Source organism: Ammospiza caudacuta, chromosome 2 (assembly GCF_027887145.1).
Source record: "Ammospiza caudacuta isolate bAmmCau1 chromosome 2, bAmmCau1.pri, whole genome shotgun sequence".
NCBI classification, from domain to species: domain Eukaryota; kingdom Metazoa; phylum Chordata; class Aves; order Passeriformes; family Passerellidae; genus Ammospiza; species Ammospiza caudacuta.
Genome location: NC_080594.1, coordinates 87718015 through 87862193, shown reverse-complemented (window position 1 = coordinate 87862193; position 144179 = coordinate 87718015). Strand labels below are relative to the sequence as shown.

Genomic DNA, 144179 nt, shown 5'->3' with positions numbered 1-144179 from the left:
TAACTTACAACAGATGGGCAGAGCCAAGAGCCCAGTGCAGTTGCAGCTGAGGCACCATAATGCTAAAATCCTATCTGCTTCAAGATATATCCCAGCTGTCATTCCCAATAGCAACAAAAAGAATGCTCTTCTATGCCCCCAGAACTTAGTTTCATTAGTTTAGAAAACTGCTTGTCACTTGCTTGGCTACACACCTTCCCCTCATCAAGTAAACAGATAAACTGAAGATAGCTGTCATGGAAAAGCTTGGCACAAATACTCTAAAAAAATAATGACTTTAACTTAGTAAGAGGTTAAGTCTTGGTGTCCCTCTGTGCATAATTCACAAAATGAGATTATTTAAAATGTGCCAACAAACTTTAGAACAGATTAAAACATAAACACATTCCTAGCAAACTTGTGTAAGCTCAGGTATGGAAAAGCCTCATGTACTTACAATGGGGAAAAGAGCCTCGACAGACAGCCTTGTCGAGAATAGTTACAAGAAACATGTGACAGTTTTTAAAATCAGATTCCATCTTCTCTATGGATTCCATCCTAAAAAACAGTTTAACACAGAATGCTTAACAGACCAACCTCTATGTTATCTTCAAAATATGACCAAATTTCACAGTAAATGACAAAAGTACTCTTTACATAGAATTCTGGCTTGAAGTTATAATACTTCAGTAATGCCTCCACATGCTACTTCTAAAAAACAAAGGCAATTTTGACAGGAGCATCTGAGCACCATCAAAAGGGCATTAATAATTTCATCATCATTTTAGAAATCTCTGCAGTGACTTGGAGGAGCTGTGTGATTCTAACTGACACCTATCATTCCTACATAGGTTTGTAAGCAAGAGAGCCTTTCCTGGTCCTTACTGCTTTGGAGGTCATTGGGGACCTACAGTCAGTGAAACAGGGACACCCACACTGCTTTACTATCCAGCAATCTCTTGAATTCCAGTTTGGACTCTGTCAGCCAACACTCAGCAGTCCTGGGAGAAGACACAGCTCAAAAGTCACTCCCTTTCCTTTTTTCCCCCTCCCAAGAAGATACAGATGACAACAGCTATGACTTTTTCCTGCCATGTTTTTCATGCCAAGAGCACGCAACCACATGCTTTGAGTTTCAGTCTTTATCAACAGCATTCACAAATTATTTCTGACACACTGAATGAGAAAAACACGCCAAAAATAGCAACTTCCTAATGTCACAAGAGAGTGGGATCTAAGTTTTAGGTAGCATCTGTGGCAAAGAAAATTAGTCCTGAAAAATATGAAGTAAGCCAGTCCACACCAGCTGGCTTCAGGACCATATATCAACTTCTAAGTGTTTGATAAAGCCTTGGAGACTTGCCCAGCATCATCCATCCTTCAGCAGGCTGCACAAACAGAAGTAGAAAAGGGGAAAGAACTGGCTGCAAAAAGGGATCTGAGGGTGCTGGTCAATAAGAACTCAACAGGAGTGAGCAGGGAGCATGCCCAGGCAGCCAGGAGGGCAAACCTGATCCTGGGGTGCATCAAACACAGCACAGCCAGATGGACAAAGGAGGTGACTGCCCCACTGTATGCAGCATTGGTGCAGCCTCACCTGGAGGCGCAGTTCTGGTCACAAAATCATACTCAGAGCTCCAAAATTATGACCATGGAGAATTTTAGTTGTGTACTTACTTCCAAGCCCCTAAACCAGCTTGCCAACGGTCTGCAAACATCAATACTAAATTTAACACTTTCACGATAGCTTCCTTCACAAAGCTCACCTAAAATAATTAAAACACAAGGAGTAAGTCAGATATTCATTGTTAAGCATAATAATTTTCATTATTACACTGCAGTACAAAGGCTTCACATGCCATTTAATCTAACCTGTAAAACTATCTCCAAAGTACAATGTGATTCTTCCAAAGTGAAGATGTTTGTATTTGTTCTCCAATTAATTTCCCAGCTGACTACTTGGATGTGGACTTGGCATACACAGTATGTGGGATAAAAGGTGACAAAGCTATCCAGACACCTCTATTTCCTGCCATACCACTATGCATAATCCTCCTAAAATTAACAAGCCTCACTTAGTCCAAAAACTCCCATCTTCTAGAAACAAACAGTGGTGTAGTACTCAATGTAAAGAATTCAATTTTATCCTCCTTCCTTGATAGAATTGAGCTGAGAACAGCAAGGGAAACTGGATCTCAGTGTGAAAAGCTATATACTGCTCAGTATCTATATATTGCTTAGTGTATATATGCTGCAAAACAGACTGCATAATTAGTACACAAGTACTTTCTTGTCCTGATAACTCAGTACATCAAACATACTAATTTTTCACTCACCTTTTCTCTCAGTAAGCAGCGATCATGAATCGTAGAAAGATATCTGTAATGAATCTTTATCAATTGATCTAAGTCTTTGGCTTCTTCTACCTGATGCTGAAACTCCAAGCCTGTACTGTGGAGAATCTTAAAAAGAAGACCAAAGTTATTAAATTCAATGCTGTACACAAGTGATTGTGACTCTCTTCCAATATATTTTTAAAGAGCCTGAAATTGCATGATTTATTTGCTCTTCCCTCTCGAATTTTAGGATTAGCCTCCAAATTACCAGCAATAGCAAAAATTCCAAGGTCTTCTCAGAACTATACAGCAACATTCCTCACAGAAACAGATATATTGCCACTAGACAGGGGCACAATGACTATCCTAAGAGAGGCTGAACTGGAGCATATGCTTGTTTTATTAAAAGTTAAAAAGGGAATAATAGAGCAGATATGTATCTACAGGCATTGCCTTTGAATTTGGAAAGTCACGTATACACTGTGTACTGGAGATTTTAGAGAAGAATCCCTCCAACTAAAATATCTCTTGTAATACTTTTATATGCCTAATAGCTCTTAAGTTACAGCTTACAGAAACCTCATCTGACATAACTGTGCTTAAGTCATCTAGAACTGGAAGAAACAGGCAAAAGAGTCAGTAACACCCAAAGATCAATCACATGCATGTAGAACTTCTACAGCATTTTTAGAATTACTGATTTAAAATGGCCAAGTTGAAACTGAAACATGTGTAGAAAGGACATTATATTTACATTTTGCTTTTTGTTTGAGAGGGTTTTTTAGGTTTTAAAGGAAAAGGAATACTTCATCTGCAGTTACAAGTTCCTAAGATAAATGAAATTGTGATATAAGACAAACCCTAGTCATGATGTAGTTGTGCAGGCTGTTGACAAAATGCATAAGTTTCACTCTTAAGAGGAACATGCGATGTATTTGTTGTTTTATACTTTCTTTTTGTGGTCCAAATACAGGAAGTGTTCCTTGTTCTAATGAAGTTCCTTTCTTCACCTGTGAATTTTCTGCAGCAGAGACTAATTCTTTAAAAAAAAAAAAAAGCAAGAATGTTGTGCTTTTTGGGAAAAGACTTAAACAAAAAGTCACACCCATAAAGTTTAAACAGTAAAGGACCATATCCTTTCAGGAAGATAATTACTTCGCTGATCTTCAAAATATAGATCCCATATACAGAACCCATCAACTTCCTAATTTACATTTCTAAGACATGAAGTTTATATCCACTTTACATGGGACAGGAAGATTATAACATTAACTTGGTGAAGGAAATACTAAAAAATCTTTCTATAATCCCCCAACAGTTTACTGTTTTTCAACCTCAAATAGAGTATTTTTTCATCTTGTTTTAATAAACTTTCTACAAGGTATTTATTATTTATTATTCATAAAAAGGACTATACATAAACATTAGGGTGTGGTAGACAGACTTTCTTTCAACAGCAAAGTCTGTAGAATGAAGTAGCAAGTTTCCAATATAACTAACTAGACTAGAATCAAAGAGACAAAGGGGATGCATGAATGGAGCCATCCCTGAGGCTGGAAAGAAATGAAAAACACGTCCAGCTTAATACATGTAGTTTGTGACACTAAAAGAGATTATTATTTTATAGAATGAATCAAAATACTAACTAGTTTATACTGCTTACTGCAGAAAGCAGAAGACTAATCATATCCTTAGACCACAAAACAGAATATCTTAATACACAGAAACTTTCATTGATGAAGTATCTTACCATCAAACCGTAGAACATCTAGACTATACTTGGCCCACTTTATTTGCAGCAAGAGCAGAAAAACTTGATTATATATTTTTTGGCATTCTAAGCTTATAACTATATCCACAGGCCAAGGAACCTAGGAGGAGAGGATAATAAAGATAAAAAATGTAAGTTGGTTTCATACAACATTTCAAATCTGTAACTGTAAGAACTGCCGCCATTTCAACCCTACCTTGTAACTCAATGTCAAACCATCTAAGGTGTGGACAGGGAGTTTCTTCTTTGCTGTATCAACACTTTCAAACGATATTGACAACCTACACAAGGAAACAGATGATGTAATTGGTGAGAATCTGCTTTAGATGAGTAGCTAGTTTCACTAATTTCTATTTCTCACTGCTAACCATTAACTGTCTGATTTAATCTGGAGGACTTGGGTAGAAAAAAGAACAGCTCAAAACTTCATTAAAAACATTATTTTAATGAGTACAGAATAATTAGTATTGTGCTGTGCAAGCTAAGTACATTAATACAGCTAAGTGTGAAAGAAACATAACTAAAGCATATTTTGCTCTTTACCTTGCACTGTCCTCAGGATATCGTTGTCCAACTGCTTCTTGTAGGTGAACATTTAAGAAAGCAACATTCTGCCAAGTTTCCTTTTCTCTAATTTTGTCAAAAATAGATGTATAGAAGTCATACATGGTATCTCCAGCTTCAAGTAGGAAAAAATTTCTCATTGCCTGCAAATATTCTACAAGCCTGAACAGGAGAAACATATAACATTTCATGAGTCTCATCATACAAGTGAATGCAAAACACAACTGTTACAGAAAAAAAAAATCTTAAAAACTCTTCACAGCAAAAACTCAGTATTGAATACAAACATAACAAAGTCTACAGTGAATAATTTGTTTAACAAAGCATTTTCCCCTGTAAGCTTTAACAGCTCCATTAACTTCACTGGAAGCTATCTTACAGGCTAGGTAATTCTCAGAAATTAATTCTCTGTGAAATTAATTTAAAATTACAACACTACTAAGAAATACTGTTGGAAATAATATCCTCACCAAACACCCACTGATGAGAAATGACAGCTCTGCTGTTGATTCAACCTAGACCAAGTTTTTGCCCAAGAGTCTATCTAACATGACAGACCTCTTCTCCTTAATGACTTTATAGCTGTTTATCAAACTGGAGTAGAAACACAACATAGAATTGCTTCTTTTAGGGATGACATACTGGTAATAAAAAAAAAAAAAGTTAAGGAAAAAGAAATCTACTTTCTTACCTATAATCCTTCTTTAAAGTTTGCATCAAATTACCACAGCATTCCAAGTATTGCTTGTCTATGTGAGGATAAAGACAAGACCTCAGTGTCAGTTCAAAAGTCTGGCAGGTCACAGATTCTGAGGATCTATCCACACAGACATCCCCACCAGTGAACTTTTCATGAAAGTCACTCTGCTCCAAATACAATCTTCAAAATAAAACAAGATACTTAGGGAAGAAGGCTCATTATTCATACAAGGTATAAAACAATGTCATACCTTTAAGGATTTTAATCAATTGGGTCCTTTGCAGGGGTAATAAAAGTTGATTATAAGCAGAGCATGTATCCAGCCTATAAAGTGCTCCATCACACTGTTTGTGTATCACCAGACATGAGAGTATCACAGAGGACAGCATTCTACAATCACATAACTGCTTAAGGCACACTCCTGAAAAACATATTATCTATACTATTATATGATGGGAATAAAGTGTCTGTGTTACACATTTGGCAAGTTTAATTGTTTTTACAAAGAAAGCATCAAATTATTGTAATATTCTTTAAAAAGCTAGTTACCAGTTGTAACCACTCTAAGAGGAAGTCCAGCTCATAGCAGCTATTGCCTGAATAGACTAAATGAGCTAGATATTGAATTAATGCAGCAATTTTGACAACTAGAATAGTCCCAATATACAAGGGAAACCAAGTCCTATCTATGATTTCTTTAAAACAAGTTCCTTCTTTTTTATTGTCAGTTTTAAAATATTTAAATACACCATTAGTATTTAGTAAAAACATAAAAAGCTATTTTCTTATTTGTAATCACATAATAAGATTTTCAGAGTTTATCCTTCCTGCTAATTTCCAACACATTTATACTCTCTATAGGACTTCCCTCACTATGAAGAATGAAGAATTTTTATGCAAGTGACATGAATTTTGGAAGGCTTTTACAGTTAAATGATTTAAGCATGGCAAAACTGAAGCTGCATTCTTCAAAGAATATACTTGGTGGAAATCAAAGACATTGCGTACAAAAACCAAGGGAACTCATTGAAAAGTTCAGATTTTACAATGGCATTCACTATTAAGCCACTTACTTGCTAAAAGCCTGCTATGATAAAGACTACTCCAATTTTCTATGCTATCAACTGCAAATAGCACATTCTTACTGATTTTAATTGTTTTTCTTTAACCATGCACAAGCAGAGTGTCCATTTAGCTTCTGTCACTGATTGTTGGTGTTTGCCTTCAATGTGAACTTGCTTGTTTTCAGTAGCAGCAGCAATGAAAATGTGATCTACCAAATGTCACCAGGCTGAATATTGCTTTCAACAACACAGCAGGAAGATCATTCATTTACCTAGCAAAATTAATAGCCAGCAGTGGGTCATGGACATCATCCAGTTCCAAGTGTCTTTCTGCTATGGACTGCATCTTTATCAGGCTCTGCTTTGTGGCCTGCTGCTCTGTAATAATGTCTGGGACAGACTCCTCCCCGTGCCGCAAGCGAGACTGCACCGATTCCAGGAACAGCGTATACAAACTCTTCCTTTCAGCATCTGAATTGGGCAGCACATTGCACAAAACACCATCTCAACTGAAAGAACTCCACAGTCCAACATTCACAAGCTAACTTCTAAAATGCTACATTTAGACCACTATTCAGAAAACAAAATACCTTCAAATACATGTTTAAAAATATAGGACTAGCCCAATGCCCAACATCAGGCATATGCACTGCAGAATGGGTATCTGAAATATCAAATATTTTTGAGATTGTTAAAGAACTTCCTACTTCAGGTGCAAAGGCAATTAACTTTTAGCACCTGACAATCTTTCAGTATGTACTGAAGTGAGTTTCCAAAATAATTTAACTACCTCTCCTTTTAAACATGAAGAAGCAGTAAAATGAAAAAAGTATTTTGTTTCCTTAAAAAAAAGCAAAAAAACCCCAAACCCAACATTAGCTATAATGCTTAATTATGTTTCACAATCACTCAAGATGAATATCCTAGATATCCAAACATCTTTCATCTACTTATGAGTAAGCTTTAAAAAAAATAATTTACATGCTATCTTAGATTACTCAACCACTGAGTAATGGAAAACAATTATTTATTAAAACCCACCAATTTTACTATTAGAACATACAAGCTGATTTTGTCTCATAACAAAAAACAAAAGAAGTTTGAGAAAAATTTGAAGCAATAAAAAGAACATGGAATTCTCAATTTTATTCACTTTGCTCTTATCACTTGTTTTGCATTGGAAGAGTGTTTTCCATCAGACCTGAAGTTACCCACCACAATATTGGCATTCCACAGAGTATTATATTATTCTAAAGCCAGGGGAAGCCCATTACCAAAAATACACCCATACTGTTGGACAGCCTAAGGCTCAATGGTGTACAAACTGACATCTCACCTCTTGATGCAGCCTGCTGTGGAGAACCGTCTTTGCATTGAAGGTTCTTCAACAGCTGCATGGATTTTCCAGCCATGATAATTTGCTTTAGCACAGGTTTTAGAAAAGAAACCATTGTGTGTTGTCTGCTTGAAGGGGCCTGATCACTGCCAGAACTGGCACTGGCATTATCACTCATCTTCTCTTCATTCTCTGTCTTTTCTGACACACTATATAACGTGTAGGTAGCATACCAAAAATCTCTGTGATTAACTGCAACACTTTTGTTTCTGCAAAGAAATAAAAAGCTCTTGAGTATTTTCCTTTCCAAAAGGAAACTTCACTACTAGAGGATATGTATCCTCTTTATTCTGTGCTTTGCCTTTCTCTTAGAACAGTCACGAAGCATTTTCAAAACCGTATAAAATCAGCTCATCCCTATTTGCAAACTGTCTAGGAAAAGGATAAACAACTAGCTCACAGGAGATAAAACAACTGTACAAACAAATAAACCCCAACAGCAAGTCAAGTAGAGCAATTATAATCAAATTTGTCCAGGATGTTAGCTATTCACAGTGGCATGCATCCTTAGTGTCAAAACGATGAGCAACTGACTTGCTGACTTATTTAAAACCTCAAACTGAAGTAACTACTGCTAGGAAAGCTGAAAAATTCTAGAGTAGGTGAAACTCAATTTGTAGTTCACTTTGGATTCTTTTGTTGTTTACATCAGATACTCAGTTTGGTCTTTAAAGTCTGATGGAAAAACCTGAATTAGATAATTAAAATTAGGTAATTAAAATTAAGCATAAATGTAAGTTAAGATCAGCTTTGTTGGTAGCACTGAAAACACAATTATAGAACCAGAAAAAGAGGACATAATAAGGATGCTAAGGATCTCTGCTACTAAGGAATTATTACAATAGTACTGCTAGAGCTGCTGTCTTACTTCATGCTCACCTCAACATGTGTTAACAGACACAGGTTCAATTAAGTCTGGCAGATAGGAAAAAATGGATTTGTATTACAAGCCAGAACTTTAATTTCTATATTCACTTTCCACTCCAAGCTGTCAAAAAAAGGGACCAAGAAAATGTAGCATAGCAACAGAACAAAAATTAACAGCTCAAGTAATGTTTAGGATATGCACATGTAATTTAAGACACCATATTAACTTTACCACAAGTCAGAAGCAATGAGTATTTTAATTCCAAATAGCATTTAATTTGTAACAACTTAAGATTAATAGAAGAATTTAAAAGTAAATTTTGTAATTTTTGCACGTCTTGGGTTTGAAAAATGGTAAACTGCTTTTTTAAAAAGTCAGTACACTCTGAGTCAGTCTGCTCACTATTTACTATAGATGGAAAACACCCAAAATAATGGATTTCTACTCTACAACAATATGTGGTAGATCCATGTCTATGCCATTTCCCTAATGGGAAGTTTGAGACAAGTTATGATTAAGTATGATTAAGAAATTATTTCTTAAGCAAAATTACAAATGTGAAAACCCGCTTTTACTGTTACCCTTTACCCTAGGTTCTACAACAGGTTTACTGGACAGCATTATGTGTGTCTAGTATCAAGCATCCCTACCTCTGAATAATAAATTCCTTTGCAGGATCAAACAAATTACCATGGACTATCCACTCATCCACTGTCTGTAAGTATGGCCTCACAGTTTCAACCCAGAGAGAAAACAAAAGGGATACCTGAATTCAAAGGAAAAAAGAAAAAAAACTGGCTGAGTGCTTTTATACCAAACATTGAAAGCAATTTGGTGAAGTCTAACCTCTTAATTGTGTAATCAGTTTGTAACACATACACAACTACACTAAAAGATTTTAAGATAAAACGTTAAAATAAAAATTGTAGCTTTAATGGGAGCCTGTATTATTAATGGTTCCCCTTGTTACTCTTGTCATCAGAAATCCAAACAGCATCTTTTCACCTTAACATCTCTGAAGCAGCAAGGGATAGCCATAAAACACTATGTGGTTTCATAACATCAAAATCAGGAAAACAAAAGGCTACAATGACATCAACTATATTTTCAATAGTATAATCAAGTTACTGTAAAAATCCAAACCCCACATGTCAGTATCAACTGAATCATGCAGCTGTAGAAACAGGAGGGAAAGCTATTCCAAAGTTCCCTCTTTCAAAACAGCTTCCTGGCCCCTGATTTTCCAGAGTCCTTCCCCTCAGTCCTCAGTAAACACTGCTCTTGTGGAGAGAAAACACTCCCATAAACCCATTTTTATCCAGGTTGAGTGAACTCATGTTAAAAAACAATAATGCATTAGTTACTGAATCTAGTAACTAATGTAGTTATTTCTAGTGTGTTGCTCTATTTAGGAAGGAATTCTTTTTCCCCTACCGTTTGCTCAGATGCCTCTCCAACACTGTCATATTCCAGAATAGCTTTGTAGAGGGTGTTAAGCAGATGAGATGCTCGTACAACATTTCTAGTGTCAGGTGGCACTTCTGCTACTCCTGTGCTGAACACCTTGTGAAGCACCTTCAGCTGGGCCAGTCTGGGAGACAACTTATCTATTACTATAGAAAGTGTGACTGTTTTATCTGGAAATAAAAGAAAAAACCCAAGATGCATAAAATAACATCCAACAAAAACGCAAATTTTGTCAGCATTAATAATTTGCGTATCTCCCTCATGTAAAACTTCCCTTGCACTGTACCTTTGTTGATTATACACTTTTCAATTTCAGCAAGTTCTTCTTTAAAGCTAATGAAATATTTATACAAAGCCCACATAAAAGCTTGGTAGGTTCTGAATGGGGCTTCAGTAGTCTTCTTTGGAGTGGAAACTGTTCCATGCATTGTGCTTTCTGGGCTGTGTCCCATCACTTCATCAATAAACTTCTGTAGTCTAAATACAACTTGACCATATGCTGCTATCTGCTCCAATACAGATCTCAGGCAATTCTAAAAAAAACCAACAAACCAACCTTTTAGAATCATCTAACAAAAACTGTATTTCATAAATTGAATTACAATATTATTTTTACAAATTAAAATATTATAAAGTTCTGCAATCGCTATTGCTTCATCACATTCTCAGATACGGGAAAAGCCCATTCAGTTTTATTAAGCCAGATGCTACAATTTAGATGAAACACAATTGTAGAAATATGCAGAAAAATTGTAGAAATTTCCACAAGCACTTTAATTTCCTATTCCCACAAATTACAACTTTCTAATGACATATTCCTCTGAGATTCAGAAACAACTTACATGGGTTAAATGAGTTACAATAATATCATTCCGCACAGTCACTTTTCCATCATTCAGCTGAAATATAAAAAGCTTTTTCACTCCTGAAAGTAGCCTTGAAAAGAAACAAAAAGAGTAGTAATTTTCTCCCTTAATGAACTTATACGTAATTAATAAAAGAACTAGCTCTCCCTTGCCTAAAAGTTTATTTTCTTTGAGTAACAGGAGACCTCAGATCAAGTGTGATGCTATTGGTACTGTAAGTTGTTGCCAGAACAAAAACAATTAAACACTGGCATGAAGTAAATACTTCCTAAAGTTTCTTTCCAGTTGATATGATTTCCAGCTATGGGATGACTCAGCCTGCTTTCTAAAACTGGACACTGTTTTATAAATCTACAGGGACAAGATAAGAACAAATAGGTTCTTTTTAACAATTAGACTTTTAATAATCAATGCCAAAAAAAAGTAGCAAGCTACCTTCTTCATGAATCACAGAATGGAAAGGACCTTAAAGATCAACTAGTTCCAGCCTTTAGGCCATGAAGTGACCCCCTCTCACCAGACCAGGTTGCTCAGAGCTGCACCCAACCTGCCACGGATGGGGCATACACAACTTCTCTGGACAACCTGCTCCAGTGCCTCAAATGTGAATGGTTAACAACACATGCAGCATCTTTACTGTCAGAAACAGTGTAAATTAAAAGCTTAGCCCTCTGATCTCCTTGAGAGAAACACTAAAAGTTAAAATGCAAGCTTTGTGATGCTGCACTTACCAAAGAGTTTCTCGTATAACCTGAGTTTCTGTGACCAGCGTCCTCTCTTCTGGCACGTACAAAGGATCACTGGTGTACAAATGGTGGTCCCTTAAAAAACAGGAAAGTAAAACAATTTAATGGCTGAAATAAAAGCTGAATCACCTGAAAGTAAGAATGAAGCAATAATCTTTAGGCTTAGTTTTCTTCTGCTCACATCTGAACAGATTCAATGTGCATAGGGACATTTTAAGTATTTTAAAAAGCACAGTTTATTTTCATATTGCTAAGCAAGATACTTTGGAAAACACCCAAATATAATCTCATCTTACAAAGACAAGAAATTAAGTAGCAAATGCCTGAAGTATTGCATATCCACTATTGTAGGGGCAGGGGCAGGAGGGGGAGGGATATTGTAGGTTTGGCTTTTGTTTTTTTTTTAATTATTCAGTTATTTCTAATCAGTTATTTCTCATTCAATGCTGTGAAATCTTATCATTACTTTCTAGAAAAAATACTAAGCTAAAAAGTAAAATACCAGTTTCTCTAACCCATAAAAGAAAATTTTCTCTTTAACTCACAAGTTTACTTAAGAAGTGGAAACTTTCATAGCCACCTAAGAATTTTCTCTTATGATCCTGTCTTATGCAATTCTTTGTAAACCTTCCTCAGTACCTTTTCATATTTTAGCAAAGTATATTAGAATTTAGAATGATTATTTACATTTTCAGTATTTTTACCCATCAGTATCATCAGTGGAAAAAGTTATGCAATCACACTCAAAATCACAAAGTTCAAATTAAGTAATACTAGTTATATACCATACATATATGTAAAACATACATCTCCTAACAACACTGCAGCAGAAGCAGTGTTGCTTTATTGATGTTACCCATTTTCTAACATTCATTGCAAATTGTGGTTCATAGCTGGCTAGACAACCACCTTATACTAAAATAACTCCTTCATTAAAAAATTCATTAAATTAAGAAAACCAAGGGCAAAGCTAATGGCCTTCAATACTGACACATCAAAATTTGGGACAGGAAAGAATTAGACTCCCCTTTATTTTTAATTCTCATTTTCTTTCCAAGACCATGGCAGATTATGGTAAAATACTATTTTAAGTTCCTTCCCCACACAAAAATTATGTTTAACTTTTTAAGGGAGGCATGGAAAAAAGGTTTTAAAAATTTAAACATTAGGGACTCCTCACTTCCAGGACCACTTACAACCCACCTATATTAGGTCCTCAGAGACTCTCCTAAGGGTCAAGCTAAAAAAAATTCAAGTAAGATTCACATCTTGGAAAAATGAAACACCCCTCTCTGACATGAGAAACTTAATAAAAACTAAATAAAAGGACAAGAATCTATTAATAGAAAAAGCAGCTAATTTGTTCATCTTATTAATTTGCACCCCCTTAATTCTGTTCTTAAGTGAATTGTCATAGCCATAGTATCTTAAAGAGGCTTTAAAAAGTCAGTATTTAGCACTGTATGCCAGGAAGGAACATGTAAGTGATATTGTGTTCTTACCAGACTGCAGCCAGGTTGGAATGCAAGTGCAAACTATGTGAAAAGCGAGGAGCCCTTCCTGTCCAGTACTGAGGCACCACGTGCTGCTCCAGCCAGCTGCGGGCATCAGGCTCAGCAACTGTGAAAACACAGCACAGGCAGCAAGGTGCTTTTATTTGTGCAGGAAATGCTTACAAAACACAGGAAAAAGTTATTAATAAGCCTATTCACTCAGCTGCAGAATCACAGATCTTTTCAAATGAATTACCATTTACAACCATTTACACTTTACTGCACTGGGAATTTAATACCACTGTGCACAAACTAATTGACACAGAAATGCCACATTTCTCAAATGTTGCAAAAATCCTACAAAATAAGCTCTGCTCAGCGCTGGTAAGGCCTCACCTGGGTACTGTGAGCTGTTTTGGGTGCCACAATATAAGAAAGAGCTGTAAGAGAGTGTCCAAAGGAGGGCTACAAAGACAGTGACAGCCCTAGAGGGGAAGCCACATGAGGAGCAGCTGTGGTCAACTGGTCTGTTCAGCCTGGAGAAGAGGACACTGAGGGGAGACCTCACCATGGCCCACAGCTTCCTCATGAGGGAAAGTGCAGGAACAGACACTGATCTCTTCTCTCTGGTGACCAGTGACAGGCCCTCAGGTGATGTTCTGAAGCTGTGTCAGAGGATGTTTAGGACATTAGGAAAAGGTTCTTCACCTAGAGGGCAGTTGTGCACTGGGACAGGCTCCCCAGGGAAGTGGTGACAGCACCAGCCCGACGGAGTTCAAGAGATGTTTGGACAACACTCTTAGGCACGTGGTGTGACTCTTGGGGGTGACCCTGTGCAGGACCAGGAGCTGGACTTTGATGATTCTTGAGGGCTCCTTCCAGCTTAGGATATATGATTCTTTAAGCTTGAAGATTTACATGGTTTCCAATTTTTTCTCAAAAAATGCTTCTGTCTCAGGCAATTCTCAAATGCTATATATAAAAACAGGCTGACTTAAAAAATAAACTGCCAGATGTCATCAACTTTATCACTACACTCCTTTTTATTAGACATTTAGTACATTACCTAAAACAGTTTTTTCAAAAATGTGAACAGGAAATTTTCTACAATTGCCAACAGGACTTTGCCTAATCCCAGTTAGATAGCTACTGCTCATATAATATATACTATGCAGTTGTCATGTGCCAAGTAAACTGTACCCCACAATATTTTAAATGTAGCTGTATTCTTTTTCATAATATTCCCTGAAGGTATTCAAAAGAAAGCTACTAGTGTTTTAACTAAATAAACCTTTTTTTTTCAGAAACATTTAATACCTGCAAATGAGCCAACTATTTCTGTTGGAAAATAAATTTTGTTTCAGCTTTTTGATATTGAAAAATTTACATTCTATCCATACAATAGAATGTAAATTTATGTATTGTAATGTAAATTTATGTATTGTAATGTAAATCCATTCTATCCATACAACATGCTACACTAACTCCAAGTTTTCATTTCTATATTGGAATATTCATGTAAATTTCCACAGGAATGAACAGAATTCTTCTCCATTGGCAGTAACAGAAACCAGATCAAACTTTCCATATTGTTTCTTTACTGTAAAAAAATTACTAATGAACAGTAACATGCATCTTATATTACAATTATAGATCTGTAACACAATACCTCAATAAAGTATAAGAAAAAAAAAATAAGCTGTATTGCCTTGCTAAATTTTAGCATGTATATTAGAAAAATTACAGCTTATTCTAACCTTTCCAGGAAGCATTAGGTACTGTCTTCTTATTTGGATCTTGGTCTTCTAAAGGTGTCCTGTCTACTTGAATACCTGAGTCCTCCCTGCTCAAGGGCTGAGTGTCCTCTTCCTCTTCACTTTCTCCAGACAAATCCTATGAGGTACAACACAGCCCAGGACACCTCAGTACAACATAGCAGACACTTCTATATTCAGCTCCTATTCAAGCCAAACATTAACTATTCTTTTTTACACTATAAAGTAAATTCAGGACACTAGGACTAAAACATAACTGTCTAACAGAGAATGATCTAAGTTGTACACAACATTAATAACCAGCAAATGAGAGATCTGGAAAAGATCGCAGAACTGCAGCAAGCTATGATTAGGTGGAAGCAAGGGTCAGCAGAAGCAGACAGTTTAATTGCAGGACTAAGTCAAAACATTGTGAAAAACAAAAGTATTTGGATTCCTGTTATTCTGCTTGGGTCTGTCTTATTTCATGGTATTGAGCAGAGTACTGGGGAATTCTGCAAGAATCAACATGCAGAGCATACAAACTAGGATAACTCAATCAGGTCTCTAACACACTTCAAACCAGTTTATACAGTTGGGGTTTTACCTTAAGAAATTACTTACTGGTGTATCTATGCCAAGGCCAAAGTAAATTTCTTCCCCTTCCATCAAATACTTTGCCCAATCAAATTCTTCTTCCTTTTCTAAAAAAAAAATAAATATAAAAATAGTAAGTACCACATAACTCTTTCTTTTCCTTTAGAAACACTTCTGAAGTTAAAATTATCTTGACAGTCTATAGCTAAAACAAAAGACATTCCCTTTCAGTTAAGGTTACACCACTGTTCCATTAACAAGGTTATACACTTTCAATATGACATAAATTGTGACATTTCAACCATGTATATCCCTTACTAATTCTCAACTTTATTGCTTATACACTCAAAATATGTAACACAGTGTGCCATCAGCACATTTAACTATATTAAGTTACCCTACCCTACACTTCAATCCTGGAAAAACATGCAAGAATGCAGCACACCACTTATTGTGACTAGGAAGTCCCATTTAGCTCAATGGCAACATTCTAAATGTATAATTTAAATATGCACAAGGATCCCAGACTGTAAACAACATGAACCAAGAACTGTCTTACTCTCCAAAAAGACACCACATAACCATGATGTGATGTGTGATACTTTCAAGGTAACAATCACACTTACAACATATGATATCTTAAACATGAAGCTTACTCAACTGTAATTAGTGTTGTTTGAGATAACTTCTTCATATTCACATTCCTGGAATGGGCTGAAAGTGCATTCAAAACACCGCCGAGGGAATGTGCAGAGATCATTCAAAAAGGAATCTTAAGATGCAAGATTTTCTTTAGGTTAGTCTGAAATATTCTTCTTTCAGTCTATCATACAACACTGAAAACAAATGGGGGATGGTATCCACTCAAGCACAAGCCTCATTCTCAGGCACTGAGTGAAAAAGTCCTACTTTAGAAAGCAGGCAGCTGGGATCTCCCTCTGGAAACCTTCAAATGTATCTCCCTTTCCTTGATTATGTAGGAAACGTAGGAATTTACATCACCAAAACTTTTTCAAGAGATATAATATTGAGGTGCAAGACAGAGACTCAGGATAGAAATCCACTGTCTGTCTTTGAGCATGTAAGCACTGCTGAACAGGTGGAGAAGTTTGTTTGTGATAGTGGTACAAGTCAAAGAGAGTTCCCAAGGTACTTCAGTGGCTGGAAAACTTAAGTGATGCAACATAAACAGGGGTAGGAAAGACTTGCAAGCTATTTAAGATGTATAAATTATAAAGACAACCAATAAAGCAAGGTGAAGTGAAGGAGATAATAAAATGGAAAGGAAAAATGTCCTTCTTATCAGATTGCATTGCAGATTCTATCTTTCATTAGCCATATAAACATCTTGCAAACTTACCCACTTCTTTGACTCTTGGTTTTTCCACATAGGTGGTGTTGGATGGTGAATCAGACAAACACAACAGAAGAGACAGTATGGAATAGTGTGTATCCGTCTTTAAAACACATTAGAAAAAAAGCAAGTCTGTAAGTGCTCTAAAAGATTTTGCTTAGTAACAAAGTCAGCCTATTATCTGCAGGAATGATCCCCATTAGCTCCCATTCCCCAGTCCTGAATCACAAAAATAACATCTGCAACCTGTCATTGAATGTTACCCATTTTCTTCTGCCTATTAATTAGCCAATCAGTACACAAATCCTTCAAAAGCAGCCACAGCATCCCCTGCCTCTTACTGAGCCAATAATCAGAGAATATGGAATAGATGCAAGTACTGTGAAAGTAAGAAGTCACCTCAGGACAAGGCATAAATGGACAGCCACATAAACGTGCATGAACTGGAAGGACACAGGTAACAGGCCTGCAGGAAAGCAAGTCTTAGCTTTCCTTTTCATATGGCCAATTATTTCAAACAGAGGCTAAAATGAAGTTAGCTAAGATCACTACATTTTAATATCATGTTCACATTATCTTCTCAGATCTGAAAATCTACACAAATCATTAAGGATGAATCTTTAACTCAAATATTGCAGTTGTGAAACAGAGCCTTCAATCAGGTTATAATGCTGTGCCAAAACTAGTATGGTCCAGAGATTTGTATTACTGTTTATTCCCTAAAATCTGTTTACCAATGTACAACCATTTCTCAGTATAAAAAGATTTTTCTTTGGCCTCATTGTAACTTTACAAAGATCTTCAGCCACCACTTCTCATCTACACATTCTGCTGTCTAAATCCTTATACATGCTCACACATTCATAAACACAAAACTGTTTTGGAATGAGTTCTAGTTGCCTTTTAGAAAAAATTATTCAAATTCCTGATAAAGCAGCATGATACTCACCTACTATACAAGGATTATAATATGTTCCTACTGAACATTACTGATTTTGTCAAAGAAAACCAGTAGGTCACTGACAATCTCTTGTGTGAACTGGTGCTCCACTTAACAGACATAGAAACCAATAAATATTCAATCTTCCCAGTTATGTGTCACTGCTAAAAACTAAATGCCATTTAACTTCCCAAATACGAGATTAATCTATGTCCAGCCACACCCCAGGTGCATTTTTAAGAAGGAAATTAAAAAAAAAAATAATCTTAGGACACTTGTAACATTCAAGTATTAAGTGCTTGCTTGGCTGGTTGGTTTGTTTGGTTTTAATTTCATTCAATTCTCAAAACAAGCACTATTAAAGGTACATTTTCCAAAATATAGAGACTACAGTATAGTAACCGAATATGTGTAAACTATTAAGGGCTCCTGGGTTTTCCCCACAAATAAAAAGGAACCTACAACACCCAAAGAAAGACAAATGTCAGTTCAATGAGAAGTAAAATCAGACTGCAGCTCAGAACACATGATTCTATTAAAGAACACCATTATATGGATCACCACCTCTTAAATCAGAAGCTTAAATCTACCAACAGGAGAAACTTTCTAAGATCCAATTCATTATTGCACTGCAACAGTGGAAAGAAAACTGAGACAACTTCTGCCATATTCATCCACTCCATATCCTAAACTGATTTGATACAAAGTGTATCAATGGTGAAACACACCCAGTCTCAATATGGAAGCTACAGAACAGGAGCACTCCAACTGAAAACCCTAAAACCAAAACACCCAGACGGATTACGTAAGGTTAAAAAAAATGGCAAAGAACAAGAAGTGCTCAGTTCATTGTTGTTTTAGTACAGATAGGAATCCAGATTCACCTAGACTCCAGCTGCAGCATTTGTACAATGCTGACCCTAAAACACCTGCTCTGCAATGAGATCGTGTACTTTAAGTCATGAGTACTTTAACTCCACATGCTGAAATCCTGAGAAGATAAATTTTCATTTCTGGAAATCCATGACCTGAACAGCAACTCCAAAGCCCATCACTAAGTCACCTGAAATTTCCAACACTTTACAAATGAAGCTCCCACTGCCAGTGTAAATGCAAGAGGGATGGAAAAAAAGAACAAGGAAATTGCAACGTACATACCTTTGTTTCTTCAGTACTTGGGAGTGGCAAGTTCAGAAATTTTTCTGTTAGTCTTTTCCAGCTTGCAGCTTTCCCAAGGTCAGAATGAATTACCAATTTTTCATGTATTCTAATAACACAAATAGTATCAAAAAGGCTTTTTAAAAACATATCTATAACCAATGCATTATTAATATCTAGACATAAAACTTACCCTTCTATTGTTCTCTCTACTTTATGACTGTTCACATCAAGAAAACGGTGAAATCTGTGTAAGAAATCTGTATTAGAATGTGTTTAAAAGGAAGCTAAAGAAGAAAATAAAGCTGATTTACATATATGAAGACAACATTACTAGTTTAATAATGCACACAGTTCAGCAACAGCATTAGGCATAAAAAAAATTCAATTTTGACATCTCTTAGCTCAAGAAAGATTAAAGATAATTGGCCTGAAAAGAAGAAAAAATTGAATGCAGGTTACATCTAGCAGCACTCTAAGCTGAATGGAAAATTAGTACTGTACCAGCAAACTAAGCAATTAAAGTATGCTGTCTGCTAAGTCAAGTAGAGCACGGAGATCAAGAACTGTGTTGTCAAAGGCATTGATGTCAAATGCACACAATTATTTGGGACCTGCATCACAGGCATAGGCAAAACAAACACCCACATGGGAAGGCCTCTAAACCCAAAAGAAGCTCCATTTTATAAAGGGTAAGAGAGTGTCTAAGTGAAAAGAGAGCTTGATATAAAATAAAGACAGATATACCAACAAAGGTATGTGTATATATATGTACGTATGTAAAGGGACAAAACAAGAACTTGTGAAAGGTAAAATGGACTTTGGAGGCTAAATTAGGCTATGAACAGGTTGTTTAGATACAGAGAATTAAAAAACAGGGAAAAAGATGTGACAACACCGAGCATAAGGTCAAGAGACTCTATGTGCCCTCAAAACCAAACCAATGTTTCCAGCAACAGGTGACAGAAAGTGATAACATTGTCATGACCAGACAGAAATGAAAACTGCTGAATCCCAACCATGAGCAACCAGTTAAGCTAAACAGACTGAAATTCAAAAGACAATATGAAATCACCTCAATGGCAAAGTAATGAACTAGGAAATGAAACTCTAAAGCAGTTAACCAGGATTTTTAGTAAGTAGCACTGCAGGACGAAGATAAGCACATGTTAAAGGAAAGAAAAAAGACTTTGTTAACTACACACATTAGTCTGATTTCAATTGTGTATAGGGATTTGGCATAAGAGCACAATAAAATATAGCTGTGACTATAGCTCTGACTGATATTTAGGTTGAAGAAAATATCTAATTTATTACAGCACATAAGCTTACATAGGAAATCATTCATTCAAAATAGTGGTAAGTGTAAGAACTGGAAGATTTAGAATATCACACTGAAAAGACAATAAAATTCAAACCAAGAACCTGTCCTGAAAAGAAAAATCAAGCTGCAGGAAAATTATTAGTGACAAGTCTTTAGTCTGTTACTCAAAGCTTTAATTAATGACTAACATACATGCAAAAATAAAAGGATCTTTTTTTTTAGGCAAGTTGGGAGCATCATGGATAGAAGAAGACTTGAGCACTCATGGAAATAAATAGGTGGATCCAAAAACAACAGCACAGAAACATCACAAAATCTAACAATAAAAAGCACAGGTTTCACAAACTTGAAACTAAGGAGAATTTCTGCTACAACCTAAGGTCTCACTGTTTGCAAACGTAATACTAATGTCAGGCTGATGTTCCATGCACATTCCTTGGACAACAATTCTGGCATGAAGAAAACCTTCTTCTTTCCAGTCTTCCCTGTCAAAAGTTTCTTGATCACTTTGCATCACCATCTTTGTTTTCCTGACATGTAAAAAATCCAAATAAAACCCCAACAATTCCCCAGTCTAAAAGAGCACACAGCTACACAAGCACATAGCTGACCAAAACTGAAGGTGAGATTTGCATATTAAAATAATTTTATTTGAGTCTACTAGTAGTTTGCATTAACCTATGCAATGCTACTGCTTCCCCAAAAAAGCATTTAATCAGCATGAAAAATGTAAAGTAGCATTGATTTTACATGGATTAGCTGCATACAATTTCAAAGAGGGAGCAGTTAGCGATAGTAAGTGTAATTGGAAATTCATCGTGTAAGAGTTTCACAGCTTTCACAGAACATTCTGAGCTGGAAGGGACCCACAAGGATCACTGAGTCCAACCCAAGCGGGCAGAATAGACTGGAAGAATAACTGTGATAACTGAAAACTGTGTGTCAAACTTCAAAATGGGCATTTTAGGTCGCAGTCTGAAGGCTACTATGTATTACAAATTAATAAAGACCACGTTCCTGACAAGCCCAAGTAACACAAAACACGTTCTCTTCCTGCAGAGTGATAACCTTTCACACAAGCATCACAGCATTCTCAGCCAGAAGGTCTATCTCAGTTTGGCAGAATCCTCCTCACTTGCTCTTTTTACACAACCATAATGTATCTACCTCCCTCCAACAAAGTTCTGGGCGGCTAAATGGACATGCTGAAAACCCCTAAAACACGAAGATCCAAACGTGACGGAGCAGCAGTCAATGATGCTGCGGCAGAGACTCGCACACTGCGCCCGGCGCTCCCCCAGGCAGGGCTCAGGGCGGCCCCATCCCACACCCCGCGGCAGGCACCGGGACCCTCCGCGCTTCCGCTGACCTGAAGTTGGACCAGGCGAAATTGAGCGCCGCCTGGAAGCGCTCTCCGCCCAGCTCCTCCTCGGGCAGGCTGGTCACGCAGCGCACCAGGGCGCGGACGGCGCGGTCCTGCTCCTGCTCGAAGCGGCCGCGGGGGCCGGGCAAGGCGGGCGGCGCCGCCATGGCCGGCGGCGGGGCAGGGACACCGCGGCAGGGACACCGGGGCGGCCCCGAGGCGCGCACCGAGCCGCTGCCGCCGCTTCCCGCCCTCCTCTCGCGAGGCTTCCTGCGCCGCGCATGCGCGTGGCCGAGGGGCGGGAGCTCGGTGCTTCCCGGACCGCGGGCAGCCGGGGGCGTGAGGGGCCCGGCGGGAGCGGGACCTGCGGCACCCCCCTGTCACGGAAATGACTCCTGTCACGGAAATGACCCCTGTCTCCCGAGACATCCCCATAATCACCCGGGATCAGTAATTACTGATTGATCACAGAATCAGTTCGGTTGGAAGAGCCTTCTGAGATGACCGAGCCCAAGCTATGAGCAAACGCCACCATGTCCATAGACCATGGCGCTAAGTGCCGTGTCCAGCCTTGCCTTAAATGCCTCCAGGACGGTGACTGCACCACTTCCCTGGGCTGCTCATTTCAATGTCTAATCGCCCTTTCTGTGAAGAAATTCATCCTGACGTGCAACCTGAACTTCCCCTGATGCAGACTAAGACGATGGTGTTTATAGGGTGATTACTTGTGGAAACCCAGGGCAACAGGAAATTTCTCTCTCTGCTCTGGGGTGCCCTGACCCCCTGGGGAGCATTGACTTTGATCCTCATTCATGGAGAAAGTTTCCTAGACTTCAAGATAGACTCGAATCTACAAAAGTGTGAAATAGATTATAGAGAGGTGTTGGTGTAGGTGTATCACTTGGAGAGAAATTTAGGTTTTGGGATTTTTAGTATGTTGTGGATGGAAGCAAGATGGAGGGCACAGGGTGTCATTCTCGGTTTCTTCTTCATGCTTCTTCTTCCTTCTTCTCCATGGGTTTGGGTGGCATTTTGTAGTTGGGCAGAAAAGTCCCCACTGGGGGCTCTTTGTGATCAGTTATTGGGTTAAAAGGGAAAATAATCTATGTGTCAGTTCTTAATTGGATAGTTTAGTCTTAAAAGACCTTGTAACGAGATTGTGAGCCATTTTGTGTCTTCTAATGAAAAGCTGCTGAACTCACAGTAGTGAGATTGTTTAAATGATGAGAAATAATAAACACCTGAGTCCGAACATGAAACAACTGTCCCAAGTACCTTCAATCGAGACCCAGAGGAACCAACAAATGGTACCCCCACAATTACTCATCCAAATAAGAACCTCTGTGTTCCTCCCTGGATGAATTCCTACTTTTGCACAGCTGGAGAAACCACTGCTGGTGGATGTTGTGAACACAGATCCTGAGCAGGGACATCAGGAGTGCAGTGGGAAACTGGTTTGTCTCAGTTCCATGTCAAACCTTTGCTGAGCAGCTTAAAATACTTTTGTCTGTTCATGTGGTTTTAGAGGACTGCAAGGTCAACAGCCTGGCTATGAAATTCCTTCTGGAAATAAACTAGCCAAATCAGTGGGAAATTTTATTATTGTTCAATTCCTCTAGCAATCCCTGCATTGCTGCAGTTGTTCTATCCTTCACTTTTGGACTTTGTCCCTCTTGATCCAATCAACAGTTATTGGGTTGTAATCCACCTCACCAAAATTTTTGATTCCTCTTCTCCATTAAGAAATATACTGGCACAATGAAAGGACAAGCCAGTAGTGGGCCAGGAGAAGTGGTAGGAAGAAGGCCTCAGAAATGCCTTAATGTGCGGCGAGGGTGTATCTGGCCTGGGATGGTCAGTGTCCAGCTAGCAGAGGGCAGGCTGACACCCTGCTGCAATTCAGTGCGAGCACCCCTTGGCGTCTGAGGGCCTCGGGCTGTGCTCGCACTATGGACCGGTCTCACCGCCAATGCAACTGGAAAGAAGGAGCTGGACTCTCGATGGGGTTAAGTCTGGTTTAATGAACAATCCAAGATAACATCCAAGGAGAGGCCCCAGGAAAGGATCCAAAGGAAAAACCCCAAGGAGAGACCCAGAAATGGGGGTGAAACAAGGTTATAAAGGGGGTGGGTGTACCAAGGAGGGGTTTACATTGAACCAATCAGGAAGGGTGGAGGGATGAACTTAACATAATTGACATAAAGGGAAAACCAATAAATATAAAGTAAAGGAGGGGCCCCGGGACCACAGCCAACCACAACCCCCAGAGAGAAGAAGATTCTGGAAAGTTGGGAGGAGTGGGGGGTGATTGACTGGGGCCAGGGAGGAGAGAAAGTCTACAAATAAGGGAATAAGGGGGAGGAGGAATTATATAACTTAACTGACAACTTATGCCAATGGCGGGAAAACTGGGGGGGGGGGGGGGGGCAGAACCATTAGCAAACATAGGGGAGAACAATACAAAATGGGGGAGCTATACAATAAACTTAGCAAACACACTACTACATTAATGAAGTTAAAATATATTTAATGTACCAACATAATGTGAAGAATTATGTAAAAATATAGTGATTAAGATAAAATAACTGAGAAACTCTTATAAGTTAGGGCATATTAAGGAACACTAGTACATTTTTACCTAGGTAAACTACAACCTACCTTGGGGTTGAGATGCAGAAGTGCAAGGAAGTGGCAGAGTGCTTAGCATGAACATGAGCTCAGAGGGTCTCTGCTCCAGGGCCTTTCTTATAAAGTCTTAATTTAATGAACATTCAAAGGAAAAGTCTCTAAAACTTTACTGGTGTTCCTCAGTCTCCTCTTGATGTTGTCTGTGTTGTCCACATTAGATTACCAGCAGTCTTTTTTTTTTTTACTCTTTAGTTTATGTAGCCAAACATCAGCCATAATTTATATATATTTATATATAAAGCCAAACATCAGTCATAATTTATATATATATTATTCTATATTTTAACTAAGGGTCTGCACAGTCAGTAGACACTCCAATGGTTGGTCCAGTAGTAATTAATAATTGGAATACTGTGACTGGCTTTTAAACAAAATTTTTATATACCAAGACTTCAAGTGTTCCTTATACAACATGATTGTGGTTATCACTTATCTCCTATGTATTAAAGCATACCTGTGCTACCCCTGCAATCACTGTTCAGAGGGGAAGTTCCAGGCTTTGCAGCAGAAGAGTATAGGTGTGTCACTTGTGCCCTTTGTGGTGAGAGGAGTGTGGCAGCCACCTATTTCAGCACACCATCAAATAGTGATGTTTTTGCAGTGAGAAGGATTCCAGGTCTTAGCAGCTGCCTTGTTACAAGCTGAGTATCATCAAACATGGACTTTAATAAGTGGCGTCTGAAAGGTTTCCTGCTTCCCAAATGTCTTGTTCAAGTCCATTTCCCCTCAGACCACACCCTCAGCTGTGCTGTCTGTGGAGCAGCATGGTGAAACGAAACAGGGAATAAGTTAAAAATAGTCTTGTTTCTGCTTTGCTTGGGGTTTTAACTCAGATCAGTTCACTGATCTGTTCCTTTGGAGGTGTCAAGAAGTGAGGGAAGAACCACAATCCCAGGAAGTAGAAAGCCTCCAGGCAATGAAAGTACACCCTTTGTGACTGGTGAATCAGAAATCTGTTGCTGGTTTTCAAAACAGGATACCAGGGCTGGGGCAAATGTATAACATCTGTGCTGCCTCAGTCATAAAAGGCTTTAATGCTGCAAATCTTTTCCTTTTTACCCTCGTCACAAGCCTCATTTCTATTTTTGTTTCTATTTTTGTTTTACCAGGCTTGGTATTTAATTTCAGCTCAGAGAGGGAGCACTGGGCAGGGAGAAGGCATGAAGACCTGCTCTAGAAGCAAATTTAAACTGGGTTTTTAAGTAAAGTTTAATACTAGGAAGCTTAATAGTTTCCTTTTTTACTCCTTTATTTTCATGTGGTAACTGCCTCTTCCCACCCAACTGTCCTTCCACATCACACTGCTATGAATTAGAAGTATTTCAATTAAAATCTTCCTTTCTCATAGGATTAGATTATATTTGGGAGATGTGTCCCTTTTTGTAATGGCATTTCACAATGTCACCTGTGTCCAGTCACATATTGGAGGAGGAATTACAATGCAAACCTTCTGGTGAACTATTTGTCCTTTAGAGAAACTGCTCTGAGCAGGAAACATCTCCTCTGCTTTTCAATCCCAACTGATGAGCCAATTTGCTAAGCAGGCTTCTAAGGCAGGTAAAGGAGTGCATGAGGTGAAACACAGGCTCCAGGGGATTGTTCAACAAGCCAGCCTCGGGAGTTCATGCTTCATGCATCACTGTTCACACCTCTGCTACCAACAAATCTTTGGGTGAATCCCACAGAACAGATGGACAGCATATTTAAAACACTGTGTTCGAAGAAGTACTTAAGATTTTAAGGATGGGGTGTGTAATGAATCTATAGAAACAGTCATTTAATAATTAGCTGGGGAAGAAGGTTACAGAGCACTGTTGTGGCTTTACTTCATGCTTTACTTCATACTTCATGCATATATCCTAAAGATGGGCTTTAACCCCATCTTTAGGATATATGAGACTGATGTGCTGAGCTGCCTTTTTAATGGTCATGCAAAAATCAATCCAGGCGACTGAATATTAGAGAAGGCTATAGCTCACAGTATACACTAGAAAAATCATGCAAAATTGTGTCTGAAAAGCAACAGATCTTTATCCTTAACAGGAAGGAGGGCATCTGATAACTTTCTACTGCAGTATCTTTGAAGTGCACTCTAGCTTCTTAAACTCAATTCTTCATCTGATGGAGTTTTGCAACTGAATGTAGGACAGATTTAAAAAAATGCTGAGGCTGATGTTAAGTCTGCATTTTATAATGGTTTGCACTTCCTGTTAGTTGGATGTATGTTTAAATAGACATTTCAGGGCCTTAAAGTACCATTAATTGTAAATCCAAAACATTTTTGTGCAAGACTGATAAAGATTTGGTATAGGGTTCAGCTTAGGTTTGTGTGATCCATCCCATCAGGGCAGTAGGTGTAGCTGTAATACCTTGTGTTTGATTTCATGGAAGACCCAGTCACAGAACACAGAACTCCTGTTACATCCCAGCTATCACTGTCTCCCCTTGAACAGCAAATTTTTAGAGCATTGAAATATCTGCCAGAGTTCAAGAAGCATTTGGACAATGCCCTCAGATACAGGGTGTGCTTCCTGCAGCTGTCCTGTGCAGGACCAACTGTTGGATTTTGATGATTCTTATGGGTGCCTTCCAACTCAAGGTATTCTATGATCTCTAGTGTTACTGAATAGTTGCACTTCAACTGTCAGGCTGTAGCTTAGTGAAGCTGGATCTTCACCTCTTGCTGAAATGATGATGCTTTACTCTGACTTTTTAATTGGATATAATACATTTTCCTTCACAAATATTGTTGTAAAAGGTGAGTGGAGTTGCCCTGGTCCCAGGTTTCCTTACCCGGGACCTATTTTTTTGTAAATTAGGCTGGGAAACCATTCTTTTAATCCCTTGAGAGAAGCAAGCTTGACCTACACAAATGGTAGCAAGTGTTTCAGTTTGTGGAGGTTGTCACAGCCATTTATATACTGATTATGATTTCTTCATTTTCCCTACCCATTTAACTCCCCTGGACAGTTTTACCATACTGATTTATTCTTTGAAAAAAACAGAAAAAGAGAAGATGCCTTCTTCTTTCATTGTACCCTTTCTTACTAAAAATATATTGCTCTTCTAGAACTGTCTTGATTTTTCCTTTCATTAAAAGTGCACTGCCTTAAGTTTCCACCCATGACAGATCATTCTGGAAGTATGTTGTTATTCTGTTCCTATTTGCAGAAATGTTATGACTTGTGTAGTGGTATGGTTGCTTGGTTTTGTCAGTTGCACTGATGTGCAGACATAGATAAAACAGTGAATGGATGACATTCAAGAAAAAATGCAGTACAAGAAATTAATTTAGCTTGTCCTTGAGCTGAAAATTTCTAATGAACACAGAGCAAGTGATGTAATTGCTACATAATAGGCTAACTTGTTGGAAACCTGGTAATTTAATATGATTTTAATAGAAGTGCCCAGTGACAGGACCCAAGGGAACGGCCTGAAATTGTGTCAGGGGAGCTTTAGGCTGGATATTAGAGAAAGATTCTTGACCTGGAGGGTGATTGGGCACTGGAGCAAGTCTCCAGGGCAGTGGTCACAGCAGCAGCCTGACAGAGTCCAAAAAAGTGTTTGAACCCCACTCTCAGGCACATGGTGGGACTGTTGGGGATGGTTCTTTGCAGGGCCAGGAGTTTGACTTGATGGTCCTTGTGGGTCCCTTCCAGCTCAGTATATTTTGTGATTCTGTGAAAACAAGTTGAAATAATTGGAAGAATCCTTCATTTTTCAGTTGAGATAGTTGCAAGAAAATTGCAAGTTCCTTTATCTGTGCTGGCAACAGAGATTAGGGCAGCTTTCTACCCCTGGTAAATATCTCTGCCAAAAAGGAAGAAAAATTATAGATGCTTAGAAGTTTCTCAGGAGTTACAATGGAACTGTTTTGATCTAGTGGCATTTGGAAGGATGAGAGATAGTCCAGGTGATGAAAGAGGTAGACAGACCTCAGAACAGTCTAAACAGACTTAACCATACAACCCTGAGAAGAGATATTTGTGGGATGCTTGGTGAGAAGGAATTTGGTGACAACAATTGTCAATTTTTCTGATTCTCTGTATGTTCAAAAAAGCAGAATTCTGAGCTTTCTTTTTGATACAAAGAACAGTGCTGAAGACTAAGATCCTTCCTGAGTTTTCCTTTTAAAATCAAATAATCTGCATCAAATCCCACACTCGTATATCCCCCAAACCTTTTGCCAGAGCTGGGATGAAATTGATTCCTGCATGCAGCTTAGTTGCACAACTTGTGCAGGTAACACATCACTACAGAAAAATCAGTATTTGCATTAAATCATGGCTACAGTTTTACAGGCTAATTAGCATTTGTTTTATACCTTACAGTACAGCTGGCTTATGCCTTTTGCTGAATTTAGCAAATACATCCCTCTGGAGATGCTAAATTAGGATAAACTCTATAAATTGTGAAGGTTTTATTAGCCCATTTTTCTAGATTATAAGGGAACTAGGAATCTTCATCTATGTCATGGTTTAACTCTACCCAGCAGCCAAACCCTGCTTAGCTGCTTGCTCACTGTCTCCTGGTGGGATGGAGGAGAGAATTGGAAGTGTAAAAGTGAGAAAACGCGTGGGTTGAGATGAACAGAGCTTATTAGGGAAAGCAAAAGCCACACACACAAGCAAAGTAATAGAAGGAATTAATTCACTGCTTTCCGTCCTCAGGCAGGTGTCCTGCCATCTCCAGGAAAGCTGGGCCTCCTTTTGCACCCTCATGCTCCTCGCTGGTGGGGTGGGATGGGAGGCAGAAAAGGCCTTGGCTCTGGGTAAGTGCTGCTCAGAGATAAGGAAAACATCCCTGTGTAATCAGCACTGTTTCCTGTACAATTCCAAAACACAGCCCTAAACTGGCTGCTCTGAAACAAATTAACTCTGTCCCAGCTAAACCCAGCACAGTCCAGCTGGTCTATGACTGAGTGTAAAGTATATAAAGTATATAGTTTGGGGAGCAGCAGGGGAGGAATGTTTATCCAGTTACTTAAACATTTTTCCATGAGAGTTATAAGGCTAGAGTTATAAGACCAGAATTTGCCTACCATGACCTCTTACAGCATTCCCAAAACAGCCACAATCAATGAGGGAGGATTTGGGAAATGTAAATAATGGTTTTTAGCGTATCATTCCCAAGAGATAAACCCCAGGTAGCTCTGTGGCTAGAGAGGATTATATTTTCATCTGTACCCAAGCCCCTCTATGCTTAAAGGATGTCCCATTGCAAAAAACACTGAGGAAAAAGCTGTTGGGAGCCAAGCTGGCCTCAGCAAGAGGTCAGCTTAATGTGGAGAATGCAATGACCTCTTGCAAAATACAGAAGAAAACAAGGCCCTAAAATGTCTTGTAGATCACACCAGTAACGAAAATTGAATTGAATAATGTGAAATTAATGAGAGAAACTGGCAAAATTTCAGGTAAAATAGAGAAATTTTAATATCCTTAAAATTACTGTTAGCAGGTGGCCCAGTTTGAGCAAATTATACATCAAAAAACACTGTCATCAACTTCCAAAATTTTTGTGACAGAAATCTGGCAGGGCTGCCTCAGTGCTGTTGAAAACAGAAAAATTGACGCAGAGAAAATCACTCAGTGTAAGAACTACTAGAGTTTCTACACCAGAAAAACAAAAAGCAAACATACAGTAATGAAAACCTATTCTAAAAATAGTAAAGGTGAAGTTTCTTGTTATAGCTTGCTACAGCATGTGTTCCTTGAGGTCTTTAGGGATGACATATAGTGCCTAGGTAGCAATTCTAATACAAAATAATGATGTTAAAATCTTGGGCACGTTTGGACTGGTTCTGAGTCTAGTCCACCTGGTGAATGATTAAGTGAGGTGTTGCTGTGTGAATACACTGTTGGTTCATGGAGCTCTCCTTCCAGATACATAAGATGCCTTGAAACTCTCCAGAGTGTGATGCAAAAAGACACTAAGAAAATCTAACTATTGCTGGCAAATGCACATGCCCCATTAGTTGCCAAACATAGTCATAACACTGGCATGTCAGTGGAAACTCACTGAAATAGAGGGCCAATAGACACCTCTTCAGTAGCCCACCAGTAAAAGAAACACTCAATGTTTCAGCATAAAAGACAGAAACATTCAGTGTTTCAGCATCTGAAGAGCTGCTTCAGTTTCATACCAGCAGCTGTGAAAATGAAAATATGTAAAAACATGAGAGAACTACTGATAAAACTGGGAAAATAACAGCAAGAGCGAAGCAGCTTAACAGGAAGCAGCAGAAGAAAGAAGACTGAAGCAAGCTTCATAAAAGCAAAACAAGTGAAGATAAGCAGTTTCTAAAAATTGTCCTGAGCTCTGTACAGAGCAGCTAAGCAGGCCACTGGGAATGGCTGCGAGGTCCATTGTCTGCTTGCCACTTTCTCCTGGTCTGACACAGAAGAGTTCTGCAGATGGGGGGATGCACAGGGGTTGGTACAGGGGATGTACAGGGGTTGGTACAGGGGTTGGTACCACACAGGGATGTTGCTACACTGCTCTGGGAATCAAAGTCCAGGGACAACACAGACACTTTCCCATGACTCTGAACCCAAGTGAATGACAGGAACCCATCAGGTTCAAATGGATTCCTACATATAACTCACCCAGATGTGTCTAGACCACCCTCCAGCAGCACTGGGGAGCACAGTGCTGTAAGGAGCCCAGAAATACAACACTGAAGTGTTTCTTCAGAGACATGGCATGCATGATTCCATGATCCCTTCCACTTATGGTCTGCCTCCATATGGACTAAGGTAGTGAGCTCTGTGTGGCAGTTGAGGTGCTGGTAAGCCTTACTAGCTTGGGCATGGGCCATACTCAGAGCATGGCACCTGCCAGTGCTAACTCTTCCAGAATCAGAAGTGTGAAACATCTCACCCTAACTGCAGTATTGTTTCTGCCCTGCTAGCCATGAAGAGGGTGACTGTAGTGAGCAGGTGGATTCCTGTGGATTATCTTAATTATTATGAATGATGAATGCCCTGATCTGTTGAAAATATTACTCAGTGGAAAAAAAAATTGTACTTCAAGAAAAGAAATCAAGATATATTGCTAGATGCATTCCAAAACACCTGATTTCATGGTATTACAGGAACAGCAAGAAAAAAAATAGTTTCACTTATCTATATAGGCAATGAGCAATGAATGTCTAAGCAACAAATCACTTTCATAAATTAAGAATGTCTCTCTCAGAAATATATGCTTTCAGTGCAGACTTCATACCTTTTTAGTGAGGGGACAGAAAACCACTAGGGTATCTATTGAGAAAGACTCATTTATTCCAAAGTCAATGATCCTAGCAAATCCTCAGAGAAGATTCTTCTTACAATATTAAGAATTCTAACTAGGACAAGCCCACATCAGCATCAAGCACAGCAAGACAAGTGAAAGACAGATTTAGGACATCATCAATATGACTTCCATAACAAGTGATAATATGGATGCCATCTGGAAAACACAGAAACGGAGTTGGATATGGATGAGCTTCTGTCAAGTTGTTTTCTATTTTTTCTGCTATTTTTTGTGCAAGTTCCTAGCTGTGATTATTTTTATATAATAAAAATCCTCATACTCTTAGTATGCTTATGGGTGGAGCAGTTCTGAGACTTAAGGACTTTTGGGGAGCAAATGCTTACTTCTGCAAGGTTCAGAGAAAGATTTTAATCTGTCTGGAATTGCCATAATTTGCTGTGATGTGTCCTAACAATTTTGAAACACCTTTTTCGCTGCCACAAATAGAGAAAAGCTGTAAAAGGGTTGCAGGTTCCTGAGTATATTGTAGGTTGTTCTTATGATCAGGTATACTTTAGCAACTGTTACTCCTGTAGGTCTCACAGGGACTTAACTTGTCTGAAGACAAGCCATTCCTGCCTTGCCTGGTTATATATACATGGATTCCTTTCTGAGGCTGGCACACCTGAGTAATTTAATTGGACTTAGTTGTTCTTTATAACACTAAGATGGAACTCTAATCCTTTAAAGGAAGAACACCACATTTTATCACTTTCAAATTCACAAGCCCTTAGAACTTGTCATCTTTCTGTTAGCAAAAAAGGGACCCTGCAAGCTCTAGTGGTAGTAATCCCCAATTTACGGTAATTACTCACTGTCTAAAGCTAGTTACGAGCTATGTTTCTTGTTCTCATTGAAACAGCCATAAAATAAGTAGCTGTTGAGGCCTGCAATATAGAAAATTTATGTCCTTCGATTCTCGTAAATTCAGGTCCTGTTTAGCCTCTTTATCAAAAGGGAGACATTTGCACAAGGTAATTGACCTATCTATTGGTAAGCTGATACCAACAGAGGGCAGGCCAGGTGGCCAGCCTGGACTCTGCAAAGCACAGTGGTAGATCACAGGCTAATGCTATCTGAGACAGTGTTTCACAAATTGGGCAGTCATAAATTAGGGCTGTGTTTAGAACTGAAGTGTCATGACCGTGGGATACAGGATGTCTCCAGAAGAGTGTTTATATTCGGTTGAATCACCAGTGCGCCAAAGAAATTCATTGGAAAAGCTTTGCTGTAAACAGCAGGTTGTACCTCAGGGGATAATGCCAGAGCACACAGCTTGTCAAGGGAATCAGCTCCTGACTCCAGCCAGCTGCAGACATGTCCTGGCAGCTCCTGGCTCAACAAAACTAGGAGAGGACCTTGGGAATCTCCTTAAACACAGATAGCCAGTAAAGTTTGTGGTTGCTCTGTTTGTTTGTTGTCTGTACCTACTTTCTAGTTTCCTAATTTATTTTGCTTTTCATCCGGTCATCTGGCAGCTGTCACCTGGCTTGGTAAATACTTTTAGCAGAAGCTGGCAATAGTTCAGGTGGCTTGACTTCAAAGGAGAGCAATATAACAAATATCCACTAGATTGCACCTAGGCATTAAGCCACACATGCTTAAATTAGATTCTCCTGCTACCTTCTGGAAGGAAGTTGTGCAAGAAGAAGCTATGAAAGAAGTGGTGCCCTCCAAGCAAGTCAAACTAGGCAAGAAGCCAGCTTAATCCTGGCTAGATAAAACATGATATGTCAATGCAAAAAAAAAAAAAAAAAAGAGGGAACTAAATGGAAATAGAAAAACTATGACAAAGAGAGCAAGAAAACAAGAAAATCAGTCAACAGTGCAATGAAGTTGTCGACCAAGAAGCAGATGGCAATAAATTGGGGCTTCTCAGCTTCTAAGAATCCTAGAACTAAGGTAAGGAAGCTCAGCACTGTGAAATATGATGATCTGATACCTGAGGGCAGGCAGATATTCAGGTACTGGGAAGAAGTTCTTATCACACAAGCTCAAGCTGGTCATTTAAACAAATGCAGAAATTGAATTATTGCATACAAAACACTATGGAGTTGATACTACAACAACAGAACAGGGTGGAAAAAGCACCCTGAGGAGAGGCTGAGGAGCACCTTGCTTAGCTGAAAGTGGGTTTCCAGCATAAATCAGCTCTAGTCCAGCTCACACTGCACAGGCTGGAACATGCACCTCTCATATTTTGAATATGATCTGTATGTAGGTGGGAGTCAGAAAGAGCCTGGGGGCAGGAAGAGGATGTTGCTTCCTTCAGTATAAGGGTATGAACCTCACAGGACACTTTTAGTTTCAAATACTGGAAACTTCCTCCCATGAGCAGGAAATACGCTCTCTCTTTGGCAAAGAGAAACCAGATTCTCAGAGAAGGCTGCCAGAAAGCAATTACTTGCACAAGCTACATCTGGGATGGGGATATTGCTCAGTGTATTAGCAAATTAAGCTATTTCAAGGTAATACAAATAGAAACAGATTGCTCTTATTTAAAGGGTGGTGAAAAAGGAAGAAGCACTGGACTCTGTCTTTCATGAGTCAGAAAAAAATGACTTGGCTGAAAGAGGCAAGTAAATTACTAAAGGTATGCCTGAGTGTAAGTAGGAGTGGACATAGCTAAAGTGTGATCCTACCCCATTTCCACTTTGCCCACCAAGAGATTTCTTGGACTGTATTTGTCCTCTCTGACATATATAGGCAATACACAGAAGCCTTTTTGATTTCTCTAAGGACTCCTAGTGAAAAAGCACCAGATCTGAAGATGCATGACCAAAGTCTGCCATCATCACTTAGCTGGAATTTCAAAACATTTATAAAATGTGAACTAGTTCAGACAGGGCAATGCAGATTCAATCTTGTCTTCATGGGTGAAATTTTCTAGCTCAGCAGTAAGCTGAACACAAAGGGTTCATAAAGCCATGTCAGGAGACTTTAAAAGGTAAATACAAAGATGAGAGAGGATAAATCTGCTCCAATTCTACATTCCCAGTGCAGACTTCTGCTTTGGCATTGGTCTCTCTCTGCAGTCATCTGAGAGCAACAGATGTTTCTGGGCATGACTCATCCCATTCAAACCTGCAAACAAAGTGCACCTTGAGATTGCCACTCTCTCCAGTGACTGAGGAGGGTAGACAGGGTCATCAGCTCAGCCTCAAATGTTTCCTACAGAGATGCACAAAAACAAGTTAGAAGATTGAGTGTTGGACCAGAAGACTTACAGAGGTCCATTCCAGCCTCAAAAAGTCTGTGAAGTTCAGGCCAACTGCCAACAATTAAAATTGGAGCAGCCAAAATTAGAGCTGCCCCTCAGGTCACCCAAACTAGCTATAAGTCCAATCTTTTACAACATTTTAAATGAAAGCAGGGTGGGCATGAGGGGTCAGTGATATTACCCCATAATTTAATCTGGGTGAAAAAATGCAAACTTTGACAAGAGAGTATGTGCAGAGGCTCATTAAGTGATTGTCAGATAAGCAAAAGAAGACTTACTGCTATCTTGTTACTGACAGCCTTCATTTTGTTAAGATATGAATCTGTGTACCATTAGCCATTTTTAAGAAGAGATCAGCTGAAACTGTGACTCCTGAGAACAGAACATACAATTTTTTTCATACTCTGAGACTTAACCAGCTACTAAATAATGGTTTTTATCCCTTGTGGACAGAGAAACAGGTGCTGAACTGATGTCCAAGCCACTGAGGAATATAAAGTGCCTCAGGCTGGAGGGAATGAACATGCAGCTGCCATAGGAAAAGGAAACAACAAAAATGGTATGTTTCTGAGGAGACTATGATGGCCAAAGAAACAACTAACTAGGAAAAGATCACGTTATTTGCCTGAAAGCCTCATTCTGCCACTAGTTTCTGGAAATAGATCAACTCAGAGGAGTAAGCATAATCATCTCCAAGCCATTTATGAGCCTGAGATTAAAGTGGGCTGGTGGGGTGTGAAGAAATATGGAGGTGTGAGGAAAAGAAAATGCTCCTCTGTAACTGCTGTCAGATACAGCATCCAACTGCCCATAGGCTGATTGCATTACAGAGGAAATGTAATACATTTTGTAATCATCACAGAATTTAGTTTTCAGTATTCTTTAAATTTGTGTTTTAATGCAGTCTTGGCCCTCCAGGAGCATCGTGACCTGTGATGGCCATAATTCCCACCCCCCAAAAAAAACCCTTAAAAATTCCCCCATACTTTTAATGAATTTGGGAAAGAAACACCAAACAACCAAACAAAAAAGCCAAAAAAACTACAACCAAAACAAAAAAATCAAAAACCCAAAAAACCAACCCCTCTCCAAAAAAAAACACCCACAAAAAATAACCCCCCAAAAACCCTCAAAAATAAACTAAAAAACAAAAAAACAACAACCCACCCAAAAACAACAACAAAAAACCTGAAAACCAAAACAGCTAGGAGATGTAGCCTTTTTCACTTGCCCAAAACACTGCTGTGTTAAAAGGTAGCTTGGACAGGTGGACTTCCATGGCAGCTGTATTAGACAAATGCCTGCTCAGAAGAAAAGGTTTATATTACTTTGTGTGCCCTTTCTCTTTTCAGCTCTTTCAGTCTTGAGGATTTTATGGGTAAATCCAAGGAAAATACTTGGGTGTACAGTGACAATATCAAAAATGTACATTTACTAGACAAATAAATTTTGTTAAGCAAGCCAGGATCATGATAAAGAGAAAATTAAGAAGAGAAGGAGAAGAAAGAAAAACAAAATGTCAGAATTTTTGGTGACTGTTGAAACTATTCCTTTTCTGACTCCAAAACACAGTCAGATAGAGAGAGCAAAAGGAATGCATTAGGTTGGCATTGGCAATTTTATATTCACTCTCTTTATTACTTTGCTGATACAGTTAGTTCATGAGGGATCTGATTCCTCACTTCGCTATCCAATTTGAAATTAGGTAATCATGAAAGGTAATACCTGTATCTTTTACTGTGCTAAATGAAGCAAACTGGCTTATGTGGCAAGGAAGTAGATTATCTACCAGGCATATTTAATATTTTATTATAATGCTGCTTAGTTTTTTAGTTCCTTACAGAAGTGTTTCCCCCATGTTCCTAGCCAAAGGAACGTGCCATGCTCACAACTGCCCACAATCACTGTCCTGAAGGAGCAGACAGGCTTTGCTGCTGCTCAGCACCTCCAAGTCCCATGGATGAGATGAGCTAAGGAACAGCAGCAGATGTCACAGCATGATTGATGCAAACTAGGAATAAATCTTAAAAACCATGGACTCCTGTGCACTACATCAGCAAGGACGTGGTGTGGACACCAATCAGTTTGAAATCACTTTGTCCCAGATCTTGCAATGCCTCCAGTCTATCTGACTCTACCCTGAACAAGTGCAGCATCTCCAGGCCTGGCCAGTGAATTTTCTGGTATTTGATGCATTCAACTCTAAAGTTGCTCACATAAATAGACAAGGGAAAAAAATAATCAAGTAATGCTTTTCTAGTAAAAACATCACAGGAGGAGCCCACAGCCCTCCAGAAACTAGAAAAGCACAATTTTTTAAATTCATAGATACTGCTTTTCAGCACACTTTAATAGTCTCCATTATTTCGGTGTTTTTTAATCTCATCCCAAGGCATATTTACATGTTTGATTGTTTCTTTCCCTCTCAGATTTGCTGTGATGTCATAAGCAGTTACAAACACTAGGCCAAAAAAGCATTACAAATGCTAGACCACATTTATGGATTCTCAGCATCTCAACCCTTTGCACTTTCTGAAACTGGGGACTTTGCCCTTCCCATCAGGAATTCTGTGGACTCTCTCCTGGCTGGCAGAGCTTCCATTTTCAGTGGCCTAGTTCAGATTTACTATCTATGTCCTCACCTCCAAACATGACTCTCTCTTTTAATGTTTATTCTCTGCTTTCTCTGCTGGCTGCAGCTGCTTTAAGCAAATGAAAAATTAAAAAAAAAAAACAAGGGTGGAAGGTACTGCTTTAAAAGGGGTGCCCCCAGATCTGCCCCTCAAGTGAATCCTGCAAAGGTTAACCTGCATGATTGTTGGAAGTGCAGCTGCTGTTGCAGGAGCCTGGAAAGACCAGCCCTGTGACCCATTTTAAACACAATCCCTGATTCATGGCAGAAATCTCATTACAGACATGCATTTTTTAAAGAACTGCTGAGTAGTAGGTAACAACATATCTTCAAATTAAATCCAGTTCAATAAATAGCACAAAATTAAATCATTCAAGCTCTGGTCTGCCTTGAGCTATACTTAAGCCCTGTGCATGATTAACAGATTAGAATGTGAAAAAAAGCAGCTTAATATGTCCACTGCAGAATGCTTTTATTCCCCTGTGCTACAAATTGTTTTATCTCTAGATACTACACCAGCCTGCTCTGCCTGTAGGCCTGAGCAGATGGTGTGGCTAGAGGAGCACTGAATTTCCAATTTACTCTGAAACCTGGATATTTGTGTTGTGTTCTTTTAATGATAATAGTGTTTTCAATTCTTGCAAAGAGCTATGTATTGTCTGTATTACACTCATTACAGTAGTATTCCCAGTCAGGATCAACACAAACAAATGCTGAGAGGCTCAAATTGGTCCCAAGCCATGCAGTAATTCAGTATAAAAGAAAAGGCAATGGCATCCACATAGCCTAAATCCTACCTTCATGCCTTATCTGTAACAACACACTATCTGCTATGGGGCTGTCACTGACCATTCTTTAAATCTGCACTTTCTACTAGGACATTCAAATCCTAAGTATTCCTTGCAATGAACTTTAATTAATTAACAAAGCCAGCATTCCAAGCTTTTATTCTCTTAAATGGAGCCTACTTTAATTTTTTTATAAGACGGTATAGCTGCATGACTACACCACTGCACTTAAAATAAAACTAAAGTAGATTAATATAAGCTCAATACAATAGAATATAATTTAAATTCTTCTGGCATGGCAGGACCATGTTTCACTTTCAGCAGAAACAGAGAAGTGAGAGGGCTCAACCCTGTGCAGGATGAAACCATTTGCAATATTACATAGCACTGAGGACAAAGAGGATCAGGCAAACATTGAGACCATGCTCAGGTCTCAATTAGAAATATTAGTGATATTCCAGACTCAGGTGCCTGCAATATCACTGCAAAGCCTTTGGCACTTAACCAGAAAATCGTTGTCATCATTTGCATTTCATAGCTGAAACTCACTTAAATATAGGGACATATCAGAATAGCAATGAGAGGCACTGGCATATTCATGTATTTTTAAATATGAAAAAGACCACCCTGCTGTAGCAGGCGACATTTTGCAGTCTGCTCTGATACCCTCCTTCAATCATGCCAGCAACTTCCAGCAGATGTTTTCTGCCAAAGTGCCTGAACAAATTAGAATCCTGCTGGCACAGGGGATTTTTCAAATTGAGCAGTAGGATTTTAATTTAGTCATTATCTTAAACATAACACCCTTAAAACCCTCTGTGGACTTACAAGCTTCATGGCCAAGTCAGACTTGCCTCAGGTACAAAATCCCAATAACAATCAGCCTGCACCAGCTGTAAAAGCAGTGAGCTCGTAAGTACCATTGCAGGGTGGTGGTATGTCACCTGCAGCTGCTGAGGCACAGGCTCATGTCAGAAGAAAGATGTCCTAGGAGTAGGTGTATCTGTGATATTGTTTCTTTTTGGTAAGGTTTCGTGTCATTTTCCTCTACCAAGATTTCAGAAATTAGTCAGGTGATAAATGACCCAGTTTGGAACAGGAAGGTTACCCCAATTTGCTATGCTACTGTGAGCATGTGTAGTCTTCTGATTTTAAGTACAGCTAAAGAAAAGAAGAGTTGATTAAATAAATCATTAGTTCTTTGTTGTAAGTTTTCAATGAATTGATGTCTGAGCATCCAGCTTTGTTGTGTTAGAGTTTTTTCATAACAGCAATTTCTGTAATGACTTTTACTAAAACAAAGGCAATGTGGTTTTCAGACCATTCAGTGTGATAAGGCTGTGCTGAGAAATTAAGGACTTGCTTGTATATGTCATAATACTTTTCTGAAGAAATAAACCAGAACAGCAGTCTATAATGTTGAAAATTGTGAGCACTTTTCCAGTTGCTTGCATAAAAATGACTGCATTTTTAGTGCTCTGCTTCAAAGTCAAGTGGCCACGATCCTGTTACCTGATTGATCTGTAAATCTTGCAGTTTTGATTGTGCAAAACCCCAAAAAAATAATCAAGTGTGTCTGAGGCATCTAATATTTGAGGAGAGACTGACTTTCCAGACTCCTCAAAACAGAAAATCACAGGAAAGTGTGCCAATGTCAACAGCTAAGCCTCCCAGATGCTCTCCAGTTCACCTTGAAGCAGCAAGAAAACATCATTTTATGTGATGAGCTCATTGTCTGCAGTGCCAGACTTTGCCCTTCCAGAATCCCAGGTGCTGGGGAAAGAGTCAGTGAGCCCAGCTACTCTCACCTTTTATTTTCAGTCATTATTATCATTGCCAAAGGGACATCCATAGCCATGTTCTTTCTCTTTTTTTGTTGCAACAAGGGCACTGACAGCTTTGCACATGCCAGGTGTAAGAGGCCCATGTCTATACACAGCCCAGCCAACATCAGCAGCCAAAAAGACACAGCCAAAAAGATTAGTTCCAAAGTCTCAGCATCTTTCAAGCATGTCAGATTTGCAGTGAATATGCTGATCAGCAGGGCTCCTGCAATTGGTCTAAGAATGTCCAACTAACCATGTTAAGTTTGTCCAGGATGGCTGGAAAGGCAGCAGGGTTGGCCAACAGAAGTTCAAGGACTGCAGAAGCTCAGAGTGTATCAGCAGCACTCCAACCAGAGCTGCAGGGAGGTCCCCAGCTGCACAGTGATTTCTAGAGTTTGTGGTGTGACTGGGGGAGGAAAAAAAAAAAAAAAAAAGCTGTCAGTAAGGCAGGAGAGTGTAGGTGAGAAAATTTTCCCCAGATTTAACAAGATCCTAAATATTTTCATCAAGAAAATCTGCGAACAGTTCTTTGCATCTAAAATAGCCTGGAGATTTGAGAGTGTTGTGTGCTCTTGTTTAATTAATGTTTGTTACAAGACCTACTGAAACTATTTTTCTCATGTTCATATTATAAAGTCTCTGTGATAGTAATGTGAGACCAACAGGAATAATCCTATCTGTGTAAAAGCTAAAGGGAGATCTGTAACTGATTGAATTTTATTGTGTTTCAACTACAAAATACATCTTTTATATCAGAGACACATAATAAATTACATTTCTGTCAGTAGGTAACACAGATGAGTACACCACTCTATCAAAATGAAACTTTAGCCATTTCCTGTTATTAAGATTATGATTCTTGTAGCCACATCCAGACTTTGGATCCAGAAGCACATCCTTCCAAAGATGTTCCTTCTGGACTGATGCAGGCTGACACAGAAAGGGAAAAGAGCAGACAGAGTTAATAAAAGCAGGAGAACTGTGAGGTGTAGACAGGAAATACCCTTTCTGGTTTTAAGTAATTTGGTTTAGTTTGTTATAAAACTTATATTGTTCAAAGAGACACGAAGAAAATGAGTCCTTTTTGATTCCCGGACTTCAAAATTATGCATCTTAAAATTATAACAGAAAGATACCAGTTCAGTTTGTTTGGAAATTACTTGGGATTGAAATATTAGCCAGGTGCACTTTCATTTTGATTGTTTTTTTATTTCCCAAACTGAAAAAGATAAACATATTTTTAATTTTACAATTCTTTTCTGCTTTTCATTTCCTATAAATGCTGTTCAAGGTGTTTTGGATTACAGTGAAAACCTATGTATTTTTGCAGCTGTGAAGATGCTTACTTACCTACTGACTGCTGAGGGTACTGATGACTGACAAATCTCTATCCTTTGAAAATTTGAGATTTGTCACTATAATTACTAAGCACATCAAGTTATTTTCAATTTCTTGACAGTCTTCCCATTCAATGGCAGCAGAAATTGAGACAGCATTCAGCAAAACCACAACTTTGGTCTTGACACCAGTTTTACTTTCATCAGGAGACATTTGGAAGCATCACTAATTAAGTCAGAAAAGACATTAAATTTTTACTAGAGCATGTTGTTGGACAGAAGGAATTGTCATTGAGAGAGTAAAATTCCATCCTACAACATGCCTGCTGGAACTCAGATCACAGGAAGCTCTTATTTGGGCCATGGAGGGAAGGAAAACAGGTCTCTTAACACAAACAGAGATAATTTTAATTACTTTAATTGTTTTTGCAGGAGCCCTTTAAAGAGAAACTCAATTTTTTAGGACTCCCACAGGATAAAGGTAAGTTAACAAAGTAAATAGACACAGAGCATCTTAGATCCCAGACAAAACATTTAAGCAAACAGATCTATTTGGCTTGCTTGCAGAATAACTGTCAGTATTCCCCAGAGGAAGAGGGATGGCACTGAGAAATCCCTAGGGCTCATCTGAACCCTTCAAGTCAGTAAAGCCAAATGACTGTGAAAAGTGATGATTTAGACTTCCCTACAAAACCCTTTTGATGGTACAGTGAAGGTGTAGTGCATCAAAGCCCAAGATAGTCTTAAATAAAGGCAGTTCATACTGAAAAGAAAAAAAAAAAACCCTAGTTTTATAGGAGCAAGAAACAAAATGGATGAAGAATGAAGGAACTGACATTGAGGAGTTTCTCTAAGTACCAGGCATGGCTAAATTGACTGATATCCTCAGTAACTATCAGTAAGTCACTGATGCCAGGGTCCAGAAGAGCTGGATGAGGGCCAGGTACTCCTGACCAAGTCTGTGTTTTTAGGAGGTGTGCCTCAGGAGATGACTTAAACCAGAGCCTCAGGGAAGGTCCTCAGTGCTCTGCAGATGAAAGTCTGCTATGGCTGAGTCACTCAAGAGACAAGGTCATGCCACTGCTAAGAAATGCCTCTATTTCAAGTCATTCCATAGACCCTGACTTTGCGTGAAAACTGTTTGGAAGCTTATCACCAAGACCACATAGATAAAACCCCAAAATAACTAAAATGTAAGGCAACTGTTTAGATCCCTACTTTGACTAAGTCTGGAAGCAGGCATGACTCTTCATGGTGAAGTTATTTTACTCAGTCCCCATACTCAAGAGGACATCCCACCCCCTTTGCAAAACAGCTGTGTGTGCATCAAGACAGAAGACAGACCCTGCCATGTTTGTGTTACGTTTGCAAGGGGATATACAGACAATAACTCACTAGTATGTGCTTTAGCAACTCTGAGTGAGTACAAGTGGGAAAGCCTGGTCCCTTTCAGCAGCAGCTCAGCTCAGATGAAGGTGGGTGTCAGCAAAGTGACTCTCAGCAGAAATGAAAGCCAAAGGTGCAGAAAAGTGTCAGTTACAAAATGCTGAGCCCCTGTCCCTGCTATATCCTATGGGGTTCCCCCACCCTCCCTTAGTCAAGGATCCCATTTCAACCCCATTTCTGACCTTACCCATCAGTCAGGTAAGGTCCCCATTAGAGTTACCTTGCTTGAGATAACTTACCTTCCTCAGAACTCAGATGGAGGCAGCTGTGACAACAATTTCAAATAATTAAAATATTAGAAAATTTAGTAAAACTTTCTTCCTGCTTTGCCAGTAGTCTTGCAGTGTTTTCAGGGGTATTTCCCAGTGGTAGGTTGGAGGAGAAATCACTAATAAAAATCTCCACCCAGTAAAACCACAAAGTATGACTATTCTCAAAACAAGATGTAAAGTAGGAGCATTTCGCCACAGTACCAAAAAAACATGAACAGTCCTCTGTAGCTCCTGCCTGGGCAGCTGCTTCAGCTTCAAATGCATCAATACTTTTCCTTGGAGGCTGAGTGACAGGACCATCCAGCGAGAGGATAAACATAAAAAAACCCTATAGGTAAGAAGACAGTGAAGGAAGAACAAAGGAAAAATCAACCACCACCACCAAGAAATACAGCAAAAGAAACTAGAATAACTTTTCCTTTAAGCAGAGCAGAGGTGTAGGGAGTTCAAATACATGCTCCAGCCTTGGCCATTCCTCATGGCCAGGAAGCTGGAGCAGCCTGGTTTGACACCAGCAATGCCTACATGCTCTTCTGCATACAGCAAAGTCCAGCATCTAATAAATAATGTGTGAAACCTCCTGGACAGAGGGTCGGGTTTTCCCAGAACATTTCCACAGTCAGCCCAATTCTTATGAGAACCTGAGGAGTATTGTGCTGAGATCAGCTTGAAGTTTTCAGGATGTATTTGAATATTTTTTCTTTGAGCTGCATGGTTGAAATAAATTTTTGCAGCAGCTCAGCAATTGCATGTAACTTTTTTTGTTGTTGTTCAGCTCAAACAACAGTTATCTCTCCTTAGAAAATCAACCTCTATATCCTGTAATGACCTTTCACTCTGGTGTTTTTTTTCCTATTAACCCACTTGTTTCATGAGCTAGGCTTGTGTGTTTTCTCTTCTTTTTTCTACTAGTATAATTAGAGTGAAGCTACTGAAGAGCAGATGATTTCTGTGCTAAAGCTTTAGTAAATTTCGTGAGGCAATTTTCACAGTCATATAAAACCTAAAACTGCATTAAATTGTCTATGTAGCTAAAGTAACAAAGCCTGACGATCAACATTTGCATACCAAAAACTGCCCAGAGAAAACATCTCTTTATAGAAAGCAGTGTACAAGTTCTTTGTTTACAGAAGTTTACAGTAAAACCAAAATGGTTTTCATCCACTGTTTACAGCATACAGACATAGGGACGTCTCACTAAATAAATTATGTGCTGCAGGTGCCTAGTTGTGCTATGATTGCTTTGGACAAATTTTGTAAAGCTTGTAGTGAGGGCCCAAAGCAAGAGACTAACACCAATTTTCAAATCTGCTGCACTCATTAGACAGCTGGAAAAATAAATTGTGGACTGCTGACTACCATTCCACTTGAACACCCCCAATTAACAGCATAACAAGCCCAGAGAAGCCTTCCTCATTAATAACCAGTAATGACAGGCAGGGAGTTAAACTGGTTCCCAGAGGTTCCAGGAACCCAGGAATTTCTCAGAATCAATATCTTTTTGCCTACTAACATTTTCCTCATGAAAGTTAAATAATCTGGCACAAGCATATACAAGATTAAGTTTCAAGTGAATTATTCATTCTGGCATTTGTCTTTCTTCCATATAGTCACAGTAATATCTCTTGGGAATAATTTGCAGAAATTATTCTGAAATTCTGAATTTGCAAAATTATATTTAGAAAACTTGGTGGGACATATTTATAAAGTAGGTGCAGTGATTGAGCACTCAGCATTTTCATTTGCATATGTCAGTACAGATTTGCACATATGACTGAAGTGAATAAAAAGGCAGATAGATGCTCAGTCCAAAAACTATATTCTGTGCATGAAAGTGTTGTCTTAGGAAGTGCAGGAGAATTGCAAGTATTTTGTTACAATAGCTATCAGAGCGGTTACTTTGGGGGGAAAAATCTCCCTTTAAAAATAGGTCTTAAATTTTCTAGTTCTTTTCTTCGCTTGAGTGAACTGTGAAAGAATCAGTTCCCTAATTATGCCAACACAATGGCTTAACTTGTTGAGTGTCGAAAGCTTGCTGTTAATCAGCATCTCCAATTCACTAATAGTAAGCCTGTGACAATGAGAGAAAACAGAGAAAGAGTCACAGTTTTTGCCATTAAAAACTATTATTTCCCACACATTTTAGTATAGAGGTTGTTCTAGTACTCAAAGCTGTGAAACCCCAAACACATTACCCACAGGAATAATTTTACTGTGGCAGCTACTGCTAATGGCCAGGCAGTGTGATGGAGGTGCTGGCTACTGGTGTGGTGTAAGTGTTTCTGGGCTGTGAGAGAAGTGCCTTTCTGCTAATGGGACAACAGAGCCCACTCTGCAGGGGAGAGGTTTAAAGTATTCAGATTACAGTCATCCTTGGCAGAATTTAGGAAAACTCAAGTTACATTAGCATCGAGTTGGATTACAGAATAGATGGTTTTTTCTTTCATTGTTGCTGATTTGTCTGAATTTACACTCTTATAAATACTAACAGACTTGCTTCTGAGTTTCCTCTTGAACCTCAACAAATACATAAGCTTACTTTGCTCTGCCTTCCACCTCCTGCATTTTCTTGTTACATTTCCTAGTAGCATTTTCTATCATCTTCAATGATGGCATTAGCTTCTTTCTTAGAGGAAGTCAGAGGAACTCACAAGATCACTGATGATATAACCATGTTTTAAATTTAAAAACCCCAAACCTTCCTGCTTCCTTTTTTTTTTTTTTTTTTTTGTTTTTTGCCATTTCAATACTCAGATTTCACATTCTTGGAAAGCCACAGACAATCTCTACTTTGACATTTACAGTGTAGTATATTTGTTATATTTTAATTTTTAAATAAATCAAAAGCAGAAACAAAATGGCTGTGCTTCTCTTGGGCATAGAAGAGCTCTCCTAGGTAGGTAGACATCAGGCTGCTGCAGCTGGTTCAGTGATGCTGCACTGGGCTACCAAGCATCCCTTAGCCCAAACACAGGCTGCAGTGCTGAATTTGGCTTCATCTGAACCCCTTCTCAGCTCACTCCCTGTACCCAGCCCCAATGTCAGGAAGCAGAGAGCAGCAGCAGGCCTAACTTTACAACTTCACCAGTTCTTAGGAATAACTGGAGAAATTTGGGAGGCAGGAGCAATGCATCCTCTCCCTTCTCACTCCACACATGCTGTTGGTCCCCAAACTCAACTGCCCTCTTCCTTCAGTCTGAGGGGTACACTGGTGACTCATGTTCAACTTGATGAGGACCCCCATGTCCCTTTCCATGGTGCTGCTTTCCAGCATCCCATTCCCCAATCTGTCCATACATTCTGCCCCATTCCAGGTGCAGATCCAGGACTGTCTTGTTGAACTTCATAGTGTTGGTGATTGCCCAGCCCCCTGATTTGTTGGATGTCTCTCTGCAGGGCCTTCCAGCCTTGGAGGGAAGCAACAGCTCCTTCCAGTTTTGTATTGTCTGTAAATCTGCTTAGTGTCCCTTCCAGTCCTGCATGCAAGACCTTTATGAAGATGTGGAAGAGCACAAGACCTATGATAAAGCCCTGCAGAGCCCCACAAGTGACAGGTCACCAGTCTGATGTCTGTGTTCACTGTAATGCCTGACCTGTAAGCCAGTTCCTCACCCATGTGTTTATCCAGCTGTGTGCTGGACATTTTGTCCAGAAGGATACTGTGAGAAACAGTATTGAAAGCTTTACTGAAATCCAAATCCTTGATCACCTGGGTGGGTTACCTTGTCATAAAAAGAAATCATAAAAGGAAATCAGGTTTGATAAGCAGGACTTTCCTCTCACAAAGCTGTGCTAGCTGTGACCAGTAACTGTACACCTACTTCTCTCAAATCAGCCCACAGAGAAACTCAGAGTTTGGACTTGTGCCAGTGTAATGATCGGTACACAAGACCGAGGTGGTTTAGAATGCTACACTTTCCTGCATCATTTCCTTGTCTTCCTTGCAGATGCTCAACAGTCACATCAGGTGTACATGCAGAAAGCTACCTTCTAAACGTGGCTTTGTGTTTGAAGCCACTTCCACCCAACTGCTTACCAGCCCCAGATTAGAAGTCTACTCTGCTTTTCTCTTACTTTCCGCTTTCTTCAGATCCTCTAAATTTCCATTGAGTCTCTCAGAATTTCCGTGACATTTTTGACCTTTTTCAGGTCCTCAATCTCTGTTCCACTTTTGGGGAAAACTATACTGAAAAAAGTCCCTTCTGCACCAGCCATCTCACCTGGACCAGCTTGTCCTTCCCATTATTCTCAACATGCCCTTTCTAAAATGTGAGCTACTAGGTCTAGTCCCATATGCGAAACATGTGGTATTGCACATGTTGGAACATCTGATGACAAAGGAACTTCCAAAATAAGGACATTTGTCCTAGCTTGTTGGCTTCTGGAAGGTTTTTAAGCTGCTACTAACCGCGGACTTCCTCTTGGCTGAAGCCTGTGAGTGACAACATGTGCAAGCAGAGAGCTCATTAACAGTCAGGATGTTTGAGGGCGGTGCTCCGTGTGCAAAGCATGTTTAATTTTATCAGCAAATCAAGCTATTTTTACTCACAAAGTACTCTGTGAAAATGACAAGAGCATGGGAGAGCTGAAAGATTGCAAGATATAGAGGCAACTATTTCTATTTTGAAGCCTCTGCTGAGAAGATAAAAATTATTGAGGCTGAAATGCTGCATTCCAGCATTTACTGTCTCTCTTGACAGTAGAAGCACCGTGGGAGACAGAAGAGCAAAAATTAAGTTAGAAAGATAATACACAGGAAGCCAATGTTATGTTATATTAAAAACAGCCAGTACTTACAGTGACAAGCTTGGAAACTAGAAAGGAAATACCGCAATACTAAAGTATGCCGAACATGTTATGCCTATATTCTTTCCCTCACTCTTTACAAAATAATATTAAGCATAGAATTATCACCAAAAAATGGCAAGAGCTAGATGTCAAATGGGCAGACTGCTTCACAGATCAGTGAAGAAGAACCTGGCTGTCTCCCTTGGGTGCAGAATTCTCCTGATCTTAGAAGGAGATGCAGATCATTTGTATATTTAAATGGTGTCTTCATGGTTTATAGAAAAAGCCTAAATAGTGAAAAATCATCTCTCTTGTCTGTGCTGAAGAGACAATGCAGTATGGAACTGAAAATGGAGAAAAGAGAAAGCTGACCTCTTCCCACTCTATGCAGAGCAGCAGTCCACTCTGTAATGCTCAAATTAGGTACTTCTTGAGAAGCAGGCACTTTCTTCAGGAAGGCTGGAGCTCAACGGTTACAAGTCTAGCTCAGACACCTGCTGGGTGACAAAATAAATACTGGCTTTGCTGGAATCTCCCTGTTCCACAAACAGCTGTAAACCAAAACAACTGAAGTAAACACTTACAGCCTAATCCTCTTGCAGCAGAGGAACCCGTTGTGAAGGTGCAGAACAAAACATTTACTGTCATTCTTTTTTGATCTGATAATCTTTTAACAACTGTGGTTTTATCTTTACTAAATATGTAACTTGTGATAAAGCTATTTGCATCTTTCATTTTTTCTAGAACAATTGCCACAGAAGTTTGTAGCTCCACTCTCTGAAAAAAAATCAGCGTAAGATGTACATAGTTTTATTTCTATGGTTTTGCATTTTTCTGATGGGTTGTCTTACTCTGTGAGATGTTTGATTCTTTACAAGATAGCTTCACTCCAGTTAAGCAGGTTTAAGACTTTGATTTTAGTTCTTAGGCTTAAGTATGTGTCACAGAAACTCACACAAAATGAGTTTAAAGTAACATGTCCTGCAGCATGGCTCATTGGCCATCACTGGTGCTCATGCTACTGCCAATCCAGTATTTTGTCTTACAAAGGGGAAATCCCAGCATCTCAGAGTCATCCATTCTCATTGGCACTTCTCAGGATCCCATCTTGGTAAATCTATCTAAATTACTATTTTGCATGATGCCACACAAGTCAGCTACACTGAAGATTCTCAAAATACTAAGTATAAATGGTTTTTGGATGGGGAAGAGACTTTTTTTGCAAGACTGCAACCTGATTTTGGCAAGTGTGTTTTTATTCTGTTGTCCTCCTTTAGCTGTTTGAGAGTCTGGATGAAATCCTGGTATTATTGAGTCAGAGGTGAAACTTACACTGCTAATTGTGGGATACTGGTGTATCTTGGTGTTTAAAGACATAAGCAGTGAAATGTATGTCGTGGCAGAATTTCCTTTCCAATGCTATAATTTCGACATTCTGCTAAGGAGCTCACAAATCTTGTTTGGCACCATCTACTCACTCAGCACGCTATAAAGGGCAGGAAGCCCAGTCTTTAACACTTATTAACATGGGGTAAGTAAAGCATTAGCAGGCAGACAACTGGCTCACCAGCTGGACAGAAGAGAAGCATGCTTTTTCTCTCTCACCTTGATTTGTGATGCTTGTGCTTTGCCTGAGAAATTCAAAATTAGATTATTATTTAATAACTGGACATTCAAACTATGTCCAGCATCTTCAGGCTGTGTATCTGTATATCTGTATGGATGGAGCATTTTTAGAACCCATGAAACTAATGGGTTGTTTCTGTTCTCTGTTGCATGTGGTGTCATGTGTCTAAACACAGGTGCTTAAATACCACAAAGACTCTTCTGGGAGTCAAAGCATCATACACCAAGGGCAAGAATTGTGTTATCCTCTCTGAATTTCGCCCTGCACACCATACTTACATATTAGTAGTGTTTTACAGAGGATGCCACCTATTGCCTAATGATCAGGACTGTCTGCAGCTCCCACTACACCATCAGCAGGACAGGGACCTCACTCTCCTGACAGCTGGATGCTTGGACCAGGAACATGGGATCATGGTCTATCTCCTTAGGTGAGTATCTTTCAAGGTCAGGCAGGGGCTGGGCTGGAAATTCTGAGACTGTATCTTTTAATTTACACACCTGAAGTCACCATCTTATTGACTTTCCATTTCCCAGGAGATTACAAATAATCTTAGATTACAAAAAACTAGAAGTCTACATTGGAACTGGTAACTTTATGCTCCTACTGTAGTTAATAAAGAGGACTATCAGGAAGACATCCACAATAGGCTGAATGTCCCTCTGTGGAGTCTCATTTCTTCCTTCCAGCTGCAAAGGGTGACCTGCTCAGACAGCTATGGAACTCATAGGTGTAAAAACTGGAGCAATGAGTCATGATCGAGATGTCCGCATCCCATCAGCACACACACGTAGACAAAAGTGTGGCTGAGAAACCCCGCAGCTCTCTACAGCGCAGAACTGCAGCATTTCTGAAACTCACTGCAGATTTTAATAGCTGTCGTCTACCCTAAAAATACATTTGCACCTCTTCTCCTTACTGTAGCGTCTTGCTCGTTCTTTCTCCGGAGCTCTGGTGAATAGCAGGACCAGCCACTCCTCCTCGGGACACCCTCGGCCGCTCGGTTGTCCTGGCTAGCACACCTCCTTTTCGGTGCGCCCCTTCCCGGGCGGGGGTGAGTCCCGCCGTGCCGAGCCCGCCCCTCCGGCCCTGCCCGGGGGAGGGAGGGAAGGAGGGAGGGAGGCCGGGCGAGGGGCGGCCCGGAGCCGGGCGCAGCGGCACCGGGAGCAGCAGCAGCGGCGGCGGCAGCCCGCGCCCCGCCGGCGGCAGTGGCTCCTCAGGCGCAGCGGGGGCAGGTGCGGGCGCTTCCGCGTCGCGCTGCGAGGAGGAGCAGGACGCGAGGGAGGAGGCGGCCCAGAGCGCGGCCAGCGGCCCGGAGTGCCCGTGGGCGTGATCCCCGGCGGGGAGCACCGCCCGCCGCCCACATCCCCGCCGCCGCCGCTAACTTTGCTTCTCCGCAAAGAGCCGCCCTCCGGCACACAGAGGGTCGGCGGAGCTGGGGTCCGAGCCAGCCCCAGCGATGAAGGGCCGGCGACGGTGGCGAGGCGAACATCGCCGCTTCGCCGCGGTGCTGGTGCTGTACACGCTGCTGCTGCTCCTGTTGGTGCCCTACGCGCTGGACTACGGGGCCAGGCGCGGGCGAACGGACGAGGAGCCGCTGCTGCGGCGCTGCCCGAGCCTGGAGGAGGCGCTGAGTGAGTGGGGCTGGGAGCAGCGGCCGCCGCTGGACGAGGAAGAGGAGGAGGATGAGGCGGGCACGGCCGGGGCGGCGGGTAACGGCAGCGCGGGGACGGCGGGGAAGCGGCACATCTACCTGCACGCTACCTGGCGAACGGGCTCCTCTTTCCTCGGGGAGCTCTTCAACCAGCACCCCGACGTCTTCTACCTGTACGAGCCCATGTGGCACCTTTGGCAGGCGCTCTACCCGGGGGACGCGCTGAGCCTGCAGGGAGCCCTCCGCGACATGCTGCGCGCCCTCTTCCGATGCGACTTCTCCGTCCTGCGCCTCTACACCGCCCCGTCCGGCCCCCGCGACCCGCTGGCCCCCGCCCCGCCCGCCGCCGACAACCTCACTACGGCCAGCATCTTCGGCTGGCGGACCAACAAGGTGATCTGCTCGCCGCCGCTCTGCCCCGCCGCCCCGCGGCCCCGCGGGGAGATCGGCCTCGTCGACGGCGCCACCTGCGAGGAGACGTGTCCGCCGCGGGCGCTGCGGGAGCTGGAGGCCGAGTGCCGCAAGTACCCGGTGGTGGTCATCAAGGACGTGCGGCTGCTGGAGCTGGGCGCGCTGCTGCCGCTGCTGCGGGAGCCCGGCCTCAACCTGCGGGTGGTGCAGCTCTTCCGCGACCCCCGCGCCGTCCACAACTCCCGCCTGAAGGCGCGGCAGGCGCTGCTGCGGGAGAGCGTCCAGGTGCTGCGCAGCCGCCACCGCGCCGAGCCGCGGGGCCCGGCCCGCCACCAGCAGCAGCATCTCCTGCTGCCGCCCGGGCTGCTGGGCGGAGGGCGGCCGCCGCAGCCGCAGCACCGCGCCGAGTTCTTCCTCGGCGGCGCGCTGGAGGTGATCTGCCAGTCGTGGCTCCGCGATCTCCTGCTGGCCCGGCGCGCCCCGGACTGGCTCCGCCGCCGCTACACGCAGCTCCGCTACGAGGACCTGGTGCGGGAGCCCCGCGCCGAGCTGCGCCGCCTGCTGCGCTTCGCCGGGCTGTCCGTGCCGCCGGCCCTGGAGGACTTCGTGGTCAACATGACCCGCGGCGCCGCCTATTCCTCCGACCGGCCCTTCCTCATCTCCGCCCGCGACGCGCGGGAGGCCGTGCACGCCTGGCGGGAGCGCCTCAGCCGCCAGCAGGTGCGGCAGGTGGAGGCGGCGTGCGGGGAGGCCATGAGCATCCTCGCGTACCCCCTCAGCGCCGGCGATGCCCGGTAGCGCCCGAGCGGCACGCCCCGGACGGGCCCGAGGGCGGACGGACGGACGGACTGACGGGCGCCGTCGGGCAGAGCTGAGCGCGGGGGTCACCGCTGGCATGGCAGGCGGGGAGCTCCCTGAGGGCAGCCCCGGCTGAGGGACACCTGCCTCGCCTCGGGTACGGGCAGCGCTGCAGGGTGCGGGCCCCCGTGCCGCCGTGGCCTCATTGTGGCTGTTTCCCTTCTGGAGAGGGCGGGGGATGTTACATTTACGAGCAGGGTTTGGTAAGGGGTGTCCTCCGAGTACGGCATCACTCTTGGAGCCTTTTAGCTTGAAATTGTGATCGTGTACAAAGAACAGGTATGCTACAAACAAACTGCATGAAAATTTAAAAGTCCCCCAGGTGAAGACTCTCAGCAAGGAACTAGAGGGCCTGGAAGGTGCTCCTGTGGGAGCATTGCCCTTCTGGATCACACTGGCCTCTGTCCTGCTGCTACTGAAACAAGAGGCTTCTGTGAAGTCGCTGCAGGGGTCAGGGGGGCCTGGACGGCAGGAGGAGGGTGCCTGCTGCAGGGCAGGACTCAGCTCTCCTGCCCCAAACCTGCTCTGCAGGGATGGGCTCTGCCCCTGCTCAGTGCTGGTGCTGTAGGGGAGGGGAACCGTGGCCAGCTCTGCCCCTCGTTCTGAGCAGCAGGGTAAGCAGTGCAGGGAGGGTAAGCATTTGCCTGCTTATGTGTTTTGAGGATGTCTGTGGCAGAAATCTTTGCTTTTCTAAAGAAATCTGTAACTGTTTTGAATGTAGGATTTTTTAAAATATACATACATTGATATAGTTTGGTGATACTCATGTGAGACACAGGTGACTGACATGTTTCTTTGGAACACGTGTAGGGGTGAATGAAACTGGAAGGCAAATGCTTGACAAATATTTCCGTTTTGTTTTCTCTCTCAGATGAGAGAATCACTTTTCTTCCCTTGCTTCCGCGCTGACACATTGTGCCGTGCACAGGGTCCTCCTGATCACATCCTTCCAAACAATAACATCCTCTCAGCTGGCAACTCCTGGACAAAAACAAGTGTTTCCTAAGAGGCTAAGACCAATTAATCATGAAGTTCCCAAATAAAATCATACATTAAAAAAGCAAACAAACAAAAAAACCCTGAAGTTTTATTTTGGATTTTAAAATTACATGTTCCTGCAGATATCCTACAACTTCTGTGAGAAAAGGGTGTGTGTGTATCTGCAAGTAACTTTATTTAATAATTTCTTGATGTGGGGATAGAAGGTTCAGTTGTAATTTAGGGATGCAGTTTCATAATTTCATAGAGACTGCTTTTGAATCTGTTACAGTCTGGTAGTCTTTAAATGGCTCCATGAGAGTGTACAGGATTATAGGGATGTTTACATGCAGTCCTCAACTACAAACCCAGAATATGAGTTTCAAATTGAGGATAATCCAGGATCAGGAAGAAAGCAGTGTTTAGATAAAGTGCTGAAAAAAAAGGCAGTTCAAAGATGTTATGTTATCATGGAGGAGGTGTTTGAATTGCACTGTACATTTTTGTGCTCTGAGTGTTATGCTGTACAGCATGTCACTAAGTTAGGATGAACCTTCATTTATTTTGGCTCTTTTTCCCCTTGATCTTCCCATCTGAGAGTATGTTAGCATAAGAAGCAGGTTTCTTTCATTATCTGACAGGAAAATGTAGTCAAAATAATATTTTTGAACAAATATATCCGTTTCTCTGTAGCGTACTTCATTCAGTTTTGCAACCTTGGGCTTCTGCTTGAAGTAAGAATTACAGGGTCATGTTTTGTGCTGGAAAAACTTCTGTATTATCTAAGGGATGTTTCTGCATTCTCTCACTGTGCCTGTGACACCAGAATTTGTCTCTGAGTGTTCCAGTGGCATTTAATGATGGTATTTGTATAGCTAGTACCTGTACAATGCCTTGATAACCTGTGTCAGGTAGCCTATTTTGGAAGGCTTTTCTGAGACTATACCTAGCCTGGCTTGTACTGGTTTGGAAAGTAAGATTTTTGTGCATACCAAAAGATGATATGGTACTTATTTTCTTAAATTGAATGGGAGATTAAAATCCAGTATATCCTGCTGATTTGTTCTTAGCAAGTTGCAGTCACAGAATTGTGTGATGCAACAGTTAAGCATTCTCCTCACCTTGGCAGAGAATCTCATCATGCTCTTTTCGGTGGTAGATAAGTAAGTCTTTCAAAATTCACACTTAATTTCACTTAAAATGGTTCATCATGATGAGCGAAGAAGTGTTATCATCTAGCTCAGCTTGATTCTTATAGCTGGGAGGAAATCCACTTCCTGGAAATTATTTGGTATTTTCTGAAACTGTTTCCATGTTTGAGCTGCAGAGGTGGTGAAGGGCCTTGAGGGGAAGCCGTGTGAGGAACATTGAGGTCACTGGGTCTGTTCAGCCTGGAGGAGACTGAGAGGAGACCTCACTGCAGTTACAGCTGCCTCATGAGGGGCAGGCACTGATCTCTTCTCTCTGGTGATCAGTGACAGGATGCAGGGAATGGCCTGACATTGTGTCAGGGGAGGTTTAGGTTGGGTATTAGGAAAATGTTCTTTACCCAGGGGGTGTTTGGGCACTGGAACAGCTCCCCAGGGCAGTGGTGACAGCACCAACCCTGACAGAGCTCAGTAAATTTTTGGACTATGCTCCAGGCACATTATGTGACTATTGGGGTTGTCCTTTGCAGGGCCTGGAATAGAAATTTCTGATCCTGTGGGTCTCTTTCAACTCAGGATATTCTGTGATGGATGCATTTTCTGTATCAATAATTATTTCTGTCAGCACAAGCTGTTCATTAGCCTGGTTGCTCTCTGTGAGTGATTATTTTAATTTTTAAATTTTTGTATAGTGTGAAAAAGGCTCCATTGGGCAAACTGTACAAAATATAGCAAGTGCAATTTTTGGTTTGTATTCTGTGCACCTGAATTCATCAGAAAACTCATCTAAAAATCCATAGGGAATATCTAAAGCTGAGAAAGGAGCAAGCAGGCCAGAGAGACATCTTAGAGCAGTGTGTGGATGACAGTTGCTTGGTGCCTGGTGGTGTGACATGTGTGCTTCAGTCACTGGAAGGTTTTCTAAAATTCCTCTGGCCAAGGAGGACAGCTAAGGCTCACCAACAAATGCATCCCATTTTTCTCTTCATGGTGTTTTGGTGGCATTGGACAGCATCATTCAGGGTGCTTACAGCATGTACTTGGTCTTGAAACTCAGGCCTTGAAGAAAAAGCAAATGTACTGTCAAATGTCAGTGTTGGTATTTATCTGAAAAGGAAGAAACAGGCCTGATTAGGACAACCAGCATGGAGTTTCAGTGGCAGAGACCTTCGGAACCAACCAGAACTTGCTGAAAGCAGGACACCCATAGTTAGACTGCATTTTGAGAGCAGCTGGACATTTATGACTTGGGCAGTTTGAGGTGAAGTCACAGTTCTACTAGATGGTGTAGAAAATTGAACTGCTCATTTAGGGCAGAGCATGAGAGCATGATGAGCAAGAGAACAGTAAACACATTTTTATATCCAACCTGAACTTGAAAGGCTTAGAATCACAGTGCAGGACTCAGCTATAAAGTATTAGTATTTCAGACTGAGATTGGTGAAAATTACCTACTTGTGCTACATCACATACAATGAATTAACAACTAATTTATTAAAAAGTCATAGTGGGAAATGGGTACAGAACTGACAAATGCTCACAAGACAACTCTGTTGTCTGTTTTTACTTAACTTCTGGTTGTCACACATCCAAGTTAAGGGAGGTAGAAAATTGAGTACTGTAGTTATTCGTAAAAGGCTGGGATACTTCCATGCCATCATTGCTTGTGGGAAATTATGAAAGTCCAGGGCCAAGAAATACTTGGGCCCTGCCTTATTTCTACTCCTTAGGGTATGGAGTCCTTGTAGATATCCACAGTATGTACTTGCATACTGCAGATACAGTAGAAATAGTTTGATATCAGTTGCAGTATCTAACAAAAGTGGAGTTACTTATTTAACAACTTCAGTATTGCATGAGTCATTTTAGCCCCCTCCTCCCCCATCAGTCTGGGCATCAAGAAAAGCCCTGAGTTTCTGCATTAAGTTCTCAGTATCACCATTTTCAATAAAGCTCAGTGATAACAATGCTGCAGAGTTTTGGGTTTGTTATGGTAACACAATTAAAGCGCTGAATTAAACCCCGAGAGCCAACAAGCCCAACAGCATGTTCGGTTCCTTTCTTCAGCACAGAGAGCTGTCACTGAGACTCTCTGGTGGTGCCTGTCATTTTTGAGAGTCACCATGCAATCCCTGCAGCACTGGGACTACCTGAGATGTTTTGTCTTTCCTAATGTGACACCTAATGTGACACCTACCACCATGGAGTATGACATGGGAGAAATACGTTTTGTCAGGCCTTGCACTAGCAGTTTTCAACACGCCTCTGGCAGTGTGTGTGTGTGAATGAGGAATGAGGGGCCAGGTCCAGACTGTCCCCTTGGCTGTGTTTCAAAGAGATGAAAGCTGGATGCAAACGCATTGAGGTGATGGATTTCAGTGATTGAGGGGCCTTTGTTTGTTGGTGAGGCGTAGATCTGGCAGCCTCAGCTCTGAACAACAGGCTGCAAGCTGGTGAATGTTACAGCACTTGCAGTCTGGGTATTGAGTACTGTGAAATTCTTGCTTCCAGCACTGAGATGTTCAGCTCTGCTGCTAACCTGGGGCACCTGCAGTGCCATTTCTTGTTCTGTTAAGTGGGAAGCCAGCCCTTCTCTGGAACTTCCAAACTTGTTGCCCTGAAGGTCTAACTTTGCCAAACTTCAACTGTATATAGACTGAAGCTTTTTGTCATGGGCATAAGGTTTAAGTCTTTTGGAATTTCAGTCAAAGCAGTTGCATATTCTTTTTAATTTAGGATGTGGTGGTCTTTTGCCTGTGTTCAAATATTCTCAAAGATATTTCTTTGAAATAATTTGTCACTTCAGTGTTTTGGGACAGGAACTCCAGTTTGAGTAGGGGAAATGACCTCTTTGTAGAGGATGTCCCCTGTGTTTTTATTTTTACCTCTGCTTTCTATTCTGATTTGGCCAAATATATTAATGTTTGTATAAAATGGATAGCACGTGCTCAGTAAAAGTGGTTTTGGTATGTGTGTGTATCTTTATTTTATACCAAATAAAATCTGCATTGGTCTTATCTCCAGTGAGCATGTGCAAACCTCTTTCTTTCCCATAGAAAACTCAGTGTGGTACAGAGGGAATCAAAACCATGTAATCATGGCAGGGGCTGCATCACTGGGCTTAGCAGGGAGGATTCTGCCATTCCTGGTTCCCACTGATGCCTTCTTCCCTATCCCCTCTTTCCCTGTTATAGTTGTTCCTAAGGAAGACCCCCCCAAAAACACCCAAAGACCCCCAAATCCAGTGTTCAGCTTTCCAGTGCTTAATAATGGGAAATTCTATAGGTGAGAGGGAGGAGACATTGATGACAGATGGGGTTAACATGAGGGAATGGGGAAAGGAATTCACTTTTGTTTGAGGATAGTGGGATTTGTTGGGCCAAGGACTTGGGTGTGAGATGAATGAAGGACTGGGATTTGATGAGGGGAGGCAGGAAGTTGTGACTGCTTTAATTGGAAAGGTTGGCTAGGAGTGTGTGAGGAAAGGAAGGAACATGGAGGGAGCAAGGTAGGAGAAGTAGGGACCAAGAACTGGGAATTGCCCCAAGTGTATTATTTGGAGGAGATAGAGGAAGACAGCTCAGGGCAGGAAGAGAGGGAAGATGGAGAGCAGAGTGAGTCGGAGAGCAAATTGCGGGGGGGAACTGGTAACTCTTCAACAGCAGCTCTTGCCATGCTTCAGCTCAAATGGCTGTGCAGACAGCTGGCATGGAGCAGCCCCTGGGTGGAGAGCTGGTCCACAGGGCACTGGTGCCTTGCCCTCCCCATACCTTTCCCAGCCCACATAAACACATTTCTCCTGCAAACCAGACTCCCCCCTTTCCCTCTGTATAAGGAATCTATTACCTGCACCCCTGCTCTCCTAGCAGCATTGGGGTGGGATGAATGGGAAGTGCTCTCCTGCAAAACTGAAGTTTTAAAGCTCAAATTTGTAAAAATGAAGTCTTTTCCCACCTTCTGCTACTGTTTGGCTCAGTCTGTGAGTAAAAGGGATGATGTGAGAGCTGTCTCACCCAGCTGCCTTTGCCTGAGCTCCATTTGGGAGTGCCCTTGCAGTCCCTTCTGCAATGGGCATTACCACCAGCCACCAAACAGAGGAGTCTGGGGGAGGCCCTTGTCCGTGTCCTTGGTTCAAGTGACAGATGTTTGTAGACTGGATTTAAAAGTTCCAGTTCTGGCAGTGACTCATGTGCATATCACTGACATCTATTGTTCTCAGTATAAGCTTTTTTAAAAATGCCAGGAAACCTCTTGTCTATGCATGCTCTTACAGAGGCGTTCAATGTCTGTGCTGCACAGTCAAGCTCTGAAGGAGTCAGGCTCAGTGTCTGCTGCCCCTCTCTCCTTTCTTGCTCCTTCTCAGCCATGGATCACAAGTGTTTGTTTTTCCTCCCGTGCAGCACTTGATCAGCACTCAGGGTTGGGCACACCTGGGGCAGGAATGGATCGTGCAGCACGACTGGCACCGTGAGCACCGGGCACCGGGTCTGTGCCAGAGGTTAGGAAGTGTTCAGGAATCTGCTGGGAGACTGAAGGAGCTGAAAAGGATGGAGGCAGTATCTCAAGGCTGAGGTATGTAAAAGCTCTCAGAGGAGCTGGACTCAGTCCCTGGTGCCACAGAGTCTGTGAGGTGTTAGACAAGTAAGTTAGATTTTCTGAAGGGGCCAAGTCCAAATCAAGCAGAAGCTGAGTGCCACCTTTGGTATGCTGGATCTGGCTTTGCAGAACTGCTGTAGCAGCAGTCAGGGTTCAGGTGTGCCTGACCAGGGCTCAAGGGGTGACTCTGAACCCCAGAGCGAGCTAGTGGTGAAAAGGGCAAATGTATGGTGGCATTAATGTGTTCTTTGTCACAGGCACTCAAGCCCCAAGGGTGTGAAGTGATATTTTTAATAGGTACAGAGAAATGTCAGGTGAAATAACTTCTTGGAGAGGACCAAGCTGTGTGATTTATTTAGTCTCAAAGTCAAGGTTGAAAGAGGACAGCAGTGCACAGCAGCATGAACAGCAGTGTGGAAGAGAGGTAATCAAGCTCTGAACAATACTGGCATAAGAACAGATTTTTACACATCAGCACTGAATCATTTCAGCCTGGAAGTTGGAAGAAGGTGGGTTTTTTTTAACCATAAGAACAGCACAGCAGGAAGGGATGGAAGAGACAACTCATTTTAAAAGACAATTCCTGTAATTCAGAAATAGAAAGAAACTGATACGGTAGATTACCATGTTATAACTAGATATGAAGCTGATGGTCCAGAAGCCCTGTGACCCATAGGAAATGCTATACAGAGTGCTGAAGTCTTCTGAAAAATCAGCTTTAATGTACAGAAAGACCAGAGCCCTAGTTAAAAGATGCTTTGTACATTTTGTTTGTGCTCTGTGAAAAGGAGGGAATGCTGACTTTCATAGCAATGTTAACTCCAGACTCCAGTTTGTTCTGGAGTACTCTGCAATAGGTTAGTGTCTCATAACATTTCCTATGAGGAAATCTGGCAATTGTGCCTCTGCCACTATTTGAATAAAATATATTGGAGTTGTACAATAAATCAAGAGGAGCACAAAGCCCACACCATTAACCCAGTAGCTTTTGCCCCTTTTTTCCTTGAAATGAGAGGACCTGAAGGGAAAGGAAAGGTGGGGTGTGTTTGTGTAAGCAAAGGCTGCATGGTTGCTTATTTGCCATGGGTAGAAATCCCAGTTGTGCCAGCAAGTGCAGGATGTGGGATCACCCAGCCCTAGCACTGCCCTGGCTGTGACTGAGCAGCCTTTAATGCTTTGCCATGCAGCTGTAAAATGATTAGTCCCTTGTTTATTTATGCACAGGCATGAAACTAGTTTCAGGTGGGCTCTGGCTAGGATCTGAAGTGCAGCACTTGTTAAAATAATGGGAAAGGGCTGTGGGAGATCAATCCAAGTACAGCAGAGGCCTCTCTGATGGAAGATTTGAAAACCTTTCCTTGGCTTTTCACAGTGATTTCATCCTGCTTGAGCAGGGGTGACTTGACTGAATTGGTGTGAGTGTTCACCCCCCTCTCTTATTTTTTCCCCTTTTTATAAAACTGGTTTAAGAACATTGAGTGATACTTAACTCTTTCTCAAATGGATTTAGAGATGAGAGGCTAGAAAATTTGTCACCTGTTTCAAGCTGGTTTTAAAATCATTAAGGACAAAGATTTCATCTAGCATTAATTTACACCATTATGTCTGTATGTCCACTGCTAAAAACTGCTCTCAATCATCTGTTTGAATCACTCTTGATTCAGTTTAGGCCTGGTACTTCTCTTACTGGATGCAGAAAACAGCCTGCTACCATTGCTCTGTGCTAACTTGCTCTTGTCACAAACACTCAACTTTCAAGTTTATTCATTTCCAATTCAGGTCTCCATTTTACAGGTTTTGTTTCAATAAAGCACTTTGGTTTGTTTGTCCTTGCATACTGATCAGCTTCCATACTGAAGTCCCAGTTCTGCCTTCATGCCCCCAAATCAGACAACCAGATAAATATTTAAATCATTTGTATGACATCAATTTCTTGCATGGAAAGAGGTGCTGTTGCTTACCTGAAAATCACTTTTGCCTGTTCACAATATCTTTAATGTCTAAAATGTGAAAACTGCTACAAACCAGGACCCAGCCTCAAGATGCTGCAGCAAATGAGGAGTTGCTGTAGCATGAATTTCATTTTGCATCCTTAAATTTTACATTGGAAACCATATGCTCTTCACTGTAAATTCTTATTAAAATATTTGCTAGTTGACTATTCCAATAACTTATAATCAAAGCAGTTGCATTTAGATTGGATGATAATAATAATAACTAGCTGATATTTCTAAAATTTTGTTCCTTGCTAGGAAGGGAGTTAAAATCTTGACAACCAATATAGGCTATGTGTAGCTGCTTTGATAGCTCTGCCCTGGAAAGTGGCCCTCCTGCTGCTTTTAGCTCTCTACCAGAGGTTAACACGTTGCTTGTAAATTGGTAATGTTACCCCTGAAGGAAGCAGCTAGTCAGCAATTTTAAGACTGCAGAAACTTGGCTTATTTCTAAACTGAGTTTCAGGTTGCTTGGAGCTGTCAAAGTGTGTCTGGTCATGCCTGAGCTTACAGCTTCACAGATTCCTGACAGGAGGGATTCCAGTGCTGAGACTCTGAGCTCCTGAGGGCTGACCTTGGAGCACTCCTCAGCATGCAGAAAGTAAAACTCCTCTGCTGAGCAGGTGAGTGATGCCCCAGCCCTCACAGCAAAACTCCCGTCCTTCAGAAGAGTTAGGCTGTGCCTTTAATAAACATTACTTTAAAATTCTTTACTAGTGCATGAAAGAAAAGGTCCAGGGATAAGTAGGAGAGAAGTCTCTTGTGATCTGTCACAGAATAACTAGAATAATTTTGAGCTAGACATTTAATTAGTAAAATTTTTCATCTTCTAACGATGCTTTGATCTGGGGAATGCACAAGTAGTCTAGGGCCCTACAGAACAATTCCTGGGACTTATTTCTGAATGCCTGCAGGGCTTCATCACTGCTCTACCCAGGAGAAGTTCATTCCAATATTGAGGGGTTTTAAAGTAGTGAAGGTAAAAAGCACCCAGGGAAGATGATAGTTCCTCCTTAATCTAAACCAAGTGGAGTATTAGACGTATCTAGCTGTAAGCAGTAATTTGAATACCTGTAATATCATAAGGACAATTAATACAGAGTGAAGTTTGCATCCTTTGAAATCCTTTACATCCTGACTTGAGAGTCAAGTTCTGCAATAACTGCTAAAAGGTAAAATCAGGTTGATTTTTGTAAGCAAGTGCTTTCATACAAGCATAGTGTTATTCTCCAAATAAAGTGTGAAATTCTACAAGACAAATTGCACATCCATCTTTGCAGATTTTTGTTGGCTAAAGGCCCAGTATGGACCACCTTCCTTTTTAGAAGCTTTTTGGATTTATTTTTAAATTACTGCTGACCTGCCCCACATAGATATAGCATCTGTACTGAAGCATGCAGCTATGGATAGCTTATAGTAACCTGAGGGTGGTTCTGTTTACATTTGACCACAGTGTTGTAACAGTTAATTCTTTCCTAGTAAAGGAAAATCTGTGGAAATTTGCTGGCATTCCCTTCTCCTCCCTTTCTAAATACCAATGTCCAGGGTAAATCACATCTCGCCTTGTTTATTTTTCCAGTAGGATTCTACCAACATGTGTGTTTCTTGTGCTTGAAGAGACTTCCTCCCCTGATCCATTAGATGAAAGTGCACTATGCACCTTGGGTCCCCTCTCTTTCACTGCCTGAAGCTGCTCGAAACTGCTGCCTCTCTGGGGTCTAACCCCAAATTCCTGAAAAGCCCAGCTGAGCTGGTTTTGGCTGGGGAAGTTCAGTTTTTCAGAGCAGCTAGTGTGGGACTGTGTTTTGGGTTTGTGCTGCAGACAGTGTCAGTAACACAGGCACATTTTCCTTATTGCTGAGCAGAGCTTGCACAGAGTCCAGGCCTTTTCTGCTCCTCACCCACCAGTGAGGAGACTGGGGGTGAACAAGGAGTGGGGAGGTGACACAGCCAGGACAGCTGACCCCAGCTGGCCACAGAGGTGTCCCAGATGATGCGGCCTCATGCTTGGCATGTAAAGCTGGGGGCAGAGGAAGGAAGCAGGAGGTGTTTGGGGTGATGCTGTTTGTCTTCCCAAGTTGTGTGAGATGGGCCCTGCTCTCCTGAAGATGGCTGAACACTGCCTGCCTGTGGGAAATAGTGAATTAATTACTTGTTCTGCTTTCCTTGTGTGCACAGCTTCTGCTTTCCCTATTAAACTGTCTTTATCTCACCCACAAGTTTTCTCCCTTTTGTCCTTGTGATTCCCTCCCCCACCCCACTGGTGGTGAGTGAGCAGGTGCCTGTGGGGCCTCGGCTGGTGGCTGGGGTTAAACCACATCAGTGACCATGGATGCACACAGTTCAAACCCCACTCTTCAGCTAACCCAGCTGGCTCTGGTCTGTCAAGGGCTGAGTACCAGGGAGCTGGGTGGGAGCAGGTGGCTGGAGCTCCACAGCCACATCCAACCCCACAGCATCTGGTCTGGGAGCTCACTGCCTCCCACACCATGGAGGGCACCAGCAAAGCTCTGCTCCCTACTGAGTGCAACTTCTGTTTGCTCTTTCAAAACCTACCACACAAGACAAACTCACCGCTTGAATAGCACTGAAAGAATTTTCTGCACAGGATAACCAGTGTAGAGAGAGAAATGGGGCATAGCAAACCATGGAGAACCTCATTGTAGTGTAAAAACTAAAAGCACTGCTGAGCAGATGAGGCTGGCAGTTCTAGCAAAAGACAGGTGCATTTCAGTACTGCAATTGTTATAGAAAATTTCATGCCATAAACCAAGTTCCTCTCTACAGTTGTGGCATTTGTTTAATTACTCATCCTTGCTCGAACAAAAGGCGCTTTCAAGATACCTGTACATTTACCTCAGGTTATAATTCCCTTTTCAGATTGTATGTAATAATTTAATATTTAAATTTGATTTCTTGTCCCATAGCAAGAGAGCAGTTGTGGTTTTGTTTAAGATTTTTAATAGGGATGGATTTGATAATTTTATTTCATTGATCCAATGTCTCGGGACACATAGTGTATATAGAAACAGTCACATTTTCAAGTGTTACCCTACACAAAAACTGAATGTAAGCTGTCACTTTTTATTCTTAAAAGGAAAACAGCTCCTAACTGCAAAACACACCTGGCTTATTTCACTTTAATTGCTTCTCAGAAATCACTTTGTCTTGGACTGTGGATCAGTTTAGCAGGAATAGTTTTTACTTTGTGAACTCACTCTTGTTTAGGAAAAATAATAGATACCTGAATTAACGAAATTCAGTTTCTTTGAGATTATTGAACTCAGTTGTGGCAGAGGTGCCTTAGTCTTGGAACAGAAGCAATGTTAGATTGACAAATATCCTTTATTAAGTATGTTTACGAAAATACAGAATGGCTGGGGAAGGAAAGTCAGTTTGCAGAACATCTGTAGCTCTTCAAGCAGAGTTAAATCCTTATCACCAACTCTTTTCATTATTTCCACTCCTCCTTTGCTTGATCCAGTTCAAATATTCAGCTGGTGTTAACATACTGAAAAATTCCTGTCTATATTTGATGGGATAATGCAGGACAAAGCAGGCTCTCCTCTCCTCTGGTGCGTCTGCCCAAGCTCCACGTCACATCCTCAGAGGACTGGCAGGGCCACCCACACATGGCTGCTGTGGACAGCAGGGCCAGCAGCTCCTGCTCTGCATTCACAGTGCAACAGATGGGTTGTGAGTTTGGCTTCAGCTCTCAGCATTGCCTTTGTAATCACTCCTGCTGTCTTCTGAGCACTGACCAGGGTGATTCCAAGCTCTTTCTGACAGACAAGCAGCTATTTTATAGGCTGTTGCACTTGTAGGCACACACACTGGAAATGCTTTTCACTAAATGCAACACCCCATTTTACAATCAACCTTGAGTTCCAAAATGAACTGCATATCCCCCACATTCTTCAATTTCCTGTGATTCCCTTCTCCAGATCCAGCCCTACAAATCTCTAGATGACAGTGCTAGTTACTTCTCTGCATTGTGAAAACTGGTGAAAAGATAAAAAACAGAACAGAGAATTAATGGTCAATTATTAATCCTCATAGATTCATCTTCCTACAGTGACTAAGAGAGCATGAGCCAAGGCTTTCTGAGAAAGGACTTTCCAAATATCTCATAAAATTAAGTATATCATCAAGACTTCCTTTGTCTGCATCATCATTCACTCTTTCTAACAACAGATTTAGAAGTTATAACACCTCTCTATCCCATCCAGGTTGATGTAAATCTGTATTTTATTTCTCTACATAATGTTTACTTTTTGTTGCACCTTGCAACCCTTCCTAGGGTGGAGAAGCTCCAAAGTGGAAACGATTAATTAGATTTTAAGGAAGGGAACTCTAAATCAAATCCGTGCTGTGAGAAGAGAGCTGAGTTGCTGGCTTTGCCTTGAGGAAAGACCTGACAGTACCAGCCTTTTTCACTTCCAAGACAAAATACAAAGTTCGTGTGTATCACAAATGTGTCAAGACACAGTAGGTTTTGTATTACTATCAGCCAAATAAGAAGACATATTTCTGATGACTACAAATGACAGCTATGATTAATGCAGCCAGTGGTGTGACTCAGTGTGAAACAATGAACTCCACAAAAGCTACCTGCTACTTCCCAGTGACTCCAAGGTCTATTTAAAATAAGGAAGTAATAAGAAATGGAAAGGTGATGCTGATCTACAGCAGTAACACCATCTTCGTACCTGACCTGAAGGTTGTTGGCAGAGCAGGAGTTCCAAGCAGCACTAACATTTCCTCTCTTGAGAACAGAAGGCTTGGATGAAGCCTCAATCAAGAGACTCAGAGCTGAATTTACTGCAGTAACTTGTCCACATGAATGAAAGTTTAGCCAAGCTTGTACAAAAGCCAGCCACTGGCAGAAAGCCCAGCAGGTGTTTATCCCCCATCCTCCACTGCTACTATTCCCACAACATGGAGAGCTTTCACAACATTCTGCTTTCTCTCTCCTCCCCACCCACTGTTACATTTAAATGATAGTTCCTTGCCATTTAACCTCTTTAGGATACTGAGCTCCCAAACTAGGCCTCAGAGACCTGCACGCTGTTGGTGTGCTGAAGACCAAGAAACGAAGCCCTGGTAGTGCAGAGTTGCTGTTCTCCTTACATCCTCACTGTTCAAGGGCAAATATTGAAAGGACAGCTGTCATGGAGCTGTTAACACAATGAAGAGAATCTGTCGGAGGATACAGGACTATATTCCAGTTTTACTAACCTCTGCTTACAGCAATTACTGCAGCATTATTAAAGATATTCGGTGCAGTAGCACTCAGTTTCTTGCACACAAGAAACCATGTGTGTCTCTTGGAAGGATAGGACTAAAGATTTATTACAGTCCTCCCTAACAGCAGTTGGACCACTCCCAGCTTGAACCTTCCATACCATGCAGGGTTTAGGTGCCTCAAGGGAACAGAAGCACCAAAGGTTTTGGACAGACCATCTACCACAGTCAGGATAGCATTATATGCTTTGGATACTTGGTGCATTTTTATGTTTGAAGTAACCCTAAGACACCTCCTGAATCCTTACTGATATGTTTATATCATAAGTGACAAGAATGGCAAACTGAAAATTCAGGCTAAATGCTGCTTCTGATTTTGAGCATTATGAACAGACCAAAACTAATAAACAGGCAACCTGTAGCAGCCAGCCTGTAAGTGCAAAGGCAAGGCTTGGCATCCTGTCTCCCTTAAAGGAAGGAAGCAAATTTGGGATGTCCTTAGATGGCTTACATTCTCCTTGCTCCACCAGAACCAGCTGTGGGTTGTGTGATTTTACCTCCCTTTCTTTACTTCTGATATCCCAAACTCAAATCAGACAAACTCACCTCAAGTGACCCCGCGTGCTGGAAGTTGTTATTTCACAACCGCTATTACTAATCGGCTGATGCGATCCAGAAGAATGCCTTCTGGTGTTCTGCTCTCTGGTATTAATCTGTGTCAACATCAAGACATTCAAGCCAAGCAATTTGGGACTGAAATTCAACATCAGGCAGTGGAGGATAACCTCCCTGATTAAACTAAAGTCTGGAAACAAAAGTCATAAATATATTACAACACGGAACTGCGTGACCTACTTCTCCCTGCCTCAGTAATAACAACTTCAGAGATTTTACCAGTTAAAAAATAAATCCGATTCATTTCTCATAGCCTAAAGTTAAGTATTTTAACATTGCAGCAAAAACCTTTTAAGTTGGGCATTCACTTTCTCTGAGGGAATGCAAATCTGGAGGCTTTTTTTTCAATTAGAAGCAGGAAAGCGACCTTTAATTGCAGCATTTCAAATTATTGCCATTTAATTAATCAAATTTGCATAAGTTAGCAGTGTAGCATAGCTTTGAAATTGTACTCAGGCACCAAAGTGAAGTTTGACTATTCTGCCTCCCTCTCTCCTTTTTAAAAAAATCTTTATCTAATGTGTTTATATGTGACATTTTCAAGCTCCAAAAGGTTAAAAAACTGCAGGAAATGGGGCTTCAGAAATTTAAGCTAAAAATTATTATGTTAATAAAAGCTAGAACTAACCCAAATATTTTAGTTTTCTTAGGACAAAGATTGCTGCTCCCTTGCATGCACCAATAGAAATCCTTTCTGGCTGTGTACTATTGCACAAGAACCTGAGGGGAGCACTGGCTTTGCCCTTGGCAGATTAGCAGGTGTTCAATAAGCCAGGGCTGCTCTCCCTCCTGCACATACCTTTCTCCACCAGCAAGCTCCCTGATAGAGACAGTGCAGGCAACTAATAAAGCCTTTTATTCCAGAGTAAATTATAATGAGCTGTCTCACCCATTTAACATTTAGTCCCTAGATAAATCTTCAAACTCACTGGCATTTTGGATGTCAGCAAGTCCGTGTGGGGCAGTGCAAAATAGATTATTATCAAGAAAGTACCAGAGGGAGAGTGAATAAAGCAGCCAAATGAGATAGATAATTTTATTACCTGAAAATCTGAACTGATTCTAATATTCAATTGCTTTGTTGCAACTGTTTAATTTCCATGACAAAAACTTATATAAATTGCAAGTATCAGATGAAGATATGAAATGTTATTTTGAGTCTGTAACACAGATTCAAATATTAGATAAGCATTTGCATCCTGTTTGTAAGTGTGCATGTTTCATAAGGCTCCTCCATATTTACCACACTAATCTTACCCTAAAAACTGCTCTCAACATTACTACAGGCAGTTTAGAATCAGGAAAACATAGTAATGATGTGAGGTTACTTTAAAAAAATTGTTCAAAGTTACTTTCCTTACTCTGGAGTAGAAGCAAGTCAGTGCTACCCTGTAAAAGCCTTTCATTTTGTGATCAGTTAGAATGGGGTGATTTTATAACTTTTGCATTATCCCACAGCCTTGTTTTAGACAAGGTATGCAGAAGCCAACATAACTTCTCAGCATTTAGGATTGCAAGATTAAGAATAGCAATTGTTTACAGTGCTGTTCCCACAGTAGAGCTGCCTGTTTAAACCATTTCCTGGCTTTGTAATTCACTGTTTCCTCCACACTTTCCTCCTCTTTCACTTTGCAGGCTTATTTCTACTGGAAGTTATTTTTCAGAATGGCACTCCCAAAAATTCCAGACCAAGAAGTATCTGTGGTTTTTCACTGTGCCATATTAAGCTCTCCCCTAAACCCTGGGACCCTGCTTCTGCATTGAAAATAAGGTTTGCATGGGCTGCTTCTCACAAAGAGTATTTTCCAATACAGGGATATTTGAATTTGTTAATCTACATGATGTAGATGTGTTTAACCTATTCAGCAGCTTTGTCCTACTTTCTGCAAGTCTGATTATGACCAAGGTTGTTCATAGCCAGTCCAGGGCATTACTGGCTGCTTTTCTCCTGGATGGTCTGTGTCTCCTAGTCGTGGGTTGTCTTCCCTTTCTTCTAAAGTTTCAGTGGGTCATGAGTTCAGTAATTTTGGAGAGGAATACTCCCTGCTGATGCATCTGTAATTTCTCTGCTTTCTGCCCCAAAGAGGTCCTCCCCCAAATGTTAAAGAAAAGCATATGAAGTTTAGGCTTGAGAGTATCCAAATTCCATTCCCACACTTGTGCAGAAGCAGACACCATGTCTGCCAAGGCTGAGGTCAAGCATGTTATTCCAGGGAGCTGCTTCAGAGTTAAAAGAAACACTGAACCTTTCTTTGAAAGGCATATTAGGCATATTAGTTCTTAGGGTTTTATTGTCCAGAATAAGACTAAAAGACATTCTGCTGACCAACACTGTCTAAAGAGAGACTGCAATTGGAGTTAAATTGATATTATCCATGAAGGACCATGCCAATCTTACTATAAAGACAAAAATCACAGAATCTGTCCTCCTAAGTAGCATGAGCAGCTCACAATATCTGTTAAGATTGCTAGAATTCCTACTGTGAGAGATTTCCCTCCCCCCAGGAGTAAAACATAGTAGCCATCATTTCATAAATAATGGACGTCATGTTAACCTTTGCTATTTACTTGCTTCAGATCAGCTCTTTGGAAGGTCAGCCAAAAAAAGAATTCTTTTCTCTTCTCCAGTTAAAATTCCTGCAATCCTTTCCCCAAAGGCAATTCCTTCATTGTCAAAGCAAATAATTTTTTTTTGGTCTTTTCATAGGCCAGAAAACATGCATCCTTGGAATAGGGCTAGGCTTGGTCAAGAACCAAGTATGTGATACTTCAGCCTTGTTCAGGCTTATCAGAAAAGCCAGTTTACATTGCATAGCAGACATGCAGCAGAGTGTGTAAACACTCTTGTCATAGTGCTCCTCCTTTCTGATAACTGGAGATCGAGGATCAGAGCTGCTCCTGAAGCCAGCAGTGCTTGGAACACCTCTCACAGAAAGCACCCTGGAAATTCCAGTGCTGGGCCCCTGGGTGTAGCAGGGCTCCTGGCAGTCACAGGATTGCTCATGGCTCCTCAGCTTTAACTGATAAACTGCCTGTGCTCCCAGGGAAATGAAGGGAATTAGGGGTTTTTTTGCAAAACACATGTGGGCCTGCAAAGGAGTTGTTCTGCTCAGCCATCTTCATCAGGGTTTGTTACCCTGCACCATTTAAGAGCAAAGCTCCCTCACTGCAGCCTACAACTTCCTCAGGAGGGGAAGAGGAGGGGCAGGCACTGATCTTTCTCTGTGGTGACCAGTGACAGGGCCAAGGGAATGGCCTGAAGCTGTGTCAGGGAAGATTTAGGCAGGATATTAGAAAAAGGTTCTTCTGCCAGAGGGTGTTGGGCACTGGAACAGCACCCCAAGGCAGTGGTCACAGCACCAGCCTGACAGAGCTCAAGAGCATTTGGACAACACTCTCAGGCACAAGGTGTGACCCTTGGGGATGGTTCTGTGCAGGGCCAGGAGTTGGACTTGATGGTCCTTGTGGATCCCTCCCAACTGGGAATATTCTGTGATTCTATATTGGTCTTACTATTTTTCTACAAAAAGACCCCTGGTTTCCTCATCTCTTTTCTTAATCATGTGAGATGGTCTTTACAGATCAATACCCTTTATAAATTTGCCTTGCAGGGACAGACAGGGAGGTAGATCACTCATTAGAGGACACATTTGAAAGAAAGCAGACTAGACAACACAACTGCAAAGTTCCTCTGCAGCAGGAAGTTCACGTACTGAGGTTAGCCCAATAAGTTTAATAGTTAAGGAAAAACAGAGTGGGTATTTACTCACACACAGTTTTATGAGAGGAACAACTGAAATGGCAGCAAGAAAAACACACTTCTTGGACAAACTGATATTACATCACATTAGTGGGCCACAAACTCTTTAAAAAAATAAATCTTTTGAGACATGAGAATGAAATCACATTTTAGCATGCTTTAAATAGCTGAAAGGCTCTTCAAAGCATACATTTTCAGCTATTGGCAAAGACAATGATTATCTCCTCATCTGAAAATTAAAAAGCATTTAGCAATAAGTTAAAGCTAGCCTACATGTAAGTGGGCTAAATACTAATCAGAGATTCTCCCCTTTTCACATTTAAGATGATACTACAGTTCATCACTTCTGTAGCTTATATGCTGTTGTGCAATGCCCCACTGAAGTTTCACATCTACTCTGCGAGAGAGAACAAGGGTAAACAGCTTTCTTTTAGGATAGTCACAAATGGTAAAAACAGTAGTATTTGTTTGTCTGTTTAATTAGATGTTTGCTGTTTATCACACACAAGAACTGTAAGCAGAGTCCATGAAGTCTTCTGAGCAATATGAAACCTCCTGGTTCCATGCAAGTTCAATACTGCCCCCCTCTCTCTCTCTTTATTTCTCTCCTCCTCCTATCTGCTGTTTTCCCCAGCCCAAGTTTCCAACTATCTTCATATGAAAGAAAGTTTTACTTTGTGACTGCTACCCAAGAGAGCCTGGCTCCAGGCTCACGTTGGCTTCAGGTACATCTTAGACCACAGGAAGCTGGATGTTTTTCTTTTGAGGCACTAGAAGTTAGGCTAAGAGTAATAGTCAAGTTGCCCAAAGCTAAAGGGACAAGTAGCTTTCATGGCCTTCCTATTTAAACAGCTGGCCAGCGAAGAAATCTTATTTTCCCTTTTTTTCCCTGAAATAGATTAAGTACATTTTGCAGTAACAGATTCCCCAGTCTTTCATTTACACATCTGTAACTCTAATGTTTACTGTCCCATTTCACTTGAGTTTCCTCAACCTCAAGAGAGTCATTAACAATGGATCTCTTCACATTCAGATACACACACAATCTTTTTTGTCTCTTAATAATTTTCAAGTTTATAGTTGTCCTTTCACATTCTCAAGCTAAGCCAAGACAAGCTCAGTTCTATGACAACATTTTCATGTACCTCTCTTCAGAGAGAGAGCTGCTGCAGCTGAACAAGACAATTGCAGCATGCTAGTTATACTTAGATTTGATATGCAGTTGGAAAGAGGAGAATAACCAGTTTTCTCATTTGTCTATTTTCAGACATATAGAAAACCCCACTGTCAGCATCTTGAGTAAAAAATAGGTGACATCTTCAGACCCTAGCAAAACCACTTCTGTGTGTTAACTTGTTTAAATAAACACCCCCACCTCAAGTGACACAGTGGCCTGCAGTCTTCCTTGATCCATTCACAGAGCAAGAGTTATTTTTACTGAGTCAGTAATCATGCATTGTATTCCAGAGGAAATACTAGCCGGGTACCCCTGCTTGTAACTTCATGATCTGCTGCTCCCAAATCACGTTCCAGTGCTTCCTCTGAACTACTTTTTGTTCTCCTGCTGTCAAGGTTGGTGGTAGCTGTATGGGGGCCAGAAGAACCATTTGCAGTTATTGTTGTATCACCATATGTCACGGTAAGGTCACCATCATTCAGGATAAAATCAGAATCCTCTTCTCGAAGCTGTTCCTGGTTCTGAAAAGTGGAAGAAAAAAGAAAAATCTTTATACAGTGCACAGCACCTTTCTTTGCCCAGAACATAATTGAAGAATTCTCTTACATGTCAATACAGAAGAGATAAGGTTCCACCTTAAGAAATGTTAAAAATAACCTTGAACTCAGTGTTTGCAAATCAGCTTACTGTTCCCTGTATAACTACTGCTGCTGGGGAGAGATGAGAGGGAGCTGAAGCCAAGAACTAGGTTATGGAACGGGTAACCCGGGATTTAGTAGCACTGGAAGTACACCAGAAGTGCAAGAGATGAATGGTACATATTGGGGTTTGCAGGACAATTTAGAGGGCAGTACAGGAGACCAAGCACAGTCGAGCCACTCCAGATACAGAGTTGCATCTGTTGTTAATTAGTCAAATTCATTAGTAAACTTTTCATGCAAGTCAATAAGAACTCAGAAAGCCCCAAACCCATGTATTCAAGAATTCTTCAACACTTTTTTGTTACACATCAATAACTAGCTAATATTTTTTTCAAACTATCTCCTTACTTTTACCTATTCCTAAATAAAGAATTACTTGACCTAGTTCTTCGGCATGCTCCTGAGCCATAAAGGATGGATACAACAAAATGCTTGCTTCATCGTTTTGTAACTAGTTCTGATGTGTTTTCTTCTCAAAATCATTTAAGTGGCTCACAAAACCCTGTGAATTTATTTTGGCAGAGATGGACTGAAATATTTAGTCAGAGAATAGAAATTGCCAGAGTGCAATAAAGCACTTCATTTCTCTATCACAGCATAATACAGCAACAACTGTACCGTGTTCCACTCCTGTTTAACGTGGTGAAAGGCAAAATAGCTGAATTGGTCAGAAAATGGGCTTTCTTCATATTTGAAGAAAATTCTGATCAGTGCTATAAGCTTGCTTTGTTGCAACAGAAAGCAATTATTTCCCCACATGAATGGCTCTGCAGTGCTTAGCAGGAGCTGCAATGTGTACTGCTGTCCCTCAGTAGGCTGGACACGGATCGGGCTGCGTTCTCAAAATGATTATTTCCTTGCACTGCGGCAAAGGAACGGGGGCACAGGCCGTGTGAGATGGGATGTCTGGGATCAACGTGAACAGAAAGCTCTGCCTCCACTGCAGAACAGGAGTTCAGGGCACTGGAGATGGAAAATGCTGATTAACCTGTCCGTGATGAAAAATGCAGCTCCTGGCTAAATAAAACTTCCCGGGAAAGCTTCCTGTCATTATGTCAGAAAGATAATCAGACAAAATGAAGCAGCAGAAGCCTCTAGATGATACAGAATATATAACTAACAAGAACTAGAAGAGGTGTCAGGAGTTTGCCAAAATCAACGAAAGAAATGGTGCAGTTCAGTGTTGGGTGCAAGACAAGCTCTACTTCGAAGGAATGCTAATTTCTTAGAACCTTTATGGCATCCAAATTTATCATTGCTTTTTGGTGACAGGGTTAGTCTGATAGCACACTGTTCTCAAAGAGCAAATACGGGTTAGGACACTTGCTTTTTGATCACAGAGAAAACACTGACCTACTGGCACCATCTTAAATAGGAAAAAAAGGGAGAAATGAAGGGGTTCAGCTATAATTGGCATAAATAGCCTTTGCAATCTTTTAGTTGTAAAAAAAAAAGTCTGAGGAACAAGACCAAAATTATTAAAAGGGTCACAAAACAATCAGTTTACGAAAATCTGGTATCTGTAGATATATTGTTTTGAAGAAGAGGCATTCAAATAAGGATGAAAAATCAGAAAAATGAGTAAGAAGAAGGAAATCTGTTACTGTTGACTGATTATGTTTTAAAAAGTCAAAGAAGCTGCTAAGGTCTATCACACGTTCCCCTTCATGGTTTTTGCCCTTGGAGAGGCACCAAGGAGGGGAAGGCAGAGCTAGCAGAGCACCAGAAGGTATTGCTGTACCAGCCCACATGTGAAGTGGCTGCAGCAAGCTCCCAAAGCACCTCCTGTCTCCACAATGCAGATAAGAAATTGTAAGACCACACTACACTTGAGCTTCTCCAAAGGGCTGAGGAGCTCCTGGATATGTGATACTGAAAGAGAGAGTCACAGGCTTTATACTGTATGGCAAGTCCTGACTCAGTCTTTCTTGGTTTGTCCCAGGCTGCACTTACATGTACCTAAACATGATCAGTTCCAGAGAAAACACTGAGCTTTCTCTCAAGGTAGTGAACAAACATCGCCTTGTACGAGCCAAGGTCGTCTTACTTATTCCCATTCTGAATAGTAGTGCAAACAGCATGGATTTTATTTCCTATATTGAGAACACCCATGAAAAATCTCATGTTTTACTATGTTTGCAAACAAAGAGGATGAGTGAATAAACTTATCGTGTTTCATGCAGCATGAACAATTCGTTCAAGAAAGACAGGAAATGTATCCAAATAGATCCACAGAGACTTGAAATACTCCCAAGAATAACCCTGAACAGGCCTCTGCAATCCCCTAAGGTTCTGTAGGAAAAGCTTCAATTCACTCAGAAAACACAGGTCTGAACAACACTACTGAAACTGACACACTAGAATGGCTAAAGACCTGAATCCAAGTCTGCAGAAGCCTGAATTCTGCTTTGATGCGCTGACCATAACCTTGAGGGACCTCTCTGCAGACTGTCCTCTTTGTGGTAGAAGCTGTCCCTGCTCCTAAGAATACATGCTGGAGATGTTTTTTGTTATAAAAGCTTATTTAAATTGAGTTACTGCTCACAAAGCCAGTCTTTATTGCCTCCTAAGACAATGTAAAAAAAAGCACAAGCAAAGTATGATGCATGTGCAAAAAGCTGGCATCACAAATGCTGGTGCTGAACAAAACACAGGCACCACAGATAACAAAACTTGCATTAGAAGTTACTTATCCTGTGGCTCCAAAATGAAAGCATGTATGCAAAATATATTCAAACTTAAACCTGATGGTCCCTTTAATTTCTCTCTTTCTCGGCTGAATTTAAATTCACCAAGGAAACAAAGTAATTTTTGCTGTGAAGCTAGAACCACTAAGGAGGGCGAAGGGGGAAGCCTGGCTGAACAGTTTTCCTCTCCATTTTGAGTTATCTCCTCCAAAGATTGCAATCAAGTTTCTTCACTGGGCTTGCATATTTATAAATTACTTCCATTCTTTCTAGTTTCATATCAAGTTGTCATACTGTGTATGTGCAAGAAATACTTTTTTTAAAGTGTGCAAGAGCCCCGAAACAAACAAACTACAACAACAAAGTATCCCCAGGAAGACTTATTTCACTTGGAATAAATGACTGATAGAACAGAAAATTACTAAAAGTTTCAAAGGACATTTCAAAAGAAAATGACCTACGTTCAAAATAACTGACCTACATCAGTTTGGTCATGCACTGAAGATAACACCAGAAGAAAAAAAAAAGTGATTAAAATGATAAATTCCAAAATTTAAACTGCTAACTGCAGCACTTTTTCGTGCTTTAAATTCCAGCTTGTCTGTCTGGGTTGGAAACAGCCCAGTGGCACAGCCTTAAAGCAGTGGGAGAATGTCAGCAAGGAACAGTAACATCATCTCTGGAAAAAATCCACTGTACCTCACCCCTGTGGGCTGACTCAGAGCCCTGCACATTCTCCATGCAAATTGAGGCTTAGAGGACACGATCTCATGCTGAGGAATAAGTTGTGGGTGGGCTGCACTGGAGGATTATTTGACTTTCAGACTTTTGAACCCCCCTTTGGCATTTAATTAAAAAGACCTACTCCCACTTGTGGAAGAGAGAGTGAATTCTAAGTAAGGTTGTGATGAAGTCAGAGAAGAAAAAAAAAAAACTGAAACAACAAAAGCTAAAAACAATCTACAAATATACAGTCAGCATAGCCACATACTTACTGCTTTCTTCTCTGTATAGATATCATAACTCAGTCATGCACATGTTATGAGATCCAGGATGTAACACTTGTTTGGGAAAAATATTTTACAGCTATGCTATACTTTATTAAGCATTTACAGACTTTTGATTTTTCTTGTTTAACTGACAATCTTCAGTCTTTAATTCTCACAGGTGTGCCATTTAATCTTCTTGAAAATACCTCACAAATGCACTATTCCAAGTAGTTTCTGTCCCCACAAAGACATGTCTGTCTCTGTTGCTTCACCTGCATTTAATAGAAAGGCAAAAAGATTCCACAGCTTATTAACCAGTAATGAAATGTCAAAGCCAAGTGCTGTGGCAAAGTCAGCCATATAAAGAAACAAAAAGCAACTGCATGGCTCAGAAATCTTGAAAAGAAGCTAGAAATAAAACTTCAAAATCATATTCTTTCCTAAGACAATTGCAGCACTGCACTGAAATAGGAACAGGAAAGAGAATACAATAGGAAAGTTCCATATTGTACACCTTAACAAAGTATATAACCTAACAAGCATTTTTAATGAAGTTAATGTCCTGTGTGTATCACAGAGCCTGTGTGTATCATACCAAGTTCCCACATCTGGTGGCAGCCAACAATGATGAGTAATGAGAAAAAAAAAAAAAAGAAGAAAAAGAGCCAACTATAAGAGAAAATGAGAATCAAACTTGCATGTTCATTCTGGTTAGATCCTCAGTTACTGGACAATTACTCCCATAAGATCATAAAAAGGCAGACATATGGGTAGTGCACAAGGGCTAATTGGTCTGATGGATGCCTTCCAATCCTTCCAGACCTCCAGTGCCATTGCAAAGATGGGAACTAGGTCAATTTCTTGCATTACTGTAGTTCCAAATGGGCAACAGGTACCTCAACGTTCTTGGATATTTTTCTATCAGGTACAAGTAAGATGCTAATGATATCCAGAAAGAAATGTGGGGAAGATTTCAAAGTTGCAATTAGAATTTGTAATTTTTAGGAAATGATGAATAGACAACTGGTCCAAGACTATTTGAGCATAGAGATATTAATATCCCAGAGAACCTGCAAATTTGAGATGTCCCACACAGTAATATGGCTTTATTTACAAGAGCTCATGAAAGGTTGTCGATTTCAGAAGCACTGTACAGATAAGAAGTATCAGGATCCTACAAGAGTAATATGAGAACAGAGCACTAATTATTGCAAGACACGGCTGTAAAGACATCATGGTGACCTTCTAGACTGAGATAAGTAACTGATTAACAGTTTCTGAAATCTGATCTCAAATTTTGCAGTGGAAACAATGAAGGGAAGCACTACCAGGTTTTTTCCAGCTGGGTAAATGTGTCAGTGACATCTCTAAGGAGACCTTGAAGTTTAGCAGTAACAGGCAAAGAATCTTGTCCAAAAGCCTTGAGAAGGGACTGAATATTTTGAAGTGATTCACTGAACTGGGTTATTGACTAGGCATGTAATTTCCCCATATCCTTAAATGTTATTTTTCTAATGTAGTATTTGAACAGTAAGATAATTCCTGATCTCAAACACCAGAAGCTTTTGACTCAGGGGAGACAATCTTAAATCTTTCTGCCTAGGAAAACCAGGACCTTCTTGCAGTATGTCTATCAGACCAGCTGAAACCTGGACACTACCTAAAAAGAAAAAAACATCTATTTCCTCAAGTTTAATACATTAAAAAACCAAAACAAGAGGCATTGAATTGTTCTACTTACATCATAGACCTGGGGACTTGTCAGACAGCGGGCAATCAGGCCACACCAGCTGGGCAGCGTTGTGGTCAGTGGAGGGCCACTGTGAGTGAGAATTGGCTTTAAATAACTTCAGTAGTTAAGGAAAACACACCAATGCTCAAAAACCACTACTGAAAATAAAGAGACAATTGTGCATAAATGTGGTTCTGCCTTTCAACTGTGATATCCAATAATTCTACGTAAAACACCCTCCCAACATTTTCCCCTTGGTTGTTTCAAGGGCAGTTTCTTTACTCACTAATCTTCTGCAAGGACCACAAGGTAACTTTCTTTTTACAAGTTTCAAAGAGTTTCTAGGTTCTGTGCTCTCAAGTAAAAAGGAGAAACCAAAGGTGCTTTAGTGTTGAAAGGTCCAAGGGTATTTCTGCTCTGAAGATGGGAGCATGGTGTCAAGGTTGCAAGCTATAGGCAGCAAGTTGACATTCCTGCATGGCGCAATATAGGGAGATACAGAAATTCTGTTCATTCAACATCCTCAAAGCAATATAGCCACTTGATCTGCTGGTTACTGAGCCAGAGGTGCAACCAGAGGTATTACCCTGGCAATGCTCACAGACATTTCTGCAGTGCACGAATATTTACCACGTGGAGCGAGACAGGCAAAGGGAAAACTGTATGAACCATCTACCACAGTGTCAAAGGAAAGCAGTGCTACCTAGATGACACTGAGGGGACATGGGCATGGGACAGGAAAGTGTCTTTACCCCTATTTTATGGTCTGTGCCCTGATAAATCCACACTTTTCACATGAATACTCCACACTGATGATTTGCCTGAAAAAAATACCCAAGAGTTAAAATATGTGTTTCTGTTAAAAAGCAGAATCTTGACTAGCACATGAATCAATCAATTTTATTTTAAATTCAAATATATAAGTTGCAGGTATTCTAGTTACTTTCTTAGGCCTCTCAGCACAAAGAGGATCAAGTCCATTTGGAAATACAACCGTTTTCCTCCCAACCCATTAAGATGCTTAGGGTAAAGAGGGGGTTAAAAGGGGGCTGTTTTAGGAGAGAGCTATCCCTTCCCTTTAGCAGAGTCTGGCATAGCTGTTTAGTCCAGCAGAGTAATGTTTCCTCCTTTCCTCTTTCCCTAACAGTGTGGTTACACCCATTCCTGGAAAGAAGCAAGCTCTGCCCTTGCTCTAACCCAGGCTCCATCCTGCCCTGTGCCAGACAGGCAGCAACTCAGCCATGAAAAAACAAGCCCCGTTGAAGACATCTGCTGCTTCATCAAAGTTGCACTTTTCTCCATGTTTAACAGTTGTGGGTGAACCCAGGGAACAGCCCACAACATGAAGTGAACTCTGCATTCCACAGGAGTGAAGTTCCCACTCACCCATGTGTACAGAGCTCTGCAGGCAATAGTGAGCTCTGGAGCACACTTTTCTGTCACTTACATATTTTTCAAGTTAAGCTGTCTTGCAAAGAGTGAATTGTGAGACAATATGCCTTTCTACCCAGAAACAAAGTGAATGCACCAGCAAAAAAAACCCCCAAACATTTAGCCATGGATATAGAGGTGGCAATTCTAAAGATCATCCCATCTGTACCAATGCTTGTCTGAATGCCTCCTTCCAACAGAAGGAGCAGACTTTTACTTCTACATACAGTAAGACAGTTCTGCCTCTCAATGTCAGTTTCCTTGGCACAAACTTCACAGAAACTTTTAACTTTTCCTAAGTATTGCTAGTCACTATTGGAAAAAGAAAGGGAATGCGCTGTCAGGACCCTTTAAGTTTCTGTGAAGCAGGTAGTTATGCTGTAATCTTCTCCAGGCACTCCCCCCGCCTTTGCTGCAGCTGCTAGGGAGGGACTGTTCTCTCTGCAAGCATCAGCTGAGGGAAGTCAGCATTGCCAACTACTCCTTTCATCAGGCACATCCCTTTTGTAAAGGCAGGGGAAGAGGAGATCTCTGCTCCCTTCTTAAAAAGACAAAAAAGAAGCAGTCAGCCACAGCCAGATCCGTTCATGATTTTAACACCAAAGTCTCTCTGTTGGTTTTTTTGGTTTGCTTTTTTTTTATATAATAAAAATTGACCTTGAGGTACTTTGAGGCCAGTCACCAGATTTTGAAGAGTTAACTTGGAATTACAAACATTTATGAATATTTAAAATAGCACATACACTCCCTTCTGTGCCTTGGGTCAGTACTACTGCATCTGAAAGCATTGGTCACAAACAGATTTTATCCCAAAGATGCAAGTGCTATTAGACCCAAACATTTTCAAACTGTTAGCTAGGTTTGCCTGGGTGTGAAAGCCTTCTGCACAAGGCATGGAAGGAAACTACCATGCTCCAACCAGCCCAGAAATCTCTCATCAGTCAAAGGCATTGACAGCAGGGAAAAGACTCACAAGAACATTAAGGCCCTATCTCTGGTCAGTGTGTATATTTAGCTGCCCCAGAAATTACTAGGAATTCAGTATTGAAATTTCTCTGGGTTTCTAGGTGTGACTTGCCATGGCCACAAGATTATCTTTGCATTTTCTGCTAAGTGACTCTAAGCTGTTAAGGAGGAGCAGCTGTGACATACTTATTGTGTCATAATTAATATTATACTGATTAAGTTAAGTAGATTAAAAGAACCCCAAAACCATAAGCATGAAATACAGGACAGCTACACAAAAGTTTCTCAGAATCTTAAACAAGGTGATCTAAACAGTATAATAATAGCTTCAGAAAGGTTGTACAGTACTGTATACACTCAGAGACACTCTGCTTTAATACCCATAGTACCTTCTGGATATACTTAAGGAGATCAGCTGGATCTCATGCAGATTTTTAGTTCCAGAACTTCCTCTTTAGGAATCAACCACAGATTTTGGGACCTCATCACAAAAGCAGATGGCTCTGCAGAGCAAAGAGTTGAGGCTTAGATCTGTATAATGAACTGGAAACCTACTTTGTACTATTAGCATCATTGAAAATAAGCACAGATTAATAGAACAAATCAGAAGACCTGAAATAGTTAATTGTCTGTCTCATTGTTTAGGTAGGTACTTCCTCTCTGGCTGGTTTCTGTCCTCCAGCAAGTGTCACACACGCTGCATTAGGGAAATGAAAGGTCGGACTGCTGAGCCAGTGAATTCAAGCTTCAGTTCTGTGTCTTGAGCCTGTCAAATACTTGAGAGAGTCAAACAGGAGAAAGATCAAGTGCTTAGGGCTACATATGGGTACATGGAAAGTGAAAAAGTGATCATTTCATGCCTGGAAACTAAGCTGTGTTTTCAAAAGGATACTTATGATCAAAGCTGTACCACAGCCTGAAGAGCCAAGCGCTTTCCTGCTTCGTCCTGTTCCTTCGCGCCGAATCTTGGCCATCCTAAAAGTAAGATAAAAACATTTTCAATTACTTCAGGCAGAAAAACGCAGAACTATACACTCCAATAATTTATAATGTGATGTTCTGTCAAAAAAAGAGGCCAAATTCAATATGTACTTGAAATGCAGAAGAAAGCTGCTTAGAGACTTGCTTGTACTGAGTTTACTTTCCCTAGAAAGACCAGAAACGACTGCAGAGAACCAGCCTGTCTTCACTGCACTCATGTTACTTTAACAACTCCTCTGCCACCAAGTTCCCTGGAGCCCAAAACCTTATCTCACTGTTAGTCTAGTAACAGATAGAGAATTAACTTCCAAACTGACAAATAAGCCTTGTGATAGTCCAAGACTGATTCTATTCATTGCTTGCTTGGCTTCCTTAATTCTAGGTCTAGATCTAACTCTAGGTTTGATGGTTTTTTTCTTAAGCATGCTGCTTCTTTGGAAAAACAAGGGAAATCACAGTATCTGATAAATTCTCAGAAACCTGATGAAATATATCACATTTAAAAGAAATGTTCTTAACAGAGAATCCATACAAAGATTACAATTTAGGGACGTCATGCAAATCTCAGAAATGCTGGATCAACCTTGAAAGGGCTAACAGAGTTAAATATAATCTCTTAACTAACAGTGCTGCAAATCATCACACCAGCTGCTCTGCAGCTGCATTTGTTTTTACTTTTGTTACTGTTTAGGGTTTGAGTGTTTTGCTTTGTGTTTTTGTTTTGTTGTTTGTTGTTTGGATGGGGGGCAAGGGGTTGTTTGTGGCCAGAGGCCAGAGTTAAACACAGGAAAACAAATGAATGCCTTGTATGAATCATCTTCCAAACTACTGGAAAAGAACAAGACAGGATTACACTGTGTACTTCTGACCTGCAAAAAGCCACGATCCACCAAGAGTTAAACCTAAAACATTTTCACTCCCTCCCCTTCCCAAATGATATATTTTCTTTAACTGTGACATACTGCTAATCTTGGCTTGGTGAGAGAAAGATGAATCCAAAGGGAACTGACTAATGAACTACATTAGCAACGCAATGCACAGCAAAAGAGGGAAACAAATGGGTAAGTTCTTTATGTTTGCATGGGAAAAAGCAAACATGATATTTCCACAGCAGACACTGAATGAGAACAGAATACCCACGTTCTGTTCCCATTATAGCAATCCCTCAGTTACTGAGGACAAGCTCAGTCTGAACTGGCCAAAGCCATCTTTCCACAGTACCACTTCCTAACCTTGGTTATGTGCAATAACTGTGGCCTTCACTGTAAAAGCTCTTTTGAGGCCTGGACTTCTGGTTACTTCCAGATGGTTACAAAACAAAGTTCACCCTTACTTGTAGCCAGCTCCACTATTTCAGCATTTATTTTGTGTGCTGGACACAGACTTTCACAAAGAACATAAAGATGTCAAGTGAAGTGTCTGAAATGAGAGAGGTGCTTCCTGAGCAAGTATCTCTTACCTGTGCAACATGCACCAGGAAAAGAAATGAAAGGATTGGGGGAAAAAAAAAAAAAAAAACAACAACCACCAAAACCCCCACAACCAACCAACAAGAAAAAAACCAAAACAAACAAAAAAAGCCCACAAAAAAACCCCCAAACCCAAACAAACAACAACAAAACCCCACCAAAAACAAAACAAACAAAAGAGCCCACAAAAAAACTGCCAAAAAAACCCCAAATCCCAACAATAAAAATCCACCAAAAAAACAAAACAAAACAAAACAAAACCACCAAAAAATCCAAACAAAACCCAAGGCAGGAGAAACCCCACTATGAAAAAAGCTAATCCCAAATACATTCATCTATCTCTGACAAGCGTGAACACCAGCATCATCATACAACACTTGTTCCCTAAGCATCCTCCAGATCCAAAGTTGCCTTGCTCAAGTAGGTTCCTACAAAAGCAAACAGCTGTGCTGCTGATCTATCAGTGTCAAGCAGAACTCTGGATGAGTGGAAACTAAGATCTGGACAGAGGAAACTCCCTCAGTTAAGCCTGAGGAATTTTTGAGTTGTTTTGGTTTTTTCCAGACCTTTCGTTCCTCCGTTGAATCAACTCTAGTTTATAGATGAGCAAAACTGCAAATTCTGCCATGAGCAACATTCTTCCAATGATCTATGCCAATAGCATATTTCAGGGGAAAAAAAGGTAAACTCTTGGGTTGGTACTGATGCATGGAAAGCTTCCCTGAAGATTCACAGCCACAGTTTGCTGAATACAAATGGCAATTTGCCCGTGCTCCTCCTGCTTCACCCAGGTGATGGGTAGTCCAGGCAGGATCCAGCTGGCATGTGGTTTGGTATACAAGAGTCAAAATCAGATTAGCAAACTTAATCTTGGATCCTAACCAAACCCAAGGGCTAAAATTTGGTATCAGTTAAGGAAGAGGAGCCAAGAGTATTACCTCTGAACTGAGAAGAACTATTTGTGCAGTAGCATGCTAAGAGCAAGCATGTTGGGTAGGTGGGGGAAGAGGAAAGTGCATTGTTATACAGTGTATTAGTAAATTTGGGGAGGTTTGTGATGCCCCACATATACACAAAAATGTGACCATGACAGCGTTACACCCAAAATCACTGAATGTTTTTCAGTGGGTATTACTTGAATGTTACAAAGCAAAATCCCCTACTGACTTGCCAGCTAGGACAGAAAGGTTTTACCCATGCATACAACTTCTGCAGTTTTCTATTTTCTTAGTTATAAAATAAGATCAGCCTAATAGAGAAGTTATGTAATTACTTACTCCTTGTAAGACTTGAAAGCTGTCATTAGTAGGTGGAGGATCCTGATCTGGGTCAACTCCAACCCTACAGAAACATTAGGAAAACAAAGCAAGTGGTGTTACTGAGGGTTGCAAAAGCTGTAAGTTTGGCAGAATGCATTTTAAAAGCACTTTAAGCATCCAGCAAAGCTGCATCAGAGAAGTTATATGAATAGATTGAGGAAGAGCTGTCCATTACTCATCTGCAGTTACACAGTTATAAATGAGATATGTTTGCACTCAAGAAACCGCTTTAACTCAGCATTAACTTCTACTGCTTACCTTTGTTGCCAATTTTTTTAGAACAATTGAAAATACTATTTTTGCCTTAAAAAGTGGATGGCATCCTCTTCAGTGGAGAGTATCCCTTATATCCAGCAGGAAGAAAACAGAAACTAAGGATTAAGCCCAGCCTAAATATTTCCCCAGCAAATAGCTGCCAGATAAATCTGTGAATGACTGTAATACAAGATTTTAAAAAGACACACACACTCCATGTTTTAAAGCACTATGGGAAGCAAAAACAAAAAAATTCTAAAAGGTCACAACATTAATTTGCTGCAAGTTTCATTCACTTAACACAGCCACAGTGGACTAGCATGTGGCCTGTAGTCCAGCCTCCCATCTGAGTGAGGAAGGGTTTGTGTAATGAGGGGGTTGACAGATAATATGTTAAGAAGAAACTGTCTACTCACTTTTGAATAGTTAAAAGCATCTTATTGTTGAATCATCCTTGCAAATAGGGCTCCTATCCAAAATTGGCATTTAATCCTTGTAATTATGATCAGTTTTTCTGGTCTGGTTTGGGGGTACACTGGACTTGTCTATTTTATACCCTATTCATATCCTGATCTCTGTCATTTCCTGTAGAACCTAAACCTCCAACCTTAAAAGTCAGATAAGATTCTCAGTCTCAAATGTGTTGTGTTTTAGTCCCACCATGCCACATAGTAAGTGTGGGGAAACACAGCCATTTCAGACAATAAGATTTTGTTAACATTGTCACCTCTACTCTTTTGGAAGGGACTGAGCTGGTTTGGTGCAATGTCCTTGTTACTTGGACTTTTTGTCAGCTAATAATTTTATAGCCATGGTGTTTATGCAGCAGCCCAAGAATCACCAGAAGCCAAGAGAACCTTGCTGGTTCCATATGATTGGTTGGTCCCAGGGACATCATGCTTAGATCAAATAAAAAAAGAACACTTTCAAATAGCTTCCAGGGCAGCATCTTTGATAGAACAATGGAAGAAATGTTTTAAGTCATCCTTGTGGACTCACAGCCATCTCAAGGCCTCACATGAATTAATGTAGTTCAGAGAAAATCCAGAAGGCTGCTCTGCAGCAGCCTCATACAAAACTAGTGCTGACACAGTCCTTTGCTTGGATTTCTTTCTTTTTTTCTAAGCATCTTGTTCTTTCCTCATTACTTCCTTTTTCCATATCAGTCATCTCAAACTTTAGGCACATTTGGCCTGCAAATTCCTTGGCACTGACCGGCCTCTGAAAACCAGAACGGAAAACTTCACCAGTTTAGGAGAACACTGGATAGACAGATTGAGTACTGGATTGTAACACATGCTAAAATAAAACACCACACACAAGAGCTCTGAGAGCTCACAAGGACTGAGGTGTTACTGCCTTGGCTATCACTGCACAAGAACAGGTTTTGGCAGGGAAACTGGGTTCTAATGCAGAAAGGTGACAAACAACATCAGGAAACCAACTCAGTAAAGAAATATATGTATATACACAAGAGTATGCATTCCTTCATAAGCACACATGAAAATAAAAGAAAAATACTTGTGGCTTTCCGAACTGCACATGGGGGAAGGTTCAATGTGCTGTGCAAAGCAACCAGGCTCAGGTTGGCTGCATAGCTGACACTGTGAATGGGGAGTTCAAGAATTTTGTTCCAAAAGATGAACATAGCTCGCATTCCCCAAATAGTTTTTACTCCCTGGGCCACCTATTCACTTCACAGTACATAAGAAAACCAAACAATTCAGTGTCTCAGCTTTTACTTGACTTACAGGGTTGTGCACTTGTTTTGAGAATTTTAACTGCCCTTAGGCAGGGGAATGGGGCTTAATGGAAGACCAAAAGAGGATAAAAATACTGTTCAGTGAAAAGTCATAGTATATCACATATCAGAATTTGGGTTTACTGTTGAAGAGGCAAAAAAACCTTTTCTATAGTAAAATTGTTCAAATTTTAGGGAAAAAAAATCATACCACAAATGTTCCTTTCAATATTGAAATAGTATATCCACACAGACTTTTCCATTTAACCTTTTTCCAAAGTTATTCTTCAAATGAATGTATATTTTGAATATTTATACATAATTATTTTCCATAAATCACATTTTAAAAAGAAAAAAATTACTCTCAAAGTCTGTTCTTCAGTTCAGAGATTAACACCAAATACATTTCCATTTTGAATTCTCACAATTACTTTTCGTATCTTTCAAACAATATGCTTTTATCCTCTATTCTAGCATCAACTGTATAGGAAGCTTAACTTTTTGGTAGCAAGCCTGCCTTTTTAAGTTCCAAGGATAAATACTCTTATCTTATGACAAGCATAATTTTTTTCGCAGGCCCAGCCTGCAACTAGAATTCTAAGGAAGTATCACTTTTATCACCTGAAACAAGACAATACCAAAACCCAGTCGAGTCTGTCCCAACCTCCTTTACAGTAAAAAGAAGCACAGAAAGCACTCAGTTACTTCATCTTTGCTTAACTACTTCAATAATTAAAAGTACAAGTTAGGCTGATGCATGTATGTCTTCAACATTGATTTTCTTCTTATGCTGAAGAAAAAAAATCCATTTCATATGCTTAATATATTTTAAAAGCTTCCTGTCAATTACATGTGCTGCAAAGGTCAATATCAGCTCTCATTTATTGAACCTGCTTTATAAATTAAACTGTTATTGGATGGATTTACACAGATCCCCTCCCAGAGGTCGGAGGCAGCCTTGCTCAAGGCTTGTGGGGATTCCCAAGGCTGTACAGATAGTAACTCTTAAAAAGGAGATTTCAGATGAAAAATATGAGCAGTCTTTCAGCTGTAACAATGAATATATGTTTCAAAATAGCTGAAAAATCCATTTATTTCCCCCATTGGAATAGCTTTGGTATCTGATAGACACCTTATTCCTTCAGTACAGAAATTACTAGTAAGTAAAATTCAGACACCTTTATTTCAGCCTTGGGAAGGCCATTAGAATCTGTAGACAAGAGTATGCTATAGTAAAATTATTCCAATTTAAAGGTATTTCTTCACTCCTCCCTAATGAAGATGTCTTTTTAAGGCAAAAGAGGCTTTTCATGCCTTAAGATCTCTGTAACAGCAAAGGGACTAGTCTTGAGCTCCTAATGTCAACACCAAACACAGCATTTCTGCCCTTAACTGACTCCTGGACTTCTTGGTCTTTATCCTACAGCTACAACTCCAACACCACATGTAGGAGAGGAGCTACTCAGATTTGATCTCTCAAAGCATTAAGCTCATGTAAAATTCAGTAATTTAAACAGTGTGGGAGAAAGTGGTTCACACACAAAACTGAGCTAAGTGGATGGAAATGAATGATAAAAAGGCATACAGAACTACATCAAGTTCTCTGCTGCATCATCTTTAAATGGGTGGAATGATTTCTTCTGATACTTCAGAAACTTTTCCAGGGCCCTACAACACATGGATGACAAGTTACTGAAATAGCAGGCATTATGAGATTTAGCATGTGTAGTTACTACAGCCAAGAATGACTGTAATAGATAATAGTTCTCAGATTGTCTGTACAAACTAACACATTGCATCTCTGGCACATCTAGTGGTTTGCTGGAAATAGTCAAGTGAGACAAGGTACATGAAAACCTTTCATTGCCCCATCCCAAAGGACTTTCTTTGCATAAATATTTTGTATGTTTTTATATGCACACACACACATATACATTGCCTATAGATGTCAGTTGGAGATTTATCTTATTTTAAATTCTCTCTCTAACCATTTATCTGTTCTAAAAACACCATACCAGAATCCTAGTCTTCTCTAGTTGATATCTCTCTGTTTTTAAAAATATATCCCCAAAAAGGCTGGGCTAAATCACTTTTGAAGTTCCTTCCAACCTAAAGAGTTACACAAAATAATCCCAAGCAATGCTTAAGAATGCCTTTGTGATTAAAGATCATAAGATCAAATCCACTATTTGATCTTATAATCTTTTTCAGCTCTCAAGTTTTCCAAGGTCAGAGATTCGAGTTTTGCTTTATTAAATATCTATACAGAGTGAAAGAATGTGTTTTATAGTTTCATTTTTTGGACATGATGCGTGATCCACACTCTCACAGCTCAGAACAAGTGAATAGACTCAGAGTTGAGGAACACCTCTAGTACTCTCAGAAAAGAAGCAGCAGCAGCATGCCCCAGTATAGAAAAAGAGCAAACACTCGGTGTTACAAAGATGAAAAGAGTCAAGCACCAGGTTAATGTGGTATCAAGAAAAGCACAGTATCACCTGAAATACAGCCAGTGGCTTTCACTCATCTCTTCCACCGATGGAACATGGTCACCAACTCTGGTACAGTACAAGAATGCAATGTGAGTAACAAAATGCTCATGAGATGGGGGTTCTACAGACCTCTTAGCAAAACAAAGCAAACCAACGAAAAAAAATTCCATACCCAATCAAAAAAGACAAAACATACATGAAAAACAATGGCAGAGCAATGACAAAGTGACCAAAACCCAAAAATTAGCAATAGCAGTAATTTGTGATTGACATATTCAGTAATATTCTTCATACATTCAGATCCTGTATTAATCTGTATTAGTGACAGACTACATCCCCCAGAAAACCAGATTCAGTAGCTCTCTTTGGTGCTGCACACAGACAGAGCCAATCTATGACAATTTCTACTACTTCAGACCTGCACATGGTCTGAAAGAGAGAGACATCACAGGAAGTGATCATGGGAAGCTGTACGTGTGTGAGAGGGGTCACCAGTACTCCAAATCAACTGGTAACGAGCCCTAAATCATTCCATTGCTTCAACTAAAAATTGATTATCGGTTTTTGATTTAATCTCCAGTCATAGCAGAGTCTGGTTTTACTCATTGCTTTGCCTTTTTCAGTTCTGTTTCTGGGGGTTCTTTTAGGTGCAAATGAAAGCAGGTTTGGTTTCCAGTATTTTTCACATACATTCCTTAGCAGCCTGTGGGCGTTTTCCCCCCCATATTTTCCCATGAAGGCATGTGTCATGAACTATACATTGCTTATGTGAAATAAAAGCCCAGATGATCAGAAATCCACAGAGACCTCACTTCAGAAAAAGCAGGTGTACACACCCTGGTTGCAGGCTGACATCTTGACTAACCAAATATTTAAGGCCATAGCTTGTGATACAAAAGGCATGTACTCATCTAATCCTTGAATATTGAGGCAAATACCAGACTTGAGACAGCTTTGATTTGGATTCCAGGTTCAATAGCTCTTTTCCCAGGCCAACATACACTCCAGGTCAGAGTACTCTGTTCCCCAAGGCCATCACAGAGATGGTTCTGCATGTACAGCAAAAACTAAAATTAAAAACTGCCCAATAACTTCCCTTCTATGACTTCTTTCTCTTTCCTGTATCTTTGCCAAGTTAGTATACTAAAGTTTTCCCAGATGTCTGTAATGAGTACAGCATTTTTGGAAAATTTTAGCTATTTTTGAAGAGTTCAACAGTTTCTCAGAAGATGGCTGAGAAAGAAGAGAACTCCCATCATCATGTTTAAAAAAATTAAAATCCAGTTCCAAAAAAACTCTGGAATTAGGAGAAGTTGTCTCAGGTTGTTCATAGGATGCCTTTGGGTATTTGTTTACTTCACCTAATCAAGACAAAGTCATTGTCTGGCCAAGGTTTGCCAGAGCTTGGCAGTTCAGCTCATGTCATCTATGTGCTCTAGATGTGTCTCACCCAACTCCCACAGTGTCTTCCCCACACTTTTCCTCTGTGATCTGAATTGCTGTGTTTCAGAGAATGAGAAGAGAGAAAAGGAAGCATCTCCCATGCTCACTTCCAGACTTCCAGAGGAACAGGTGATCTCTTTCCTGCTAAGGGAAAATCCCAGAGGGGTGAGGCTCTAGGCTGCACTGCCCCACTGTTAAGGGAGATTCAAGACAGATGATGAAAAACTAGAGACTGGGAAAGGAAGAAGAACAGAAAAACTAGGGAAAGGTAGGTGGAAGAAACAGTACAGAAAGGGATGGGCAAGGACAAAGCCCACAACAGAGGGCAAAGGACAGCCCCTGTGTCTGTGCATCTGCCCTCAGGGCAGCAGAGAGTGGCTGAAGGCAGTGAGGGATAGAATGGAGAATAACCACCAAGCCAGCACTTTTACCACCATCCCACATAGAAGCTGGATGAGAGTTAATGTTTCCATATTTCTTTTTAATTTTCCTCTTAAATCACTGAATAGAAAGTTCATTAAAGATTGTATAAGCAAAGTCAGAGACATAAGGCACTAAATATCTAAGCTGGCATTGTCTGTACAGGCTTTAGCTTTATGGTAAAAAGAAACCTAAATTAAAGTGTGAGGTACAATGCTTTGAGATTTATAAAAGGGTTTCTAAGTGTAACTGAAATGATTTCATTAAAATAAGCAATAACTTCTGCATTTGCAGCAGGTTATGAAGAAGAGGAAGGCACTAATCTATGTGTTGCTTCATTGAACATGAAAGAACCAGGTCACTAACCTCTAATCAAAAGTGGAAAACACATTGTTTTGCAATACAAATGCTAGGAGTTCCCTTTTTTCCCTGTGACAGACAAATGAAACAAGAAGTCAGCTATTTTTTTGAAAAGAGGAATTTTGCCAGCGGTTTTGATTTACACAGCTTTCAACTTTGCTGAAACTGTTAAAGCTTCAGCCAGGAAATTGTTTCTTTGTTTAGGTCTTAAAGGATGAGACTATATTTTTAATATCTAGGTCATGCTTTAGTTTCTAAGAAAAAAAAAAATCTACTACTAAGAAAATGTAACTGTTCACCACTCAAATGTTGGATGTGCCTCACTGATAGTCAGCGAAGGAACTCTAACACATGATATCATGGCTTTAACTCCAGTTTCTGGTGATGGTTTTTAATTTTCTCAGCATCAAGTAGCAGAAATCAAAAGCATCTCAAGATCCTCTTATTTTTCTACTCAGATTTTGAAGTTGTGACCTCACTTTTCCAACCAGTTAAGCAGTAAACTGAAGTTAAGCCTCTGCTACAAACCATAGGTTCTTTGCTTAGCTGTATATAAAAGCCTGGTCAGTGGTCCCTGGTAACCTACCCTATATGAAAAAAATCTACTACTAAGAATGCTGCTCATCCAAATATCTGAAATTTTCAGAACACCAAGAGGAAGCAGAGGGTATTTTTTGCCTATTTTCCTCCTTATACTGCTTTTTACTGTACCAAAGCTTAATTTTCATGTTCACTTCTCTACCCTTTACCTGCTTGTAATATTTAGCATCATGGGAGGGAGGGGACCAACAGTAAGTAAAGAACCAAGCACGTACCCCAAACACTACACAGCTAATGGTGTGGCCAGAAAGCGTGTGCCTCTTCCTCCAAGCCACAGCCAAGCAATTCTGGATGCCTGTGCAGGCATTTCCCCTTGCATGCACACAGCTGCTTCCCCATGAGCTCAGAGCACCAGGCCAGGCTGAGACTCCTGGCTGGAGTCAGTGCCCTGGTACAGCTCTGCTTAAATCATGCAGACACCACCCTAAATAATCCCCTTTGGTTTTCATGTTCTGGCTCCCCTGACTTGCCCAGACATGGCCTTCTATTTGCCTCCACACTGAGGAAAGGCCAACTACTTCATGAGGATTTGGTAATGGCTGACTAGTCTGCCTGCCTTCCTTCCTTCCTGGTACAATGGGTATGACTTCACACCAGAACTGGACTCTTAGGAGCCCCCCAAAATCCTGACATTTAAGTCCAACATACACATGGCATTAATTTTCTACATCCCTTCATTTCATCTAGGAAGTAAACCACCTTTAATCTTATAACCTCTTTTCTGCTAAATAATCCTGCATGTTCTCACTACTTATTTCCAGCCTCTGGCAATCGAATTTAATGGGCAAGTACCAAGGCTCAGCAGGCACCCTAGGGACAAGTTACCTATTGCTCAGCCTTGGGACTGCATCAGCACTGTGCACTGCTGCTGAGTGAGGCACTGGGACAGGGCTGGGGCAGCTTCATCTCCTCCTGATTACCCCTTCCACTGAGTAGAAGGGGAAGGAAAAGAGATAACTGGCATAATTTAAAAACTCAGCTGGAAAACAATTTATCCCACTTTTAAAAAAATCTGTAAAATCAGGATTACTTCTTTTTTTTCCCCAGCAGAAAGTGTTCTAACCACTGAGGGTACCTCACCGGCACCGAGTTTCTTTCTCGATCAGCTGCACACGGCCGCCACCTCCTGGCACAAATCTGATTTATTGCGGTCCCAGAAGGTGCAGACTGCATCTCTGGCAGGCCAGTGCCTACCGAGCCAGCTGTAAAAATGCTTCCTAGGTAGAGCTCCCTTGTTAAAGGTATTAACTTTCCTGTCAAAGGAAGGATAAGCCTTTATTTTCTGTCAACCACGCCAAAAAAGTGACAGCTAAAATTACTGCTTACTTGCAAGTATGGGTAAACTTCCCCCTAAAACTACAGCAAAACACTCAAAACTATGCTTCAGTCAGCTACCTTTTGGTAGTTACTTCTCTAGGAATACCACCATAGCCTTTACAGCTGTTCTGCCTTGTTGGTCACACTAATGACTTTTGCAAGCCTAGCCACCTCGAGGGATAAGCCTGGAATGGATATGGGGTTTGTGCTCTCTGCCTGCAGGACCAGCTCATCAGCCAGGCTTATGGAGTCTCACTATGGAGCTAGATTAGCCAAAAGAGGAAGTGCATAATCTGGGATGCTTCCTGGTATTGATGGAGGAGGGTGGGAGGAAAAAAAGCTGCTACCTCAGAATGATTCTGCAGCTGGCCAAGGGCTGGGCCACATGCAGGAATTCAGTCCTGTCCTACTGCTGAGCCCTGTGGCACAGGTAATGGTTGGTTGCACTCAGGGCTTGTACAGCTTGTATTGTTGTAATTCTCCTCTGTTTATCTTTGTCTCCCAAACTGCCAAAACTTCCAAAATTATAATATGTATGTCTTTAACAATGATTGATTTGTGGTTCTCTAGCACTTCTCTTGACAAATAGTCTCAAACATCAAAGTACATGCAGTCAAAAGTACTAAGTATTAGCCAGGATTTATAGCCAGACGTCTATAATCATGCAACTTACCATTTTCACAGATCTCCTCAGAACAGGATGAAACACACCCCCCAAAGACCAGCAGGATCCCATTTGTCCCAGTTGCTTAGATAACATCAGGTTTTGTTTAATGTACATTCACCTTAGCACCACCCAGTAAAGAATCCACTGAACTTAAAAACCTTAACAGGCCCATTATGAAGAGCCAAAAGAAAGGGAGCAGTCTTAGTACAATATAAAGTTTATATGGGACTAGATTAATTTTTTCTTTTCAATATAGAGCTGCTTTATCAAGCAACACTATTCTATATCCTACTGGACTGACATAGACCTAGATACCTTCTTGCAGAGCACCAGGGCACCTTCAGGCTGAATCCCAGCAGCATCAGAACATTTTCTTCGCCGGACTGCACTAGCACCTTCCTCTATAAAATACCATGTCCTAAATACCTACATATATATATATATATGTATAAATACCATGTTCTAAATTCTTCTAGCAAGCATCAAACAAGCTCTGTAGAGCTATGCCAAATTAGCACAGCTGCCTGTTGAAAAGTGAAGTCACCCCAGCACACAGCTGCATACCAACCTGATGTTCAGCCAGGACAGCATGGGGGTTGTGCCTCCACCAACAATCCACACAGTGAAAAACACGATGAGCAACGTTGTTGAGAACATCATTTGGTGGGAGTAGGTGGCAGTATCTCGTATAGCCAGGGCAAATGCCATGGCTCCCCTGAGACCTATCAGAAAGAATGAAACAGCACAGCTTTAGAAGTGCAAGCATGACTGTGGATAGCACAGCACCTTTCCTTGCTCCTTCACACAAAGTGTCAGGCAGAAAGCACTGGGCTCCAGCAGCTTTTAATTTCCTTCGATTCCCTGATAAATTATGCCCTGGGACAATTTACAACAGAATGTTGTAATTCTCCTCATCTCCTATAACTTATAGAATCCACAGGTGCTGTGAAAAGGTGTAAATGCTTCCAGAAACTAACAGGAAAGGAAGACAGAAACAAGCAAGTTGTGAACAACAGCAAAGCATTATGTAAGTTAAGCAACTCCCTGAATCAGATAAAAGTTCAGACTTTTCCAGTTGAATCCATAATTGAAATGTGAGTTCTTGACCTGACATTTCTATCAGCTATAAAAATAGTCTAATTAATTACACGATCACAGGCAAACTATATCTTTCCGCCTCTCCTCTGCTCCCAGTTGTGAAACTTCACTAGCAAGAACAAGCCATGGCATTGGACCACCTGCAGACTTCTTATGCAGAGGAATCCCAGGATGGTTAAGGTTTTAAGGAACACCTGGAGTTCATCTGGTCCAATTCCCCTGTTTGAACAACCCCTGCTCCACATCCATGTGGCTTTTGAATATCTCCATGAATGGAGATGCCACAACCTCTCTGGACAATTTGTACAATGCTTGGACATAGTAAAAAAGGTTTCCTGATGTTCAAGTAAAACCTCATATGTTCCAGCTTGTGCCCATTATTACCTCTGGGCCTGGCACAGGGCACCACTGAAAATAGCCTGGCTCTATCCTCTTTATATCCTCTTTTGTACAGAGGAATCCCTGGAGCTTCTTGAGGATGTACATGTTTAGACACACAATGCATAATTTGCCTTAAATTACAAACTTGAACAGTTATCTTTGTGACAGAAATTATAAGGCAATTAAAGTCAAATACCTTTGTCCAATTAAATGAGAAAGGGTGCCCATAAATACACCTCAATTTTCTCTGCAGGTATCTGCTTCTGCACAATGTGAACATCCTCTCAGCTAGAAATAACCTTTTGGAAGAGATCCATCCCAATTCTCCCGTGTCCTTCACAAACACTTCAAATGAAAATGTTCTATTCCCACCATCAGGTGCTGCCTGCTGTGAGCAGGGGGCATTTCACCCACCCCAGGCATGGCACACTTTCTGTAAAGGCTGAAAGACACAGGATGGCATGCTGCAACAATCAATCAGCAACCCTTCCCTTCAGGATGTATGAATGTGGATTACAAAAAGAGAAGGTAGCAGAGTCAGCTGCTTATCAGTTAAAATGAAGACTTTTTGCATTGCCCAGAATTTTTGCTCTTACCTGAAAACATCATCATGTGCTGAAAGCTCCAGCTGATCTTATGTCTTCTGCCCAAATTCAACAAGAAGGAGAGAGGGTAGATATGTGCAGCTCTGCCCAAAAAGATTGCAACCTGTTTGCAGCTCAGGGTTAAGGATTTCTTTTTCCTGAGGTATGCAGTTTTTGGTACCTGGCTTTAACGTGAAGCTTTTGTTTTAGTGAGAGATTTACATCATTATGTCAATTGTTCTTCCTATAGCTGTGTATCTAAAGCAGACTTTCCCCAATTTTATGCAACTTGTGCATTCAGAAGTGATTGCACTAAATGCACAGCTTTTACTAATATAACTAAGTTTTTAGATGAGCAGTAAAATTATAGCTAGTATTAAAATGACCAATTGTACAAATGAAGACTTTACTTTGAAAATTCACACTTTAAACAATTATCACCAGCACCATGCAATTTTGAGTTTTGGAACAACAGAAATGCAGCCCTGTATACAGAGGGGAAACCAATTTAAGACCAGCAAGTGGCCACCCCATTATGATTCCTGCAGAGGCAAAATATCCTAATGGCTAGCAAACACCAGTACAGAGTTACTAAGAATATAAATCCAAAAGCCATTTGTCAGCACTTGAATGATGCTGAAAAAGAATAATGAAAGAGTATTGCAGAAATTCATGACAGGAGGTGGTAAGCATCCCCACTGTGGTGCAAAACATCCAGGGAAGCAGCAGAAAGCTGAAAACACTCTCCACTGTATAAGGAACATTTTGGGAAAAACTAGAGTAATGGGCTGAAATCCTATAAAGTGCCAACAAGCCACGGCCAAAGAAACACTGTTCATTTGCTGCTGGGATGGGAACATTAGAAGGATAATACATCTCCCATGGAAAAGAAATAAAGAGAATCTAAGAGCTCTAGACACCACTGGGTTGTTGCCATAACTAAAGTAAAGCAATACTGTCAGTAGGGAGTATATCTAGGAAAATCAGATTTTGATTATTACTTTTTTCAATAACCCTCATAACTATTCCAAGGAACTTCTATACCAGTCCTTTTGAGGAAATCAGACATCAGAAGCCATCAAGACTAATGTATGTAGGGAGAATAGCTAAGATTTTGCCAAGGATGCTGAGGCTCTAGCTCTGTCTTTACGGTCCAGCCTGTCACTTTAGAGAACTCTGTGATGTCTCTACATTTCACCCCTGCAAGTTGTTAACTCGATGGGGACCACAAGTGTTGAGTAAAACACGGGTGCTAGTACTAGTTGCCCTCCTCACAAAGGTAGAAAAGCACTCGAGAGACAACAGAGGTTAAGTGCAGTGGTAGAAAAAGATGTGGAAAATGCATTAAAAGGCAAATAGGGAGAGAAACATCTACTGAAAACAAACCCAGGGCAGACAGCACAACTTGAGAGAAGATGGAAGGCCACAGTAAGCTTGAAAAGTTGCATTCTTTAGTATACCAAGTGTAACTATTCTGTTCATATATTTATCCAATATCTGCAGGGCTCTGGAGCATTTCTTAGGTCAGAAAAGTGAACGTGAGGCAACACAGGAGAAAATTTATCATTGTTCCAGAAAAATGTAAATGGCCAAAGGAAAATAAATACAAATGTGGTAAATCCTGAGGAGTAATACAGAAAACAGTAGAAAGAAGAGAAAATAAGTACATCTCATACATGGCCATCCTTATATGTCCTTTCACAGGGTTTTACCTCCATTGCCATCAGCCCTACTCCTACAGCAAGCAGAGGGAAATGAAGACTGGTTCCCATTTCTTCATGCACACTTATAATTCTGCTGAATTTTCGAGCAGCCAGGAATGTAGTGAGGAGAGAGTTACACAATCCGTTTAAACAGGGGCAAGATGCAGAGCTTACATGAGTGTGACTATTAGAACGTGTTCAGTTCTGGGGAGTTTGAGAGTCAGGTGCCAAGTGAACCAGACACAATGGCAGAACCTTTAATTGTGTACCTTTCATGTAATGGTCTGCACCCCAGTTGAGTTCCTTTCTCCTCCCATCACCTGAGATGCTGATCTCTGGGGAATTGCTCTAAGATTATCTATTCACCCACATTCCTTTTTATGCATTTGAAGTTTGCCCCTTACCTTCTCAAGGGGCCACTGGAAGTGAAGAATTAATCCTTTTTTAGGTCTCCAAAGTTCAAATACAAGAACACCACAAGCAGTGTTGGTTATGAATAGCCAAAGCACCCAGTAAAACATATTTGTTTTTTTATCTAGTGAAATTATATGGCTTCTAACATTCAGGTACAGAGCCAACAACTATATGGCACAGAGGCTTAGGGCTTTGATGTAAGGTGTAACCAAAGAGTTTTCTCCAAATTATTGCACCTGTCAGACATTAGGAACACTTAGACCAGCCACCATTCTCTGTTTGGTAAAGCCAACAGACATCACAAGTTTTTGGGCACATAAGAAAACAGAGAAACCTCACACAATGTGAAAAAGGATACAAAAGCTCCAATAATGAAAACTGGGCTGAATATGTGCTTCTGGAAAGTAAACAGTGCCAAGCCCATATAAGAAAATATGAAGTTCTCAGCCAGGAAGTGCAACACCTCAAAGAGCTAGAGAGAAAACCATCACATGTTAAAAGGCAAGTAAAAAAGATGCTGTAAAAACAAAAGTACTTGGATTACTACAGCAATGCACTGGTAAGAAAGGTAAAAGACATCCTTGCCTGCTTAGTGCGACTTCTTGATTCGACTGACAAGTTATTGTATGTATAATGTGCCTGGGTAATTCCACAGAAGAGGACAGCCACCACACCTGTGAACAGAACCACATGTGAAAATCAGCCTGTTTACTGCCAGCTCACAACACTTTCACTTCACAGCTCCATTTAATTCATACATCATTCTTAACCTTGAGATTTATGACTCTTCTTGTCTTGACTCTTATGATTCAAGTGAGTGAGATACCAGGTTAGGGACATGGTGTCTGAACCAAATCATTGCCTTTGCTACACAGTGAGCTGCAGCTTCAACACTGAACAGAAGGCAAAAAAACCCAACAACCCAAATTTAGGCACAAACATATTTCTCATTGAAAAGCTTTAGTGAGAAAGAGGATAAATGGCTGCTGAGATGGACTTCTGCGCTTAAATCCAAGCAACTCACCGGTAAATCCACAGGCTTCTGCAAGCAAGAAAGTGCTCCAGGACATCAAGAAGAAGAGAGCCGTTTCCAGCAGGGGGAAGCAGTGCAACTTGGTAAACTTTGTCACGTTAAGTCACTTGTTAAGGGATCAAAAGGAAATCCTTTGGCTTCTCTGTTCCCAGTGCTTCTGAAAAACACTTTTATGTACTAACAGCCCATGCTTGCTGGAAAACAAAACGCTTTTGATGCTGAAAAATGCAAATTCCACAAGGCAAACTTCAGACTCAACTTGGAACAATCAGTTTTGGTTATTTTTGTTGCATATCCATAGCATAAAGTGTGGCTCCACCTCTTAGAAGCAATATTATCTTATTCCATGGTTCCCTTTGAAGTGCTAGCAAGGAAGGGATATAGACCTGCTGTTCCTTTTAGACTGTATGTGCCTTGGCTTTCCAGGGGATTGGTGGGGTATGATGTTTTGTTCACCCTGCCAACCTCAATTATGAGTCCCACTCCCACCTCCAAATAAAGCATAAAATGCTTTGAATTTACAGAGCATTGAATTTACAGAGCTGTTCTTGACTACAGCAACCCTAAGATCAACAAGAATTTTTCTTCTCAGATTTGTTAATAAGTCTTTTCCAGCAAGCGTGGCTACTTCAGTACTTTTAGGGCAAAACAATTGCTGCCTACAAAATGTATTTCCTCTCCTTGTGCTGATGTGTTTTAGAGAAAAGGCCAACTCAGAGCAGCTCAGTCTTTCAAAGGAAAGGAAAAACAAGTCCATCTTGCAGCAGAGAGCAAAACCTGAGGAGCATCAAAGCACACCCTGAATTAACAATTCATACAGCTACTGAAAAAGCAGAACAGACTTCAGTAGTGTTAAATTTAGCTCTTCACACACTACAAAAAACCACTTCACCTATTTATAGAACCTTTTTGGTGTTGTTTTTTTTCCTGAGCACTACTCTGGCAGCAGGTACATGCTGAACACACTGTATCTGAGGTGCAAACAGCTATGCACAGCTCATATGAAGGCAATCAGTGCCAACTCTCCACTCACACCCACTTCTTGCTGACATTCTCTGCTGACTTGGACTAGGGCAAACATATACTCCAGACACACCTTCAGCCATGACCTTGCTTTGTCAGAAGTTTGCTCTCAAACAAAGCCCAGAGCATCATTATAAAACACCAATTAATCTCCATGTTGGCATTACACCAAATGTAAAACACAGCATACTTTATAAACAGATGTTAATTCTGCACAGAAACCACCTCTAAAACTTCTGAGCTCAGCTGAATTCCTCCCCACCACTTCCCCCAAACAGAGCTATTTTGTAAGATCATGCTTCTGAAGCAGCAACATCCACCAAAACAAAAATTGGAACCCATTTCTCCACAGAGTACTCAGATAATCCCAGTGCCTGGCTCAAGGGACATTCATGGATGCCTAGGGAAACTGGACAGCCACAGTCACTCCATGGGAGAGGAAGAGGTTGAACCTTGTTCCCCTGAAGTTAGGCCTTGTCAGAACCAGTTCCTTATTTCCAGTCTTTTCTGGCAGTTATGTGACTCAAACTGTTTAACTTGCTGTTATCATCAGTAACCACACCAAAATATTTCATTAAATCTGAAATTAAAACCTGTGCTCATCATTTTGGAGGAATCTCAAGGTGAGAGAAAGCCAAGAAAAGAAAAATATTTTATTATTTCATATGATTGATCAAATTGAAATGTTACCTGAAACTAAATTATTCTTTATTTTTCCTAATTATTTTCTTCATTTGTTAGACATGGCCTTATATTCCACATCTTTTCAAGCAGTCAGATGCTGCAATTTAGTAAAAATATAGAATGTGGTACTGTAACTTAACTATTTAAAAAAAAAAAAACAAACAGAGACAACTTTCTGAAAGCCCGAATAATTCCTTGTATATTATCTGCATAATTTGGAAACTGAGCATTCTATCTATTCTCAAAGGACAGAGCATGACTCCCTTACTCAGAGAGGTACGGGTATAGGTACTTCACGCTATAAAAATATTAAATTAATACTTAATTTTTGGGTTTTAATCAGCTATGAATAGTAAGATGAATTTTTTTTTTTGCTTATACATCATTACATGACATTAAGGATGTTTCCAACAGAAAATAGTTGGATAATTAAACAACTAAGAAAAAGAACAACTAAAAACTGAAACAGAACAAAAATAAAAATATCCCCACCACATATACAAAATGCCACCACAGAGGCTTTGTTCTGAACAGCCTCACATCACCTTCCTGAACACAACCATTAAGAAAAGCAAGGATTGGCTGCTGCTTCAGGAGCATAATTTTACAAACTGGATCTGGATGCATTTCAGCCAAAACCCACAACAACTGCATTTGAGCAGTGAGAGCTATGCATGGCTGGTAGCCTGAGAGCCAGAGGAGGAATCGTGCTTCTGGGTCACATAGATTGCAGATCAGACTGGGAACTGAGACTGAACATTAAAGCATCAACAGCACATCTTCCCCATTGTACTGAGAGGGTTTCCATCATGCAGACGTGTCAGGAAAATCTGCACACTGTATACAGTTCAGACAGTACTGCTTCAGAGTCACTGGTTCATGATAGTTGTGCAGAACATCACATTTTACCCCTTTCAGGTCAGTGTTCAGAAGCCTGGGCACATCAGAGCAGCCTGGGACATGCACAGATATGGCTATACTAGTCTGTCAGAAAGCAGAAACTTCATTTTGCTCCTGAAGAAGCATCATAACTCCTGGAGAAGGTCAGGCTGGAGGTCTACTGCCTGAGCCTAAAACAAGACCCACACAGATTGCTTGCTAAGCACCTCTGAGATCTAAACAAATAACAGCAACAAGCATCAAGAGAACAGAATAGATTATGCAAGGCACATCATGTTATTGAGTTAAACTCTCAGAGATAAAATCTTATCCAAGATGTATGACATCAGATTTCTGGCAAAAAGTTTAAACACAGGACTCAAAGAATGCTGTGGGGGTCAGAAATAGCTGATAGATTTTGCTGAAGGCAGAATCAAATACCATTTATCATAGGAGATGTCTTTCAAGACTAATAATAAACACTAGGTTTTATAACTCCATAAAAAGAAACCAGACATTATTAGCTTTGGTTTACTGCAGCAACATCACTAAAACTTCTACAATGCCTCAGTTTTATTGGAAAGGGTTGATTTCTGTGGGTACCTGTAATGTCTTTCTATAGAAAAGAAGTCAAATGAATACTGATCACGTCTTCACACTCAGAATTAAACAAGCTAGAGTCAATTCTGCTATAATGGGAAACAGGAAAGCCCTGATAATATCCACATGTGCCATCTCAGCTGGAATACCAAATATGAAAAAGGATATCAGAGCTGTCACAACCCCTGTCACGGCTCCCATCATGAAAGAACCACTGAATATTCCCAGGAAAACACCAACAGACTTGAAAAATGCTGCAGCATCAAAAGCATGGGTGTTTTCACCTGTTGGCTGGTAGGCAACTATAGATCTAGAAAGAGAGAACACAATGGCAATTTAGAAGTGGCATCAGGAAAGATTTTTTTCTGTAACAGCTCTACCTGAGCTACAGGGAGACAGTCCCATGCTGAAGGCATGTGTGTCATTCTGGCCTGTGTATGCCTTAGGGGCCTCGGAAAATGTTTGCAATGGCTATCAATCCAGTAAAAGGCAATCCATTTAAGCTTAAAATAATGTTTCTCAGAAAAAGCATTTATTTTAGACAAATGCCAAAAGCAATTTAGTGTTTTCAGGGCAGAAATTCCCATAGTTACTTACGAGGATAATACAATGGCAACAGCATCATTCAACACGCTCTCTCCAAACAGAAGGGCATAGAGATCCACATCAGCATGCAGCTCATTAAATATTGCCAGCACGGTAACTACAGACAGAGAAGAGGAGAACAACACTGCAATGACTGCATCAGCTGTGGAACAGACTTTCCAGCTTGAGAAAGAAAACCCAGGATCAAAATTAAAATGGGAAACCATAGTCATGTTTACCTACAAGTAAGCAATTCCTCTATCAGTTTTAGGACAGCTCCATTAAGAGGTGGCTCTTTTGTCCTCCCACCTGCACAGTGTTCATTGCAAGGCTCCCATGATCAAGGGGCATGGGGCAGACAAAGCCTTTCTACAAAAGCCCTGATATTATTTTAGAATATATTCCATATAAAGCAGTAAGCTAAATGTTGCACAGCTCTTCCTGCTTTTAAAAGCTGTATAGATTGTTGACACAGGTTTATTATTTCAGCCATTGTAAAATAGCACAAATGATCCTAAGTGTTCCTCTAAGTATCCATTATGCCACAGGTGTGAATTTCCACATAATTTTAAAGAGTGCTAAATATTTATAATCATTCTTTCAAGAAAATTCCAAGATGAAAGACCATGATCTTGAAGTTGTTCCCATGTACATACTTCAAAAATCACATGATGATTTTTTGCATAATTTGTATGCAACCACCAGCTGTTCAGAGCTCAGCTCAATCACAGGAGTTACTTCCCATTTTCACACTAATCACCACTAAGCACCTCAAATAAACTGCTTTAAATGTCAGGCTGCATATTCAGCACTCCCCACCCTGGCCCCTGACCTTTGCAAGCCCAAAAAATGATCTGTCAAGTGAAGACTTCAATGTGAGCCTGCTTGACTCTGAAGGATGTCTGCATTATTTGGGGAAAAGCTGAAATTATGTGGCCAGAAAAGCATTCTTCTGCCTTAACGTATAAAACATGAAGTTTACTTGAAAGAGGAACAGAAAATCCCCACCTAAAGAAGCTAAAAGTTTCAAACACTGCTCTTAAACTACCCAGCCCCAAGCAATGTAGCTAAAGAAGGAAGCCCTGCTATCCAGAAAAAGGAATAATTTCACCTATTTGCCATCCTAAACTTGACGCACGCTTAACAAAAAACATTTAAGCATTTGAACAGGAGAGTTAGAATTTTCTCCAAATATACCATAGTGTCATGCCAGTTCAGTCACAAATCAGCAGAGAACAGCTCTCAAAATGCTCAGAATTTCATGTATTTCAGAGAAGAGGTTCAGAGATATTAATATGAGATAACTGAAAATAGAGTCCTGTTAATATGCAGCTGAAAATCCTAACAATTAGGTTATTTTGGAAGGTTATTAAAAATGTTCATCAAGGTACCTGGATCAGTGGCAGATATTATGGCTCCAAACAGGAGGCAGTCTGTATAATAGAATTTATCAGACAGCTGACCCACCAACTTCATCAGCTTCACAACCCCATACATAAGATTCCTGAAGAGAGAGAAGATGAAACACTCCAAGTCAAACAATCTGGTGGATTTCAGGCAGACCAAGGGAAAGCACAAGCAACAATATTTCAGACAGGCTTATTTATGCTACAGCTCAGTGTAGCAGAAAGCTCTCCAAGCTGAACTTTCCTCTTTTCCCTATGATGCAATTCAAGCAATATATGATCTAGAAGACATCATATAAAACCGATAAGTAAAGTCTGAAATCTTCACACAATTAGCACAGAGTCTACATGTTTCTTCCATTTCCCACCAAGTTTTCTCTGCTCAACATTTCCCTCAGTATTATTTCTCCCAACACAATACACAGGCCAAAACTCTGAGGTAAGAACAATCTATAATAATAGATTACTTCTCTAGTGAAATTCTTTGAGACACAAGTCAAGATCACCAATATAATTCAGGATTTCTATTATTCAGAATATCCATATACAAGACACAGTAATATGAGCAGGATAAGAGATTGTAGGCAAGCAAACCAATGTGACCAGCTAGCTTAAATTAAATGTGTTTGTATATACATACATAAAATATACATATGCAGGCAAAGATAGAGAGTGTGCTTTATCAGCTTAAGCTTTAGTGTAGAGAGAAACTGATATCAGAGTTCACTTACCCAATAATGAAACAAGACACTGCTGTTCCTAAAAAGGCATAAGCCAAAATGGACCCCAAATTCCTGAAAAAGTGTCTCTGCACAAGAAAAAGAGGTTTATATACTTACTTTAGCAAAGCTATATTGCCCATTCAGAACCATGTAGCACACTGCTTCACTTGTATCAATACACAGAAGCACACTTCTATTTCAGAGAAACATTTCAATTACTGCTAAGTAAATTCAATTTAACTTCAATAAATTGAATAAACCAGATCTGTGCCATGCATTAGACTCTACATGTAGCTTACTGACAGAAGGCAAATTGACAGAAACCTGCACCAATTCATGGTGTCCTCAAGCAAGATCAGAATCTGAACCCTTCTGCCATTAAGGATCTGGCACATCTCCTCTGGGATTCATGGTTAGGTCAGCCTCTCAGCATAATTTACTGCATTTTGGACATTTGAGAAGGACCAAAACAATTCATAACAGAACTTCATTTACTTTAAATGAAACTGACATCAATGTCTGGCTAAGTTCAAAGGAAAACAAATCAGCAAAATTAAGTAAGGTTTAATATATTTATACTCAAAAATACATGTATTTTCTCTTAAAACAATATGACCTAACCATCTCTGGAGGAAATTAGATTTTTTCTTACTGTAAGTAAATGCCTGAAAGGAGACTACAATCCTGAACAAATCAGCAATCTCTCAGTAAAAAAAAAAAAAAGGATCTCTTCTCCTCAGAAGTTATTGCACTTACTTTCTTCAGGCTATAACCAGCATGAAAAATAATAGGAGGCAATAGAATGTTGAAGAAAACTTCTGGGTCAAATGTAACCTAAAAAATAAAATAATTTCAATTAGAAACGGACATATACAAATTGTTAGGTCTTTTTCCTCATTAATTTGCTGACAACCACTATTTTTGGTTGATGAAATAGATAAGCTGAGCCTCTAAAACATTGGCCAGCTCTATTTGTACATGGCAGCAAAAAGCTGCAGCTCCTGTTGGTAAATAGCATCTAGAAAGAACAGGTATTACATTGGTTACTCGTGATCTGGCAGCAGTCCCAAACACATTCCCCCATTTTAAAATAAAAATTTCTAGCAGAAATGATGCTAGAGAAGATTTCTCCTGTTGTGATACCTGATATTGGTATAGCTGCAGATGAAATCCTATTTTAGCTTACTTTTTTGTGCAAATTTAGCCAATGAATAATTATTGTAAGCCAATCAAATCAGACACAAGACCAGTTTTCAGAAATTTGGATCAAATTTCCATGTATTTCAGTAGGAGTTTTAGATATCCATGAAGGACTACACTACACTAAGAACAAAAAACAACAGTTAAAATGCAATCAGAAGACCTTCACAATTATGGGACTAACTAGACTCTCTTCACCTGCTGCCTGAGCACTACAGCTGTGCCCTCCCAGGGCAGGACTCATTCCAGATAACTGGAGATACCTACAGCAGACAGATACACATAGGCAGCTAAGCTCTCTCCATACTCTGCAGAAAGAAGTACCTTTAGATCACAATCCTACGCTTCAAAGTCTAGCTTTGATACACACAAAAGGTGATTAATTCCTGACACTGAATAAAAAGGCAAAGAAGACAGCTGAAAAACTGCTGATAGGTGAATTTTACTTCCAACACCAGACTGCCTCATTTGGTCGTTTATAGGGTGGAAGCAGTAACCATTTCCTGACAATAAATGGATTTTAAAACCCTAGGGAAAAAAGACCAAAACAACAAGGAACAATCACTTCCCATTAAGAAATTATAATTTTCCTTACTTTCCATTTATACAAGGCAGCACAAGGCTTTTATTTTTGGTTCAGCTGGTCTCTGTAAATTCTACATATGTTAGAAACATACATTAAGTCTTCCAACCAAGGCCTTAAGGAAAGGACCACATACATGTAACAGAGCACAGTTTCTCCAGCAGTGATATAATATAGAAGGTGCTTTTGAATTTAGCATTAAAGTGCTGTAACTATCAGGAATACTGACACTTGACACTGCCTGAGGTGCAAACAGGACGGAGGAGGGAGGGAAGCATCGATGAAGGAGGAACTTAGCTAGCATGTGAACTGGTACAGCCCCACCTTTCTCAGCATGTCATTTTGCTCCACGTTGTGGATCTTGCCAGGGCTAATTTCCCCTTTGAGCGTGTACTCGAAGAACTTGCCGCTGACGTTGACCAGCAGGGTGGTGAAGGGCCTGTCCTCCTGGGAGCAGCTGAAGGGTTTGTCATGGCCACTCGTGGAGGGGGTCCCGTACCTCAGGATCACCCCAACGATCAGTCCTGGAAGAGAGGTAAAAATCCATGAGGCTGATTTGATACTCCTGCACTATAACAAGTTTCAAACATCATCCAAGGGATAGTGCATGAACTTTACAACCATATGGGCATCAAAAACACGTTGAAGTCAATTCTTACTATCAGTTTTCTGCAGGGGAAGAGAGGCCCTGAGCACATCAAAACTACCAGTGAATCTCAAGTATCTGGTACCTGACTGAAGTGACAAACAAACAGCTCCATTTCAGTTTTTGTCTTCCTCACCCTCATTCACCCCTTGAAAGTGTAAACCCCCAGTCACATGAGAGGCTGAACATTAGGACACATCAAATACATCTCACCTGCCTTAGGACAGAACCAAGCAAACACTATTGCCAGAAAACAGTGACTGCTGGAAACACATGACCGTAACTGATCTGGAATGGTGATGTTTGCCACATTATTTGATGGCTGCAGCAAGAACACAGTTTTTAGTCTTATAATTCTAGGCAAGTAAACAATGTCTGTTGCACAATCTTCTGTGTACTCCGCAAACTTTAAAACTAAGACATGACCTGCACAAAGAAGCCACCATATGTCATTTGCAAGCATTTTCCACATTTCCTATAAACAAAAATAAAATAAGGTGTAAATGATCAATCATAAGAGATCCGGGATTCAGAAATATAGGACAAATCACTTTGGCAGCAGAGAAAATCCAACCAGAAAATCCTATCAATAACAAATCTTCAGACTCAATGACAAAAATAATTCCTAACTTAATGCCAGGGGGCTGGAGAAGCACCAAGTTCTAACTGAGCACCATTCCTGTTACAATGTACTAAGAAAAGAGCATCCGCAGAGAAAACAAATAAGAACAAAGTGGTTTTGGTCTGGTAAGTAAACAAATTGATACCTACTTACTAAAAGCTCCCTGTTGCCTTAAGATCATCTGCAATTTAATTCTTATTCCAGACAACTGCAAGATGAAGATAGATGTTTGGTGCTTTTGTTGATGAGTCAATAGTCAGCATTGGGTTTGCTCCCTGTGACCCTCCCTCTGCACCCATAGCTTCCCCAGAGAATAAATGAAGCTGACAGGTAGTAACCAAAAATTAAATTAGGTAAAACAAACAAAATCTACCACACATAACAAAAACCCCAAACAGACTTATTGTTATGACATAGTGCAAAGAGTGACCAAGCTGTGCCCCCAAAAAGCCAACCAAAGGAGCACACCTCATTCTCCTGAAGTCCATACTAACAAAACTGTTCTAATGCACAAAGACACAGCAGGCAGCAGCTGTGACACTAGTGGGAGGCTCATCTCCAGCCTTCCTTCTCTAAGAACAGAGCAGCAACATGATCAGTCCAAAGGAACTGGAATATTAAGAGACATTTTACTTAGAAAAGGGAAGTACATACTCAGAGAGAACACAGGAAGAGATCTCCTAAACAAGATAAATCTGCTTACTGAAATTTCAAGGCTAATAATTTAAATACACAGATTTAGAGCAGCATCTCCTAACACCGCCAGAGCATTTTGCAGCTATGTATGATGGATGAGGCAGAAATACAGCTCTGCACAAAGTGAATTTACAGCCAGTCACCTCCAAGCCACTTTCACTACACCAGTTATGGCTACAGACCCCTTCACCAACCCAGCCAGGCAAGCAGCCTAAGATTTCTGCTGCTCTCACCCTACTCACAGCTGGGAAGGGCTGCACTCCCAGAAGACTTCAGGAAGACCGACTGTGGTAAAAATCAATCTAACCAGCATCAGCCAGAAATCCTGCAGTAAATCAGACTGCAAAAAGAAAACTGTACAGATGAGCTTATACATAGCTGTGGCATAAAGCCAATTCAATATTGCTACTCAGCTGAGAATAGAGAGAGGGACACTTCTTAGAGTGGCTTCTTAGGGTCAGAGACTGCCCTTACTGAGTGCATTGCAAAAGCAGATGGGAAACCCCATTACTATTGCATTAGGAAGAGAAACCTGAGAGCAGGAGGTGATTGCACTATATAACTATAACCCACATAGCTATAACCCACTTGTACATTCTCCTCCATAATGAGATATACCAGTCACATGACAATTATATTCATAACTGGTACTTCTCATTTGAAGTGAAACATTCTATCCCATATCCTCACTCTCCCACGGCCCAGCAGCACAGATACAGGGAATTTTCATTCACCTCCTATTGATAGAACAGCAAAATGGATGAGTTTTTTACGCTGAGCACCATGCACTTTAGGAACACGTGGTCTCTGCTGTCAGGGTGCTGTCTTGCAGCAGGATGCACCTGGACCTTTGCTGAGGCAAAAGGCTGTCAGAAGCAGCCAAGTGGGTAAAGCCACCCACAGCTCAGTCATTAAAGGAAACACATATGAAAACAAAAGGGGCCCTAGGAAGACACACAAATTCCACAGCCAGCTTCATCAGCACAATACTAGACATTTGTTAGCTCAAAAGATGAATTAGAAGAACGGAAATCTCCCTGACTTTACAAAGATACAGGCATACTGCCATATACATAATGTTGTCCCAAACCAACAGGTTTTCAATATTGAAGTGAAACATTAAAGCACATATTTGACAAACGTCATTAGTTCTTTTCCTAAAAATATTTGAAGTCTTCACAGAAAACTATTTGGAAGAATTTTCTGTTTTCCAATGAACATTGCATCTTTTACATACTAAAAAGTTGCTGGACTTGTTATGTGATTTCTACATCACATCTCACTTGATAATACAACATTAACAAAGTTCAGAGAGTTCAATCAGCTCCCCAAGATGACAAAAAATTAAAACCCCAAATGTTTTTCAGGCAGAAGAAACTGCCTGATTTATAGCCTCAGGAAGGATGCCCTCCTAAGCTGCCTGCCATTAGGTGTTATACAGAGACCAGGGCATCCTCCATAATTCTCTCTGGATGCTTGATTTCAACCATTCCTGAAACATCAGAGTTTTGCAACTGAAGGACAAAAGTGGAATAGAGAGATAACCAGAATTTTTCAATGGACAAGCCTAGAATAAATCTTACTGTTAACATAAGCATAAATTCAGTATAGCTCTGTTGTTTATTTGGAAGCAAGGAATGGCTGCTGGAAGCTAGGAACAGATACAGAAGAATCAGTATATTAACTCTGTCACTCCTACCCGAGGGGTTACTGCTGAAGAGCTTATGGAGAACCTGGAATAAAAGCAAATATTTTTCTGACTGCTTAAGAACAGTCTACCTCTTCTAAAAGAGAACCTCCAGGCCAAATAAATCCAGCACTGCCTTTTATTGCAAGACTGCAACAAGACAGAAAAAGCTATAAATGGGTACAAATACTTCAAAAATTGAGAAGGGCCTTATTTTCAAAGTTTTGGGTTGTGGTAGCTATTGCAAGGGTAAGTTGACTTCATTGCTCAAAGACTCTTATGAAGGATTATCTCAAAAACTGATACCTAATAACTTGTATGCATGACTTACATTCTCACATTTAATAGAGAGCATTTGTGCCAGCATCTTGCCTATACAATGCTGATCATGCAGGTTGTACACAAAGAAAATATTCCTAAAAGTGAAGCATTAAATCCTGGGAATATTTTGTCCCTTCTGAAATAAATCACTATTGATAATGAAAAATATTAGATTTCAGACATAGTCATAGAATCATTTAGGTTGGAAAACACCTAAGATCCCAGAGCCCAACTGTTAACCTGGCACTGTCAAGTCCACCACTAAACCACACCTACACAACTTTTAAACACCTCCAGGACGGTTACTCATCCAGCTTCCTGGGTAATTCCAATATTTGACTGCCCTGTCAGTGAAAAAATAATCCTAATATCCAATCTAAACCTCCTTTGATGCAAATGGATTGGTGAGCACCAATCTAACAATAGACCATTTAAAATGTCATTTTTACTTTTGGTTTTGTTTGGGTACAGAAGTCACTGAAGTGAGAACATGAATTCAGAAAGACACACACAACCACGAGTGCCTTTATCTGGTAAGAGCTGTGGTCTGTGTGATTTCCAGCCCAGTTCTCTGCTGAAGCTGCCCTGAGGTTCCAGGGAGAGCCAGCTGGCACTGACTGCAGGAACCAGGGGCATTCACACTCCACATCACACAGTTTAATCAGTGAATTCAACTTGATCTGACAATCAGTGGAGTGGATCAATCCCTGAGCTCAAACCTGTTTAGATACAGTTTCTTTCACACACTTCTGGTAGAGAGCCAGGTGCTGAACGCCGAGGGTCCTTCCCCTCCAGCCTCCAAACTGAGGGAGACTTGGTACAGATTTTACTGCTGGGGAGACAGAGAGGGACAGAATCTTCTGGAAAGCACACAGTGATTAAGACTAAAGGCGACAAACTTGTTGCAAGGTAGGTGAAAAAAATTAGGCAAGGCTTGTTTTTTAAAACAATGATGTGGCTAAGCACCAGAACCAGCTGTCACAAAGGCAGCATCATCTCCTTCCTTGCCTATAGCCAAATCTCCCTTGAGTAAGGCCATGAGCAACCCAAGCTGAGGGGGTCTGCTGTGAGCAAAGGGCTGGACAAGATTACCTCCTAAGGTCTTTCCCATGAACATTTGGACCCCTCAGACAGACACCTCATACTGCAAACATTTCTTCTAAATCACCTTAATTGCTTTCTGGATCTGGTCTGGGGGCTATCTTGCTTTGGAGCTGGGTTTTTATTTTGCTTAAATGACAGGCTGATCTCCTAACTCAGTAGGTCAGTGCAAAAGAAATAGCAACAAGCCTCCTCATAAAAGCCAAAGAGATCCAGCAGGATATGAGGGGGCTGCATTTACTGCCTCAGTCCACCCTCACTTGCCACCTGCCTTGGGCCTCAACTGAGCCTATCAAAAGCAGCCAAAAGAGTAATCAGGAGATATCCAGCGAATTCCACATAAATACAGGAAAACAGGTACTGTGATACACAACATAAAGCACTTGTTACTAGTACTTCTCTTGGGATTTTTTTTATTTTTTTTTAATACAATAGTTGTATCTTTTGGAAGTGACACTACAGCAAACCACTGACAGGTTTGTTGTGAAGCTGGGCAACACTGTCAGTGGTGAGAGGCAGTCCTGGCTTGGCAGAGTTTGTCATCCCTTAGTGCAGCCCACACAGAGGCAGAATAGCACATTTATGTACCTGGACACCTGGACACCAGTTTCTTCAGTGACAGAGAATAAAATACTGTTAGCTTTTGAAAATACACACAAAGAATATGGGAGGTGGGGGGGGGGGGGGGAGGATTTCTTATGTTTAAAAGTCTAGATTTTTCTTCCCTACATCCAAACTGGACTTTCTACCAGCTTGAGGGCAAAGAAACAAAGCTGAAAAAAATTTGGCAAGAAGGGTGAAAGAATGTCCTGTATGTATTTTCAAGGTGAAAGACTAATAATAATACACAGTGTTTATCACATAGATCATTTTTCTTCTGGATGTTTGCATGCATCAAGACATTACACTTGCAAAGTTTTACTTAAAATAGCCTAAACACCAACAAATAAAGTATTTTTCCTATCACAGTGTCATCCTTTGAACATCAAATTTCACAGTGATTTTTGACAAAGTTTCAACACTTGTACAAAATAATTCAAGCATTTTTTTGATCCAGAACTGAGCCAGTAACACTGTATAATAAAAAAAAAATCAGATCAGATGTTACATACCATCTCCAGAAGCACTAGCAACTCACTCTCTATACCTGTATTTGCTTGCCATTGACTGCACTACCCTGCACAGGAAGGCAGAGGAACACCACCATACAAGCCCTTGAAGAAGGGCTAAACCAGTGTCTGCAGAGCCCCAGGCCTCTGACAGCATCTGCATTTTCCATATACTCAGCACTGGTGAGGCCACACTTTGAGTGCTGTGTCAAGCTGTGGGCACCTCACTTCAAGAAGAGCGTTGAGGGGCTGGAGCAAGGCCGGAGAAGGCAGTGGAGCTGGTGAAGGGTCTGGAGCACAAATCCTGTGAGGAGCAGCTGAGGGAGCTGGGATTGCTAACCTGGAAGAAAGGAGGCTCAGGGTGGACTTTATCACTCCCTGGAACCCCCTGAAAGGAGGCTGTAGCCAGGCGGGTCGGCCTCTTCTCCCGGGCAACCAGCAACAGGACAAGAGGAAATGGCCTAAAGCTGCACCAGGAAAGGTTGAAGCTGGATATTAGGAGGAATTTCTTCACAGAAGGGCTGATTAGACATTGGAACAGACTGCCCAGGGAGTTGGGGGAGGCACCATCCCTGAAGGTGTTTAAGAAACAGCTGCAGGTGCCACCCAGTGCCATGGTCCATTGATAGGGTAGCATTTGGTCCTAAATTGGATTTGACCTCAGAGGTCTTTCCCAACCCAATTGTGATTCTGTGATTCTGTCTTGCACTCAGCATGGCTAATCATCAACTACTTTCTCAGTGATGCAATGTTGCCTGTGTGGCACTCACCAGCTGGTCACACCGCTGCAGAAGATGCAAGCTTTGAAAAATGGGAAGCAGTTTATGTCCAGCAGTGTGAGCAATTATTAAATCCTCACTACATTTCAATTTAAAAAAAAATTAAACCCAGCCTTTTTCAACAGGAAAGGAAGGCAGAGGATGCCAATTCTTGAAGTCTAGAAGAAATTTTGAGGATATCCAAACTCTAAAATTCTGAATAACAAGTTCAAGGTCATGCTTTGTCATTGCCTCAGGGCTATTTTAGATAAGGAAGTTAAAAGACAATAAACAAGCGGGTAGTTCTTCCTCCTTGTAGGCAGACATTGCACTATGCTATCAAGGGCATCTTTGTAATAAGCATTTGATTCACATTTAAAATAAGCCAAACTAAGCATAGTTTTGAATTTAAATAAACAGATTACACAAAAATTTATTGGCACACTGTGCAGAACCAAATATCAAATTAACTTGCTGGCATTGTGCTGCCAGACATATGTGCACTGTGCACTTGTGCCTCCTCACAAGCCTTTGGTTCCAAAAACTCACAGGAGTGTAGGGATCTAGTTCTTTTTCATTTTGTGTTATGTTGTGTGATTTACATACTTACAGGTATAGCAAAATGGCTAAAAAAAATTATGAACTACAGGGGCAGGCAGGTATTCTTTATTCTGTAATGCACATTCTTACTGATGGTGAGGTTAAAGAACAGGTTCAAAGTAGAAGAAGACTGATTTAAAACACAAGTATCAAGAGATTTAAAAAGAAGATTGCTTTGGAATTTCAAAAGTTAGTTTCTGAACAACTATTAAGTTTCACATACAGCTTTACATGTGCACAGGAGAGCTATAGCCCCAAAATAATTAGTTTGTTCCAAATAATTGGGAGGGATGAGTAGACCCTATTAGCAAGAGGGCAGCCACAGAAAGATGACAATAAATATGTGGCAAAATGACAGCCAGTAAGAAAAAAATGCTAGTTTTATTCTCCCTTAGAATCTAAAATTCAGAAAAGACCAAAAAATGTTTAGAAGCATTTAAAAAAAACCCTAAACCCACAAAATGCACACAGCAGCAACCCGACAGCATCTGTCAAACTGCCTGAACTGACAGGCAGCCCTGGAAGGAGCTGCTGTCCTGTGCTAATCACCTGTGGCCTCTGGTCCAGGCATGGGACTGTGAGTGAAGGCTCCTGAGCCAGCCGTAGCCATGGCTCAGTGAAGGACCTTGGACAAGCCACAGAAGCCAATTTAAAGAGAATCTCAACTTAGAAATAAAATACCACAGTTATAAAGGGCACAGGCAATTATCAGAGATTACAGTCTGCATCTGCTTTCAACTCAGGCGTTTTCAAGTTTAGTTACTGCATAATCATTGTTTCATGCAACACAGATTAAAGCATTTAAAGCATTTTCTGTTAAATACTTCATAAATAACAACTTAAAAGCGCCTTTATACTTCTCAAAATTCAAGTTTCCCTCCTTTTTTATAAAATCCAAATAGTGAAAGCCATACATGTACCAATACCACATACATTCCTAGAGGTGTGAGCAGCAATGGGCCATCACAAAAGCACCAACCTCTGCCTCACTGTGTCTCCCTTTCCTCCCTTCACACGGGAGTGACTCCCTAACAGAGTGCCAACTGCAACTGGTCCCAGTCCCCTGCAGCAGCAGCAGCAGAGCTGAAGCATTTCTTTCAATGCAGACTTCTAAGCCAGATGAGTAAAACCCCAAACACCAAGATTCTTTCCCCCAGGCACATCAGTGACCATGCTGGCAGGCACCAAGAAGAGCAGCAGGACCAGCAGCAGTTTTTATTATGTATAACAGAAAGCTTTCTATTTAATCCTTGTGTTCAGTGACTGCTTTTTCTTCCATTTGCATGTTAGAACACTCAGCATATCTCAAATAGGAGGCCACAAGTTCATCAGAGTCTGAAAAATAATACTGTCAAGTCTTTCATTACAAAAAGATTTACAGTAATAGCACCTGGCTCAGGCACTAGCAAGAAATGAGCTTTCCAGTTAAAAAACAAAAAAAAAAAACAAAAAAAAAAAAAAAAAGAAAAGCCCCAGAAAATAATTATCCCCCCTCCTAAAGCTTCAGCAGAAGGAGTTATTAATCTGTCATTGCAAGGAGTCAGGCTTCAATCTGTAACCCAATTGAAACTCATTAAGCAGCAACAATCTCTTTCCTGACACTGTCATTTAATTTTGAAGATTTGACTGAAGGCGAGCAGGAGGGGGGAAGGGGCAGGAACTGCATCCTTCTTGGTACAGTTTTGGGTTCAGAGATCCCACAATAGCTACAAGGAGTGTAGATAGGTCTGGATTTTTACTAGGAACATTTTGACATTGCCTCCTCAGGCCTTTGCTCATTTGTAGAAGGTAACTGATGTGTGTGGAGGCTTTCATCCTAAAAACCATTTCTGGGAACTTCTGATTAGGACAGGGGCCAAAACAAAGTCTTAGGAGGACAAGGACAAGAAGAAATTTGAGCAAGGTGAATGAAATAAAATGTGTACCAGAAAAGTTCTCCTTGAGACAACTGAAAACATTCCAGTACTTCTCTTCCCAAAGATCTTTTTCACCAAGCCCTTTCCAGTTACTAACAACACCACCTTCTACATGGAGAGGGGACAAAGGTTTCAAGTTGACTGAATTTTCAAGAAAAATATTTTTTGCTGAGGCAAGCCCCATGTTCTGTAGCTGTGGGCAGAAAAGCAACCATCTCTCAGTGGAGATAAAATGGTTTGTGGCTTACAGAGAAATGTACTGACCCAGAAGACAGAAATAGCAGTAAGATGACGACTCTGGCTTTCTGTGATCATTATGTCTGACCATAGAAGCCTTGTTATTACAGCATCCAAACACACACAGTCCAACAGAAGATCTACCCTATCTCATAGAAGCAACCTGCCCCTTACAGATATGTCCCAAAGCAGACCAAGAAGCCACATGTTTCCTGTTTCTCCTTTCTGGGTGACTGCTGGGAGCACAGGCACTTCAGTGACCGTGGCCTTCTCACAGCCACACCACAACTGTCAATCCCACTGGACAGCTGCTCTAACATCCATCCCACTATATCTGCTTTGAACTGAAAAAAGCTGGCAAATGCTCTTCTAGGACCTTATGGACAGTGTCCAGAGGAGCAAAGGAATCTATTATTACTTCTTTTCATATGTAGCTCATAATTGAAGCACTTTTTTAGTACCAACTGCAGAAGTCAGCAAATTACTTTTGCCACAACCTGCAGTGCACAAACAGTTTCACAGCACTTCTGCCTTCCTGACTGATTCCCATGAGCTGGAGAAGAAGAAAGAATGCACTTTGAGCTGTAACCAAAAAAGCCATCCAAAAGCTCAGCCTGCTTACAAAAAGCACATTGTCCAGAGGTCCCACAGCTGCAGCTCCCAACCTCCTACACAGCTCATTACCACTCTTCTTTCCTCCTAAATTGGCACAAGCTTTACCTTTTTCCAGCTGAGCTCACCCTGCAGTTCCTAGCCACTGACTTCTAGCTCTGCTCCCACTACACACTGATGCCTCCTTGCCTGCTCCCCACAGACCTCAGGTGCTGCTGCAGCCTGGCATTTCTGCCATCCCTTCAATCTTTTTCAGTCCCAGTGGTACCAACAAGGTGCCTGAGCAATCACATCCATTTCATCTCCTCTCTGCATGCCACCTCAGCTCTAACCCCAGCACGTCTCATTGGTGGCACACAAGTGGATGGGAACCTATGATTTCATGTTTCCTCCTAAGCAAAAGGTGTCAGATGAGGGCTAATAAAATCAGATTTACCAGAGATGAAGAGCAGCCAATTGCTGCTACGTGGAATAATTTGACCCATGACATCCAGGGCAGGCTTTTGGTGCAAGACTCCGTGGCAGGACAGAAAAAGGTAAGGAGTAAAACTCCCTTCCAAAGGCTGATCCCACCTACATAAGCAGAACCATCATGTACCCCATGAGCTTCCTGTCAAACAACCCATTTAAAGTGTGTAAACCATACTTTTTATTTATGCTGTCTTTTGGCCATTCATTCCTCTCCCCTGCATATTTTCTTGAACAATCTCAAGAACACACAAATTCTCAGAAATTCTGTTGTTAAGACAGCAGGTTTTCCCACACAGTTAACACAACAGCTTTCAGCCCTACAGTAAAATTGTGGGTTTGGACATTTGCAAAGCAATCACTATAAAGCAATTCTTGCATCCCAAGGTAGAGGAGTACCCTCTCAGGAAAATACCAAGCCAGAAGAAGAATCCTCATTTCACTTTTTTCACACCACAGCACTTTCAGGGCTGTTTTAGTTAAGCATCATCAGAATACCCTCCAAAATTCCCTAACATTTTTCTCATGACATGATTTATATGAATTCAAAAATATCCATTTTCATCAATAAAACTGTGTCTAACCAGTTCAGTTGAAAAATTGCTTAAGTCAACTTGCTCTTTAGATAATTAACTGCACGTGATATCTATAAAAACCTGTGAATTTAATAAAACCCCAGGATTTTATACATTTGCCACCAGAAGTATGAACAACTTCCCCTTGACATAAAACTAGAGGATGGGATGGACCCACAGCCATGCTCACAATGATGGACAGAGAGCAGCAGGCCATGAAACCAAGACTGCTGCTCACCATGCACATCCTTTACCCTTTTTGTGTACATGAGTTTAAAGAGCCTGCCACATCACTGCTCAGATGCAACCTGCGCAGCCTTTTCTTTCCACTTTTCCGTTTAGATTTTTCAAGTCAAATACAGTACCAGCTAATTCTGGCTTCTATTCAATTTCACTTCTCCAAAGACTAAGAAAGATGCAGGACAAAGTAATGCAAGTGCCAATGACAGCAACATGTAATATTTTATAATGCATTTTGTCCAGCTTGCAACAGCCATCCCAAACCACAGAAAAAGCACCTCATTTAATAGCAATGTGCCTGCTAGGGCCCTGGTATCAGATAAGTAGTTGAAACTAACAGAAAAAAAACCAAAAACCCCCAAAGAACAATGGTATGTATGGATAAAAGGTTACTCCACCCTGCCCTAAGTGCTGAGACAATATATATCCATCAACACTGCTCGTGGAGAGAGCTACCTCGGGGAGCATGCAACTGGATTTTTGTTTTTAAAAATTATGTGCTAGTACTGCTGCTTTTGGACTGCATGGTTAAGAGACAGATGACTAATTAGGTACTTGGAGAAACTCCTCTTGAAACTTTAAAAAGTACTTATTCCAAGATTTTCTACCACGTGAATTTGCTGGTTAAACGGCAGGGTACGGCATCATTAATATCCTCACAGCACAAAAGTTTGACCAGTAGCTAACACAAAGACCTCAGATTTACTCCATTGGAGGTAAAGTATCTAGGGCAGCTCATTGCTACTCCTATTTTGCCTGCACCAAGCTCTGGTTTGGTACCAGCCCTCTGTATACCTTGACATTTAGGGAAAACACTAGAACTGGTGAATGGCACTTGCCCAGAGCCAGCAGGAAACACAGCTCTCATCTCTTCCTCTTCCAAACATTAAAACAAAGAGAAACCAGCCCAGGATTTCCCATATCTCCCACTGCTGCTCAAAGCACCAAGTCAGAAACAAATAACTTTTCCTTTCAATCCACTGCTTGAGGCTTCCAGTCCAACACAGCATTTTCAGCACAACATGGTACTTTTTACACCTCAGAAGAAACATTTTAATGTCTCAAAGTATTAGAGTTGAGTTCATATACACCTGATAGGCAGAAACTGAATGTCTTCTGTGCAATTCATGTTAAAAAAGCTACAGATGTGCTTTAAATGAAGTTCATTTTTTTCAGACACAAAGTCCCTGGTGCACTTGAAGAGAGTTCTGATTTAATGATTTGCCTTTTAAAAGCCATTAGCAGTTTGCAGCAGCTCCCACACATTTATCTTCCATGCTGTTCATCACAATGGGTGGGGAAAAAAGAAGAGTACACAGCTGCAAACAAACCAAATTAAATTGTTGAAGAGTTAGGACTGACTTAAGTCTGACAAACAAATCTAAAAGTTCAAGCTCAGATTCACAGTTTAAAGACCTACTAGGACGAAACATTGCAACTTGAAACTGTCATAACTACAGAGAAAAAGAAATGACCAAAAATTTGCTCAAGCCTCCAGGGAAAAAAGAAAAAAAAAATGAAAAATTGCTTTTTTTTCCTTAGATGTCAGCTGAATGCTACTTGCTAAAACCACTTTTGAGTCCTAAAAAAAGCCACTTCCTGGATTTAAAGACTGAAATGTTTTGGAAGAGTTTTAGAAAACTCCCAAATCACATAATAGAGCTTTTCAATTTCAGCTACACAGCTTCTTACACAAAACTAATTCAAAATGTGGTCACCTATAGCATGGATTGCCTTGGTGAAATACACCTATTTATTGACAAATACTTTTAAATTTATGCATTACTTTCTCATGGCTAAGGGTTTGCAGAATGGAGGAAGTCGGATTCTTCACTTAGACTGTCCAAAAACTGGGGGAGGCAGTGGTTTCAAAGACAGCCTCCAACTCAAGCTAGCAAATTTGGAGTGCACAATGAAAAGGTTGAACACTTTCCACTATGACAAGTCCAACTTGCAGGATTTTAGCATTAGCAATCCTAAAAATTGACTCCTGTGTATATAAAGATAAAAACAGAGTTCAAATCAGAAGTTTGGAATGAAAGTTTATTCAGACTATATTTCTCTAAGATTCACCATGGCTTTTTCTAGAGACAAACACAGAAATTTGTCTTTATGGAGCAGGCTCAGCTGCTTTTCCCTAGCACATCAGCAGACTTTCTAGCACATCTGCTGCTTTCACTGTTGCCGTTCCACTGGCAGATATGAGTTGCCCTTCTCATTCATCTCCTCTGTTCCCTGTGGAAAATCCAGGTCCCAGTGAACCATTCAGCAACAAGTGGACAACCAGAACATGCAGGCTGCAGCACCACCTGGACACTCCTAATACTTATTTTTAGTCCTAAAAAAGCAGCTTGAGCCTTGCCACAGTCCCCACTGACCAGGGGCAAACCCAAGGTCCTGATGTGCTATACAAAGTATTCATTCTGCAAACTCCTTAAAAGCTTCATACAACAGGAGCATGGAGGCATAAAATTGATGGCTGCTCTACCATCAGACATTGTGTTGCAAGCACACCTCTATCTTTAAAGAGTCTGGTAAGAACTCTGACAAAAGTAAAAGGTGTTTTTTAAAAGAACTGCTCTCACTCTGAGGTTGCAGAGTATGAGGCTTATTAAATATTAAGGCCAGACAAATTGCAGAGATGTCAACAAGACTCAAGACTTTGCAATCCAATACTGACAGGCTGAGCAGTCACTGTGGTAACCTCATCTAATATTGCTGGAGATTTTGCAAAAGGCATAATTACATAAAAAGTAATTTGATGTTTTTTCCAGACAAGGAGTAGAAAATATTTCTGTCAGAACAACAGTTCCAGTTTCTGAGGAAATATCTCATAAAAGCAAGGCAAGTTCTATCAAATAAAATTTGTATAATCATATCTTGCTAGACTTAAGCCCTATCCTCATTGATGCCTGTGCTTTAAAATAAATTTACTGTAAAAGAGTAAACTTGAGACCTCCATAAAAGATTTTTAAGGAGGATTTAAAAAAAAAAAGTCAAGACTTCTTAAATAAAAAACAAACAAAAAAGTGGCAATAGTAAGAACAGCTATTTTAGCTGTTAAAAGAATCACTTACTACACTAGGAAGAAAAAAATACAAATAAAGGTATGAATATTTCCAAAGAGGATTCCATAACAATTGTGCCATTAGTTATGAAATATTAGAAACAGTTATATTTAGCTGTACTTTTAGCTAGGCTTCCACACTCGGATCAGAACTACAGCCCTGATTCACAGGACACCAGAAGACCCACAGATGCTGGGGCAGGGAGGGCACTGTGACATGGCTCAGAGAGCAAGGAAAAGGGCTGGGTGATGGCAAACTGACAACAAAGCAAAGACAAAAACACTTCCCAAGAAACAAAGTGCAAAGAAGCTGTAACCAAAACTGCATGGAGCTGCCTCCCCTGGCTTTTCTTTTCCCTCCGTCACTGGTCACTGGTGTCATTGCTTCATCTTAACTCCAACACCATGTTTCTGTGCAGAACACAATTTTCTAAAGCAAACTGAAATGTTCCACTCTGCACAAGCAGCACAATAAACTTAATTTCAGTTTGCTCTAGAAAATTGCTCTCCACTCCCAGAAATCAGCAGGCAGAATATGAGAACGCTGTGCTGTGTTAGAGAGCTCAAAAACAAAACCCAACCTCATTCCAACACATGCCTTGGATTTACTCTAAGATTAGCCTTGCCACACCTCACAGAAGGTTGCTGAGCCCTAGGATCATGTCCAGTTTGTTGAAATTTGTTCAGGATATCAGCAGGGTGGGTCTCTTCCAAAAGTGACAAAGCCTTACAGCAAAGCCATGCTGTCTGCTGAGTTAGATTCCAGGTTTGAGCCTCTAAGAGCTACCAGGTGATGCCAACAACCACAGACTCTTTTTACCAGGGGCATGACCTGGCATTCTTAAACAAATAAGTATTTATGGGTTTGGTTGAGAAGAGCAGTGGGCTTTCCAAGTTTCACTGATACACAAGACCATATGTGGGAGCATAAGAAAAGAAAATTCCAGTTGCAGGCATCAGGAAGGAGCAGCTGAAAGCTGCAGTGAATGCTTTAGGTTTATGTTCCTTGCCACAGCTCCTCACCTGCAAGATGAAGCCATAGCACTGCTCTGCAAATGCATCTCAGGGTTTGATGATCATGGGAACCTCAGGAGTAGACATCACATTCACAACAAAGCACAGAATCACAGAATTTCTAGGTTGGAAGAGACCTTTAAGATCAACGAGTCCAACCCATGTTCTGACACCTCAACTAGATCATGGCACCAAGTGCCATATCCAGTCTTTGTTTAAACACATCGAGGGATGGTGACTCCACCACCTCCCTGGGTAGATGATTCCAGTATTTGACCACTCTTTCTGTGAAAAACTTCCTCCTTAATTCCAGCCTGTATCTCCCTTAGCACAGCTTGAGACTGTGTCCTCTTGTTCTGTCTGAATAGAATAGAAGGAAGGAAGAAAACTTTACAGAAACACGTTCCATGATAATAGCCTGATACACCACATGGAAGTTCTCTGCTAGAAGCTAACGGAGGCACCATGAGTGAAGTAGGCCTTTCAAGCCAGCTGCTGGAGGTGATTTGCTATTTTGGATACACTATCTCCAACAGCAGGAAACACAGCTGCTGGACCCTCACTGCTGCTGGAAACACAATATCCTTCAGTCTAAGATAAAGAACTAGTTGCACTAGTGCAGCCAAAGCACAGTGGAACAAACACAATGGTGCATTTCCTTAGAATGGGCAGAGGCAGTGCACAGATGGATCTGGTACACTTTCTGAGTATGAATATGACAGTCATCATTTTTGCAGTATCCAGACACCTGGTGAAATATCCTAGGAGTCCACATGAACATGGGGTGTAGTAATATTGGACATTGTTATTCAATTTTCTGTGCCAGAAGTAGCATGGAAGCTGGTTCACACAAACATACTGTACAGTCCTTCAGTGTGACCTGTCAAAATCTTCAAGTAGGAACATGAAAAAATTTTCTCAGTGACATGGCTATAGTAATACAAATCCAGCCTGACAGCTAACAGCTGGGCAACTGATGTCTACAGAAGTGCAAATATTCAATTAACAACATCTCTGAGCAATAATCACAGGTGTCCTGATGTCAGGAAATGCAGTCACACCATTACCTGTCAAACCAGGGAACACACATACATCAGCAGAGAAGTGCAAAAAAGCACACCACTGTGTGCTCAAGTCTAGCACTAGCAAAGATCCTAAAGATGGCAAAATAATTTGATTTAAAAGCTAAAGAAAGCAGTGTTCAAAATATGCCCCTAAGTGGCTTCTATAGCACTGTGTCTTCATCAAGGGAAAACCTTTCCCCATTGTTGCGGCCTTGCCCTCTCTCTCCATCTCTCTGAAATAGCTGCTATTTCCAAGCTCTTCGTTTGCTGTTTAAAGGCCTTCATGCAAGAGTTGTCAGTAGCAAATTACCAGTAGCAAAACACGGTCCAGAGAAAATTGTCTTCAAAAAGCACCACTAACATTCATCACTTCAGTAGCTCTATCAAAGTCTGGCTATACTTGCTTGTTGACTCAAACAGAAGGGATTCTATAGTGAAATCTCAAAGACAAGAAAACCTTCTTCAGACCAGAATATTAACACTGTTTGCAATAAATGACACTCACTGAAATGCTGTATTTTTATTTCATATTTTTGGTTTGTGCAGTTGCTAAACCAGCTACTGCCAATGGAATCAGAAGCCCCAGGCGGTCAAGACATGTCTGTACCAGACACCCTACTCACACATACCCTCCAAAACACTTACAAAACAATTTCAATGTAATTCTCTATTTTAAATTACATTGTACTAGCTTCCCATGTTTTATCTATTTGAAGTGTCGGTTTTAGTTGAACCGGGCTGTCAACATGAGATATTCCTAAACTGCTCCACTAATGGAGCACTGGGAAGTGCTGTTTGCCACCTGAAGGTACAGCAGCTGCCCAGTGGTCATTTACTCCTGATTAACGTCTTTTGCAGGAGAAATTGTTATCACTGAGGATAGAACTGCTAAAGTGCTTTATCCAAACATCATGGGGAAAAAAAAACCTGCATTTACCAACACCTACCCCACCAAGGGCAAATTGGAATATGCAGGCACACAACTCTTGGTCACAGTACTATTTATATTTGAGAAACACAGGGAACATTTCAGCCTCCAGAATCAACTCTGATCTTCAGCCAGCACAGCAGAGTGTTCCCTGCTCAGTGCTCCTGGCTTAACACAGTGCAGCATCCCACTCAGAATTGTAAGCACCTTTTGATAAGACTTGTCTGATAAGATAAGCACAGCTAGCAATGGAAAGGAGAATTAAAAACCAAAATTACAAGCTTTCAGTGAGAAATAAACAAATCAATCACACTTAGGAAGAAAGACAGCATGTGCTGTACTAGTGTGTCTATTACTATACACCATCTCTGAGTACTCTACTGTGCTTTTAATAAAAAGAGTATGTTACTCAATGCTAACATTTTTTTCAGCCCAAATACTCCACAATATACTGACAACTGAATAAATGCCCAGGACAATCTGCCCATTCATGACTGCTGGAGTTCATCATTCCTACTTATTCTTCATCCTTTGCAGATGCAGTAATCCCTATGAATGCAGGCTTTCTTCAGATTGTAAAGAATGGCAATAGGGCCATAATGAAAATCAATCCAAAGAAAATCCAAGTTTTCAGAGCATGCACTGAAGATTTGCTGATCTGTACAATGGTCAGCTAGAAAACATACACACTACAAACAAAACAGGAAAGTGGTGGGAATTGAGTAAAAATGGTTTATGAAGCACTGTATCATTTAAATGTTCTAGTTCAGAAATCAGATGTGCTTCTGTATAAATAAGTTTTTTCACAGTATCTTCCCTCTCAAATATGCAGAAGGGCTACCTTTCCCCATTCCTTTTTATTTAGGGATCAGTAACTCACAGAAAGGAAGGACAAAAATAAAAAGAGGCTACAAATAGGCTGAAACATTGTTGCAATTGTAAAAGGTATTGTAAGGCTTTCTGCTGCTTCTGTACAAAAGTATGTCCATGTCAGGTCCTGATGTGTTCTGAAGCTGCAGCAGTTAAAATAGTTATTGAGAGAAGAAAAATTATTGCTGCAATGCCTATTCATTTCAAGGACCTCAAGAGAATTACTGTTTCAGTGAGCCTTTCCTCAGCAGCAGGCAATCCAGCTTCACACTGCTTTTGCTAGAGCCCAATGGAAATAAAAAGAAAAAATCTCTCCCAAATTCTAAAAATAAATTACGCAATTGCAAATGAAACCCAGTAAAAAGATTTTTTTTTCTTTTAACAACCTGTATCAGTTTAAGAGAAATTATTATGAAATATGAGCAGGTAAAGTAACAATAAAGGGGAAATCAAATTGAATAACTGCTCCTTACAGTGAAGTTTTACCTGGCTGTTAGACTCAGGCATAGAGAACCAGTTTTGGGATTAGAGCTAATTATCCTGAGAAAGCAAGTAAGACTCTTCAGCCTACCATATTCTTCTGGAATAAATAGCTGTAATATTTCAAAAGGAACAACAGGACTTTGGGGATGAGCACAGCATTATCACTGTTACCAAAATGTTTCAGGCTATGAGATCCAGATGGGTGCAGGAGAAATTGTCATATTTGTTAAAATAGCAAAGCACTGACAAAAGGTGTGCCCAATTGCTCATGCTAAATGCTGACAGACTGAACTGCCAGATCATTGGGAAAATACTCAGTGTCAGGCTGCCAAGTTGTAGGCCACAAACATAACAATTTAAAAAAAATTGGCAGACAATATCACTACAGATATAAAATTCACATATTCATTATCCTGCATAAGGACTGGTCACTACTAAAGTACTTGCTTTGAGGACTGGATTTAGTTTTAATCACTCTCTGAGTAAAAGATCATATTTTCCAGCAGTCTAAGTGGAAAACTTACCATTAAATTCAGCTCAAAGTAAACAAGGTGTGCCACAATCCTTCTGCCACAACAGTGTGGTGGTGTTTGCAATGGTCCCAGGACGAGGGAAGAGATGAGAATCTTGACTCCGTGTTTCAGAAGGCTGATTTATTATTTTATTATATATATTATATTAAAAGAAAATTATATATTATAACTATACTAAAAGAATAGAAGAAAGGATTTCATCAGAAGGCTAGCAAGGAAAGGAAAGGAATGGAATAATAAAATCTTGTGACTGACCAGAGAGTCCCAGACAGCTGGACTGTGATGGGCCACTAATTAGAAACAACCACATGGGACCAATCACAGATGCACCTGTTGCATTCCACAGCAGCAGATAATCATTGTTTACATTTCGTTTCTGAGGCATCCCAGCTTCTCAGGAGGAAAAATCCTGGCAAAAGTGTTTTTCATAAAATATGTCTGTGACACAACAGTAACTAAAAATTGCACCAAATCAAATGGAAATAAAGGACTGAGAGGATCTTGCAACATGAGCAATGCACACAACGGCCAATATGAAGACACTTGTGGCAAACACCAAAACCCCACAAGGCAGGAAACCCCCCATTGGTTGTTTTACCAATACTCAGATACCCTTGAAAAAAAAAATTAGTCACCTCTTTTTACAGTAGTTGACTAGAAAGAAATGGCCACAAGAAGCCACTGCACTCCTCTGTGCTGGGTTAGGATCCATGGGCACCCCAGCACCCCCCAGTCTCTAACTCACACTTGTCCTGTGAGAGAGGTGGCAGCCTGCCTCCTTTGCTTGGCTATAACACAGGAGGAACATGGATGCGTGGCAGGCACAGGTAGATATGCAGAGTCAGATCATGCTTAGCTGGGCCTGTGTGATCATTGCAAGAGCAAAGAGCATGCACAGCATCACCTGCTTCAGAGCAGAGGTTCCACTTTTCCTGGAACTGTAAAGGCAGCACTGACCGAAATCTCTGAGCAAGGACAGAATCACAGCTCATGATCTGATTCAGCAGTGAGTTTCCCAAGCTGTCTTGGGCAAACCTTCCCTGTTGCACTTCAGACCTAGTATTATTTTCCATCTTTAAGAGGCAAAAATTAAAATGAAAGGTTTTACAGTGCTTGGATACTTCTCATGGAGCTGTAAATACACACACTTTTTTTTTCTCCAACTCATATAAACAGGCAGTGATAAAACCTGGGTTCCAGCCTCAGGCTGATGAGCAGCATTAGCCCAACTATTCCCCTACTCCCTGCTATCATTCTGTTCCTGTAGGTGTACTAAGCAAGGAGGAATACAAAGAAAAAAAAGCAGCTGCATAAATAGGTGACTAAAAATATTTTTTAAGGGCTGAGCCATTTATTTGTGGTGGTTCAGAGATGGTGCAACTGACATTGGCTTCTGAAAGCCTTTGTCACTATTTACCTCAACAGCCTAATGCCAGTCACAGCCAAGACTCCCCTCCTTTGTTAAGTTCCTAAGAGAAAGTGTTATTTTTCAGGATTTCCTATTTATTATCTCAAAGATTTGAGGTTACTGGACTGTGACCCACAGACTAAATAGAAAGGTCAAGCAAATAGCACAGGAATAGAGCAAGGAAAACTAGACTAATAAATCAGAATATTTTTCTTCTTTGCAGAAAGCTTCTAGTTTTTCAGCCATTGATTTGCCACCCCTAAAAGAAATTCATATCACCCCCAATATTTCTGTCTTCCCATAGTCAGCATCTCAGGCCATTGCAATAAGCCTGACTGAGTCCTCTGCCTTCATCTCTCTCTGCAGACACAATTCAGACAAGCATTTCTCCTTGGGGTACCTTTTGCTGCAGGAATCTGTTGTGCAACTCCTTCTGGCCAGGTTAGGTGACATCAGTTCTGACTGACCCCCTGCTCACTGAAGCTTACAACAAGGCTGCTTGATTCTCAAACCCATCAAATCCTAGGTCATAGATAAACTTTCCTGGCCAATACAACCCTTGCCTAACAGAAGATGTCCTGCAGATGGGACATCCCAGTAGTAGTAACTCCTGGTCCAAGAAACTTGGTCAGTTCAAGTTACAGTATGAAAACCAGCTTTGTTCCAGACATATCAGACATTTTAAACATACAATACTGTTTACTGTTTTCAAATTTATTTTCCTTAGCTTTGAAGCCCAGCAGTATGGAAAGGATCTCTGGCAAACAGCTGCTAACAGAAATCAGTAATGTCTTCCCAAACCTTTTAAAGAGCTTTAGAACACCTTCCTGCTTTCACCAGTTCACTGCCTCCAAGCCTCAGAAAGCCCCTGTTTCAACAGGAACTTCCCATAAATCTGCATTTGTCAACAAGCTGCTGTCCCAATCCTCTCAACCAGTAAGGCAAATAGAATGTAACAGGAAAACCACCTACAGTAAGAGCAGTTAAATTTAGGAGAGTACCTAACTATTAACTTCAGGTGTATCAGCTTTCCACAGGCATATATTTATCTCAGTATATGATTCACAGACTTTTTATATTCTCCACACAACATATGCTCATATCAGGACAACAGAATTAAGAATCTAAGTTTCAGTTGAAATGTTTTTCTGGTGTTATTAAAAAAAAAATACCATATCCACATTTAAAATTGAATATTTCCTATACAAAGTCAAATGCAAAGAAATAGTGTTTCCAATCAAGTGAAACATCAGAAGTCTGTCTGTGTGCTCAGACAGGGTATTACACAAGAACAGGCTATTCTGGAAAGTGAGCAATTCAGCTCTGAGGTGTGCATGTTGTGTGTGGGTGCACACACATGGGTCAAATGTGATCTGTTCAAGGATCAAAAATGCCATGCACATGTTGCATCACTGGGATTCTGGCACGTTAACATAATTACAAAAGCTCCAATTATTCTTCTTATGCATTGCCCTTTCTTGCCTTTAACTCTTCTGGGGATCTTGGAAGGTTTAACTTACTGAAAGACTGCTTTTTTTACAAACTTGTTATAAACATGTTACTTATTATAACTGTTACAAATTAACTCAAATTTCTTTGCTTACTGTTCAAGGAAAATTCTATATCATAACCCTGGTGGTAAATAATCTCAATGGTCCAAGCTTTCTTCTCATAGCTGTGAAATCCATATATTGCTCATGAGTCAAACTTTAGACCTTTTTTTAAAGTATAAGGGCTAAAAAGTCAGTTTTGGTCTTGACACAGTCTCTTAGCAAGTTAAAAAACATTAGTTCGATTCTTGTTATGGTTAAATGGTCCTAGAGATACTGGCATCTTTATCTTTCACTTTGCTGAGGACAACTGAGAACACAGAAACAAAGCAAGAGAGGGTCAGGGAAAAAAATTTCTTACAACACAGGCAGCAAAAGTTTAATCAGAACAAAATTCTCCTGTGCCTTGAAAAACACAATCTCAAAAGAGCCAATGTTGAAGTGAAAGCCTGTAGAATGGACTGTAGATATGTAGAGAGACAGGAATTCATGCCTTACTCACACGTTACCTAGAAATATCTTCCACAGCCTAAGCAGCTTACAGGTGAAGACAAGGCACAGATAGTTTCATTAGTGGTCAGGGGAACCAGTCTCAGTGATGGAGACTGTGGTAGCAGGAGGAAGATAAAATGACAAGCTATTTCAGCCATTCTAATATTGAGCCAATCCTCACATTCCCATGAGGCAGAGAAGTGAGCAAAGGTTTTTAGTTTAGAAAGGGAAAAAAAAAAAAAGGAGGTCTGATGTATGGAAAGGAATCCAGGCTGTCAGCTTTAAAATAAACTATTGGATGCACCATGGAGAGAAATGAAGTAACAAGGGAAGAGTGTTAGGAGAGTCCCACAAAAAACAGGCAGTCAGCATAAAAAAATTTCTCAGAGAGCTAAAACACATGACAATTGTAATACCCACAGGAACCATTGGAGAGCAAGGCTGATGTGTCATCATCATGCAAATGAAGGAAGAAGAGCAAAAGGAGGTTAAAAAATTGTAAAAACATCATGCTCCAAAAATTGTGGGAGTTTCAACCTTCTCTTAGAACTGCGGTAGAGGAAGCACCTAATGCAGAAAAACAACTCATGGCCTGGTAACAGAGGTAAAGACAATCTCTAGGGTTGTCTGGTTTTTGTTTTAAGAACATAACTATAAGTTTATGCAGTACTTAGAAGATTGAGACCCTGATGGGAGCTTTAGCTTTCACAGGCTAAGGATAAAGTGATCATAAATGCAGAGTAGATCATGCCTACACCTCCTGCCCCAGCCTTTCAGTCCTTAAAAGAGGGGCTATATCATGTGTATGAAGAAAAGATACTGCAAAAGTTCTCCTATATGTGATTAGGATTGACAAAACACTATCTAACATCATAAGAACCTGATACAATGAGGTTAGATATTTGTGTTTGAGGTACAGAGAACAAAAAAAAAGTAACTGTCCCATCTTTTATACTTTGGAAGAGATCCCAAAACCATTAGGATCAAAAAATGAAAATGTTGAAACAAGTAGACTCAAGCATTTGCCAGCAAAAGCAATAAACCCATTTTATGGCTCCCTGAGGAAATGGGGGACATAATCAAGTACTAAGTATCACCAAGATATCTATGTTGACATTTCTCTCTTTCATGCAGGCACACGTATAATCAGAGTATGCTGCAATTGTGTTTTGTTACTGCAGCTTAACAAGCAGATCATCATTAGGAGATCACTCACTAACTCTCCAGTCACATAGAGCTGAGGAAAAGATTAATTTTATATCTATGTATCTCTGTAAAAGATAATCAGAAAGAGATTGTGTGTGTGTGTTTGTGTGTGTACACACATTACTTTACCATGAGTGAACATGGTTGAAAGAAGGTTAAGTCTCTAGATATAAAAATCAACTTCATAAGCAAATTTTTGCCAAGTCAGACATACTGCTGTGCAGAGATCACAGGCAATAAAGGTTAGCCTGAAACAGTGTCCTGACACTCATTTGCTTATGTAAAAGTCTATTCCAGCATTAAATTTATTTCACCTATCTTCAAAATACTCGTCTTCTTCCAAGAATAATTCACTGTAACCCATGTCTGGTGGGAATACATTCCCTGAAAGACACTAGTAGTGCAGATAGGTATGACAAAGCCACACCCTTTATGCTGTGCAGAGCATAAAGATGCCTCTCAAAGTAAAAATCTTCAAGACAAACCAAAAAAGCAGAAGTGCCCACTTGAATTTTGTGAGCCAGGAGAGGATGCAACAGCCAAACCTGCCAGGCATGTCTGTGGAAGGTCACTTACAGTCAGCCTCCTCTTTTCTTAATATATAACATTACATAATAAGCAACTAAAATATCAAAGATAACCCAGGAGAAAGAATGAGATGGCACTTCCACAACAGAAATAAACCTTTACACCAGTTTTATTTTTCCATATTTTTCCTGTATTTTCCAGAGTGCAAAACTGCAGTGCAGCCAGTGATGCCAACTGCAGTCACTGCTTCAATTCTCCTGTGAATACCTTTTCCTCCAGCTAGCCAGGGAGCACTCTGTGTTTGCCACTTTGCACTCTTCTAGGGAGCCTAACTTCTAAAGCATCAATTACACAGCAAGGCTAAAAGCCAATTAAAATAATTTGGTATTCACTCACCAAGAAGGCACTTTAAGAAGAACAGTCATTTTAAGAAGAACAGTCAAGTTTTCTCATGGATGAGGAAAATCTTTTCAGAAGAAAGGTCATTACACAATCAGTAAGTACAATGAAGACTGTCACAAAGGAATGAGAAATAGGAAGGATTGTGCAGCAGTAAAACAACAGCAGAGAGGTACACGACACTTAAAATGCAGGTTCCCTTTCACTACTGAAGGATGATGTCAGGTGCTAAGAAGTGCATGTGTGGGGGAAATAATTTCTTAGAATTAGTGTGGAAGCAATAGCATTCATTTTAATGGATTCTGAGTAAAAACCATAAGCCAGTCATATCCATGTGGGTCACTTGCTATTTTTAAACCATCATCAGCTACAACATCTTTCTGTTAGTATCTCATATTGAAAGCAATGGCAAAGGTTAACAGCAGTTTTCATATTGAATCCAGCTCTGGAATTGATGGGACAGCCTCTGAGCCTCAGAAGCAATAACTCCATTCCCAGTGTGCTGGCACTGCTCATGGACGTGGCGTGCCCTGCTGCAGAGCTGACACAGGGAAGGCTGTCACACATAGGTGACACCAAGCCACATGAGCAGCCTTCTCTTCACCTTGCTACTGATGGCAAGAAGTGCAGGTGCACACACCACACTTCCATAAACAGCCAGCACATTAAAAACTGTCATCTTATGCACAGACAAGTTAATTGCATTTTAGAATCCTTTTGTAGCATGCTCCTTTGTTTCCATCCCTTTTATTGTTAGGAATAGTCCCCCAGTTTTATAATAAGATAGCAGGTGAACACGTCAAACTTACCTTAAAAAAAAAATAATCTCCTCAATCCTAGCTTAATTTTTTTAAGTCTAAGTGAGAATTGAAGACAGCTATGGAAAGGCATGGCATTCTGAATAAGCAGACCACTTTAGCTAAACATTTCTACAAATCCAGCACATCAAGACCCACAGGTCTGCTGCTCAAACTCCCCTCTCCAAGGAGCTTACAGGGTAAGAGAAGAGGAATCAGTAGCGCACTCAAATACGCTTAAAATATGCAACAGGTATTCTGGTGGTTTCAGCTGCCTTTAAAACCATCTACTACAGACCTGTTTCAACAAGGAAGAGACATTTTGAAAAAAGCTATGAACAGAGAAAGTGGCAGCTGTGGAGGAGTAGCCCAGGCTACAGCACACCCACAAGTCCCACCAGGGTGGCACTGGGGCCAGGACCCTCCGTGGCAGCAGCTCCACCCCATTGCTGAGCCTTTGGGGACAGCGGTGTAGCCACCCCACAGACAGCCCTGGCAGCAGAGCTGACCCACCAGAGCTCTGCCATGTGGGCTTTCTCCTTGCACCACTCACACACATCTGCATCAAGAGAAATGAAGAGCTTCCAGCCATGTCAGCTTCTTTGGTATTCCTTCGAAAAGCAACACAGAATACCAAAGCCTAAAGAAAGCGCAAGAAACCAGACACCTCCTCTGGCTGAGAGCAGAGCTCATCTCCGCAACTTCAATTTAGAGAGAGCCTTCAACTCTTTCTCCCCAGTAAAAGAAAAAACTCCAACAGTTTCTTCCACCATAAGCTCTTTAAGTACTTCTGAAGAAAAGTGATTTGTCTGATTTCAGGACATGGAAAAAACCCCAAACCAAAAGTTTCCCACAATTTTGCTTTTCTCCTTTCACACTTGGTTAATTGCAGGCTGAAGTGCTTTTTAATAGGGGAGAAAAAAGCAGTGCATTTTAGCTAAATTGTCTATGTCTGGTACACAGAAAGATCTGAACTGCTGAGAATGACTGTATTCTTTACAACACTAGTAAAAAACCCTTCAACATAAACACACCTCTAAAAAATTGCATGTATCACATTCTTTCAATGTAGACACCACTTTGTGTAAAGCAGGGCAAGAAAGGCTATATTCAGTATTTAACGGGGATAAAGCTTTAATCCTGAGTCACAAATAAGTACTCTGTGTTGGGGGGGAAAAAAAGAGTCTACAAGCTGGTATTTCTGGCTGTCAGCATGGAAACAACAGACTTGAGTTAAATACTGGGGCTGTGTCAAACACACAGGGACAGTTCACAGCCCAGTGCTGGACTCAGAGCATTCAGCACGTAGGCAAGGAGAGAGCATCCATGGTACACCACACCTGGTAAAGACCTAGACAGGAACTGCCAAATATTTTTACTTCAGGCCCCTAACAGGCCAAGATAGATAGTTCTAGAATGCAAACTGTGTCCTCTAACCTTCTTTTTTCTTTAATAATGGTGGAGCTGAGGTTCCTGCTTCAGATATCTGGTTTCTAAATCAGTTGAGGGTGAAGCTGCCGCCTCTGTCTAATGGAGATAATGGTTGGATGGGAACAGCTCCCTAGCAGAAGCAGGAAAAGGTTTCACCCAGCTCTCTAAGATGTTTTCAACTACTCTGCAGAGCCAATAGGTGAGGGGAGCCCAACTTTCAGAAGGAAGGAGTGGGGGAAAGGGCTGCTATGCACCCACAAAGGGACTGAGGATATAAGAGGATCATGGCTAGCTGAACCATGACAATTTTCTGTGACAGGGAATCGAGCCTTCCCATCACTGCTTCCAGAGCTATCTCCATGCACTGCAGGAAACCATCCTGGCTTGGAGTCCAGGCCAAACCCTTGACAAGGGAGGGTTTGGCTAAGTCAGAGGCAAGGCTTACATCTGCTTCCACTTGTGCTGGGAGCACACAGAGCAGAGGTCTAGAGTTCTCTCTAGTTGCTCTGTTAGTGAGCCCAGGACACACAGTAATTTATAAAGGTGTTTCACAGGTTGCACAGATACTCCTCAATGGTGCCCTGCACAGGTGACCCAGAAGCACTTCCTGATGCATGGATAATTACTTTGGGTGAAGGCAATTTCACTATTCAGGTATTCTAATCTTTCTATAGCACAGGAATTGAGAAGGGTTATTAAAGATGCACTGCAAAGGAATACACATCTATAACCTCTTCTATTCAGCACAACACTTTAAAATTAAATGTCTAAAAGAACAATATCTGAATTGCTCATTCTGTTTGAACGACCAATTACAGTTCATTACATAAAATGCAGTATTGTGAAATCCACAGATAAGATTACACACTAGTTGCCACACAGATTTCTGTTAACACAGCCAAATAAACTTTCCCTTTCATCTTTCTCTCACCATCTTTAAAACAAAGGCCTACTTTACCAAACAAAAAGGAGACAGGTGAGAACCCAGGTCTCTCTCCCATCAACCTCTTGCCAAAAACACAGACCCCCAAAAACTGAATAAAGACACACTGAGATGGGGACACCATCAGCACCTGAGAAGTAATTCCGGGCATCCTGTTGGATTTGATAGCTTTTCTAGACTCCCTCACCATCTCCTTTTCTGTTTTCTCGTCTACACCAAGAGCAGAAGTTACTAGAAATGCTGCAGATGCTCTCATCTACAGACCAGTTCAGTCCTTGTGTTCTTTCAGGAAGAATCATTGGCAGACCTGTTCAGAGACATATTTCTACTGCAAAGCAGCAAAGAAAAGTTGGAAGTGGTTCCAAAAGAAATTTCTGAAGTGGACAAAGGAAAACCTCCAGGTCCTACAGGGCCAGACATGTGCACCATTAACCTGCCACGGAACCACCTCACTCAGACAACAAGCTGGTGCAGCAGACATCAGGTCACCTCCCCTCAGCTCAGCACACTCCAGCCAACACACCAGAGCACTGACACAGGAGCAGGAGGCAGGCAGGTCTGTGGGCTCTGCAGTATTACAGACCCGGCATCTGTCTGTGATGACTTGCTGAGTTAGATGAGAATTACAGGACGTGCAGAGGACCACCCTCCCCTTCAGCCTTTGTGTGGTTCCTACAATTACACAGTGCTGCACAGCAGTGCCAACTTCTACAGCCAGGTGTGTCACCAAAGGCTTCCTCAAGCAAAAGAAATCCAAATTGCCATTTCTCTCTTCTTTGGCTTGTGTCATGATCAGACGGTATTCTGGTGCTGATTTGACAAAACTTCTCATGAAGTTAACAAACATAAAAATGAACTAATTTATCTTCATTAAATACACTACCCTTTTAGAAACAAATTAACAAAACCCCCAAACCCACAAGAAACAGCAACACCCCAACCCACAGAAACAAAGAAAAAAACCCAAAATCACTGCCCTGAGGACTGTAGGTAGACTGTACTCCAAAGATATTTTAGAAACACCAGCAATTATAAGCTATCCAACTACCCCTACCTGAAGAGCAGATCTGAAATACATGCAGGTTAATAAAAGCTATATAGCATTTCTTCTACATTTCTCTCAAAAGAAGAATTTATAATTTTTCTACCCAGCCACACACACCATAAAGCAAGCTTAGAGAAAAGATTTGTGTTACAATTAAAACATACTGAGCAGTCAAAAAGCTGTGCAAGACTAATTTTAAAAGCCTGTAACAAAGTGATTTAAAATAATATTCAGGAAGAACAAGCAGGTTGCCAGAGAAAGGATAATGTTCTCAAAACTGGCTGCTCAGTTATGATCCTAAATCTAGTATTAGGAGGCTTATGTCAAAGTGGCTTATTAAAAACCAAGACTGACATTATTTTGCTGGCAGTGGAGATGAGTTAGGTCATCTCTAGCATGTGTAGATAGATACTAGAATTCTAACAGAGAGTACTGCAGCCAGATGAGCTAAAAATAGACCTTTTCTGTATCTACTCTGTGGATACAGAAACTTAGTCTGATGCAGAGTATAGCAGAACAGATATAATATTTTTATCCTGAAGATTTACAGCTTCTCTCTCATTTGTGTTCCACAAAAGGTAACAGAAACATTATGTTCCTCTTCATATACTGTTTTTCTTTCACTGTACCCAAGTCCAGCTTGCTTTTACTTTCATCGGCAGCACTAGCACGTGTGGCCCGCAGACAAGAAGGCTCCTGATAGGACTGACACCTATGCTGATTCATGGATGGCCAGTTGCCTGAATTACCACTTCTGAAAAGGAACAAAGTAATTGCCTAGTGGCAGTGATGCCCCTGCTTCTGCTGGGAGACATCTACCTCTCCGGGTGGCTGCCTCCTAAGGAGCAGAGTAACAAGGGCCCACCATCACCTCCCGCCCTTAAGCCTACCCTGAGCTGTCCAGGAGCATGGTCCATGTCCTGTTGCTCCTACTACATGGTGATGCTTCTTGGTAAAGATCCAAGAAGCCTGGAAAACAAAGCTGCCACTGAACCTCTTCAGGAAAAACATGTTGAAATACTTGATCCTCCAGCTCAGACCAACACTAAGAAAAGCAAGCATCACGATCACTATCTCTAGCTGAAATACATGTGTCAGCAAAGTTTCAATTCCCTTATTTCTCTATTGTGGATTGGTGTTTGCTTGGGTTGTGTCAGACTTTTTAAAATTGTTCTGTAATAACTCGCCTTAGCAATATTAGCCATACTGTTGCTGGAGCAGCTGACACTTGCTATTATTTAACTTCCACAGAGCAGCACCCTTGTTACAGTTTCAATGCTAGAATTCAATTCTATTTAGCACTAATAGATATGTGTGCTTTTAGGACTACAAACTCTTTCTTTGACATACTGCCTTATGATTTTGTGTTTAAGGCAGAGTGATCAAACGTATGCACTTTAAATAGATATACAACTTTTTAAAAGTGCATTTCTCAGATAGCAAGTTATCAGCAAAATAGAAACCCATCTATCAGTTTAACTGCTGTCTTTTAAACAACAAGGAAGGAAGAGGAGACCTAAGCTCAGTTAGCAGAAGTATAACAGAAAGTTACTATGGCACTTGCTGCAATGTTCTGTGTGCTAGAGCACACATGGAAAGTCTGTGAAATGTTAAAGTGAAGCCAGGTCTCAGCAGAACTTTACCAGCATGGAGGTTAACCACATTAAGCAGGAACTGAACATTCTAAACATGTTTCCTAGGATGTTTGCCATGAAAAGGCAAGAGTCAGTTTGTTTGGGAGGGAGAACAGCATGTATTTTGATATAACAAGGGGACTCATTTAGAAGGCAAGTATATTGGGGAACAATCTACAAAGGTAAAATTATTTAAGTGAGGGCACACCTAGAAAATGTAACAGTTTGAGCCAATTATTCTTTTATGGATGCTGCCAGTGGGGCTGAAAAAGATAGTGCCTTTCCTAAGACAAAATTTCATCATTTGCATATCAAATTGGGAACCTAACAACCCTTTCACAGATCATGAACTGCGTGTTAGAGCAAACTAATTTGAGTTTAATGAGAGGCAGAATCTCTCCAGCTGAACAATTTCTCATTTCCCACGCAGCTCATCAAAACACATACCCAAATGCCCTTGATGCCCTGACACTTGTACTGCATGCATTAGCACACCCACATACACGAGATTTTCAGCATAAACTAAGCCACTAAATGAACTTTCCAAAGGTGACAAACTAGGGTAATATCTAAACATCTTCAATACCACCTTACGCTGTCTCTTTTCTGATCAATACACACAGTTAATCTACTGTCTCCTGGGCACTTTTCAGCTGCTAAGCATTATCATGCCAGTGCATAACTTACTTATGTGCCCAGTTGTTAATTTGTCAGTTTTCAGCAATGAGCATACGTGAAGTACGCAGCAGTGCAGCAAAGAGATCAGTGACTAAGAGCAAATTGGGATGGTTTAAGGGAAGCATCAGCAGAGGAAAATTCCACTGCAAGCAATCACATAGCTCTCAAGAGCAGTAGTACTCATCGGGGAGGAAATGCTTCACTTTCCCCCTCCCCTCGAGTGCTGAATTTATCATGTGTGGTTACCCTCAATATGCTTACCCCGACCAACATCGGGCAGGTGCTTCACAGAGCTCAGCAGGAACAGATTCCGCTGGCGAAGGAGAAGTGCCCCCGGCGCTTGTGGCAGTAGCCAATCACGAGCGGACAAATAATTGTTCAAGTGGATGGCTGCTCTTCACCGCAGCCCGCTGTGCTCTGCGTGGCGAACTGCGCACCGAGCGCAGCCGAGGAGATCCCCGCGGAGCGAGGGCTCTGCGTCCCCAGCTCAGGCTCGCCTCTCTGCTCTGTGCCAGGCACTGGCAGCACCAGGGAGAGCAGACCGGCACCATGAGCACCAGCCTGCAGAGCCCAGCTCCTCCGGGCCATCAGCCCCACAAACGCAGGGGAGACACAGCTTCTTCTCCTGAGGGATTTACCGTCCCTTGACTCACATCCACCGAGAAGAGCGGCCTGGAGCGGGCGCACACAACTCGGTAGAGCCCCCGTTCCACCAGGAGGGCTCGGGATGAGCCGCAGCCAGTGTCAGGGTGTCTGGTCAGTGTCACTGCGGTCAGTCGGGCTCCGCACACGCGGATCGCGGGTGACAGCAGCGCACCGACAGCAAACCCGGCGGCTGCACTCGCTCCTTCCCGCGTGGAGCGGCCGCAGCGCGGCGAGGGCAGCGCGATGGCGCTTTCCAAAGTCATCTCTGCCATGACCTGCACGGCTCGGCACTCCACGCTGCTGGAAGCACGGCCGGCGAGCTGCCTTTCTGCGGCGGGAGGGTCACCGGAGCGCTGTCCCCGGCAGCACGGCCTCGGCGGCGGGGCGCACCTTCCCGCAGGACGCCGCACGGGAGGCGGCGGTCCGTGCGTCCCCCCTCAGTGTCCTTCTGTCCCCAGCTCCAGGAAAGGCGCCGGCGAGGGGAGGGGATCCAGGAGCACCGGCGGAGACGGTCGGGCTCTGCGGCGAGGGGCTCGCCCTGCCCGGGGCTCGGCCTACCGGGCGCTGCCGCCCCCCCCCCCCCCCCGCCGCGCTCGGTGCTGCATGGAGGGGCGCGGCCGGTACCGGGCCCTCCGCCGCCCCCTGCCCCTCCCGGCACCTGCCGGGGCTGACACCGGCGCTGAGGCCCCGGCGGGACTCACCGTAGATCATGGCCAGGCCGGTCTCGTGGAGAAAGCGGACGCGCCGGTGCTTGAAGAGCCAGATGGTGAGGATGGTGAGGGTGAGGAGCAGGATGAAGGTGAGCAGGCTCACGCTGTCCTGCCGGTGGCTCTCCTCCGCCTCCTTCTCGGTGGCGAGCTCCTCCATGGCGCTGCTGCTGCCGCCGCTCCGCTCCGCCGCTCGCAGCCCCCCGGCCGCCAGCAGGAGCAGCGGGAGCGGCGGGAGCCGGTGGCGCAGGGGCCCGGCCATGGCTGCGGGAGCCGCGATGCCGAGGGGCTCCGTGCCCCTCCCGCGGCGGCGGCCCTCGGGCACTGCCCACCGCCCGCCCGGCCGGCCGGCGGGGGAGGGAGCGGGGACGGGAGGAGGGCGGGAGGGAGCGGCCCCGGCGCGCAGGAGCCCGCCCGCCGCCGCCTCCCCGGCCCCTTAAAGGCGCAGCCCCGCCGGGCCAACGCGGCTCCGCCGGGAGGACGCGGGGCCGCTGCTGCCGCCGTGCCCGGCTCAGCCCCGCCCGGCGGAGGTGTCGGGGTGGGCGAGGTTTCCCCCCGGCCCCGCGGGGCTGGCTCTGCTCCGGGAGCTCCAGGCGCCGCCCCGCTGCCGCGGGCAGAGCGGTGTGCCGGTGCCGGTGCCGCTCTCCCTCCCGCGGTGCAGAGCGAAGCTGCGAGCGGCTCTCGCACCGGGGGCCCGCCCTGCCCACGGCCCGGCTCGGACTTGGCCGGGAGCGCACGGCCCCGTGAGATCTGGCAGGCGATAAGCGCTCTCTTGCGCCCTTTCTTTCCTTTTCTTTTTGTTGTTTTTTTGGGTTGTTTTTTTTTTTTTTTTTTTTTTGTTTTTTTTTTTTTTTTAGATACGACGTAGGAAAACTTACTAAACGTAAATTGCTGACTTGGAGGTTTTCATCCAGGTACATCCCAATGGACATTTGCTTCTAAGAAACAGGACAATTGTAGGAAATGAATAGAGAGCTAGTCAGAGATTTTAATTTGGGTTTGGTTTTTTTTTTCGAAAAGAAAAAGAGCATATGTTCACTGTTTGAAAATCATCTCGAGTTGGGGAGATGAAGGAAAGAAAAGGGGAAGGAAGGAAAGAAAAGTCACTTTTTGCAAGCAACCCAAAATCAGCACTTTCTCCTTTAGCTTTTTCCCCTTTTTCTTAAATGAGTCATAATCCCTTTGAAAGATGAAACATTGAGCAGTGAAATTGTTAGGGTTTAAAGAAATACAAACAGCTGTAAAACTATGTTTGTGTTTTCTTTTGGGGTTTTGTTGGTTGGTTGGTTTTGGTTTTTTGTTTCACCAGCCTTGGCAGGAGAGCGCTCTGCCTTTTTCTACCAGAGGAATCCCCCAGCTTCCAGTGGTGGTGTAAGCAGTGCTGACATTTCTGCTCCTGGGGCCTTTCTCCCAGACCTATTTTCAATCACAACATCTAACATGTATTTTTAGTAATTATTTTGCATAAAAAGGAAGCAAAATAACTTTGGTCATATTTTAAATTAGTTACATGCCAGAGCTTATCTCCTGTAGTGTTGTGCTCTTTCCTAACATTTTTGCCATGTTTCTGAGGGTATTTATTGGGATGCTATACTCACAAGAAACTTTAATCTCCTACTAATGCATTGTCTTTGTGTTATATGCTATTTTTTAGAAATTCTCTTTTATAAATATTTCAAGATGACAGCTATGTAAATCTACACTTCTATTTTTATGTAGTCCTTTTAAAGTCAGTATTTATGCAAACTCTCCTCAACAACCTTAAAAATCCAGTGTAATTAGTTGCAATTATATTTAAATATTTGATTGTGCAGGGCTGAAAGCTTTCTTTGATAGTGCCATCATTTGTAAACCTCTTAGAGATGAAAAGAAGTAATTTGCCTTGAAGACCTAGCTCTTAAACATATGTGAACCATTAAAAATTACTGCCTCAAGGCTGACTTATGTTAAATCTCATATTCAAAATTAACATTTCTGATATAATGAGAGCATTATACCACTGAATTTTTACTGTGTATCTTTAGGATATACAATGTACATACAATGTAACATATATCTTTAGGATATAATCACCTACAGGCCTCCTAGCAGACTAGAGTTATGCACTACAGTGCTAAGTATGTGTAATGCTAATAAAGTTGTAAAATAAAAAAACTGGATGGCAATAACAGGCTCTCCTCTGTGGGTTTGGTTTTTTGTGCTGCACAGTGCTGGGCAGAGTCTGTCACTACATGATGGCTTTTTTTAAGGAGACAATTTCCATGTATATTGAAATTTTATCCACCTCTCAGCTAAGCTGCAGCCAGGGTCTTAAGTTACTTCCTGACAAGTCTTCTACCAATAACCTGTGTTTTATCCTTCTACAGTTCACTATATACTATGCCTCTTGCTCTCCATGCAATAATGAGAAATATCCAGGCATTTTTTAAATACTTAAGGATAGTAGATAAATTTTCCTTTTTTTTTTTTTTTTTAGCTGAACTCTGCTGTTTATGGAGGAAAGCATTCATCAGTTTGATGTGTCAGTGCTATCATCAGCTCAAGCCTTGAACTCCCACATTCACATTTACCAGGCTCTTTCACTGCTATCCTACCCCTGTAGCCTTGCACAAGTATCACCTTGTCCTAGGAATCTTTCTTCAATTATTTTTATCAAATTAAAAAATAAATGTTCACTAATGTTGTGTGCAACAGTGAGTACAGCTTATTCTTTCTCTGGACTGTGTGGGTGTAACTAAATCCTGTATGCAAAATGGTGATGGGAGCATGATTGTTTCTGCCTGTGCAGAGCATCAAAGTTTAATAGTGATGTAATTGACTTCCCTTCAACCCAGTGTTCCATCTAATAAGTTGTTGCCAGGGAACTTGATATGCAGAGCATATTTGATTTGTACAGGCCATAACTTGCTGTCTCTTTACACTCATGGGTTGGTATCATGGTGCATAAATACTTAAACTGATTCAAACAGCATCATCTAGAGTGTATGCTGTCAGCTAAGGAAAAAAGGTATCAGGTTTAGCTTCTTTATCCACCTCTGTAAACCAGGCTGCTTCCTTGTCAGAGGCTTGTGCCGACACAGCTCAGCTCCTCTCAGTACTGTAACTCCCAGGTCTCCGTGCTCTTTTCAGTCCATTAGGAACATTAGTAATCTTGCCTCAAGGGGTAGCTCCACCACTGTAATAGTCCTGCAGTTACACTTTTTGTTCCAGACTGTTTTTGGCAGTTCTCCACCTGCCATCCCAGTCTGTTTTGCACTAAAACTTCATGTACTCTACAGGTGGGACCTCTGCCTGACAGCCACCACATATGTTGCAGAAGTCAGCCTGCCTGCTGAGCAAAACTATCATTTGATTCTATTCCTGCTTTCTATCCATTTGTTAATTTTGATCTGGAGTCAGGCAGAGGTCTTTGATCTGCTTGCTGTTGGAGAGGCCCATCTTGAGGCAGAAACAATGAGGTGTATTTTGGGAGATGGAAGGCCAAGTGGATAACAACAGAGGTATAAAAAGCTTCAAACTAAACTATAAGATGGCAGTGAAATAGGTCAGAGGACAAAGTATAGCCATTGAACAGAGTTCAGCCATACTTGGATGGATGCAGGAGGATTTTTGTATTAAACGCTAATAAATATTTACATTTGTACCTAGCTGGTAATTGACTGGCAGGATTGAGTCACAGGAGCCTGGCCAGAACACCACAGAGACCAATATGGTTCAGCCTACCCTTCGCCTACCAGTTTTGTCTAATTAAAATGTTCATTCTGCCAGAAACACCATCAAAGGGTCCATTGAGTATTCTTATAGCTTTGTTTGTCAAGAAAGTCATTGTTATGACATGAACTGATACACACTTTGGGTTTATTCTTATTCCCAGAGCTGAATAATGTCACGTAAGGCAAGTGCAAGGTCCTATTTTCAATTGCTCTCTTTCCAGCTGTTGGTGGCAACATCATCCACTCCTTGTCAATCACACTGGACAACTGCTGCTCTATTGAGACCTTTTCTGTATTATGCAAGTCTGTTGAGACTGGCCCTTTGTGCTGCTGGAAGCAGCAGTTTTGAGATTTTCACTGATCTAACATGCTGTTGTAGGACTGATTCTGGTAGAGAAAGGTCTTGCTGTTGCTTGGGCTTATAAAAATGGAAAATCAAACAAATCCTTATCTTAATTCCTGGCATGTTTATGCAACTGCCTTTGCACACTCACATTTTCTAGCACATTAATCCAGAATGCAGTAGCAATTTGATTAGCTGTCAGGTCAGTCTTGTAGAGCCACAGCTGCCATGTCAGCCACACTTCTTTCCCCCCCTTTTTATCTCCTTTCTTCCCTTTTAAGCCAAACCCTCCCACCACTGTGCTTTAAAATGCCAACCCATTTTGAACCTATAGCTGACTTCTGACACCAGTGGGATCATCTTGTGGGCAACTCTCCCGTGTCTGTGTAAGATATCCACATAACCTAGGATCCCTATTGAGATGTGAGGTTAAAGAAAACTAAATGTTCTGCAATTGAATTCTGAAGAACATGTCATGTTTTTACTGAAAACCATT

The 144179-nt window shown here is 41.1% G+C and overlaps 3 protein-coding genes across 5 annotated transcripts in view; 1 reads left to right on the top strand and 2 right to left on the bottom strand.

The window, feature by feature from the left end:
* Positions 1-21941, bottom strand: part of TUBGCP5 (tubulin gamma complex component 5) — a 23566-nt gene extending 1625 nt beyond the window's left edge. Inside the window, exons 1-23 of one of the 2 annotated variants that reach the window (XM_058824865.1) lie at positions 21747-21941; positions 19247-19300; positions 19054-19162; positions 16962-17058; positions 16263-16373; positions 15629-15708; positions 15008-15143; positions 13260-13377; positions 11743-11832; positions 10988-11081; positions 10432-10678; positions 10113-10315; positions 9329-9444; positions 7751-8019; positions 6687-6885; positions 5342-5530; positions 4630-4812; positions 4283-4367; positions 4066-4186; positions 3176-3354; positions 2316-2441; positions 1657-1745; positions 437-537 (exon numbers count right to left, since the gene is read on the bottom strand). In XM_058824865.1, coding sequence (XP_058680848.1) covers positions 437-537; positions 1657-1745; positions 2316-2441; positions 3176-3354; positions 4066-4186; positions 4283-4367; positions 4630-4812; positions 5342-5530; positions 6687-6885; positions 7751-8019; positions 9329-9444; positions 10113-10315; positions 10432-10678; positions 10988-11081; positions 11743-11832; positions 13260-13377; positions 15008-15143; positions 15629-15708; positions 16263-16373; positions 16962-17058; positions 19054-19162; positions 19247-19300; positions 21747-21907 — 3157 coding nt within the window. In that variant the 5' untranslated portion in view covers positions 21908-21941. The remainder of the gene's footprint in view (positions 1-436; positions 538-1656; positions 1746-2315; positions 2442-3175; positions 3355-4065; positions 4187-4282; positions 4368-4629; positions 4813-5341; positions 5531-6686; positions 6886-7750; positions 8020-9328; positions 9445-10112; positions 10316-10431; positions 10679-10987; positions 11082-11742; positions 11833-13259; positions 13378-15007; positions 15144-15628; positions 15709-16262; positions 16374-16961; positions 17059-19053; positions 19163-19246; positions 19301-21746) is intronic. The other variant, XM_058824867.1, reaches the window with a different exon arrangement.
* Positions 21942-50864: 28923 nt separating this feature from the next.
* On the top strand, positions 50865-57729 carry CHST7 (carbohydrate sulfotransferase 7). Its single transcript, XM_058800090.1, has one exon. The coding sequence runs from the start codon at positions 51117-51119 to the stop codon at positions 52518-52520; it is 1404 nt and encodes a 467-aa protein (XP_058656073.1). The 5' UTR covers positions 50865-51116; the 3' UTR covers positions 52521-57729.
* A 12719-nt stretch (positions 57730-70448) lies between these two features.
* Positions 70449-139916, bottom strand: SLC9A7 (solute carrier family 9 member A7). Of its 2 annotated transcripts, XM_058824238.1 has the most exons (17): positions 139622-139916; positions 106942-107141; positions 105591-105668; positions 104844-104920; positions 104098-104210; positions 102719-102824; positions 102290-102431; positions 98927-99032; positions 98488-98576; positions 98261-98374; positions 95798-95909; positions 94291-94444; positions 88922-88981; positions 84386-84449; positions 81551-81633; positions 78271-78376; positions 70449-72673 (listed from the first exon to the last, which is right to left on the bottom strand). In XM_058824238.1, the coding sequence occupies exons 1-17, from the start codon at positions 139887-139889 to the stop codon at positions 72425-72427; spliced, it is 2121 nt and encodes a 706-aa protein (XP_058680221.1). In that variant the 5' UTR covers positions 139890-139916; the 3' UTR covers positions 70449-72424. The 2 variants fall into 2 exon arrangements, with proteins under 2 accessions (XP_058680221.1, XP_058680229.1); XM_058824246.1 differs by lacking the exon at positions 88922-88981.
* Between the last annotated feature and the right edge of the window lie 4263 nt (positions 139917-144179).

Excerpts from the sequence above, each read along its gene's own strand:
- SLC9A7 (XM_058824238.1), bottom strand. The coding sequence starts at position 139,889 with ATGGCCGGGCCCCTGCGCCACCGGCTCCCGCCGCTCCCGCTGCTCCTG. Across the intron at positions 104,211-104,843 it reads GTGTCTTGTTTCATTATTGG|GAATCTTATGTATGGGGTTG; the intron begins GTAAGTGAACTC and ends CTCTCTCTTCAG. Across the intron at positions 88,982-94,290 it reads CTGTCCTGGCTGAACATCAG|AGTTGGTGACCATGTTCCAT; the intron begins GTTGGTATGCAG and ends GTACTGTACCAG.
- CHST7 (XM_058800090.1), top strand. The coding sequence starts at position 51,117 with ATGAAGGGCCGGCGACGGTGGCGAGGCGAACATCGCCGCTTCGCCGCG.